This window comes from Prunus avium, chromosome 1 (genome assembly GCF_965620075.1).
Source record: "Prunus avium chromosome 1, drPruAviu1.hap1.1, whole genome shotgun sequence".
NCBI lineage: Eukaryota > Viridiplantae > Streptophyta > Magnoliopsida > Rosales > Rosaceae > Prunus > Prunus avium.
In genome coordinates this window covers 4,099,457-4,243,250 of record NC_142284.1, presented here as the reverse complement: position 1 = coordinate 4,243,250, position 143,794 = coordinate 4,099,457, and the positions used below count along the sequence as shown (strand labels likewise).

The following is a 143,794-nucleotide window of genomic DNA, read 5'->3' as shown; positions in this document are numbered from 1 at the left end:
ATTGGCAATACTTGATTAGAAAGTAGAAACCCTACAGTATATAGTTAAGTTGAGTAGCTGGGAAGACAATTAGTAAGCTTTCAATACTAAAGTTGAATAGTGGGGAGACAAATTACTAAAGTTTCAAGGACAGATAAATAGGATGAATTTCTCATAAGGGATCCCCTTTCACTGTAGCTTGGAGTAGAATTTGTTTTGACACAATATCAATTATCAATGTAAACACGTTACTGATGCATTATCGACAATATCGATGCACGTCATACCAAATTTAGATGCGTAATTGAATGCAAAAGTGGGCTTACTTCAAATTTAGTTCAAGAATGATGGTGTTGCCTGACAATTGACAATTAGGAGCATTCCTCTAGTAGAAAAATCTAAATCATTTGTGGTCATCCACTCATTTGGTCAGTCTTCCAGAATCAAATACCAAATCAACTCAAGGGAAGCTACAATTTTCTGAATTGTATGCTTGTTTTAATTCTTCACATCTTTTTCTCTCTTTCAGTTTTTTTTTCTCCCTCAAGTTAATACTTAAGTGAGTTGACAAATGGGGGAAAAAAAGAGTAGAAGAGATGAACCCTACATTTGACTTTAATAGACAAATGCCCAAGAGAAGTACCGATAAGAGCATCTCCAATTGGGAGTTGCTATCCTATAATTTGACACACATTTCTTATTTTTTTCAATTCTAACATCATGTCATCTATATTGCAATAGTCCATTGTAGTTAAATTTTCAAATAACCAAGTTGCTCTCTATATCCTATTGGAAACTGAAGGGGTAGAAGACTAGAAAACAACTTACTATCTATCTGTTGCTGCTTCTTCCAAACATTAGAAAAAACAGAGCTACACCCAGGAGGAGCCCAGTAGATGACACAATACTGCCTACTATGATTCTTACTTTCTTCACATTCAATGAGACTAAAATATAACCCAAGTGGTCTAACCCCCCGGGCGGAAATTGGGTTTAGCACTGATTGTTGTATAGTCTTCATGATCTAGGCAGGAAATATATTTGAAAGCAAAAAAAGTGAGAAGTTAGATATTGATAAAGAAAAAAAAAACTTCTGAAATGTCTATCATCCATTGATCTTAACAGACGAATTTTGAAAGTAGAGTTTGATAATTGTGTCCAAATCCAAAATTATAGAGTAACAACCTTTGGGTTTGATATGTTTTGACTTTACTTTTTGTACATGATCATGAAGAGATGGATAACTCCCAATTGACTGTTCCATATCCAAAGACCTTTTTTTTTTTTTTTTTCTCTTGTTTTCTTTAAAATTTGCATTAACTCACTGACTTTTGAGAATACCTAGTTCTGATGCTGCCATTCTAAAATAAATATCTTGCCCTTTTTCAGTGAAATTTCTTACATCAATCAGCTCACTAAACCACAGCAGGCACCCACTTCCTCCATCCCTGTTATCCAAATTTGCAAAAGCTGTGCAGGAGCAGTTCTTCTTGCACAACATCTCACATTGCTTGAGTTCCATACTTCTGTTAAACCCGGATACATCATTTGCAGTCTGTTTTGTTCACTCTTAAGGTTTGTTTCCCGTTTCAGCTTCAAGTCTTCAGCTTTCAAGTATATGCCAAATTGAAAGCAAGTATATAATATTTGGTTGCATTTGTATGTCACAGAGAGACTCATTGGCTACTGATGAGAGGCTTAATGCTCTAAAAGAAGAGGTTCACATCTTTTTCAATTTATTTTTTGAAATTTTCAATTCAATGAAAAAGTAGCAGAAAGGGTTTGTTGGATTTGAGAAATGGGCTTTGCAATGCTTTTTAGGTACGGCCTCTGTGTGCTGCATCAAGAAAGTACAACTTCGATCTTCATGTTTTAGAGTCTAAAGCACAAGATGCTGAGGATAGACTCGAAACGGTTGCCTCTCAGGCTCAAAAGGTCATGCACTGATGTACTCAATCCATCTTTGGTCTATGGCTATGAGTGTGTGATGTTGTTAGTGTGAGGTTCATTTTTCCATTGGCGTCTTTCTCTTTGCTTTCAGATGGCTGACATTTTTTTTGGACGAAACAGATGGCTGACATTGTTACAGAACAATGGATTCAAATTCAGCGGCTTGAGCTGGCTCTTCATATTACACAAGTAAGTTTTTTTCTGCTTGAAACTGGCTTCAGATTCTTTATTTGCTAAATTCATAAGTTTTGGTGAATTAGTGGGGCACAACGTGGCATGAGCACGGATATTAGTGGGCTGTGCCGGGATAAAAAAATTAGTATAATCACTGTGATATGAATTGATCTTTGACCTTCTCTAAAGATAGATGACGTGTGACTGAACATAACATTAGGTTCCGTAGAGAGTAGAAAGGCCGAGCAAGATTTATGTAGCCAACTTAAAGTAGTTGAATTCAGCTGATTGTGATGTCAAGTATTGTCGACCAACTGAAATTTTCTTTTGCTGTAACTTCTGCAAGATGGAATCTGTGTATTGACTATTTCAAGATTTTAGATTGGTATATAGTATACACTTGTTTGTAGTATAGCAGAGATGATTCTCTTAGAATTTGCTTTCTCCAGTTTTTGTTTGGGGCAAAGATTCATGAAGTTCCCAAATTGCATGAGGAAGGATCTCCTAAAATGCCACTGCAAGGTGCTCATGTTATAAGGTACGCAATTACAGTCACTTCAATCATACTCACTTTGCCAGTTTGTGATTGGTGTGACCAGTCTAGAATTTTCAGATTATTTAGAGGGCATGTGTTTAGTGTCGTTTTTTACCATTGTGTGGTGTTCTGAGTGAACTGTTTCCTCAGGTTCTAATTCTGCTGTGATATTTATTATGTGTAGGATGGTCCGAGATGGCTATTTTGGCTTTAAAGACTATTTTGAATCTCTATGTGATACTGTGGATGGTGGTAAAGACTTCTATTTGCTTGGTTCTGATTTTGAGAGCTATTTAGGGGCTCAAGTAATTATTTCTGTTTACTTGGCAGTCCCAACCCGAAGGATATATATGCAGTTTGAGTTTGGTGTTGTATAACTTACTATGGTGCTTGGGATTTGAATCTATATGACTACAGGCTGCAGCTGATAAAGCATTTGCGGATCCAAATAAGTGGACTCAGATGAGCATCCTTAGCACAGTCGGGTAGGGGAGATTTAGCAGCGATAGAACAATCCTTGACTACGCGGAGAAGACGTGGGGAATTGAACCATGCAAATACCCTTCTGATGGCTAGCTCACCCTCAAGCTTACCCTCATCCACACCCCAGTAGCAACATTTTACATATTTGAATGGAAGGTGTTGGAAAGAATTTAAATTCTCATTCCCCAATATCGCTTGTATAAATAAAATAATTGAAGAAATAACTCTAGCCCAATGGGCTAAAGTGGTATTTTAGCCCTAAACCCTAAAATTATAGGGTTTTTTTTTTTTTTTTTTGCGAATGGTTGTTGAGGTTAACGAAACTATCACCTTCCGTCCTTAATGTTTTTTTGTGACATTAATGGTCCTTAAGGTTACTCTCTATACATCAAATTGGTCCCCACAGTTAGCTTCTGTCAAATTTTCTATTAGAGTGCTGACTTGACACATATGTAGAGTTCACGCATCCAATTATATAAAACCAAGTGGATTTTATTAAAAGATATCATAAAAATTAAAATCCATAAAAAATTTGGCTAAAACATTTAAGAAAAAGGAGACTAAAACTTCAATAAATAAATAAAATTGAACCCATCCCTCCCCCTCCCCTCTCTCTCTCTCTCTCTTCCAAGAAAGAATCAAGAAAAGAAGATGGCAGCAAATACAAAATTAGTCACGGGAATTGATTTGAGTGAGAGAAGAAGAAAGGGCTCGATTACATTGCCAATGGTTTCCCTACAACAAAAAATTAATAATTTAAAACTTCAATTTAAGAAACTTGGGTATGGGGTTTGGGATTTGGGGTGGGTTGCGAGCGGGGTTGCGGTTTGGGGTTGGTTTGGGTCATGGAAAAGAGAGAGATGGCTGCAAATTTTTTTATTTTTTACTTATTGAAGTTTTAATCTTCTTTAATTTTTATGATATCTTTTATTCAAAATCCACTTAGCTTTATATAATTGGATGTGTGGACTCCTTATATGTGCCATGTCAGCACTTTAATAGAAAATTTGACGAAAGCTAACGGTAGGGACCAATTTTTTGTATAGAAAGTAACCTTAATGACCATTAATGTCACCAAAAAATAAAAATAAAGAGGAAAGGTGATAATTTCGCTAACCTCAGGGACTATTTGCGATAAAAAGCCAAAATTATATGACAAAATTGTATATTAAAAGAGTATAACCGCAGTATATTCGAATATTTTAACAGTATAGCCACGTGACTATACTGTTTAAATATATAATTTTGGACTTCCAATTGTGGTTGGCGTATGGTATTATCTTGTAAACTCTATAGTTAATCCATACACCATTATGCTTATTCTTGCAATTATATTATGTCTCCTGTGCATAATCCTCTCCGAAATGATGACACAACAAAAGAAAAACGGGCATTTGGAAATCTGCAAGGCAGTCTTTTGTACTTAAATGAGTTTTTGGCTTCTTTTTTGCCATTTCAAAAGTACAGTCTTTGGTCTTCTTGATGAGAAAATGTTTAGCAATTTGACCGTTAATTACCATTTGATTTGAGAGCATCTGCAGGAGACTCTCTACTCTCTCATCCCTAACGATTTTAGCGAAAAGGAAGGAAAAACAACGCTCCAGCAGCTTCGCTACCTCTCTCGCCATTTTGGAGAACGCCATTTTGGCTCGCTACATTTAGCAAGGAGGAGAGAGAAATTCAAGGCTCGCCAAATCTGAAAGTTGCACAAGAGAGAGAGAGAGAGAGAGAGAGAGAGAGAGAAGAAAAAGAAAGGTTCGGTGGTGAGCTACTTTTCATTTTGAGTTCTTTCTTTTAAATTTTTTAATGAATTTAAAATAATAGAATATTTGAGGTTAGCTAAAATAGAGAGCATTACTGGAGGAACCACTTTTTAAGTGGTTAGCTATTTTAACTAGAATTTGGGTAAAATTTGGAGGCCCTCCTGGAGATGCTCTGACAGAGTATCCGAATGGTAAACCTGGCGATTGTATACTCCCATACTGTGAATGGTGTTTCCAAGGTACATTCAGAATTGCTAAAAGCAAAATTATTCAATATTTTAAAAGTATAGCCGAACAGCTATCCCCTTTAAATACATTCGAATATTTTAAAAGTATAGCCGCGCGGACTGATATATCTCATAGCAAAAGAGTAGGGTTGTCAAGTCCAACAAAAGAGTAGGGTTGTCAAGTCCAATGAGAAAAAGACTGTAATTGGGTTTAGTTTATAATTACGATGGGTACAATTTAGAAAGTAAATTCCTATACAAACAATTTTATACTATGAAATTCAACCCTAAAATCATATGACAAAATTGTATATTTAAAGATTATAGCCATAGTCTTTAAATAAATTCGAACATTTTAACAGTATAGCCGGGCGGCTATTTAAAAATTAAAAAAATTAAAAAATAGTATAGCCGAGCGGCTACTCTTTAAAAATATTCAGAGTTTAGGGACAGAGAATCGAACACGAAACATGCAGTTGGAGTCACAGCCATTTCGTTTCCAAGCTTCAAAGACTGGGTCTTGAGCCTCTCTCAACTCAAGCTTCGAAATTTTTTTTTTCTTCAGTTTTGGCTGTTGCGTTGATTCGATTGGATTTGGCTCTCTCAATGTCTGCCAAGGCAGAGACTTTGTACTCCGGGTTCCGCACCGAAAAGAGACCTAACCCACCTAGCCGCCTAGTGCCCGCCTAGCCGCTTAGCGCCCGCCTAGGCCAATTTTTCGAACACTACAATTGACTGAAAGTCTGAAACCCCAAATTGAAAAATAAAATACCGACATGTAAAAGCTGTCAAATTGTTGGAGTTCCACGACAGCTAGGAAACCAACAATTCAATGACCAAAAAAAGATCATGGAGTTGTACAGAAAATTCAAAGTTCCAAAATAAGCTGGATTAAATCACTACTAATATAATGTCCACTTTAATCTAACAGATGAGTGAAAGAAACAAATGAAATTGACATTTTCAAACTCAGAAAGTATAGAACGAACTTGGAGAAATCCTTGAACTGATGTGAAACGGAGACCTTCATTGCATCTCATAGAACTTGAACATGGCAACTCTCTGAACCACATTCAAACATTGAAATTTCCTTGTATATCTCCTCTTTTGGGCGGGGGGGAGTGACAACACCAGCAGCAGTAGCAGTAGAAACAGTCATTTTCTTCATAACCAAACCGAACTCAACAATACTTAGTCGCATCCATCTCATCATGTTTTCCTTGGAATCCCTTCATGGAGATTATCCTAATGTGTGAAGACAAAACAAGTAGGCACAAACGCCGGTGGATGGAAAGGGTTGTTTTCTGTGTTCAACATACGATCAAGGTCTAGGATAAGAGATTCTAGATTAGGTGATCGGTTCAGATATTCTATATGAGCAATGTCCAGTAACTGGAATGAATGAGTCCTAGCTCCAACTGTTTCAAATGTTTAAAGATAGCAGGCAGAAATAAACCATCCAAACTAGAACCTAGAAGAGAATGATACGTGACACTGGAAATTCCTATAGTAAACGGAGGCACAAGGTAATCACAGGCTAGACTTTAACCTACTGGAAGCCTATAGGGACGAATTTTGGCTGCAGATTCTGGAAGACATAAGCTGGCATATGAGTCCAACTGACGATGTCGACAATCAGGTTTTCAAGCTTTGGGGAATTGATGAAGAGTTGGAACGTACGATTATTTCTAGTATTTGTGATGCTTGTCTTCAATTCAGGAGCAGAGATTTTGAATCAACTCTAAAATTCACGAGTATAGTCAAATCTTCAAGTACGGGGCACTTAGAAAAAAGTTTCTCCGTTGAGGCACCATCTCCCCCATCAAATCTAACACAGAGGTACTTGAGATTCGGGAGATTATCCTACATGTAATGCCAGTGTACATAAGAATGGTTTCTTCCCCTATTCTTGTTTTAAGTATCCCTATGTGCCCTTTTGATGTATGATAGTATCTCTTTACAGATCGAATACGACTTGAGAGACTTCTCGGTGTGGAAGCGATGATGCCTTCACCACAAGATCCTGAGCGCTTCAGCTTATGGGTAACTTTATATTTCTCTTTATTAAAATGGAGTATATTTTGGGCTGTGATTGCCGATATTAATGTATGATTGATGCAGCTTGCTTCTTTATGAAACCGACGTCCTCATGAAAGGTTGGATCTCCTACACTTGCGAGATACAAGGGAGGTATTGCACTTTTCTCCCCTCTTTATATTGGGAATTTCATATGCACATGGGTATGATATATGTAAGAATGAGATGCTACTTCTCATCTAGCACATGTTGTTTGAATTCTCATTTAGAATACTTTGTATATCAATGCCATATGACCTCTGATACCTTCGATTTATTTCAAAACAGAGCTGCAAACTTCTCTTCGTTGCCTCGTTAGACTGTTTTGTATCCAATTTTTCATCTGCATAGAATACAACGCGGACTAATATATCTAATTGCAGAAGAGCAGGGTTGTCAAGTGCATTGAGAAAAGGCAGTAATTGGGTTTAGTTCATAATTACGATGGACATTTTAGAAAGTAAATTCCTATACAAGCAATTTTATACTATGAAATTCAACAGTCTCTGATCCCCAAAATGTTGGCGGATCCTTATTTTTTGTTGTTGTATATATGGGTTTAACCCGTGTTATTTGTTATAAATAAAATCCATTTTTTTTTATTCTTGCCCAGTAGGCTAATAGTTAGAAATCATTAGAATGGGAGGTATTGGAAAGAATTAAAATTCTCATTCCCCAATATCGCTTATACAAATAAAAGAATTTAAGAAATAACTCTAGCCCAATGGACTAAAGTGGTATTTTAACCCCAAACCCTAAAATGATATAACAAAATTGTATATTTAAAGAGCCGCCCGGCTATACTCGCCAAATGTATTAGAATATTTTACAAGTATAGCCGTTCGGCTATAAGCTTGAAATATTAATCTATTCGAATATTTTAAAAGTATAGCCGCGCGGATATTTTAAAAGTGTGGCCAGTGGGCTATACTCTTCAAAATATTAATATATTCGAATGTAAGAGTATAGCCGCGCGGCTATACGCTTTAAATACAGAGTACGGAACTTGCAGACGCAGTCACAGCCATTTCGCTTCTCTATCAACTCAAGCTTCGATCTGTTTTCTTCGGTTTCGGCTGCTTCGTCCTCCTTGTTCGGCACCAAAAAAAGACCCAACCCGCCTAGGAGGCCCGCCCAGCCGCCTAGGCGGATATTTGGAACACTGCGATTGACTGAAACAAGGTTCGGTTTTTAGGCCCCAATCTCAAATTCTGACTATTTATTTCTGGTTTGGTTAAGCAATAGATTGATTGGTTTCGTTCTTCTTGCTTGAAACTTGATAAATCTTTATGAATTTAATATTCATCCATTGATGGTTCTTCTTGGTTGGACTGCTTTTCATTCTTTGGATATTGCATTTCTGTTATAGATTTTGACATTTGATCATGCCCTCTTGTTTGCTGATAGAGGAAAAAAAGAAAGATTTGTCTCCTCCTCCCTTGCATAGGAACACAAAACCAACCCACGAATGAACAGAAAAAAAAAATTGAAATATTTCACCACCTAAGTCCTGACCCAAATGACATGTGGAAGCTGTCAAGCTAACTGTAGGGAGGACTATATTTGATTTTACCTTAAAGACTGATCCGAAACCACCTTCTCCAAGTTTATTGTTGTTTGAAAAGTTTTTGGTTGCACAAACAACAGCGGCCAAGTCAAATAATGGTAATTCCAGATCCTCCTTTTGGCCGGGCTTCAGTTCTCCTGTGAAGTACGTAGTGAAGTAAATAATGTAGCATGGAACCTTAGCTTAGAAACCAGAAAGGCAACAGCAAAAATTTTCTATAGAACTGAACCTACCTATCTTAGAAAATGGAGGGGCAGAAGAGTACAAAATCAAATAGCTTACCATATTTTTGTTGCTGGTTCTTCCTCACATATAAGCAGGGTTAGGCCCAGGATCAGCAGTCCAGTAGACAACACAGTACTGGTTACTATGATCTTTGTATTGTGTCCTTGATCTCGGAATGAAGTATTTGAAAGCAGAAGATTGAGGGGTCAGAAATTCATAAAGAAGAATGTTTACTTTCTATCATCCAACGAACAATTAATGCTAGTTTCTGAGACAATTCTAAAGAAATATTTTTCTAATGATATCAAAAGTTTTCTGGCTCAATCTTGTTTCTAATCATGTCACTGTTGGAAGATTTCTTTCTTCTTTTTTCCTTGGTGGCTTTTATTTTTCTTTCAAACTTTGTTTTAAACAGCAAGATGATTCCATACCTAGTTCTGATGAAGCCATTCTTATGTAAATATCTTGCCCATTTATATTGGAATATCTTATATCAATCAGATCGCTGAACCACAGCAAGCACCCCCTTCCCCGATCTTGGATATCCAAATTTGAAAAAGAGGTGCAGGAGCAGTTGTTCATGCACATCATCTCACATTCCTTGAGGTTCATACTTGTGTTATACCAGGATTGTTCTGTACTTGGAAATTTCACCCCAGAGTACTTCTTAAAGATGTCTCCACTGCAATTCAGTTGGCTCTTTCTCATACAGCTATATGATCAATCCACCAAGTCCCAGTCTTGTTGAAAGGTCGGTATAAATACTTTCAAGCAGCTACATACTGTGGACTTGTCAATACTACTTGCACCATTTGGACCACATATTCCATATTTGTCACAGATATCAGTTGTTGCTATTAGATAAACGACCCAACCTTGGTTTCCATCACTCCCGATGTAGCTCAGCCCAAATCCATCTTGAGTTGACGCCAGCCTGAAAAGAGCTGAGCTGTTGAGAAGCTTATAACCATAATATACTTCATCATCATTATCCAACACAAAATCATATGTTGGATTTAAATTATGCATCCCACTAAATTGGATTCCATTCCATGGTGCTGTCCGATATTTTATAATACAGAACCCTCCCTCAGAATTAATTCATGGTATCCATAAGGACCAAGTTGACATGCATAATGTCCTTGAGAAGGATCCTGGGGGTTTTTCCAGGGTGTAAGATGCCAATTAAAACCTATGATTTTATTCCTATCAAAACTCTGCCATAAAATATTATCAGGGTCATTATAACCATTGCCATCTATCACAACAAGATTTCCGGAATCCAAAAGCTGTGCCACTGGATTCTTTGCAGAACTTGATGTGTTGGAAGACCTGTAGTGTTCTTATGGTTGACAGGGACAAGAATTCCAGGGCTGCTCAACTTGAGTACACCTGATGAACCAGTGAGGGGTGTGTTTCTTTTAGTCTGCACTATATAACTGTATTAGAAGATAATTGTATTAATTTGGTAAAGCTTTGTCCGTAACTGTCTCTCACCTTAAAAAATTTCACAATTAGCAGCATTGGCAATACTTTATTATAAAGTAGAAACCCTACAGTATATAGTTAAGTTGAGTAGCTGGGAAGACAATTAGTAAGCTTTCAATACTAAAGTTGAATAGTGGGGAGACAAATTACTAAAGTTTCAAGGACAGATAAATAGGATGAATTTCTCATAAGGGATCCCCTTTCACTGTAGCTTGGAGTAGAATTCGTTTATATTACATGTAAAGAGCCGCCCGGCTATACTCGCCAAATATATTAGAATATTTTAAAAGTATAGCCGTCCGGCTATAGGCTTGAAATATTAATATATTCGAATATTTTAAAACTATAGCCACGCGGCTATACTCTTTAAATATATTCGAGAACACGGAGCTTGCACTCGCAGAGGACGGAGGTTGCAGTCGAAGTCACAGCCATATCGCTTCTCTGTCAACTCAAGCTTAGATTTGTTTTCTTCAGTTTCGGCTGCTTCCTCCTTCGTGTTTGGCACCCAAAAATGACCCAACCCGCCTAGGAGGCCCGCCCAGCTGCTTAGCCCACCCGGCTAGGCCGATTTTTCGAACACTGCGATTGAGTGAAAGTCTGATTCTCTTCTCTTGGCTCTCTCCCAAACGATATGTTCACCTCACCACACCAATGACAACGACGACAATTCCTCCCTCTGCCAACTCCGCCTTATTCTCTACTCTCTTCGCATTGACGGCATGGCGCAGAAGAAAAAAATACAAAATTTGCTGACAATGTGTCTGTCTTCAGTGGAAGGAAATGATGATGCTATCCTATCATGAAGTTTCTATGGTCTTGCCAATAACAAGGTTTGGTTTTTAGGCCCCAATCTCAAATTCTGACTATTTATTTCTAGTTTGGTTAAGCAATAGATTGATTGGTTTGGTTCTTCTTGCTTGAAACTTGATAAATCTTTTTGAATTCAATATTCATCCATTGATGGTTCTTCTTGGTTGGAGCACTTTTCATTCTTTGTAAATTGCATTTCTGTTATAGATTTTGACATTTGATCAAGCCCTCTTGTTTGTTGATAGAAAAAAAAAATGAAAGATTTGTCTCCTCCTCTTGCATAGGAACACAAAACCAACCCACCAAAGAACAGAAAAAAAAAATTGAAATATTACACCGCCTCAAGTGAAAAATCTAATTCATTTAAGCTTTTATATTAGTTCTTGTATCAACATCTGTGTTGATTTTTGGTTATTGACACGTCAATGTTAAATATAAATATTGGAGATATATATATATATATATAAGATAAAAAATTATTAAAGATGTATGGCTGTTTGAATTTTGGGTACTTTTATTTTCACCCATTAATATTTTATAACTCCCAAAATTATTGAACAATTTCCCAACTTTCCAATTTATTTTTTATTATTTTTTATACAAGCAATAGTAAGGGACGTGACTTTTTCACACACCATGGAGTTTGAACCTGAGATCATTCGTCTGCAAGTCAAGACCATTTTTCACTAGGCTAGACTCGTTGACCCATTTTATTTTTAAAGTTAGAAAAGTTTTAAGTTTAAAAATAATAATAAAAAATGAGTCAGTCGGTCTGACTGGTGAAGGGGTAATAATGAGGGAGTCGTTTTATGGTGAGGGTGTCATATATGAATCATAGATGTGGACCTTCATGTTAGCCACATGATTCATCTGATAATAACTTCACTTAACTTTAATGAAATGATCTTATGGCTAATATAAAGGTCCACATGAGGGGTCCATATATGACACCCTCACTATAGAATTTCGCTATAATGAGGCGCCCTTATAATGAGTTGGGTAGAGAAGGGAGTGGACTGTTTAAATGGGCTGGAACCAGAAACATGAGCCAGACCCTACTCGTTAAAAATAGGGCCTAATCTAAGGGCCTCACTATAGAATTCTTGATGAAAGATATGAATCAAGAATCCTTTTTTGTCAATAAAATAAATAAACTTACCAAGAACGAGAGGACTTCTTTTTTGGTTTGAAGAACGAAAAGATTTCTTTTGTTCACTTGACCACTAGCTATATACTCTCTCTCTTTTTTTCAATTAAAAACATTACATATGTAATATTAAGCAAGCAAATATCTTGGTTTGTTATAAATTAAGAGGACGCCAAGATTAATTGTGAATAAACAGGGAGAAAATCAAGTTGCTAATAATGGAGGTGATTAAGGCATGAGGGATGGTGATAAAGGTAATTATAATCAAAGGGTTGATGAAGGTTTGAAAGAGTTGGTAATGTTTACGGAGTGAATTGAGGGCAAGTACTTTATGTAGGTGATCAAGGCACGAGGATGCAAATGATGGAGTTTATTATGTTAATGGAGAAAATTGACTGCAAAAATTAACCATATGTTCTCAGCAAATTCCCATAATCCTGCAAATCAATCAAGCACTATACCATATGTGAGGCCATATGGAACCTGCCGAACAACTATAAAAGTAAGAAAAATATATGATGCATGATATTCGTACCATTGTGTTTTAATTTCCATCAACAAAAAATTTCTTCAATGGCTTCCTTCTTTAGAAATGCAGTTTTGCTAATGCTGCTTTTGGTGTTCTCAGCGTCCATTTGTGATGCTCGGAAGAGAAGATTTGTTCGAGTGGAAAATAATTTGGCTTTGGATGGAGACTTGAGCCTTACCGTTCACTGCAAATCCAGAGACGATGATCTTGGTGTCAAAGTGCTCCCAATTAATGGCACATTTGAATTCAGTTTCAAGCCTAACTTTATTCACACAACACAATTCTACTGCAGTTTTCAGTGGCCGGGTAGATTCGAGTGGTTCGACATATATAAAGATTCGACAGACAAATGCAGTTTGTGTTACTGGAAAGTATTTCCTAGCGCGGTATGCAGGTTGAGCTGGGAGTTCGACTCGATTAACGGTGCTTACACCGATTGCTATCCGTGGAATGATCATGCTACTCATATTATCAAGTCTTAATTGTTTTTATCTTCAATAAATAATTACGGCTCCATTGTTGCTTTTATTTTTTAGATATAAGTGTTTTTTTTTATTTTTTGGCAAGGACTTGTGGCTCAAGTAGTTAAGAGTATTTACTCATACACCCAAGGTTCTAGTCTCGATTTCCCCCCTTCTTCCAATATCGCTTGTCTCATAAAGAAAAATATATATATATACGTTTTTTTTTTTGTTAAATGAGTCTAATTGTTGTTGGAGGACGTGATATCATCATGATTGATCACTTTTAATAGGATCCGTTATAGCACAATCCCTCTTTTTGGTTGCTAGGATCTGGACTGGAGAGAGTGCGCAATAGAGAAAGAATGTTTATGTTAATTTATTGAAAGAACAAAACATAATAAAATAATTAATCGTTGGATTTAAAATGAATGGTCGCGATTATAAGTTTAGGTCATATTTGGATTAGAGACAAGGGATCTGGATTTGCAATTTCTTTTGTGATAATGGGGTAGAGGGAATTTGGATTTAATAATATTTAAAAGATAAAGCAATAGGATCGTTAACATTACTATTAAAGTCGGTCTCCATTCTCATACAAAAATAAATAAAATTCTCTGGCAAACGACCCATTAGTGTAGTGGTTTGAAGCAATTACTTCCCCAGATAAGGTCATGAATTTGAGTCCTAACATCCATATAGTGTGTGTAAGTTTAGTATATTATCGTCCATCTCAATGAAAAGGTCCTAAAAATAAAATAGAATAAAATTCTCTCTATCCAAATGAACCCGAGAGGAATATATTGCTATAACTTGATTATAACCAAACATAACCAATCAAAGAATAATACAAGGTTTTCTGTAAAAGGAATATTCAAAATCAAACGGTATTCTTTAAATAATAAGAAAATTACCAAGAGAGGATTTTTATTTGTATGTATATAAAGACGATAGATTACATTTATAATTCAAGCACAAAGGTCGTCAGTCACAAGAGCCCGTACAAATACAGATAACCACATAAGGTTATTACAAAATACGGAAGCGCATTAATTACAAAGTGTTAATCCAAATACGGCAACATCAGGCGCACAAGTGTACCTCTATACATAGCCATAAGGGGTCAAAGAAATTCCTACATAAAAGTCGCAAGCTTGCAAAACTCAAGCAAAGACCACAACGCACCTCAAACATAACTACAAACTACAATCTTTACTTTCACTTAAGAAGGGAGGGGAGGGGAGGTGGGGTGGGAAGGAGATAAGAGAACAAGTGAGGGAAAAGTAGGAGAGGGGTGGGGGGTCTGGCCTCAAAGCAAAAAGGATCTCCTCCTCTCTCAAGGTCTGTGCCGCTAGAGAGGTGTTTTTTATGAGGGGACTATATTTGTATGTATACTTCGGTTATGTGACAATTATGAACTCTTTTACGTTTCAAATTAAATCTCTTTCGTCACCCACCCAAGCTGATCCAATGCCCACTCATATTCTCACGCTACGGTGCCACCCAATATAAATGTCACACATGAATTGGAGGATAGAAATATTACATTAATTAATGCTTAAAAAAATATTGGTCCTCACTGGCAATTACACGATAACTACTCTTTTTGTGTTTAATTAAAAGCATTATCCATAGAATTTTAACCCAGCTAGCACAACAATTCTACAATCCTTGCTTTTTTGCTTGATTCTACATATATTCCCAGAAAACTATTACTGGCGCACTAGGTTCTATGAACCTCATTAACATTCTAAATCAGGTTCCACAAAATGCAAGACCACAAGATTCCTAACTCTCGCAACTATAAAAGAACATGATGCATCTTTATCCTAGTGTACTATCAATTCCTTCAACAACAACAAAAAACAGTAATATGGCTTCGTTCATTAGAAATGCAGTGCTCGTAATGCTGCTGTTTTTGTTCACAATGACCCCGTATTGTGTAGGAATTGGTTCAAGAAGACATATGAGAGTCACAAATGATTTGGATGGAGCCGGCCAGTTGCTGTTGCAGTACAACCCAGTTTACAAGAAGGTGCCAGTGCTTGTCCATGGTGGCAGCAGCCGGTTGCTGAGACCCTCATCATCCTCGAATACATCGAAGGAACATGGCCAGAGAAGCCACCAAAAGATCCTCATTAAAAAGCCACTACTTTCTTAATGAAAATTACCTAATGAGCAAAATAAACATGAAACTAACTAGATTGGATTGGATTCTCACAAGTAAATCTGTCATCCGATCCAATCATATCGGTTTTGGAAATATGGATCTAATCCAATCCGCATAATCATCGAAACCAATTAAAATTGAATTGAATTAGATTGGATCGGTCAATTTAGACGGATTGAATTGGATCTTACATACTCATAAAAGATTCTTCAAATTAATAAAATTCCTTTTATGAAATAATAAATTACCAAAAACGTAACGAGAGGGTTTCATTTGTATATATAATTCGGTAAAATGAGAAACATATACACTTTTACGTTTTTATTAGACAAATCTTTGCTCGTCTCTCCATATTATTATTCCCATCAAATTCAAACTAGGTTCAAAGAACCCTATCCATATATATATATATATATATATATATATATACCGACAGGGCACTAGCAAATTGCAACTGGTATGTTTTTTCCACAAAGATAAAACTGATTTCTTCAAACAACCTAGAGTTAGAATTAATATGGCTTGTTTGAATGGAAGTTCAGTGGTGCTGCTAATCACCATGACACTTTTCTTGCTCACCATGACTCCCACGTGTGGTGCAGTGAAGACAAGGCATGTGAGAGTCACAAGTGAGTTAGAGGGAGGCTTGACCCTCACCGTTCACTGTAAATCCAAGGACGATGATCTCGGCATCCATGTGCTCCAACCTAAGGGTTCATATGAATTCAGCTTTAAACCTAATATCTTCATCACATCGACATTATTCTACTGCAGTTTTGAATGGCCAGGTGCATTTCATTGGTTCGATATATATGTTGACGCAAGAGATAACAAAATTTGTAGCAAATGTCATTGGGTAGTATATGAAGATGGGCCATGCATGTATAACTGGAGTGACCAACAGCATAATATATGCCATACCTGGAATTAATAGTGAATGAGAATTTAGTATTCAATCTCTTCTTTGGTCTGGTGCTTGTTATGTGAAACGAAAAATCAACTTGTATCCTCCTCATGTTTTAATAAAAGTTCGATTGTTTTGAAGGCCCTGATAAAAAATGATTCATTTGATTTGATTGTTTGAAATTACTAGCTCACCATTCTGTATTTCTTTACTGGAAATTTTGAAAGGAATGGAAACTTTTAGTTTGGGCTTTAACTTTTTAGCAGGCGGAAAGATTGCAAGTTTTTGGTAGCCACGAATATTGCACGCATACCCTGCACAGCTTAAGTAATTTTTTTTGTACAACACAACATTTTGCACGTCATAAAGAGCATGGCTTGGCTCCTTAAAATTGACGAGGATGAGCTCCTCCTTAAAACTAATGGAGTTTTAATACTTCCAATTTTCAACAAAAAATAAAATTTTAAAATTTTAAAAATTGACAAGTGTCAAAATCACATTGGATGTAAGGATGAGCTCCTCCTCTGTAACATCCCACATCGACCAACGGAGAGGGGGTGATGTGCCTTATATGTATATGCCCACCTCCATCTAGCACGATGCCTTTTAGGAGCTCGCTGGCTTTGGATTCCATGGGAACTCCGAAGTTAAGCGAGTTTGGCCTAGAGCAATCCCAAGATGGGTGATCCACTGAGAAGTTGCTCGTGAGTTCCCAAAAACAAAACCATGAGGGCAAGGGGCCCAAAGCGAACAATATCGTGCTACGGTGGAGCCGATCCGAGATGTGACATCCTCAGTTTTAAGGAGCCAGGCTTTTTGCCGTCATAAAAGTCAACAAACACTAAACTCATAAATAACACGTATTTACACTAGAAATTTATTATTCCTAAAATCTCACTTTTGGTGTAATTTGCATTTTGAGAGTTTGTTCACATTGAAAATAGGAAGCCTTGTATGGTAGTTTAAACAATTCTGAACTTGTCCCATTACCAATTGGGTTTCAGTTGAATGTCAATACCCAAAAAAAAACAAAAAATATTATGGATAGTAATTAGAAATGTTCAAAGATAAGACCCACAAAGGTGATTAATTAACTACTCATGAAAAGCTATAAGGTCAGGTGAGCACATAATTTAATATCATCAAAATGAAGACATTTTAAAGATCTTGTTAATGGACAAGTTTCTGGTTACTTTTCTTGTGGGCGTGGAGTTCGCCAAGGTGATCCTTTGTCTCCGCTATATTTTGTATGGCAGAAGAGGTGCTTAGTCATGGTATTTCGGATTTGGTTAATTATGGTAAGCTCATCCCAATATCTTTGCCTCGCGAGGTGCAAACAATTTCCCATGTTCTTTTTGCAGATGATATCATTGTGTTCTATAGAGGCTCCAAGAAAAATCTCACAATCCTTATGGATTTCTTAAAGAATATGAGCTTAATTCTAGCCAAGTTATCAACAAAAAAAAGTCTAATGTTTTTCTGGGTAAGACTCTCCATCACCGCCATCGTTTGATTTCGAATGTTCTGGGCATCAAGGTGGGGTCGTATCCCTTTAATTATTTGGGTGTTCCCATTTTCAAGGGCAAGCCTCGTGCAATATATTTTCAGGGCATTGCAGACAAAATCAGATCTCAGCTTTCTTCATGGAAAGGGTCTCAGCTTTCTGTGGCGGGTAGACTTAAGCTACTTAAGTCTGTTGTAGCTAGTATGCTTGTTTATAGTTTTCAGATCTATGAGTGGCCAATGTCTCTGCTTCGGAAAATTGAGACTTGGTGTCGAAATTTCCTTTGGTTTGGCTCCTTTGACAAATGTGGGGTTCCTCTAGTTTCTTGGCGTCGATGTTGTGCTCCTATGGCAGAAGGTGGTCTTGTTCTTAAGCAACTAGTGGTTTTAAATCAAGCATTTTTGCTCAAAAAAGGATGGGATGCTCTTTCGTCTTCTTCTTTGGGCTGCCAGTTTCTTCGGGATAGGTTTTGGCGAGGGGGTAAGATTCATTCTGCTTATGTCTCATCCTCCATTTGGCCCGGCCTCAAGCGTATTTGGCCAGATGTACTCAGTAATATTCGCTCTCTTCTTGGAGATGGTAAGAGCACTTCTTTTTGGTGGGATAACTTTATTGGTCAACCTCTGTCTAATTATTTTGGTCTTCACCCTTCTCTACGGCCGTGCATGAGGGAATTGGTTTCTCAGTATCGTGTAAATGGTGTCTGGCACCTTCCATCTCTACTAACTCTGCACTTTCCAGGTATTTGTGAGCATATTATGGATATTTCTTCTTTTCATGATCCTGCTGCAGGTGATTTGTTAGTTTGGGCGCCATCCTCATCTGGCACCCTCTTTGCTAAGGATGCTTATGAATTCACATGGCCTAAGTTTGCCAAGGTTCCTTGGTGTAAGTTTATTTGGAAACCTTTTATTGAGCCACGGAAATCGTTCTTAGTGTGGAAAGTTATGCATGGCAGGCTTCTCATAGAGGATTTTCTTCAAAAACGTGGTATTGCTCTTGCTTCTATGTGCTTATTTTGCAGGATGGCTCCGGAGAATATTAATCATTTAATTTCTGAGTGCCCCTTTACTTGTTCCATATGGAGTTCTATGTTCATGTTTTTTGGTCTGCACTTTACTCCGGGGCCTTTAGCAGTTATTCTTTCTTCCGGCCCATCTACTCATTTTAGCCCTCAGCTCATGGATCTATGGCTTCTTATGTTCGGAACTACTGTGTGGTTAATTTGGGATTTAAGGAATAATTTGCGGTTTGAGGAGAAGGCTTCTACGGTTTCTTATGCTTGTTGTACCATTATTAATCATGTGCGTGCCTCTAGTCCTCTGGCCAGGGGTCATATGTCGAATAAAATGCGTGATCTATGTACTATTCATTCCATTGGGGTGAGCTGTCATCCTTGCCCCAATCCCAAAATTGTTGAGGTTATGTGGCATCCCCCTTGTTTTGGCTCTGTCAAAATTAATACTGATGGAGCTCGCAAAAGCGACTCTGGTAAAGCAGGTAGTGGTGGTGTGTTTCATGATTATTAGGGCCATGTTCTTGGGGCATTTTCGGCCAATTTAGATGTTCCTAGTGCAGTTCATGCTGAAGTTTTAGCGGTCATAAAGGCCATTGAGCTTGCTTGCCTACATGCTTGGCATAATGTTTGGATTGAAACTGATTCGTTGTTAGTTACTAAATTCTTTCACTCTCCACATTTGGTCCATTGGCTTCTACGAGTTGATTGGAAAAATTGCTTGCATCGTCTCCAACACATGTCATTTAAGATTTCTCATATCTTTCGTGAGGGTAATCATGCTGCTGATGCTTTGGTGAATCATGGTGCTTTGGGCTCTAGTTTAATTTGGTGGGATACTGCACCTTCTTTTATTTTGCCTTTTTGTCAGCGGGACCGGCTAGGCATGCCTAATGACCGATTCTCCTAGGTTCTTTTGTTTACTCTTTCAGAGTTTTGGTCTCTTAGGTCAGCATGTTGTTGTGCTTTTCTGTCATTGTCTTTCTCTTCTGCAGGGTTTGGTTCGGTCCCCCCTATTGTTCTTTTATGTTTTTGTTTCTTATTAATAAATTATGATCAAGGGGACGGGCGGGGGGCTTCCATAGTGTTGGTCCCCTCTTTGAGGGTGGTGGATGTTGAAGATAAATGTGGACCTCCCAACATAATTTCACCATCACTAATTAAATAATGGGGTTTTATTATTTTAGGTTTGACCCATTCGAGACGCAAGTCTCTTAATTACAATCCCTTGCTTCAAGGGAAAACCCTTTGATTCCATCATAAAGAAACAAAACGTGTGTGTTTGGTTTTGCAGCTACCCCTAAGTCGAACCTCAGGATGCCTACGTATCCCTTGCGAGAATCAAGCCACTCGTAGTTCAAAGATTCGCAATGAATAAATGACTCATTGCAAAAAATGGAATTTGAATGAATTTGATTGAAAAAACGTTTGAGTGAATTTAGCTGAATAAACCAGGGATTCGATTTTGATGTGTGTTTGGGATGAATTTGGTTAAAAAATGAACCAAGGATTCAATTTGGATTTGAGATTTGGATGGTTGCATCTAGATTGAGTCTCTAGATTGCCTACGTACCCTTTCAAAGGGATCAAACCAACGTAGTTCGGAATTGATTTGAAAATTAATGGGTAAGTGTGGCCCACTAATTAAGAATTTGTGTCTTTGAGACAGTCTGAAGATTTTGAGATTTTCATAGGTAAATAACCCGTGAGAAAAATTGAAAATTAATGGGTAAGTGTGGCCCACTAATTGAGAATTTGTGTTTGAGAGATTTGAATTTAATCTCATTGAAATTTGCATGGGTAGATGACCCATGAGAAAATTTGGAATGGTTTTGTCCCATTTTTCATGGGTAGATGACCCATGGGGAAAACTGGATGGTTTTGTACCATCTTTCTTGTTGTCAATGTCCAAGAAAAATAATGAGCAATTTTGATTAACCCACTAATTTTCTAAAATTGACATTTGCACTTGGAAAAGTGTTTTTTTTGGCGAATTTGGTTAGGATAAACCAGATATTCAAATTTGGTTGCGGTTGCGTCTATTGGAGTGCTAGACTGCCTACGTACCCTTGACGGGATCAAACCGACGTAATTCCAATATGATTTAATTTGCGTTGTTTTGTACCACTTGGGCCTTTGATGTGGTTTTGTACCACTTGGGCTTCAATTTGTTGATTTGGGAATTAATGGGCATTTTAGAATTTAAGCCCATTAATCCATCTTTTGTGGACTTGAGACTTTGCACCAACTGTTCGCCAACTGGATCTTTTAATGGATAAGTCCGTTGAGCTTGAGACTTGCAAAGGGCCCACTATATTTCAGACCATGAAGTCTTGAAAAAAAATGAGACTTGAGATCATCGGGTTTTGAGATTTGAGACGAGCCCATTGTGAGTATGAGACCATTATATCATGGGCCATCGAATCTTGTAATTTCGTGTTGGGCCTATTGCTGTCAACGATTTGGTAACGAGCTTAAACCTTCGCAAGTCTTTAGCTTTCTTGATCACGTTTTCTAAGCTCGAGGAAACAACCCACATGGTCTTTCCACTTGCAAACTGAGGTCTTTTGTGACCTTTGGCTATTTTGTTTGCTTTTTTTTTTTTTATCTTGAGTCTCATTTTTGTGCAGGTGGCGTTGGAACAAAAGGGAATAAAACCACTTTCTTCTCATTTTCATGAGGAGGGTTCACCACCGCAGGCTTTTATTCTTTTTCCCTTCTGGTTACATTCAGCAAAACATAGTAAATCGAAGGCCTTGCTTTGCTCCAGCGGGGCGCCTAACAGATTGGTGCCATTAACAAGTGCCCTTTAATTTGATTAAGACACCTAAGGATAAGAATCCTTGTCCAAGTAGAGCCTGAATTAAGCTCATTGTTGATTTGGAACTCCTGGATCATCCAGTAAAGTAAACTTCTTGTCCATATAGGATTAGGCTATATGTGTTTTTCTTATAAAAAACACATGAGCACCAGCAAACAGCAACAAAACGAAAGACTTAATATTATTTTTCGTTTGCTTCTCCAGACCAGCACATAGCTTTGCTCAAGCCACCTGTTGCACCATCAAAAAGAAGAAACAGATTGTTTCTTCTCCTCTGAGACACTACTACAAAAAAGGCAAAAGACAACGGGAATTCACTGTTGTGTATCGGGTTTTCAAACCATCGTGAAATCGACCGACATCTTTTCCAAAGTAAAATCACGACGGTAAATCACCATCGTTGTTATAACAAACAACGTCATTAACAAAAAACAACCGACGTCTGTATACTGAAAAATGAGCCAAAAAATTGTCAAGGATAAGAATAGACGACCTATTTTATACAAAAAAACGTCGTGTAAATAAATACAATACGTCTTTAAATAAATAAAATACGACGTTATTAAAACATACTACGTCTCATCTATTTATATCACCGTCGTGAAATGATTTTTCCACTTCGTTTTTTCCATTAATATTGACGTGGAAATAGCGGTTAGGGTAATTACTTACGACACATGTATTTCTATAAACGACGTTATATTGAATAAACAACGTCGTCCACAACTAAAAGACAACCGTGTTTCAGAATTTATACGTCATCTTTAAACACAAAACCGTCGCCTAATATTTTTGAAACGGCACAAATTTTCAGTCGATCGCCGTATAAATTTATATTAACAACATGATCTGAAAATAAACGACGTGGAAAATATGTTAGGCTCATGACTTACGACATATTTATTTATATAAACGACGTATTATTTTATATACAACGTCGTCATCACGTAAAAGACAGCCGTGTTTCTAAAAAATATATTTAACGACATAAGAATAAAAAAGAGACGCGGATATTCCCATATAACGTTGTTTTTGTAAAAGAACGACGTCCAAATATCATTTTACGTCGACAAATCTACCTCTGGATTTCAAATAACGTCGTGAATTGTTAATTTTTCACTTCGTTTATGACATAACAAGCGACGTGGTAAAATTTTAAGACGACGATTTTTGAGTTGTTACGGACGAGTTCATGATCTAAGATATCGTCTTTTGTAACGTTCAAGTTCGATATCTCGCCTTTTAGACGTCGGTATTATGGTACTGGAGTCATGTTACTTGTAATTATATGTCGGCTCTTTATGCTTCTCCGACATGATATCGTTAATAACTGTTTCACAATACCGTCATCTTTCTTCAATTTTACTTCGCTTTCAGACGTCTGTTTCCATAATCTTCCTTTTCTTCTATTATATATATATATATATATATATATATATATATATATATATATATATATATATATATACTTTGTTTCCATGTAGCTGACGTCTCTCTTTGAATATGCAGGTTGAGAAAGTGCTTTGCTGTAGGCCACGTTGAGAGCTTTAGGAGCAGTTTGTCTTCTTGCTTCATAAAGACAAATTTGGGTTGAGTATTTGCTTTGTCTTCTTCAATATTGAGAGCTTTTTCTTTACTCATTTTTCCAATCAAAGCTGACCGCTAATTTTGATTCAAGAGGGGGAGGGGCTGTGCGACACAGCCCCCTTCTTTTATTTCATCACCCTTCTTCTTCTTTTTTTTTTACATTGCCCCTTATTTTGTCTCTTTGCACAAAAAACAGGACCAGCCACCATATTTCTTTTACTTCTTTACTCCCCTTTTTAATCAAAGCAGATCAAAAGAGGATGGCTGTGCGAACAACCCCCTTTTATTTTTTTTAAGCTCCTCTTTGTTTTGTTTCTTTGCAAACCCACCATTTTTATTTTGTTCCATTATCTCTTCTTCTGCTGGCTCTCTGCATTTGGAACCATTTAATCGGAGCTTTTTCTAAACCCTTGAAATCATCATGGAAGACAATCTTCCCTGCTGGTGGTGGACTGAAAACATTGATGGAATTATTTGAACGGAGCCAAGCCTTGGAGAGATTCTTAACTTTGTTTATGATGATTGAAATCATCATAGCCAAGAATCTCTGTGGATTGATCAAACAAACTGCTGGAATTATTTGAGCGGAGCCAAGCCTTGGAGAGATTCTTAACTTTGTTTATGATGATTAAAATCATCATAGCCAAGAATCTCTGTGTATTGATCAAACAAACTGGTTCAGATCGTATCCTCGGAAATACTTGAGCAGAGCTGTCCCTTTGAGAGATTCCTGGCCCTTTTCATGATGATAGAAATCGTCATAGCCAGGAACCCTTGAGTTGAATGAAACCTGCAGTCTTGAGCAAAAAAACCAGAAAATTGTGCCATGAAACTAATTTCTTTTACCTTGAAATGGATCTTCCCTTTCTGAAGTGTGCTTGCTAATTTTTCCTTCCTGCGGCTGTTCTCCTCTTTGCCTTATGTCCTCCTTTTTTTATCATAGGCATGACTCTTTTATAGACCACGAGATTTGAGGAGTTTGAGTTGAAGTGAATAGCCACTTCTCGGCTGGGATGCTTATCTTTCAGTGTTTGATACTTGACAAACACTTATATTTTTTTGATAAACTTGCAGGGAAGAATATTTCAGTCCCATTCAAATACAAGTTTACGGCTTACATTTTATTTTATTTTATTTTAAATGGGTTGCCACCCCTTTTTTTTTCGTGAAAAATTCACGTCCAACAGACGTAAAAATTATCGTTTCAATAGTAGATGTTTGTGCATCCGATGACCGATACGGAGGAGCTAATCTCGCCTAATCCTTTGGTTTATTTTTTAAATTAAAAAAAAAAAGATTTTGGTTTGTTTATTCCATTTTCAACTTTGAAACTTATCGCAAACCTTATGGATAATAATAATTAGAAATGTTCAAAGATAAGACCCAGAAAGGTGATTAATTAACTACTCATGAAAAGCTATAAGGTCAGGTGAGCACATAATTTAATATCATCAAAATGAAGACATTTTAAAGATTTTGGTTTGTTTATTCCATTTTCAACTTTGAAACTTATCGTCCAAGCATAGGAGATTGCGACATATTTCTATATATGTATAACTGAATTTATCTGGCACCAAGAGAGGAGAGACTCTAAACCCATTTGTTTCAAATTAACATCTCACCACAAAACAATGGCAGAAGTGAAGCTGCTGGGATTTTGGCCAAGCTTTTTTGTTCACAGGGTGATATGGGCTCTAAAGCTCAAGGGTGTGAGCTATGAGTACATAGAGGAAGACCTTTCAAACAAGAGCCAGTTGCTCTTGCAGTCCAACCCAGTTTACAAGAAGGTGCCAGTGCTTGTCCATGGAGGCAAGACGATTGCTGAGTCCCTCATCATCCTCGAATACATCGAAGAAACATGGCCAGAGAAGCCATTGCTTCCAAAAGATCCTCATGAAAAAGCCCTTGCTCGATTTTGGATACAATTTGGAGTAGAGAAGGTAATTAATTACATTTTACGCGTAGGAGACTCTGAATTTGAAAACATATTGACATCGATCTCTTCTTTTTTTGTTCTCCTTTCCAGATAAGGCCCAGCCTTGGTGCATATTTTCGAGCTGTTGGAGACGAAGAACAAGAAAAGGCAACAAAAGAGTTGCATGAAGCTCTAAAAATCTTGGAAGAACAAGTCCTTGGAGACAAAATATTCTTCGGCGGCGACACTATTGGTCTGGGGGACATTGCCTGTGGAGCTCTGAGTTACTGGTTTGAATGCGTGGAAGAAGCAGTAGGGAAAAAAGTGCTAGAACCAGGCACTCTGCCTCGCTTGCATGCATGGGCTCAGAATTTTAAGCAAGTGCCTGTGATCAAAGAGAGCCTGCCTGATCATGGAAGACTGCTTGACTATGTGAAACATACAAGAGAGAAGTTTGTCTTGGCCAAAAGCACTGCCCAGTAGTCATATTGGCTCTAGCTTTTTGCATAGGGTCATGGCTCATATATGTATGTGTGTAATATTATTGTGTGCTTATTTTATCCAATTTCAACTTCATGTACCAAATTATTCTTTTCAAAAGGGAGTAGTGCCCTTGGAATAAAAATGAATATTTTATTTTTATTTTTATAAATAAATATCCTTGAATGCAAAGTAAATATCCTTAATCACTTGAGCTACAAGATCCTTGCCCTTGGAGTGAAAAAAGAAGTTTTAATGGCCAGTTCCTATATGGTAATTCTACTTATGATATGTTTACCTCTCAGGAAGGAATGGTGCAAACCATAAATTAAGGAACTTAAATAGGAAAATAAAGGAATTAGAATCGGGGAACTTGGTTAATGGTAATTTTACTTATAGCATGTTTACCATATGGCACGTGTACTGTTACTCTGCCGGTACCACACCCATGCCAAGGTTGTTACTAATTTTGCCTCTCGTACAGATCCCAGCATCACCGGCCGACGAAGAATGACAACGACTGCGAGCATGCCTACTTTATAATTGACTCTATTTTTTGGACATCAACATAACATAATAAAAATAATTAACGAAAACGAAAGGCAATGACCATTTGACCCAGTTGATGTCTGGCCCTCTACTTTATTGGATAAGGTCCTGACCATGTCTGGCCCTCTACTTTATTGGATAAGGTCTTGACCTCAAATATCACTGTCAAAATAATTTCAAATTTTCCATTCGGTGGATGTAGAACTTTTAAAAAGATAGAAATTTGAGAAAGAAAAAAGAGATACATATCCCAAGGGGTTTCTTTCCTCCTAATGTTATAAAAAAGAAAAAAACGAAAAAGAAAAGAAGGGCATGTCACTTTCATTCATTTTCCAAGCAGGACTAACATTTCATTTTGTCTTACCACTAAAGCCAAGTCAAAATTCAGAGAGTATTATATTAGCAACCAAAATTTAGACTGCTATAATATATATACGACGGAGCCGATTCGGGATGTGACATCCTCAATTTTAAGGAGTCAAGCTTTTTTCTGTCATAAAAATCAACAAACACTAAACTCATAAATAACACGTATTTACACCAGAAATCTATTATTCCTAAAATCTCACTTTTGGTGTAATTTGCATTTTGAGAGTTTGTTCGCATTGAAAATAGGAAGCCTTGTATAATAGTTTAAACAATTCTGAACTTGTCCCATATGGATAGTAATTAGAAATGTTCAAAGATAAGACCCACAAAGGTCATTAATTAACTAGTCATGAAAAGCTATAAGGTCAGGTGAGCACATAATTTAATATCATCAAAATGAAGACATTTTAAAGATTTTGGTTTGTTTATTCCATTTTCAACTTTGAAACTTATCGCAAACCTATGGATAATAATAATTAGAAATGTTCAAAGATAAGACCCACAGAGGTGATTAATTGACTACTCAGGAAAAGCTATAAGGTTTAGGTGAGCACATAATTTAATATCATCAAAATGAAGACATTTTAAAGATTTTGGTTTGTTTATTCCCATTTTCAACTTTGAAACTTATCGCCCAAGCATAGGAGATTGCGACATATTTCTATATATATATATAACTGAATTTATCTGGCACCAAGAGAGGAGAGACTCTAAACCCATTTGTTTCAAACATCTCACCACAACACAATGGCAGAAGTGAAGCTGCTGGGATTTTGGCCAAGCATTTTTGTTCACAGAGTGATATGGGCTCTAAAGCTCAAGGGTGTGAGCTATGAGTACATAGAAGAAGATCTTTCAAACAAGAGCCAGTTGCTCTTGCAGTCCAACCCAGTTTACAAGAAGGTGCCAGTGCTTGTCCATGGCGGCAAGACGATTGCTGAGTCCTTCATCATCCTCGAATACATCGAAGAAACATGGCCAGAGAAGCCATTGCTTCCAAAAGATCCTCATGAAAAAGCCCTTGCTCGATTTTGGATACAATTTGGAGTAGAGAAGGTAATTAATTACATTTTACGTGTAGGAGGTTCTGAATTTGAAAACATATTGACATCGATCTCTTCTTTTTTTTTGTTCTCCTTTCCAGATACCGCCCCGCCTTAGTGCATATTTTCGAGCTGTTGGAGACGAAGAACAAGAAAAGGCAACAAAAGAGTTGCATGAAGCTCTAAAAATCTTGGAAGAACAAGGCCTTGGAGACAAAATATTCTTCGGCGGCGATACTATTGGTCTGGTGGACATTGCCCTTGGAGCTCTGAGCTACTGGTTTGAATGCGTGGAAGAAGCAGTAGGGAAAAAAGTGATAGAACCAGGCACTCTGCCTCGCTTGCACGCATGGGCTCAGAATTTTAAGCAAGTGCCTGTGATCAAAGAGAACCTGCCTGATCATGGAAGACTGCTTGACTATCAGAAACATAAAAGAGAGAAGTTTGTCTTGGCCAAAAGCACTGCCCAGTAGTCATATTGGCTCTAGCTTTTTGCATAGGGTCATGGCTCATATATATATGTGTATAATATTGTTGTGTGCTTATTTTATCCAATTTCAACTTCATGTACCAAATTATTCTGTTTCAAAAGGGCGTAGTGCCCTTGGAATAAAGATGAATATTTTATTTTTATTTTTATAAATAAATATCCTTGAGTGCAAAGTAAATATCCTTAACTACTTGAGCTACAGGGTCCTTGCCCTCGGAGTGAAAAAAGAAGTTTTAATGCCCGGTTCCTATAGGGTAATTCTACTTATGACATATTTACCTATCAGGAAGAAATGGTGCAAACCATGAATTAGGGAACTTAAATAGGAAAATCAAGGAATTAGAATCGGGGAACTTTGGTAATTTTACTTATAGTATGTTTACCATATGGCACGTGTACTATTACTCTGCCGATACCACACCCGTGCCAAGATTGTTACTAATTTTGCCTCTCGTACAGATCCCAGCATCACCGACCGACGAAGAATGACAACGACTGCGAGCAGTGGCGGATCCACATAGGGGCAAGAGGGGTCAATTGACCCCTGCAAACCCAGAATCTACCATAGGAGGCCAAGAACTTGACCCCTGAAAATTGCCCAGAAGGTGTTTGATGAAATGCCACAAAGAGGAAGCAGCCACAGCACCACAGGCAGTAAGCAGCAAGCAGCACGCAGAGCTCAACAGAGTCGTCTTTTTTTTCTCCCTATGTCAAAACGACGTCGTTCCACTTAAGAGTTTTTATATATAAAAAAAAAAACCCTTGCCAAAACGACGTCGTTTTGGCTAAGGTGTTTTTAAAAAAAAATTAAACTGCTGCCCGATAAAACCTACGAGTGCAGCTTGGAGAGGTACATGTTTCTCTCTCCTCCCTCTCTTTCTTTTTTATTGCTTTTCCTTCTCTCTTTTTATTTTTTCTTTTCTTTCTCTCTTCTCCCTTCTCCTCTTTGATGAAAAACCCTTTTTTATAATATTCATAATATTTTTCTTTATTTTCCTTATTTTATAATTAATACTCACAAATTCCTCAAATCCTGAGTGACAACTTCGTCTATAAAAGAAAATAAGAGGAAAACACAAAATAACAACTCAGGGGGAAAAAAAACTTGAAGAAAAATCCACCAATTTTCTTACCATGACTTATTTCAATCTAAAAAAAAATCAAAATGAAGCTCCCTTCGATTCTTGAAAGCTCATCAGATTTGAATTTATCTCTTGCTCCTCCTTTTTAACCTAGGAAACATCACTCGTAGGGTATCACATATTTTTGTCCTACAGCCGCAATATTTATAAATTTTCTTAGTGTCGTAATAAATTTAAAGTTGCTTACTCTATGCATTGAATCTTTGTAAGATTGTTTAATAATAATATGGTCTTAAATTTTTGTAGATTGGTTAATAATAATATGGTGCATTCTAGATTTGTCTAAAAAAATTTGTGAGCTTTTATACGTTGACCCCCGAAGAGGAAATTCCTGAATCTGCCACTAACTGCGAGCATGCCTACTTTATAATTTACTCTATTTTTTGGACATCAACATAACATAATAAAAATAATTAACGAGAACCAAAGGCAATGACCATATGACCCAGTTGATGTCTGGCCCTCTACTTTATTGGATAAGGTCCTGACCATGTCTGGCCCTCTACTTTATTGGATATGGTCCTGACCTCAAATATCACTGTCAAAATAATTTCAAAATTTCCATTCGGTGGATGTAGAACTTTTAAAAAGATAGAAATTTGAGAAAGAAAAAAGAGATGCATATCCCAAGGGGTTTCTTTCCTCCTAATGTTATAAAAAAAGAAAAAAACAAAAAAGAAAAGAAGGGCATGTCACTTTCATTCATTTTCCAAGCAGGACTAACATTTCATTTTGTCTTACCACTAAAGCCAAGTCAAAATTCAGAGAGTATTTTGTCTTACATATGCTACTCAGACGGTTTTCAAATTTTTTTTTTCTTTTTCAATGTTGAGTCTGTTTTTTTTTTTTTTGGTCAATAATTTAATTTTCAGTTTGTTAACAAGCATATGACGAAATTTCGGATTTAATTTTGATATTGATGTATGTTGATGCCGATTAAGACAATAGAATCACAATCACACACACATAAACATATGTTTTAGTGGTTCACCCATAATTGGGTTACTTCTACTGTATTTATAGTTTCTGTCTTTGTAGTTGGTATAATGAAAATGTTATTGCAAAGGGAAAAAAGAGACTTGAGTCCCTTGAGAGCAGGGACTCTGCCATTGGACCTGAAAATAGTGAGGCCTAAGACCTGGTGTCAAATTCATCAACATAGCAGAGTCATTCTGTAGTGAGGACCTTATATATGGCCTTTACGTGAGGTCCTATGTCCTAATCATTGGATCATGCTAACCAATTTGATCCAACAACTAACAAATTTAATCCAACGGTTAAGGGATAGGGCCTCACCTAAGGGCCATATATAAGGCCTTCATTATAGAATTCTTGTGACATAGCAATAGGTCCCGTCACTATAGAATGACTCCTCATTGTAAATGTAACATTTGATCATTGTGACTCACACATATATGTTAAAAAGCTAAGCCATAAGTAATGCCGACTTGTAAAACAAAGGATAGAGAACCAAATTTGCTCACCAAATGATTTGTTGGTATCTTATTTTTAAGAATTAAACGAGGTTTAAAGTAAGTTTATAGTTAAATATATAAATGAAATACTAACACAACATATAGTGAACATATAATTTGATAAATAAGTTTGTCCACGACGAGACCATATCAAATAGCTATATATATCATCAGTTTAAAATTTTAATAATTTGCATTACAAAATCAATACAAGTGCTTATATACTTTGAATTGTTATAAAACTAAGGGGAAATTGTAGAGAGAATTGGAAAGTAGAGGAAGACAATAGAAATTGTTCAATCAACTTGTATTTCTCATCTTGATAAGACCTCTTATTTATAGGCTTACAATGGTAAGAAGACATTAACAACTCATAAGTTACAAGCCCATAACTACGGTATTTAGTGTATAGGTTACATAGAATTAGAAAGGGTGAATGCTAAGAGGTATGGTGGTCATCCACCAACTCATGCATTTACAACACTCCCCCTTGGATGTCCACCATACAATTGACATAGTTGCCTCATTAAAAACCTTGCTAGAAAAACCCAGTGGGACAAAACCTAAGCAAAGGAAAAAAGAGTGCAACATTCTTCTGGATCATTGATATGGTGTTGGACGTGCTTATGCTGCCTCGTTAAAACCTTGATAGGAAAAACCCAGTGGGACAAAACCTAGTCCAAGGGAAAAGAGTACAGCGCATATATGTCCTATATGTAGAAAATTGTTGAATCCTCCCCCTGATGAATTACTCCCCTTGATGAGGACAAACTTGAATTATTTGAAGATACAACACAAATGATATTGATATCTCATTTTCCTCCAACAAAGCAAGCTTTGGTAATGCTTTATATAAAAACTTCTTCAATATCATCACTGGATGATGTATGTGTGTCATTCCTTTTAATCCCTGTTGAGGTTAGAGTAATACCAAAAATATCTAGACTATTTTCACAAATCCTTTCACATTAACAATTCTTAAAATAACATCATATTCTATAATATCATAGTAATATAAGCAAACTCATACGTTACCTTTACGAGGACAAGAGTATAAAATTGCATGATGTAATAAGCTATTCATATAAATTTTTGTATACTATGCTAGCATGTCATAGGCTCTTCAAGAGACCTAAATATTCTGATAACTTCTTTAAAAATCTGAATACGTTGCAACGATATTGAACTTGGTCTTGAACTCATAATTCAATCAAAGTACTCGCTGAGGCAATTAGATCACTTTCATTTCATGAAAATTGAGTATAGACATTGAGCTTCAAGCTCCTTAACTTCTTAGAGATTTTCTTTCAATAATTTATATAATGTATGACATTTTACATCTCTCAGAATTTATTCATATGTATTCTTCAAGAGATCGCTTCTGGCGATATGCTTAACTTCATAATCTTTTTAGATTTTTCATCTCAAATTCCTTTATCAAATCAGGAGAAGCCTTTGTAAACTCTTCAAGAGTTCTAACAAAATTCTTCATATATATACTGCAATGATGGTAAACTCATTTCCAAATTATTTATATATCATTTTTGTAATAGATATTCATTAAGACGATTATACCATATTCTTCCACAATACTTTAATCCACACAATGATCATTACAAACCATTATATTTTAAATCATTTGCTTCAGGCATTCTGAATCCTTCAGGAATTTTTATACACATAAATTTTTCATAAAAATGCATAACATAGCTGCATATGTTTACCATCATAATCCCATGTCTTTATTGGGAAACGTTGTGCCATATCATCAAGTGATTTATTTCACTTCATCTCAAACACCAGTTTGTAACATATACATTTTTATATCCTTTTGGTGTTTTAACTATAGGTTCAATAATTGCACTTTTTTCGGAAATATTCAACTTTACTGGACTGCCTCTTCCAATTGGCCAATCTTTGTTTACATTTGTCGACAATTATAACAAGTGGTGCAATATCATCATGTATAGCCCTTGATAACTTTAGTACGTACTATAAACCAATATATCATCAATTCATGATCCCACAATTCTCATGTGCATGCGCATGCATAATTTATAAGCATTTCATTGCTTTCATTATTTCTGGTACCAGTGCCACTTCAGAGGCTTTCATTGTCACTTCATGGACAAATATCTCTTCTAAGATGTATAATTTATAGAATGTGGATCATAACCTCTTCTAGAGTGTTATTTTGAGTAGGGCTTAAACTTTACAATTAATCTCCTCTTCTGAGGAATTAAGTCTTTGGAACCTATAGATCTGTCATGCTTCAGGTATCCAACAGCTTTTATGGGGAGTTCAATTTTTGCAATCTATAAATCTGTCATGCTTCAAGCATGCAACAACTTGGTTATTAGTAGTCACTAACTTTGTGTCTGTATTTGCTTCTAGTCATTTGACTTACAATCCTTTTTGTGTTTGAATATACTTCTAGCATTTATCTTTTATACCAATTTGTTTGATGAGACAATAATAAATATATTTCATAATCATTCACGTCGTTCTTTGTTCTTTCAGGAACAACCAAATCTCCCCCTAACGACGGGAATTTTGGTCTCATCAAAATAATACCAAGAATGTCATAAGTATTGTCATTCGGGGACCTTATTTCATGTCATAAGTATTGTCCTTCAAGAACCTTAATGCATTCAGCGTGCATCATATTAATATTGACATGTTAATGGGTTGTCCTTCTGGAACTTTAATCTATCCAATGTATTATCAATGTATTCAACTTGCAATCTTCAGAATTTGCATTGTATTTAATCATTTAGAAATAGATACATATCAGGATGATTCAAGCCTTTCCTCTATAATGGTCTTTTGTATATAATCCAAGTCATTCTTCTATAACGATATTTTGTACATAATGCAAGTCGTTCTTCTAGAACACTCTTTTGTACATAAAACATGTCGTTCTTATGGAACGATTTCTTGCATGCCATTCTTCCGGAATGGTCTTATCTTCTCATTTTGTGCTTTGAACTACAGGTTCAAATTAAATATAAAAATAATTAAAATTAAGAAGCAAGGAACTTGAAAGTTCCAATTAGAATTTGGTTACAATATTTTGATTCCATTGTGGAAAACATGATAAAGATAAAAGAAACAACGTTTGATTCTGAACTTCAGGTTCAATTAACATCTTATATATGTTATACCAGAACTGCAGGTTCTTGACAGGATATGAACTACAGGTTCATATTAATATTAATCTCAATAAAAATGATGAACTTTGGATATATATTAACATATATCTGGAACTGCAGGTTCGAGTACATATATCAAATTTAAAAAGAATTTTTGGTTTTGAACTTCATGTCCAAATTTGTATCAATATGATATTTTTCAAGGCAATAAAATAAAACGATAATAATAAAAATTTTAGAAAACATGAAATCCAAATAATGTCGAAACTTCAAGTTCTTGACATGATGTATATTTTTCAACCCATATTCATAATACATATGCACTTGTTGAAATATCAATTTGGAGGTTGACACAATTAGAACTTTAGGTTCTAGAATTTCCCTTTTTTTTTAATGCACATGTGGCCAAAACTTATAGTTTGGATTAGAGATAATAAGAACTTCGGGTTCTAAGATATTTGAACTTCGGGTCATATGAGGAACTTCACGTCCTTAAATATAAATTATTGAAATGAAAACAAATAACTAAATATAACAAGAAAAATAAAATAATAATTAAAATACTGTAATAAAATAAACTATTGGAACTTCTGGTTCCAGTTAAAGAAAATCAAAGAACTCCAAGTCTTGATTTGGTCTCTAAGAATTGCAAAACTCCAATTCCTTGTATAGATATTATATGGATTGATAACTAAGGGCTCGTTTGGTACGCGGGATTGTCATGGACTAGACTAAATATTGGGACTGTCTTGGACTGGATTGGCTTGGCATAAGCTGGATAAGACTTGTACTGTGTTTGGTGCACGATTGGACTAGGACTAAATTTTTTAACTTTGTTATTTTTAATTTTTTAAAAAAAGGCAAGTGGATTTATTTGTTTTGTTTTTTTAACTTCTCTTCTTTCTTTCTCTGTTGTTTTATCTTCTTCCAACCTGCGACTTCTTCAACTTCTTCTTCTCCCTCCTCTCTCCTTCTGCTCTTCTTCTCAATATCTATCTCTCTGCTTCTTAATTCAAAATTTTATACTCTCTCAATTTCCTATTTCACTATTTCTCTCTTCACCCTCCTCTCTCTTCAATAGCCGCATGCCCAAACCCCACAATCTAAATTTGGGAATTTGATTCTTTGAGGAAGCTTCTGCCGGGGTGGGTTTTTTGATGATGAATTGCTTGATGGTTAGCTATTGTTTTGTGAGGTTCTTCTCCTAATTTCATAAAAAGAAAAAGCGATTTGAATTAATTAATTTATTTCCTCCATTTGGGTTTTGTAGCAGAGAGAGAGAGAGAGAGAGAGAGAGAGAGCGCGCAGCTGACATGGATGAGGGTTGGAGGCCATGGCTGTGACGAGGTGTGTGCTTAGGTGGGAGGTGATGGCTGTGACAAGGTGTGTGGTGGGGTGAGAACTGATGGAAGAGATGAAGCATGAAGGCGTGGAGAAGGGAGGAAGTCGTGAGCGATGAGGAGGGGATTAGTTTGTCCCCACTTCACACACGGGTCTCACTAAGCCCAGTTAAGGAGGTGTTTTTGGTGGGCCCCAGATTATTAGTCCCATTTAAAACTAGAACCATATGACAACAAACATGGGATAATTTTTTATCCAAGCCAGTCCAAGTTAGGGAGGCATACCAAACGAGCCCTAAGAGACTTCGGGTCTTTCTTTAATTATATAATTTAGAGACTTCGGGTCCTTGCATAAAATAAAAATAACACTAAAGAAAAGAACTAAGTAAAAATAAAATACATCAAAAATTAAAATATTGCCATAAAATAAATTGTTGAAACTTCTGGTTCCAATGAAAAATAAATCAAAGAGCTTCAGGTCTTCATTTGCCTTTTAAGAATTGGGGAACTTCAAGTCCACAAATATTTATATTATAAGTATTGTCTTTTAAGAACTGGTCCTTACATTGCCGTAAAATAAATAGTTGAAACTTCTGGTTTCAATAAAAGTGATTGAAGAACTTCTGGTCTTTTATGCCTTTTGAGAAAAATGAGGAACTTCAAGTTCACAAATAGTTATTTTACAAGTATTGATATGGGAGATCTTCTTGTCCCAATTAATTGAAAATGAATTTAGGAATATGTAAACCTTAATTGACTATAAATAATATAGTATGCACCAATAATTTCCTCATATCACTTAGAACTTTTGGTTCTATAATTATCACATTGTTCAATATTTAAACTTCAAGTTTAAATTATTATGATATGGACTTCGGGTTCCAATATCTGAATTAACGAAATCCCTTTTTCATTCATGGTGCTAAAGTTGTTCACAATAAATTGAACACATTACTGTACAGTAAGATTTACAACTCAAACGAGACTACACACAGCTTATGAGTGTCTTCAAATTTATAAACCATAACAATGAGATAACCAACTAATATTTGGTATTGATCAACGTGGTTCACGTTAACATTTAATCACCTTTTCACTTTGTGAACCATAAAATTATATATGTACATACACATATATAAAAGGATTTTCTTGCCTTTTTAGATGTATAGAAATTGTAGCTTCTGGCTCATTCCTTTACATGTATAGAATTTAGGATTTTCAAGTCCTTCATTAAATATATTGAGGATCAAGATCTTCAGGTCTTAATTTCCCCCCCCCCTTTTTTTTTCTTTTTCAACTCCATCATAATACACATAGAGTGTAACCTATATTATCTTTTCGTTTCGTATAAATGGGCATTGATTGCTTCTGGAAATTATGATTTCAGTTATATTATATATATAACTGTAAGTATCAATATTATATTACCATTGTAAAACGAAATTAACTAATAACCCAACATAAATAAAATAAAACAAAATGAGTAAAGTGGTATAAACGAGGAATAAAATAAATAAATTAAAGACTATGAAATTCCAAGTTAATCTAATATTAATGTGGATTCAATATGTAGATAAAACTACAAGTTTAAGAATTGGATTTCCAACCAATTCAGGTTCATATAGGCACAAATAAGTAATGAACTTCAGGTTCATATATAGTATTAAGATCCATGAAAAACTATGAACTTCAGGTTCATATCAACATATATTCGAAACTTCAAGTTCGAATACATAGATCTAAATAAATTGAATTAATAGTTGTGCTTTGAACTTCATACTCAAATCGATGTATATGCATTCGAAACTTCTGGTTCGGGTTCTTGACATATGTAGACCTCATGGAATTCTGATTTTGATTAATACAAAATCAAGGAGTTTCATGTCCTTATGTGCTCTTTACGGAACTTAACAACCTCAATTATTTGGAATCAAAGAACTTCAGGTTTTGATTCAATCTAAAGGACTCTAGGTCCTAATCAAGTTATATGATGAGGATCGAGGAACTTCGGGTCCTGATCTTTTGTATAATACAAACTCATTATAATAATTAAGATCATACTTAAGATCAAATAAACAAACAAATAAAAAAAACATGGCATTATATTCATGTGTAATAAGAATAAGGATTTTTTTTCTTAAATGAGCATGATGAAGTCTGATGGTGAGTACAAAGAAACTCTATACTATGTGATGACTCTAGCTCATATAAAAAGAAAGAAAATTCAGAGAAAGAATACATACCAAGAGCAATGTCGTGCTGATAACGTGTTATAAAACTAAGGGAAAATTGTAGAGAGAATTGGGAAGTAGAGGAAGACAATATAAATTGTTCAATCAACTTGTATTTCTCATCTTGATAAGACCTCTTATTTATAGGCTTACAATGGTAAGAAGACATTAACAACTCATAAGTTACAAGCCCATAACTATGGTATTTAGTGTATAGGTTACATAGAATTAGAAAGGGTGAATGCTAGGAGGTATGGTGGTCATCCACCAACTCATGCATTTACAACATGAATTTATTTATCAGGCTCCCATTTTTGGTGCATTCTTCGAATTAACTGCCGGGGAAGAGCGAGAAAAGACAATAAAAGCAGTATTGGAAACCCTGAAAATATTGGAAGAGCAAGGCCTCGGAGACAAGAAGTTTTTTGGGGGTGAAACTATAAGCTTGGTAGACACATAACACATGGTTGGTTGCCTCACTGGTTTGAGGCCATTGAAGAAATGGTTGGTGTCAAGGTTCTGGAGGCAAGCACTTTGCCTCGGCTGCATGCATGGGTTCAGAATTTCAAGCAAGTTCCTGTGATCAAAGACAACCTTCCTGACTACCAAAAATTGCTGGCCCATATGACACGCCTGAGGAAATCTCGTGTCCCTGATCAAGTCTGAAACCTACCAAGTCATATGTATATTTTGTATGCTCTATGAATTCCTTTGTTTTCAATTTGTATGCTCAGTATGGACCAATGTTTATCATGATGAAGCAATGTCATAAAACAATTTTTTAACTAAACTTCATCATGTATCACATCATCAAAAAATTACACTTGCGGGAAATTGAGCTCCACTAGCCGAAGGTTTCTATATCGCAGTCAAATAAATAATAAGAATGTTCGGTTTATTTTTAATATCAATTTTTTGTTTTGTTTTGTTGTGTGACATAAGTGATAATGAGAGGACACATGTTCTTAGCGGTAAGGGTTACTGCCACTTAAGCTACAAGCCCCTTGTTGTTAATCAATATCTCGAGTCAAATTTGATACGATAAATTCATAAATTTGGACCCTATGCTATAACACTTAGAAATTATAATATTTTTGAAAACAAAGTCCTGAAATTTGGTAATACAAAAAATTCAAGAATCAATTTTTTTTTATTTAAATATTTTCACCAAAGAAAAAACCCTTGAGGCATCAAAAATTACACTAACACCTCTTTCAAATTGTTTTCACAAAACCCCTTTTAGTAATTTTTGATATCCACAACTAAGTTACTATTGTCTGTAATCATACAGCAGACAAATTTCATCATCTATAAATAAGTAAGTCTCACACATGTTATAACTAAATTTTTGACAATTGCATAGTGAAAACACAGTGCACTAATGTTAGTAATTATTCTAGTGCGTCTTATTGATGAGTCCATATATATGAGAGAGAGTTCAAACACACAACACCAATCATGCGTTGGTTGTTATTGTGTTTTGGAGTCCTATTGTAATAAGGAGGTCGTTGTATCCAGGGAGGGAGAGACGTTTGACATTGGAAACTTGAAGCACCAATAAGAGACAATTTCATCTTAAGGAGATATAACCAAGTTCTAAACTTGACCGTATTCTGATTTTTCTAAACTTATCTTTGTACTATTGTATGATTTATTTTAAGCTTTAGTTTTAGAATTTATTTATATGGTTAAATTCTGATTTAGACTGCTATAATATATGAGCCTCCTGCCTTGACCTCAACACATCAACCATGGAAGAAGAAGTGAAGCTAATAGGGTTTTGGCCGAGCCCATATGTTTACAGAGTGATATGGGCTCTAAAGCTCAAGGGTGTGAAATATGAGTACATAGAAGAAGACGTTTCAAACAAGAGTGAATTGCTTTTGCAGCTCAACCCAATTCACAAGAAGGTCCCGGTGCTTGTTCATCGCGGCAAACCGATTGCTGAGTCCCCTGTCATCCTTGAATACATTGAAGAAACTTGGCCGGGGAATTATCTTCTGCTGCCTCAAGATGCTCACGAAAGAGCCTCCGCGCGGTTTTGGATCCAATGTTATGTGTATCAAGTGAGTAGTTTCCATTTTCATTTCATCACTTTTTGTATCATCTACTTCTTCTTTTTTCTTTCTGTTTGTTATAGTTCAATTTTTGAGACAGTCTACTGGGTTGAAATCTATTATGTTGATCGAGACGGTTTTCAATTTTTTGATGTTGAGTCTTTTTTTTTGGTCAATAATTTAATTTTCAGTTTGTTAACAAGCATATGACGAAATTTCGGATTGAATTTTTATATTGATGTCTGTTGATTCCGATCACAGACACATAAACATATGTTTTGAGTGATTCACCCCTATGTTTGATGCACCTGCTGGGAGATCATGTCAGAGAACCAACTCTCATCCATTTTTGGAACTGGAAACACCATAAAGTGAAAGAGCATTTACCACTAAAATTCTACCTTGACCCTTAGATAAAAGTCACAGCATCACCAGCACCACACACGATCCCACACCACCATAAGATAGTAGATCCCACCAGATGCTTCAACTCCACCTCCACAGAAGATAGATCAAAGGAGATCTACACCCAGAGCCCAAAAAATCAAGAACACAACCATCAGGGGGCCAAAAGTGGCAAATCACCTTAGATTTAGCCAAGATCAGCCAAAAAGGCTGAGAAGAAGTGATGGGATGCTAAGGGTGTTTCAGTCTTTTGCATTAGCAATTAACCGACTATATTAGGAGTTGTATTGTAAGTATGTTGAATTGTATTGTGTTTTGAGTAATAAAAATAGTATATTCTCTGTACATTGGGTCAAGATTGAATGGGGTCTAACAAGAAGCCCCTAAACACCTAGGGGTGAGACAAAACTTGCCTGAGGTAAGAAAATCAAAAGCCCAGCAAAAGCTAAGGGGGCGGGGGGAACTCTCTACAACTTGATGGGGGAGAGAGATGCCCGGTTTATTAGCCGAAGGAGTTAGTTCCAGGGAAGCCCCTAGAACTAAAAGGGGTGTTTTATAGAGGAAGAAGAAAATGAGAGAGAGAGAGAAAGAGAGCCCCCTTTTTCTGTCTTTGTAGTTCGTAATGAAAATGCTATGGCAATTTTCAACCCAAAAAAAAAAAAAAAAAGTTATGGCAAAGGGACAAAAGAGACTGAGTTCCTTGAGGGGGGAACTCTGCCATTGGACCTGAAAATAGTGAGGCCCAAGACCTGGTGTCAAATACATAAACATAGCAATAGGTCTCATTATAAATGTAACATTGGATCATTGTGACTCACAAAAGCTAGGTCATAAGTAAAGTGGACTTATAAAACAAAGGATAAAGCACCAAATTTGTTCACCAAATGATATATTGATATTTATTTTTAAGAATTAAATGCGGTTTAAAGTGAGTTTATAGTTGAATATATAAATGAAATACTGACACATCATTTGGTGAACATATATAATTTGATAAATAAGTCTGTTTGCTACGAGACCAGATCAAATAGCTATATAGGATTAGTTTACAAATTCAATTTGCATTACAAAATCAATACAAGTGCTTATATACTTTGAATTTATTTATCAGGCTCCCATTTTTGGTCCGTTCTTTGAATTAACTGCCGGGGAAGAGCGAGAAAAGACAATACAAGCAGTATTGGAAAACCTGAAAATATTGGAAGAGCAAGGCCTCGGAGACAAGAAGTTTTTTGGGGGTGAAACTATAAGCTTGGTAGACATAACACATGGTTGGTTGCCTCACTGGTTTGAGGCCATTGAAGAAATGGTTGGTGTCAAGGTTCTGGGGGCAAGCACTTTGCCTCGGCTGCATGCATGGGTTCAGAATTTCAAGCAAGTTCCTGTGATCAAAGACAACCTTCCTGACTACCAAAAATTGCTGGCCCATATGACATGCCTGAGGAAATCGCGTGTCCCTGATCAAGTCTGAAACTACCAAGTCATATATATATTTTGTATGCTCTATGAATTCCTTTGTTTTCAATTTGTATGCTCAGTATGGACCAATGTTTATCATGATGAAGCAATGTCATAAAACAATTTTTTAACTAAAGTTCATCATGTATCACATCATCAAAAAATTACACTTGCGGGAAATTGAGCTCCCCTTTATCTAGTAAATGCTTTTTATTTCGACCTCTTTGGACCTGCTTGCCCAAAAGGATTTGGGTTGTAATTTTATTTTTTCTTATAAAAAAAAATCAGAAAATTACGAAGTATGTGTACACTAGCCGAAGGTTTCTATATCGCAGTCAAATAAATAATAAGAATGTTTGGTTTATTTGTAATATCAATTTTTTGTTTTATTTTGTTGTGTGACATAAAATGAGAGGTGGGGGATTCGAACACATGTTCTTAGCTGTACGGATTATTGTCACTTGAGCTACAAGCCCCTTACTGTTAATTGGGATTTCTTGAGTCAAATTTAATAAGACCCTATGCTATAACACCTAGAAATTAATATTTTTGTAACAAAGTCCCAAAATTTGGTATACAATTCATGGGTACGTTACCAACCATTTAATAGCATTGTCACAAATCACAATCCCGAAAGGGCCTTTTGGTCGCCAATTCAAATTATGTAGCCACAATCAATCATCTCTTCGACGCCGCCCCCAACAAAAAACACCAAAAAACAAATAAATAATTAAACGAATAAAAAAAAAACCTACAAAAAGCCCAAATTGAAAATCCCTTATTACCGTGCCACTCATAATTGGGGCCTATCAGGACTACCTCGTGATTCAGATCAAAAAAAAAAAAAATTCCCTTATTACCGCCACGTAATATCATCATCCACGCAAAAATTTTAAAAAAATGTAAATTGAGAAAACAAAACGCACAGAAAAAAAGAGAGAGAGAAAGGAGGAGAGGGAGAGAGCAAAGGGGGAGATCTGCCAGAACCGAAGAATTTCACAGAGCTCTCCATCTCTCCGATCAGATCGGGCTCTTTGTCCCTACAGAAATTAGGGCTTTATACATATTTTCTGATTTCTCTACGAAGATTCGATTTTTACGTTTTGAATTCGAAATTGAAACCGACCGTTGATCGAATTTGAATTGCGCGTCATTGCTCAATTCCTTGATCCGGGTATCTCTGTGGTTTTGTAGGGTTTTGTTTTGTTTGTTTCGTAGGGTTTTCGTTCGTTAGGGGTTTGCGGGGGAGGTGGTGGGAATTGTGCATTCATATGTTTGAAACTGTTTGAGTTTTGGAGATTAAATGGCTTCAGCTCAAGTATTGCCCAACTCGCGAAAACTAAAGGATTTGGAAGCTGGAAAGCGCAAGGTATTTTTTCTATTCGATTACTATCCAGTTCCGTTCAAATTGTTCAAATGGAATTTTACATAAGTCTGCATGTTTTTGTATAATATATGTATCTGCAATTGTTTATTTGGAAATATGAAATGATTGACTCTTCGCATTGAATTTTAATCCAATTGTCTGGTTTGCACTTGTACGGTCGGAATCTATACTTGGTTGCTGTCATAGTGAAGATATTGTGTTTCCTACTATTGACATATGATTTAAAACACATTTTTTTGGGTTCAGGAAATCGTTTTGTTTGGCTTATAATGCTTAGAGACAGTACAGGAACTGCGATAAATATTGAATCTTGATGTTTTTGAGTGTGTATGTTCAACCTTTACATCTTGTTTTGAGCTAGCAGGAACAAAATGATTTAGCAGTATTTTTGTTATATCGAACAAGCTTTAGACGTACAACAGATGAGATTGCATGCTACCCCACTTGTTATTTTGAAAAAGAAAATGCAGATGGGACTAGGTTGTCATAGTTATGTGGCAAGCATTGTTCGTGTATGGATGCCTTATGGTAAGAAAAAGAAAGAGAAAGAAGAGCATAATCAATTTAAAACGTCATGGTCACCCATACTTTGACAAAGAATTGTTTAACCAACAAAGTCTCTTGATAAACAGATCAACATTTAGTTCTCGGTCTGTGTAGTTCAGTATTTTTTGTTAATAAATACGCATGTGGCTAATTTTAGTCAATTCTGATATAGTAACTTATCAAAAATTTCATTATTTGTTTGTCGAATTTCACATATATTTGGTTTTTTCCCCCACTCTTGCAGTTGGAGGAGTTCCGTAAGAAAAAAGCAGCAGAGCGAGCTAAGAAGGCTTCATCCACTAGCCAAACCAATGCCCCTGAAGTTAGCTCAAATGAGAAACAACCTCTAGAAACTGAACTTGTACGAGTTACAGTCTCAGATGGTGCCGGTACATCTGATGGACCTAGTGGTGCTTATACTGAAACTTCATCTGTATCATCCAACAACGATTACAAAGCAGTTGATTTTTCCCAAAAAAAGGAACAAGCTCCCCTGAATAATTCCCACAGTAGTCCTTCAACAAATGATTTTAATGATCAAGTGCATAAACATGCAAGTGATCAAGAATTTAAGAGCTATGGCGGTTTTGGGTTTGCTGGATCACTAGACGTTAATCATAGCAATGGGACAAAAGGGATGAATAATGATTTTGAAAAATATACTGGTAACTCAGGTGAGACCACATCTGATCAGTCTATTGCTCTACGACCACAAGCAAGTCAAGATTTTGATAGCAGTACAAGTCATTCCAGTTATCATGGAAGGAATGAATTTCAGTTCAAAGAACATAATATATCTTTGATGGATTCTGTAAGTAACTCTGGTTCTTCTCATCCTTCTGTTACAAAAATATCACCTCAGAACTCTGTCGGCGCATTGCTACAAAGTGAGGCCAGCACAGTGTCTGGTGGCCCTACTCCATCTTCACTTTATGAAGGTAATTATACATTTTTGGATTTTGATTTCCTGTGTTTTGATCTAATGATCACAGTGTAGGCTTATGCAATTTCTTTGAATCTTCTCTTCCAAGGAAGATGCTCACTGTAATTATGTTTTGGGACCTCATGGCAGGCTTGGCTGAGCCCAGTACCAGCATAAGAGGGTTTGCTCATGAAGTTGGGAAAAACATGCGTGGTAGTAGTGTGGACTTAAGTGATCCTATAACTTTCAGATTTGGAGAAGGAAAGCTTACTAGCTCTGCTAGTGGGTTTCATAATTTGCAGAGTACAGCAGTGCAGACATCTGAATCCATGGGTTTTGAATCTGATGCCAGAAGTTCATCACTATATTCAGTTACACCTGAAACTAATTCTAGGAGATCTCGCTCATCTTTCCTGGATTCTATTAATGTGTCTAAAGCTTCTTCAGGGACTGTTTTTCAACACGGTGAGCCTGAGGAATCACTTATGTCCAACAGTTATAAATCAAATGGCATGAGTTTTCTAGGTTCGTCGCCTTTTCGTAAGCCATCTATGGATGATGATACTGTGAGATCCTTTTCAAAGTTTGAAACTGGTGCACCTCATGCATTTGAGAATTCTGCGAAGTCTTTATTTCCTCCTAATGCTGGAATGGACCAGCAGAGGCCAATAGTTGAGGGGAATAGCGTGGAGAGAAAACATGAATTTTATTCTCCTAATCAGAATGAAGATTTTTCTGCTCTGGAACAGGTACCATTTACCCCTAATTTTCTGATGGGGAATGATTACACATATGTCCACTGGTGATATTTCTTTTGCATATATTTAGTAATTTTAGCATAAAAAATTCCTTAATCAATTAAATATTGAGGTCCTTTGTTCAATACACATGAAGGGTGACACAAGTAGTCCATTGAGTTGCAGTTTGATATTCGGAGCTTCCTTTTGGATGGAAATATGGGTTGATTACTAAGATCTTCATCACAATTTATTTTGTAGCTGTGACTTTCGAGGGGTTAGTGAGAGGAGGGCTAGAGTTATAATGAAGAGATGTTGATGATAACAAAGTATCCAACATGGAAATACTGAGGATACATTGTATTGAAGAATGGAAATACCTGTCTTTTCAAGTGCATCTGAGAATATACCAATGTAGGATATGGGTGAATTGAGAATTTAGGTAGTTTAGCAGAAGCGAAAACAATGGAAAACAGAAAATAGAACGAACAAGGATAGGTCTGGAATCACTCCAGGGGTTTGGCTTCACACCAAGTAGTCTCCATTCTCTGGAAAATAAACTTTTCTTTATATCTCAGCAACTCAACTCCGTAATGAATTACATAGAAGGGGTATTTATAATAATCTAACCCTAGAGTGAAAAGGAAAATTAAACCTATTCTAGGAAAGAAATCCTAATCCAAATAAAATAGGAAACTTAGAAATCCTACTGAAATCTGGAAAAACCAAAAATCCTAATGAAATCTGGAAAACTTAGAGAACCTAGGAACTAACAAATAAATTAGGAAACTAATTAATAATTCCCTCTTCCATCTCTTTATGTCCACATCATATACGTTGCATCACTGGGATATCGTGTGCTCCTAGTTTTAATCTCAAAAGTTGCCTTCCTTCTTTGAGTACAATAATTAACTTTAGCATAGCAGAGAAAAATACATATAATAAGCCAACGTGTATGCAGTTTCCTTCTTTCTATGAATGATTGACTTTAACAATTACATGCTAAGTTTGTTTAGTATATCTAATAATAACTAAGTTTTATTTTCCATTTTGTCATAGATCTTAGGTTGTATACTTCCAAACTGTGATGTCACTCATCTGAGCACGTTGCTTTGAAAGAATTCTTTTGTTGATTGCTTTTTTGTATTTCTCTTGTTGTTATGCAGCATATTGAAGATTTGACACAAGAAAAGTTTTCTTTGCAACGAGCACTTGATGCTTCTCGTGCTTTAGCAGAGTCCTTGGCTACTGAAAATTCTTCTTTGACGGAGAGTTATAACCAACAGGTGTACCTGTGTAGCGTGATATTGCATCATTACTTTTATGTAACATTTAGTGTGTTGATGCATTATGAATTTATGAATTAAGCATGCCTGACATCTTTGCATTACTTTCTGTTCTCCTTTAGTATCCTAGCAAGAAGACAGCTATGCTAACTTCACTGTATAGTGATGCTGCCGTCTATATCTCCCTAAAAAGGTCATTCATAGTGCCATGAATTCATCCTAACTGTTTTCTATTTGCTTTTTCTACAGAGAAGCGTTGTTGACCAGCTAAAATCTGACTTGGAAAATATACAGGAGGAAATCAAGGCCCAGCTGGTTAGAGTCCATTTATCCCCTTTCCACCGATCATTTCGGAACTCATTTATATCTCAAGGGACCATACATATATATTAGATATTTAATATGTGTGTGTGTGTTCAGATGTTTCACATTCTGCACAAAGATATGTTTGTGCATCCACTCCAACTTGCATGTCTGTATTTCTGTATTACATTCTAATGACCTTTTGTGGATGAATGAAAATCTAGTTTGGCTTGTTTGAGACACAAGTGCAGTGTATATTTACACTATAGTTTATAGTTAAGATATTTGATTGTGTGGATGTGTATTTTAGGACTAATGGTACTTTGGAAAATGTGGTAATAACTTTTAGATTTGATGCCTAGAGAGAGTGCCTAGACCGGTGCAGTAGGAAACTATTACAATGCCAAGGATGGTTGTGACTTGAGGATGTCATTTATGTTTTATGGAAAAAATACTCTTAAGTCTGAACCGTCCACCATCTATAAACAATCTAGTCTTCCCCATCCCTGGTATTGTAATGATATCCTTAATGGGTGAAATACTATTTTGAACTAAATTTAAAAAAAATAGAATGAAGGATGTACCTTCTAGCTTGTATGAGGCTGTCATGTGTGTTTACACTGAGATAATAAACTCTTAGGGTTTTGCTGTGATTGAGCATTTGTTGATGTATAAGATCTAGTCACTCTTTGATGTTTCCATGTCTAATTATATTTTGAGTTTTGCACATTCGTCTTTATCTAGTTTATGTTTTCATTAATTTCAATTTATATCTTGTAATTCTTGATGTCAATAGGTGGAACTTGATGCTGTCAGAAATGAATATGCAAATGCACATCTAGAATGTAATGCAGCCGATGAACGTGCCAAGCTTTTGGCATCCGAAGTTATTGGATTAGAGGAGAAGGTAGTGATTTTTCTTGGTATGTTTGGGTTTTAGGCACTGCTTTGTAGAAACAACTTTGTAATTCTATGGGGACAAAACATTTTTTATTTTATGTTGCTCTTTTGTGTGAAGAAGGGGACACGAGGGAATGGCAAATTGTAGTGGAGGTGGTAGGCAGAAACTTTGGTCATATGTTTTCCTTGGATGTGACCTATGAAACGAGTTATGTTTGTACTTTTGGCCAACATAAAAGTTTGCCCGAGCTTTTGTGTATATGCGTGTATGTGTGTATGTGTGTATGTGTGTATGTACACATAGTGATATGGGTTAGGTACAAAATTGCTCATGTTTGATGGTGCTGCTTTAAAAAATATATTCTAATTGCTATATTAATTTTCCCAGGCACTGAGATTAAGGTCCAGTGAGCTAAAGTTGGAAAGGCAATTGGAGAACACACAAGCTGAAATCTCTTCATACAAGTAAGTTATCCTTTTACATTTGCAGTAAAATAAAAATTTGTGAACATATTCTGAATCACTTGTATTATGGGGGTTTCACTAAAACACCCGAAATGGGGGCTGAAATTATAAAAAAACCCAACACCCAAAACACTTTATAAACACACTCAAAATCCATCATTACACACACTCAAAACCCATTTATAAACACATCCAAAAAATATACAATTGTTGATTTTGGGTGTGTTTCTATGTTTAAATAGTGTGTGGGTTTTTTTATAAATACCTGTCTAGGATTGGGTTTATTTATAATAATCTATTGTATTATTTTTTTATCACTCCCCTGTCTCTTGCATGGAAAATGTTATATTTGTTTTGGAAAAAAAATCTGAAATTTTTGAGTGTTACTGAATGTGAAAAATTAGAGTTGTGAGCTAAAGAATGTGGTAGATGCATATCCTAAATGACTATCCTAAAGAATGTTGTACACTTTCAGTTTTAGACTTATTACCAATGTCTCTGAAAATGACTATCCTAAATCAATCTGTGCAGGAAAAGACTGTCTAGCCTAGAAAAGGATCGTTCGGATTTGCAGTCAACTATCAATGCTCTTCAGGAAGGTAAGGCTTATATGATCTACAATAGAATTTGATTAAGGGGTATATTATATTTATTTATAAAAAAAAGACAGAAGGTTGAAAAGTTGTGAGGGTAGAGTCCTCTGATATGAAATCCCTTGTGTTGAATTTTAAGAATACTTCTCTGTATAGTAGAACCTCTCTAGGTTTGCTATTGCTCATGACCGACCTTTCAATGTAGAATTCTACCTTTAGTGACTTTTCTCAGAGGGAACAAATTGCTGCTGGCGTGCCTCTTTAATTTTTATGGTCTAGCCTTTCTAGTGCCCTTGTCACCAATTTAAGCTAATAAGAGCTTAATCAAGCTACTTATCTTAGCACGGTTATTTTACTGCTTGAGTGTATGAAGTCCCTCCACACCACACAACTAGGTCTATAATCATTGGTGAGATTGAGGTTGTTCAAATATTACCAGACTGTATCTCACAATCCTCCCTTTGAATGAAGCGATCATTTATTTACATAAAAAAATTTATTCCATTGAGGTTTGTTAAGTTTCAGAACCTTTGTTTTTTGTTATGTTAATATGAAAATGAACACAAGAGAAGAATGCTGGGAGTTGCATGTAGCAAAGGCCCCTGATTGAATTGATGGGGTTGGAGAAGACTGGGCTTGTTGAAGTCATGCCATGCCAACAAGGCGGGTTGTGAAATTATTGACTAGTCTCTTAAGCCCTCACTAATGTGAATGTAGTCTTCTATAGTTTTATTTATGCCTCCAAATCTTGCTCCTTATTCATTGTTATTATCTGGTACAGAGAAGAAGCTGTTGCAGTCTATGTTACGGAAAGCTTCCACAAGTGGAAAGAATGTTGATGTTAGCAAGAATACTAATAACAAAGATGTGTCTACTTCTACAGAAGATCTAGGTAAATTTTAAATGCCATAATAATTACTGAATTTCTTAGTGAATCCAGTTAATTGGTTTGTGGCCATGGCTCTGTTTGTGCTTGTGTTTGTTATTTGGTAATTAGTGTTTGCATGTATTGTTATTGGTTGAACATATGTCATTCTTAAAATCTTTATGATTGTATTCATGTTAGAATCGACACACTCATTTCTATCAACCTATGAGTGAATTCTCCTCCAAGCACGTCATACATAAAATAAAGATATAACTACATAAAAACCGTTACTACTTTGGTGAGTCTTTGTGATAATTGACAACATTTAATGCTATGTAATGATATTAATGTGGTTATGCCTCTATTTTATGAATGAAACATGTGTCTGTGATTGCAACTATAACTTAGAAAGGCAATGGTATGCATGCATGGTACAAGTAAAGACCTAGTTTACTTTCTTTGGGTGGCCAAGATAATCATTCCAAGAATCTAACAAAAAAATGGCTGCATCTATTACTGTATTCTATTTGTATTATTTTATTTTTCTATTATTCTCAGAATTCCTGTAGTGCTTCGCTCCTATTTAACTATTGGTTTTAGTTTATAACTTGGCTATTAAATTTTTACGATTCACAAGTGTTGGATATATTGATTGATGCTGATTATCCTAAGATACATTTACAAACAATCAATGTAAGCCAAATAAAGCAATAACTTTCAACAACCACCATGCATGTTGGGAATATCGAATGAGAACCTACCCTAACAAATACTCATTATTTTCATTAGTTATTCCTGATCAAGTTTTTGTTTAAATTAATAGAAGTCTTTTTATTATTGCAGAGAAGGTTATGTTTGTTGTCATTGTATGAGAAGTTTATTACTTAATTCTGTCCATATTAATTCCAATGAACAATGTGCATAGATAAAAATATTCACCAATAAGATTTCTGCTGATGAATGAATGTATTTATGATGACTAATTTCTTCATTGGTTTTATTTTTTATTTTTTGTTTAAATTTTATAATTGAAGCAAATGAAGATGCTATTCCTGACACCTTAGGCCAGGAAAGGGATGATGCCTCAAGTTTCCTGATTCTGCCTGCAAGTGGACAGCCAACTTTTGATGTTTCATCTGTGAATCTACCTCATGACCAGATGCGAACAATTGAAAACATCCATACGCTAATTTCTGAGGTACCATCTCTCAGTGGTTAACTTTTGATGTTTCAGTTGTCTTGTTAAATCTAGCCCATTAAATTGAATTCTAATCTCTCTCTCTCTCTCCCTCTCTCCCACCTTATATGATTTACTAGTTGAACTAGATAAAGTGAGATGGCAAAAAACAGTCCTACTGGAGCTTTCTTGTTGCAGTTTAAATTATTATTATTATTTTTTTAATAGAAACTTTATATATTCAAAATATTCAAAAATAGAAAAGGAGAAAACAAGTGGTTGCAGTTTAAATGATTTACTAGTATGCAAAGATGATAACTATTGAAGCTTTCTTGTTTCAGTTAGCATTGGAGAAAGAAGAGTTAATGCAATCTTTGGCATCCGAGTCATCTAATTGTTCCAAGTTGAAGGTAGCATAATTCTAAATTTTCAACTCAATGTAGTAGTCTGCTCCTGCTTTTGACTTCTTAGTATCTGGTCTACTTTAAGGAAGAAGGAAGCTTTCTTCAGGATTGATACATATATTTAAGGGTTATGAAATATTGTGACTGAAAGAGGCCTACGCATTTCTTATGTTACTTCGAACTTGCGGACTTGGATTGGGAACAAGCTAGTATTGTTTTTGTTTTACTTGGTTTTTGATCCAATGGAACAAGCTTAGTTCAAGCACAAAATACATTCCAATGGGAATGCTTTTTTCATCATAGCAGGCTACATTTCCTATTTATCTGATGGGTTTTGACCTTGACTCTTGGACTGGCCGCCTCTGTACTTAGTTTACTTTTGTTGTAAGTTTGGTGAAAGTCGTTACACATGGAATTGACTTCTCTCTTGTTACCGAGAGTGACATCACTACCATCAATGGGTCATACTCTAGTGGAAAATGTGGTTTGAAGTTACATCGTTAATAGTAGCATTGATTCAATTTTGATATATGGATTTGTGTCTGGCTCATAATTATTTTGTTAGTCCACAGATCATAATTACAATGTTGACCGTATTGTTTTTCATGAATGAAGGAGCTGAACAATGAATTGTCCCGGAAACTTGAAGCTCAAACTCAGAGATTAGAGCTCCTAACTGCCCAAAGTATGGCTAACGAGAATATTATTGTTAGACAATCTAGTCCTGTTGATATTCCCGACAATACTCCATATGCAGACGAAGGCGATGAGGTACTGTGTTTTCTTTTGATATAATTTTATTTATAGTTGGCTGCTCAGGTACATCATTCCTCAACGAACCAATTAGTTCTTTTGGTTCCTTTAATATTTTATTTTGTCTCTAATTAGAAATGTATTTTCTGGTCCAAGCTGTTAATTAAGCCAGAGTGCAAATAATGTTTCTTGGAACGTTAATTGTAGTTTCTGCAATCATGGAGTGGAATATATAGAAATATCATCTTTCTCTATAATTCTCATGTGTAGGTAGTGGAAAGAGTCTTGGGATGGATTATGAAGCTTTTTCCGGGAGGGCCATCAAGACGAAGAACTAGTAAACTTCTGTGAGATTCAAGTCAGTATAGCTTCTCAACAATCCTCATGCTCCGATCCGGTTTTGCTTTCCTTCACTCCCTTGGCGTAATGAAGGGCGTAATTTGTATATTTTTTTGAGTCAATTTTACAGTCCATTCTTTTTTAATAGGAGAAATATGATCTTGTACTAAGAGGCCTTCCCATTGATTGAGATATCTGATTATCATTTCTTTGGAACATGACAATAAAGTCCCTCGTTACTGTTACTGTTTTAGATCATTATATTGTAGGAGGGTATTCGGTGGATACCGAAAGAGGGGATTACAAGTGGTATACAGACGTAAGAAATTGTAACAGTGTTTTTTTTTTTTTTCATTTTTCGGCAGGTCTTTGTTACCCACATCCATTGTACACTTTGGGGCTTAAGCCCCCAAGAAATGAAAGAAACGATTTGGCTTCTCAGGTGTCATTTTCTTTTAAATGGTGCATATTGTCCAATGTGTTTGAGGGCATTTTCTTGGGAAAGATTTCATTTGAGGGTGGGGCGTATCATTTCAGATATAAAGGCAGGATTCAGATACACACGATAATTTCTCAGTTTAGTTTTATGAATTTCGCTAATTTTATTGTGTCTACTTTTATGAATTTGAATTGAGATTGATTTGGAAGTTGGATCAAATTGGGTTTGTTGAGATTGATTTGGAAGTTGGGTCAAATTGGGTTTTGTTGGACAAGCCTATTGTACTTGTCATTTTTGCTGTACAACTCTCCTTCATCTTATGAATGATAATCCTTTAAAAGGGCAACTGATTTTCGATTTGGTTGATTTTGCATGTTGGCATAATCCTTTTAAAAATGAACATTTCAAATAATGTGGTTCTATTGTGAATTGAGCTCTAACAAATAGACTTTCTTTATGGTTCTAAATTTATTTTTATTTTTCATATTATATAAATAGACCAACAAAAAAAAAAAAAAAAACTTCACCACGTTTATTGTGGTTTAATTGAGAATAGCATTGGTGGTGCAACCTACAAGACTAGCGTACGACCCCAACATGAATTTGGCAATTTAGATTTTGAGATTCTCAACTCAATTTTAGTTCTGAGAAAAAGAAACAAAGAAACATCCATTCTACTATCTCTTCAAAAATCAAGCCAAAAAGAAACAACAAGAAAAAAAAATCTATTGCAAATGAACTTAAAACTTAATTGACATTGGTTAACAACAGTAAACTATGTATTCGAATCTACCAATCTCAATATACCTTGTATTTCTTTGGCAAAAAATATACCTTGTATTTAAATAATTCAAAAGGATTATTTACTCAAATGGTCCTCAAACTTATACCCGAGTTGCATTTTGGTTCATCAACTAAATTTGTAGTTCAAATGGTTCATCAACTTTTTATTAATTGTCACATTGGTCCTACTGTTACATTTTTTTTGTTAAATTTAGTCATGTGAGCCTATATTTGTGGGGGTAAATAAGACTTTTGACACTCCAATCCCAACCCCCATCCCCTAGCCACATCCACCTCAACAGACCCTAGACTTGAACCCATCACCCCATCTAGGCAAACCCACTCTATCCCTGTCTCTTCCTCTCTCTCTCTCTCTCTCTCTCTCTCTCTCTCTCTCCACCTTCAGTTTCCTAAATAAAGAATTTTTAGTCATCATCTCCATCAAAACTGTCGGCGGGAAAACCACCATGGCCAGCTGACCTGACGAGATCTTGAAATCGTCGGTCTACAATGGCCTCTCATCAGGGAAGAGAGAGATAGAGGGAGAGGAGGGGGCATGGAGGGAGGGGAAGAGAGGGTGAGGTGCAGGGCGGACAAGATGGGGCACTGGGCGATGGTTGTGGGAGAGACCAAATAACAAATTCTTTCAAGAATCTCATATAGTCATTGGATTGGGGTGGAGAAAAGGAGGAGGTGTTGGAGTGATATCGGAATGAACACGTTAAGCCTCGTTTACCATTTTGTTTTCAATTTTTTTTTTAGGGAGATTCACTATTATACCCAATATAGGAGCTCAAATTATAAAAAAAATCATATATGAAATGGACTTTAAAAACACACTCGAAGCTCATTTACAACATAACAAAAAAGCTTTTAACTTCTTTTAAATTACAAAACTGCTATTGATTTCTTAAAACAAACCTAACCCCAAAACCTCATAAAAAAGCCCAAAACACTTAATAGGTCATTAAAGTAATTTAATAATCAAAATTAAATTAAATAGGGTCAGCTATCATTTTTTGGGTTTTTTTTGAGTTTGTTTATAGAAATTAAATGGTGTATGGTTTATTTATAGTTTTAATGCTAAGAATGGGTGTATAACTAAATATCTCTTTTTTAATATATATATATATACCCCCTTTTACACTGTTCTTCATTTCCACATAGCTACAAAGGGATTGTACCCAAAAATTATACAATATGATGAAAATCGAATCACGGTTTCAATCTTCAAGGGTCCCCAAAAAAAAATTATTGATTTCTTTTTTTTTTCATTACATTGGGAGGAAAGAAAACCCCTTGAGGTTTCGAACCTGGGTTGTCAAGTAGGGGGGAGGGGGAGGCCAATATCATGAGGTCCAAATGCACCGGTTCAAACAAAAAAAATGTTAAAGAAAAAGGAAGTGGGAAAGGGAGAGATGTTTTTTTTCTTTTAATTTTTAGTTTTTAATTTATTTAGTATTTTATTTAATTGGACTGTTTTATCCTTATATTTTGACAGCAACATTGACAGAAAATATAATGGTAGAAGCAATGCGCCGATTAATAAAGAATTGGTGAATTATTTGAACGAATAATTTTGTTGAAGGACCAAAATGCAAAACAGACTATTTGAGTAAATAACCCAATTAAAAAAAACTTACTGAAAAATACGAGGAAAGAGACTAATTTGGGTTGGCTTCGAACCAGGTGCACCCGGTCACACGAGTGACCAAATCTTATAAAGCACCATGGCAGATTGTTAGAAAGAAATATGTGGCTCACACAGCCTCAGCACATTGTAGTCTCTCTCACTCTGTTTCAGTTGCATTATTGTTGGCTTGGGGTTTCTCTCAGCTGCAATGTGTTCTCTAATTGCCAAGCTCTCTTCCCTTCCTCTCTCACTCTCCGTTGTTTCCTCATCTTCGTCTTCGTCTTCCTCTAAAGGTACCCCCCAAAACTCTCTGTGTGTGCCTCTGTTTGTGTATCTGTGTGTTTGTTTCACAGCAAAGTTTGTGTTGTGTTATGTGGTGGAACAGATGGAAAACCCAACTCAAAGTCAGTGAAGCTGAGAGAGGACTGGAGGCAACGCTCCAGACCCATTCCTCCTGGTGGCACTTACCCGGCTAAAGACCACTGCAGGTTCATATTTGAAGCTCTTTCACTTCCCTTCATTACCCCACTTTTACTTTTTATAAATTTAAAATTTTGCATTTAAAGTTTGAATTTTTATTTATTTCTTTATTTGCTGAATCTTGTCTTTTGGTAGTCGTTGCGGGTTGTGCGACACATATTACATTGCCCATGTCAAGGAAGCCTGTGCTTTCTTAGGAGATGGAATGTCTAAGATTGAAGTAAGTTCTTGTTCCTCTCCCAATTTTTCATACTTTCATTGAATTTTTACTCTTAAATAGTAGATGGAAGTTGGTGTCATTTCTTGAAATCCTGAAACTGATTTGGAGCACAGTAAATGCTCGAGTTCTCTAATATCACGTACCAAACACCGAATGGGGACATTTGAAGTGCTTATATGAAGTGCAGTGGAGTGATAGAACTTCAATTTGGGTTCAAAATCTAATTTTTCTAATGATCCATTGCCATGCATGATTTCCATTTTATTCATCAGTCTTGATTCTTGAAATTCAAGTTAGAGGTGCTGCCAGACCAAATTTTTACTTCAACCAATGTTGTCTCTTTGTGGAACTACAACCAATGTTGTCATTAGAATTCATTTTATTATTACTATTAGTTTTCTCTTCATATTTAACTAAATCATCATCTAGACTTGTGGAACTACATAGCTTTGGATTTTTATACTTTATAGTAACCTAGCCTTGTTGGTTAATTCAATAAAACTCAAGTTGTTTATTTGATATTCCAGCATTCATGTACTCTTTTGTTCTCCCATTCAGGGCTTGGAACCTGTAGTTCATGGTAGAGGGAGAAAAACAGGTTCCTCAGATGAAATGTACTTGGGTGTCTATGAGGAGTTGTTGTATGCTCGTAAAGTGATGCCTGTTGAAGGTAATTTTGTTTTACCAGTCATTCAGCGTCGCTATAGTTTTAGTCTACTGTCAAAGGAGATTGGTAGCGTTAGTTTGTAGAACCCCATCTGAGGCATCTAAGTCATCCCATTTTTCATTACTAGGAATTCTACCTACTTTTCCAGTTTAAGTTTGAGTTTTATTTATTTAACTTTTAAAATTTTGAACTTTATGAATTCTCATAATAAATTGCAATTTGTGTAAATAATTTCTTTATCTTGTGTCAGAATTTCTTGAGTCAAATGCTTTGTAGTGCATCTTTTGTGTCTGGTTTGATTTTTCTTGTCACTGTAATATGAAATTTTTGCATTGCTTTCTTTGATGGCAGGAGCTCAGTGGACAGGAATAGTAACAACTATTGCAATAGAAATGCTAAAATCAGGCATGGTAGAAGCCGTGATTTGTGTACAGAGGTCCTGCCCTGAATTTACTGGAGTAGATAACATTATAGACGCTTCTATCCTATTCAATCCTTTTACCTTTTCCCCCTTTTGGAATGTTAATTATCATATGGTTTTAATAATTACAGTGACCCAAACGACAGATTTACTCCACGGCCTGTATTAGCAAGGTTTGTATCGAGTTCATTTTCTTTGAGACAAAATTCTTCTACCATTTTATGACAATTTTTGTTTCTGGTTATTGTTATTCCATCCTCATTATGTCATTTCTCTTTACCCCCTTTTCAACAGGACACCAGAGGAAGTTCTAGCTGCTAAAGGTGTCAAGCCGACGTTATCTCCTAATCTTAATACCCTTGCCCTAGTTGAGGTGGCTGGTGTTTTTTTTCATTAGTGACTCAAATCTTAATTTACTAGTTCCTGTGCTATTTAATGAACATGCTTTGTGGTTGAGTCAACTTTGATAAGAGCATAGCATCCTTTGTGGTTGGGGTTTCTAGTTTAGGACTTTTCTGTCCTGTAAATGATGGACCATCCTTTTGTGGAGCTTAAATCTCAATTGTTGGTATTGCTTTAAGTGATGGACCATCCTTGACAAAACATAAGTTGTATGTCTATCATGTATATGGCTTTTTAGCGTTCCTAACTTGTGGGTTCACTTGTTGGAGGGTTTGTTCTTTACCTTTCAGATTTTGTTTCTTGTTTATAGATTTTAGGCATAATAACTCCTGTTCTGGTTTCACTTTTCAGAAGTTCATTTTGTTTGGTCTATGTATGTGTGTGTGCAGGCACACATTTGTTTATTCTACACTGCCCCTTTGTTGTCAGAAAATTGCACGTTTCTTATGAGTTTTAGTGACACAAGTGTTTGCCTTTCCTGTAAAACAGGCTGCAGGTGTAAAGAAACTTCTATTCTGTGGTGTGGGTTGCCAGGTGCAAGGTAGCATTTATAATATAATCAAGTTCTACTTTCAATCCTTCTCTGTTGTGACTTGTACTATCGTAATGCAGAGTAATTTCTTAAACTGCAGCATTACGATCTGTGGAGCACCATTTAAATTTGGACAAGCTCTATGTGTTAGGCACAAATTGCGGTTAGTAAAAGCCTTATGCATTATTTTTATTTTTATTTTTATGTTTCTTGATTTTGATGAGTAGTCTAGCCATCAAGTTTACTTATGTCTATTACTAAAGGCCCCAGAGGAAAAAATATATATAGTTGCCATGATATCATGTTAAACATGGCATAGATGAACTACTATAATAAACTGTATCTTACTATCTCTGTAATCATAATCATCATATCATCAACCGCAGCATCATTATTTATTAAATATGTATGTAGTCAACAACTATATAATGCCCTCGTTCTAGTAAATGACATCAGTAACAAGTAATAGAATTTGTATCAGTACTGATGCTCTTGTTTGACAGTGGACAATGGGACTCGAGAAGGGCTTGATAAGTTTTTAAAGGCTGCAAGTAGTGAACCAGAGACAGTTCTTCATTATGAGTTTATGCAAGATTACAAGGTTTGCACTAAGAAATTCTTTTTGTAGATTTTGTGGCAATTGAGTATTTGGTCTCTATATAGTACAGGATTTAGGTGAGTTATCATAAAAGGTACTTATTTCATTTATTAGAAGAGCCCAAGGTCTGAGCAAAGTTTCAAGGTGGTCATGTGTGCCATTGCACACCCTTTGTTTAACACTTCTAGCAATATTCTTGTTTCGAAAAAGGGGATTAACCTCGGATGAGGGCTGTGGGATTGGGCTTTTCACAATTTTTCTGAAAGATTTGTTTTATCTTTTCTTATATGCCAACTATTCCTGGTGTGAGCATTTCTTAACAGGCTAGTTGGCTATATTGTTTCTTAAATTTTATTCCTGTACTCTTGATAGGTTCACTTGAAGCATTTGGATGGTCATATTGAAGAGGTAAAGGTGGCCCTTGTATGTTCAATTTGGTATTTACTCTCCCATTCATGCTACTTCATCTCATTTCATATTTTAACCAAAGCAGGTTCCGTATTTCTCTCTGCCAGCAAATGAATTGGTTGATGTAATTGCTCCTTCTTGTTATAGGTAATGTTTGTCCTCTTCTCATTCTAATTGTACCTGATGTCCCCGAAGCTATAGTCAATAAGATTCAGGGACTATGCTTGATATTGGAAACGCAGTAGTATCATTGTCATCACCACCTGTACTGCTACAAATTTATTAACTTTTCATTTGTGAATTCCCTCAGATCGATTCAACAAGTAACTTACAATTAGATGACGTATTTCACAAACAGAAATGCCACATATATCAAATACTATAGTTTATATCTGTCATATATTTTCCTTACCTGTCCCATTTTTATTGTCTTGCAGTTGTTTCGACTATACAAATGGTTTAGCGGTGAGTTTTCATCTTTACATGGATACGGGAATGCTATTTTCTTATTTTCGGAGTTTGTGTAGTTTTGATTGCATCTCATTGTTCCCATGCATTTTTTACTTAGACAGTGCGTAAGTAACACTTTCTGTTGAAAATAGTTCATTTTTTACTAACTTCTAGAATTAAACATGTATTTTGATACTAAATTTCTTCTTAAGTTTATTGCTTTTGCATGTTTTTTTTTTTTTTTTTTCTTTTTTGGCCAGGGAGAGGGAAAGAGGGAGAGTGATTAGACTTTGTACTGTCTCAATTCAGCAATTGGTTTATGTCAAGGATAGATGAAAGTCTTTGAAACTGGGTATTTGTACATGAAATTGGACTACGTTTGATGATCAAATTAAATCTTGGAAGCTCATTTACACATGAAAAATGCAATTCAACAAAAACAAGGAATTTTCAATTGTTTGGAATCAACTGCTACTATCCTCCTCTCTCTCTCTCTCTCTCTCTCTCTCTCTCTCTCTCTCTGCATATAACCTCTGTGAAAATTAATTAAAGTTAGTCTATTGCAAGAATCATGGTTACATTTTGTCACCATCACCTTGGTCTGACATATTATACAAAGCTTTTATTATCTACTGAAACAAGCATAACTTAGAGTTAGTAGTATAAAGGTTCTCACATGTCTCTCTCCTATTTCAGGATTTAGTTGTGGGATACATGGGTGTGCCAAAATATTCTGGAATCAGCATGACTCAACATCCACAGTATGTTACGGTAAGGTAATATCGTTGCTCAGACTCTGTGTGCAGCTTTTCGTTGTGCTTATTGATTATCATTGTGCTATTGCAATAGTTTATTCCACTTTGGTGGTAAAGGAAAGAAATAAATAAAGATTTCTATTTTTTTCTTGCCTTCAAATGGTAGAAATGAACGTGGAAGAGAGATGCTCGGTCTCGTTGATAATCTTTTGGAGGTTACTCCAACAACTAGCAGTGTAAAACCCTTGATCCTATCCTTTTTCTTTTTCTCTGTATTTCTGCGATTTGAAATTTAATGTTTATAGGACATAGTTTCCTTTGCATGAAGTATTCTAAGCATGGCCAATTACAGGGCAATCGCCAACCATTTGTCATGGAGACTGTTAAGGCAGATGATAATGCTAAGTTGGGTATGTGCTGTACCTTCTTTGTGATATAGGCTATAGCTCATCAAATTCTGGAGGACTCGCAAAATATATGCTGCTTATCATTGTTTTTACAATCTTGTTTCTCAGGAAAGGGTCCTGAACCTGCCCCAAAGTTTGTTGGCAATGTGATTGCTTTCTTTCTGAACTTGGTAAGGACTCTGAGTGATGTATTTAGGAATTATAAAATTATATGCAAACTTTTATTTTATGACTTGGTTCTTGTTGAACAGATTGGCCCAAAGGGTCTGGAATTTGCTCGTTATTCGCTCGATTACCATACCATCAGGAACTACCTGTATGTAAACCGAATATGGGGAAAACAAAGGTGCAACTTTCAATGTGTTACCTGATAGTAGAACTGTGATGCTGGTTTCTTATATTTGAAACATGAAAACATGCAATTTACCAAAAGAAAACATGAACCATGCAGAGCTGATCAGCATATGCCTTCATATGCAAAGAAGATTGTGGATACCTACAATAAGAATGGTGAAATCGATCGGATTCTTTCCAACAAGTGACTGCATTAGCTGGTGAAATGCAGATGATAAAGAGGGCACTTCAATGTACACCGAATGTTGTCCTTAATCTTTTCTGTAAATATATATAGAACCAATTACGTATCGATCAATTCTTTGGTCTTCTCAGGTTGACATATATGTTTGCAGTGATCATAGATAATTGATTCCAAGCCAAGAATTCTTCTGTTGAAGTCAAATTGATGATGGAAAGCTTCTGCTCCACTAAGGAGAAAAGTCAAGATCAGACAAAATGAAGTCAAGAAAAATTGAATTGTAAATTGTAACACCATTTTTGTAACGTCAAAACTTTGGCTGAGACTAAATTTTGGAAACACTTTAGTGTACAGTTTTTCTTGGAGGTAGGAATTATTAGACTTGTTATTTTTCACGTCATTATATACTCATTTATTTATTTCTAAAACTCTTCAAATTGATTCAAATAACTTGTTTAAATACTCATTTATTTTATTTCGACCAAAAAAACTCATTTATTTTAGTTACAAAGTGCCAAAAAAATAATGCATGATGCCTTTAAAAAGATTTTTAAACTCCAAATAATAAAAATTTCTCAAACTTTCAACGTCAAACCTTGTTTGAATAAAGTTACAAGTCCACTGCAAGAATCATGGTTATATTTTTCCACCATCACCTTGGTCTGACATATTATACAAAGCTTTTTATTATCTACTGAAACAAGCATAACTTACTGTTGGAAGAAGTATAAAGGTTCTCACATATTGGCCCAAAGGGTCTTGAATTTGCTCATTATTCACTCGATTACCATACCATCAGGAACTACCTGTATGTAAACCGAATATGGGGAAAAACAAAGGTGCAACTTTCAATGTGTTTAACATAGAAGGAGGAGCAACATGATCGGTGGCTCCACTGTCAAGTATCCAAGATGTTGTGGATGGTGATGACTTATTGGCGCTGGCGCAAAAAGGAGATACTGTACCATTGTGAATACGAGACTTAAGTTGACTGTATTCTTCAGTTGTGAACTTGGGGGCTTCGTTGTCAGAAGCTGATGTTTGATATGTGCTTGATTTGTCGTCACCAAGTTCTAAAATATCGATGGTATTGGAAATATCGGTAGTTCAAAAACATAGAAATTTCGATGGAAATATCGGAATATTATCAATATCGATAAAAATTGAATAAAAACCACGGAAATTGTAAGAAAAACTTGAAAATTTTTATTGAAACCTTGAAGGATGTTTATTTAGTCAATTATCTATTAGTATATCACAAAAAATTGGAAGGAAATGCATTGTATGATGGGTTTAACTGATTTAAGTTGATTATATAGCGAGCTGACAAACATTTTGAGTGTAGAAAATATGTAGTAATTAATGAAAGAAGATTCAACACACCATAATCATTTATATATAATGATTTACTATAATACTTTACACTTTATGCATTGCATGGTAAGATACATGAGTGACTTAGTACCACATAGAGTTCCCCTTTGCATTTTATCACAAAAACATAAGCAACATGGTGGTTAAGGAGTTGGAGGAGTGAAATGGCAGGGGTTCGAATCCCCTTTGTGTGTTTGCTTTGTGTGTTTTTTTTTTTCCTTTTTTCCATTACATCGATATTTTTTATATTATAACGATATTATAGCGATATTTTGACAAAATATTGCAAAAGTGTGAGCGAAATTATCGACATCGATATTTTCCGATATTATTGTCAATATTATCGATATTTATACGATATATGTATGGATATGTTCCGAAATATCCGTGATCCGAAAAAATGATAATATCCTCGATATTTTGTCGATATTATCGATATTTTAGACTATGGTCGTCACCCATGATTGGGTGTTGTGGCTAGGATTGTGAAAAACCCTAGGTGATAAAAGGAGTGTGTAAAAAAGTATTCAAGAGACACCCTAAAACCGGTGCTCTGATACCATGTTAAAATTTTATGGTGATATTCAAATATCATACTTTAGTTGAGATGAATCAATCGAATAATATGTTTCTTTCAGCCTATTTCATGTATGAATGATCTTTATATGAATAACTGCAGGGATAGCTATTTATTTCAAGAGATTCAGTGCCCTCCACTATTGAATTTGTTAAAAATAATTGCAGATTTGTGTTTATATAAAATGGATTAAAAACGTCAAACAATCACAATTAACAATAGGTAGATTAAAGGAGAAGGAAAGTCTGGCCTGTGAACCCAAGAGAGGCACGATAAACGTTGTCCTAAAGCCGTAGATGCGCCTTCCTACGTGCAGGTTATGGCGGTGTCTACAACTCCAAGATACAACCCAAAAGCCTCACAGGATGTCTGGTCCGTTATGCACGCCAACGGCAGACGGGTATGCCAAGTGTTGATCGATTGCCCAGGAAATAGATAAAGAGAATTGTAGGAGATGGAGTGATGAGTGTGATTCAGATATGGAGTATGAGAGTAGCAGAGAATTGTTCGTACTCTGTTATGAATGAGGAGTTCTTTATTTATATAGTAAATTGAGCTTAGACCCATAAAATTCATTTTAAATCACCTACAACCCTTTCCTTTAGTTTTCTATTTAAAATACCCAATTTTTTCAAATAATACCCGATGACTAGGATCCAACTAAGCAAGTTACCTAATATAACTAAAAATCTGATTTATTGTATTTTTCGGATTCCAAAACTACCCATATTTATGACTTAATGTGTTATTGGGGGTGTAATTAATGACACACGTTGAATTTGGAAAGATCACCAAATGATTGTAATGGATGTAGGAATTAATTTGGAAACTTATTTGAAATTAAATATTAAATTCAACATTAACGTATTAGTAATGTATTTTACCACTAGTAATCTATTTTTGAATTAATGTTGTTTTCCTTTTATGAATTATGACTAGTAATCTATTTAACATATTAGTAATGTATTTTACGACTAGTAATCTATTTTTGAATTAATGTTGTTTTCCTTTTATGAATTACGACTAGTAATCTATTTAACGTATTAGTAATTTAAATTCAATGTTGAATTTAGAAATTAATGTTGTTTTCCTTTTATGAATTATACGACTAGTAATCCATTTTATTATAGTTTTATGAATAATAGTGTACATTTTAATTATGTTGAAAAATAATTTGATAATCTATTTATTGTTTGTTTTTTGAAAAACATTTTTTTAAAATGAACCTATTTTTTCTCTAAATAATGTACTCTTTTTTTCTCTAAATAAAGCACCTATTACTTGTTTTATGAAAAATAATTTGATCATCTTTTTATTGTTTGTTTTATGAAAACAATTTTTTTAAAAAAATGAACCTATTTTTTCTCTCCAAATAATGTATCTATTTTTTTTTCTCTAATAATGTACCTAGTAAAACAATTTACCTAGTATATAGAACCTATTTTTTCGCTAAATTTTGTATATATTTTTTTCTCTAAATAATGTACCTATTTTTTTTTCTCTAATAATGTATACCTAGTAAAACAATTTACCTGTATATAATGAACTTATTTTTTTTCTTCTAAATAATGTACCTATTTTTAATTTATAAAAAATGTGCATAAATTTCAATTATACAACGCAACTACCTAGTAAAACAATTTACCTAGTATAATGTACCTATTTTTAATTTATAAAAAAATGTGTATAAATTTCAATTATACAACGCACCTATTTTCTATAAATTATTGTGTATCTATTTTTAATTTATGAAAAATGTACGGAAATATCAATTACAAAGTAACTGACCTATTTTTTTTAAAAAAATTTGGTAAATAATATACCTATATATTTATATTTATATTTTTCATATGTACATTATTAGACATGTAATTTACATATATATATTTTTGGTTTGCAATTTTAGGGGGCGATATGTTAGAGGGAATGGCAACCAAAAGAAATGGGGTGATTGATATGCTATTAATAGGGAGTTTTAATTACAATTGTAGCAGTTAATGAAATGCTTGGAATTAATTATAAATAAAATATGAAATATGATGGCAAGATGTAAAAACATAGGAATACTACGACCTCTTATATCTTACTGGTCATTTAAGTTTGAAATTGGGTTTTACACATAGATTTATAGAATGATGGGTATATGTCTAGGAAATAGAAATTGTAGGGACCTATATTGGACAAGCCCTTATTTATAAGACTCCACACACCCTTTTATAAAGTCACGTCTATTGGGTCAACAAATATGACTCTTAAAATAAATAATTATTACTATTAAATATATAACAACAATAATAAGTTTTGAACTTTAATAAAATAAAATAAAATAATAAACAACTAACAATCCCCACAAGATTCAAAACTTCATAAGGAATAGTCAAAATGAAAAACAAGTAAAGATGAGGAAATTTGGGCAATTTGTATACCGTGCAATGGGTGTAGGTGTCTTCCGGACTTGAACCTACACTTAGTGTGAATAGTTTTCATTTGAAGGAATCATAGTGACCTATGTCTTGAACTAGACCCCTTTGATTCAAATTACATTACACACACGGTAACGATCCATAACTTGGCGCGAGTTAGCGCTATTAATGGCCATGCACTTAATCTTGATTCTCATGAAAGTTATTAGAGAACAACCCAATTCTCATAGTCGCGGCCTCACGACTACTTTCACTTCACTTAGGTGAGTCCTCCAAGAGTACATGTGACCCGTACCCTGCAAGAGTATGCTCGCCTCGAAACTCATTCAGGATAATATCCTTCCTTAATGTCACATCCATGAGCACTAATGTCATAGGGATGAGCAGAAGATTTTAATTGATATCTTCTATTTTAGAGTGCTGGAATCTAAGTCATGCAATATGAATTGTTACAACCCATTGAACCTTCTTCATGGTGTCACTACGCCTCACCACTGTATGTTATTCCATTTTGAGCAAGTAATTATTGTAAGGATTTGTTTAGTAAATAATCTAGATCTTTCACACCAACATGTAATACGTATAAAGACATGGAAGACATACCTGGAGCCATCTTCCTTGAGTACACAGCTTCTGAACTCATCCTATCTGTTGCACAGCAATCCTAGCAATTTATCAGGGACGGCTCAAGAACTTCTGCTCTCTCTCAGAATCTGTTTCAGCTCTCTCTTTATGATGAGAATAGGTTTAGAGAACGTGTCTGATGAGAGCAGGGCCTTAAGCTTATATAGGGCTAGGTCAAGTCGTCTTTACTCATCACCGAGGGCCGACTTGACTAATCTTCCAAGTCCACTTAATCGGTTCACGCAAAAAGGAAACAAAATAGGACTCCTTAATAGGCCCTAAAACCTTTCCTTATTTCACAAGGTTTTGGGCCTCAAGGTACAACTTAATTTAAACCCTTATCAAACCTGATGTGACTTAGTATCTAGTGCACCGATCTAATTAGGAAAACATAACATTCTCCCACTAGATCAAGCACTAGAATACTAAGCTTCTGTATTCCGAAAGGTTTGATAATCTTTATTGGCCATGAGTTTAAAACAGTTAAGTCCTTCCCCTCAAGCTACCGTGAAGAGTGATTAGACAAAACGAACTATAGACAAACACTGCTCTCTTTATTAAAAACAGCCCATCTATAATCACATAATGCAATCTCAAAACACATGAAGCACCTACAACGTGAACCTTAATATGTACTGATCTTTAATGTGAATCTTTATGCAATTTCAGTACAAGTACCCCTTTACGACTTAGCAAGAGTCAATCCGCAATGTTAATTAAAACAACAGTATCTCAAAAGAGACCATAAACTCACATGCATAAACAAAATTGCATAATAAGTTTAAACAGCTAAATAGTCAAAATGGTAGAATTTAATAAAACTGTCAACCAAATTAACAACCATAAATGCAAATCCCTCAATCCAGAAAACAGCAAAATGAACAACAACAAACAAACTAGTAAAATATCATAATGGGAACAAGACTCCCACTAGATTGCAGCATCAAAGCTAGGAAAAATTCCCATACTCTCAACATGTCTCAGAAAAGCTTCTGAAGGCAAAAACTTTGTGAACGGATCTGCAATCATGTCTTGAGTTCTGATATGATCAAACCTGACTAGTTTGTCCGCTACCTTCTCCCTCACTATTAAATATTTCTTGTCAATATGCTGAAGTCCAGACGACATCTTGTTGTTTTCATGCAGTGGAAAACAGCCGCTGTGTTGTCATTAAATATCTATATTGGTCTAGAGATCGAGTCCACCACCTTAATGTCTTTAATAAAATTCCTTAGCCATACTGCATGAGAAGGGGCTTCATAGCAAGCTATGTATTCTGAAAACATGGTTGAACTCGAAACACCTGCTTGTTTAGCACTCTTCCAAGCAACAGCTGCTCCTGCCATCTTGAAAAGAAAACCTGAAGTAGAGATGTAATCATCCTCTCTTTTCCAAGATTTGTATCAGCATAACCAACAAGCTCTAAATTTTCTGTGCGTCTGTAAATCAACATATAAGCCTTTGTTCTCTGTAGGTACCTTAGAACCTTCTTTCCAGCTATCCAATGTTGCATTCCCGGATTTGACTGAAATCTCCCCATCTTGCTAATGCACAAGGCTAGGTTTGGCCTTGTACACACTTGTGCATACATAATGCTTCCAACTAGAGAAGCGTATGGCTTGTTCCTTATCTCATTTTCTTCTTCTTTATTCTTAGGGCAATGCTCTTTCTTTAAATCTCCTTTAGCTAACGGAACTTTCTGTCCAGAACACATACTCATGTCAAAACGCTTGAGTACCCTCTCAATGTATGTTTTCTGTGATAGTCCCAGAAGGCCTCGAGCTCGGTCTCTCTGAATCTCAATGCCCAAAACAAAAACAGCTTCTCCCAAATCCTTCATCTCAAAATTATTTGAAAGTAGTTCCTTAGTATCCTTTAGTAAATTATGATAATTTGTAGCCAAGAGTATGTCGTCGACATACAGCACTAGAAAAATAAATCGACTCCCACACTTCTTCAAATAAATGCACTAGTCAGCTATGTTCTCTTCAAAACCATAAGATGAAATAGTTTGGTGAAATTTGAAATACCACCTCCTGCTTGCTTGCTTCAGTCCATAAATTGCCTTACCAAGTTTGCAAACCATATGCTCTTTTCCCTCCTTTGCAAACCCTTCAGGTTGCCTCATATAATTTTCTTCTTCGAGTTCACCATTCAGGAAGGCAGTTTTGACATCCATTTGATGCAAAAGTAGGTCATAATGCGCCACCAAAACCATAATGATGCGGGAAGAATCTTTGCTGGAAACTGTAGAAAACGTCTCAGTGTAGTCAATTCCCTCCCTTTGGGTAAATCCTTTGGCTACCAATCTAGCCTTAAATCTTTCGATTCTTCCATCTTTATCCTTCTTTATCTTAATACCCATTTCGAGCCTACCAATTTCTGGCTCTTATGAGGTTCAACTAATTCCCATACTTGATTATTCTTCATGCTTTCAACTTCATTCAACATCGCTTCCCTCCATTTGTCTGCATTCTAACTCTCTATTGCCTTTTAAAACTTGTACAATCAGTCTCAACAATTCGGGTACCATAATTTGGATAATAAAATCTAAAACCCTTTGACCTTGCGGGATAACCTATAAAAAGACAGCTAATCGTTTTAGGATCAAGCTTCTTCTCCTGAGGGATATAGATTCTAGTTTCAGTCTTGCAACCCTATACATGAAGATGTCTTAGGCTAGGCTTTCTGGTAGTCCAAATTTCGAAAAAGTGTCTTAGGTACGGAGTTACTAGGCACTCTATAGTTTGTTGTTTTGATTGCCTCTCTCAAAAAACGTTGGCAAATCAGATTTAGAAATCTCGCTAAGAACCATGTCCTTCAAAGTTCGATTTCTTCTCTTAGCCACGCCATTCTGTTGCGGAATCCTTGGCGTTGTGTACTGAGCAACTATTCCATTTTCCTTGTAAATACCTTGCAAAAAGTCCAGCACGTCGTCCTCCTTCATCAAAACGTCCATAATATTCACCCCCTCTGTCCGACCTCACAATCTTAATCTTTTTCTCAAGCTGCCTTTCTACTTCAGTTTGGAAAACCTTAAACATTTCAAAAGCTTGAGACTTTTCTGCTATGAGATACAGATAACCAAAACGAGAGTGATCATCTATAAAGGTGATGAAATAACGATTTCCATCAATTGTTTGATGAGGGAACGGTCCACAAAAAGTCTGTGTGAATGATTTCTAAGAGATCATTACTACGAGTTGCACATTTCTTCTTAGTTTTAGTGAGCTTTCCTTTAACACATTCAATACAAATTTCATCATCACCAAAAGTCAATGATGGCAAGATTTGTTCCTTAACCAGAATTTTCATTCTCTCTTTTGAAATGTGCCCTAAACGTCTATGCCATAACTTAGTGGATATTCCTTCACTTCTATTCTTTTCTCACTCGATTTAGCTATTAAAACTTCAACCTCTTTATTGTAATTACGACAATATAATCCTCCTTTATTGTCCTTGAATTCTGAGATGAAACCATTTTTAATTGAATCCAAAATAAAACCAAGTCTTAATAATCTTGAAATAGAAAATAAATTTCTCTTTATTTAGGGTATATAAACTGCATCATTCAACTCTAAAATAAATCTACTACACCTAATCAACTATTCAATTAAAACAATAGGCAGCTGTCTAATCCTCCTTGTCACAACGTGCCGCCGCCGCCATGAAAGTGTTGTTCTCCTTAGCAGGGAATGGGTCAAGTATCGCTATCTCCCTATTAGTGGTGGCATCAAAAAACTCAACATATGATTCAGGTTGGGCGCAGGTTTCACTGAATGCACTAGAAGATTCTTGTATCGAAGTAGCTTATTGATATTTCTTCCTCTCCCATAAGCGCATACACCAAGCTTCATAGCGATCCTAAGACTTCTGAGATTGTCCTTTGTAGCCGTGTATATCCTTATGGGTCCTCCATATGGTCGACGATTTCACTGCGCCTTAACCCTTTTCCGCTCCAGCTCATCTTCGTGCTGCTTCTTAATTAGCTATACTATATTCTTTACTAGAATACCATTCGTGACAAGTTGACACGAGTGACACCTATCAAAAGCCAAATGTTTCTCCTTTTTCCCAAACTTTTGGAGTTGTTCTACAAGATATATAAACGAACAAAACATGAGTGAAATCATAATTGATCTCATTCATTCCGAGAATATCCTTAAAATCAAACTTCCATCTTTTGAAGGTTTGACTAGTGAGTGTTTCAATTTCGCGAGAAATTGATCGAGGGAGTGTTCATAACTGTAAGGATTTGCAAACAAAAGCATTTTACATATTACTTTCCTAGAAACCGATTCTCAATTTGTTAAGAGAAAACAGTTTAACTTCATTCACAAAACTAACAAATAATACATGCAAGCGTCTTTAGTTAAGTATCACACCTTTGTGGCAAGAGATTACTTATAGCTTACACAAATTACATGTTATCTTGTGCCATCACAAATAAATTACTAGATAGATTCTATTTGTTGAAGAATCTTACCAAGCAATTCATGTATAATGCAATTTCCGGTTATTTTCTTTAGGGTTTGAGTATTTAGGTTTGGTTTTGTTATGAAAAATTTGTTGATTCTCAGAACAAAAAACAAACATATATCTGGCTCAGAAAAATAACCAAACAAAACATAGTTCAATAAGGAAAAATCCTAAAATTGCAGTGAATAGTGTTTCTACGTGAACAGTATTTCCACATTGAACAATATTTCTGTGTGAACAGTAAACTGCCGTGAACAGTACTTTAGGGGTTCTTAGTGTCCGTTTTTGACCCAAAACACCTTTCTGAATAGGGAATAACATAATTAACACAACCCACAGCTAAGCTGTGATATATGGGCATTTTTAGGGTTTTAAGGTGATCTGCTAGGTCAGAAACGTGTTTAAAGTTTTGAAAATATGAAAACCGAATCAAAACATGCTTTTTCCAGATTCTTTAATATTCTCAATATTTCAGAAAACATGTTCAATCAATTTTCAAAAATTAAACATAACAAAAAATAATATAGCATAACCAAATATGTAAACAGATATGTAAACAGATTAGGCATGCTTAAACAACGATTACAGATATGTGTGAACAACCTAAAGCTCTGATACCAACTGTAAGGATTTGTTTAGTAAATAATCTAGATCTTTCACACCAACATGTAATACGTATAAAGACATGGAAGACATACCTGGAGCCATCTTACTTGAGTACACAGCTTCTGAACTCATCCTATCTGTTGCACAGCAATCCTAGCAATATATCAGGGACGGCTCAAGAACTTCTGCTCTCTCTCAGAATCTGTTTCAGCTCTCTCTTTATGATGAGAATAGGTTTAGAGAACGTGTCTGATGAGAGCAGGGCCTTAAGCTTATATAGGGCTAGGTCAAGTCGTCTCTACTCATCACCGAGGGCCGACTTGACTAATCTTCCAACCCCACTTAATCGGTTCACGCAAAAAGGAAACAAAATAGGACTCCTTAATAGGCCCTAAAACCTTTCCTTATTTCACAAGGTTTTGGGCCTCAAGGTACAACTTAATTTAAACCCTTATCAAACCTGATGTGACTTAGGGCTCGTTTGGGAGTGCTTTTGGAGCAGCGAAAAGCGCTTCTAAATGGGTGAAAGCGCTTCTGTCTTTTAAAAATGGTGTTTGGCAAAAATTGCCAAAGCGCTTTGGGTGAGATCCAAAAGCACTTGGAGTGGTTTTGGAAGAAGCACTTGAGAGGTGCTTCTTCATAAAAGCGCTGCAGGACAAAAACACGGGAAGCACTTGGCTCTCTTTAATGAAACTTTTAAAATGCCGAAAATACCCATATTTAATTTTTTTAAATGCCAAAACACCCTTTTTTTCTTTTTTTCTTTTTTCTATTTTTCTCTCCTATTAAACCAAAACTACCCGCGAAAAGCCCAGACTCCAAAACCTATCACCCATCTTCTATTATCTCTCTCGTACAATCTGCTCTGGTCGGCAGCAAAGCTTCAGCGTCAATTCTTGCTTTAGCAACACCCTTCTTCTTCTGCCTTCACATCCACGAAGTCACAGCACACACCAACTCTTTAGATTTTTTGGACTTCATATTGCAGGGGAATTCCAAATCCTAGTGGACTTTTCATCTGTCATATTTCTGCTTATTCTGAAAAAGAGGTAATCATCAATTCTTGTTAACTTGTCTTGCTTAAATCCCATGTTTCTATTCTGTTGGTTCTTGTTGTTTCCAAATTTATTGGCTTTTCTGTGTGTTCTCATAAATCCCAGCAATTGAACTTGAAAAGTTCCTGAATTTTTCGTTGACCATTAGCTTGTGATTAATAGTTTGATTTTTCGAAAATTCTTTTTCGTTTTCCTTCTCTACCAGGTGCATATCTCATATTTATTTTTCTTCTACTATTTGTCTTTGATTTGGTCACCGTTTTGTCCTCTTGGATGGATGCATGCAAAAGGAAGTTTTACTTTTGCTATTTGTCTCTGTATTATTGTGTTGATCTCTGATTGAAGAAACTACAAAGATTATGTTTCCTTTCATACTTGTGTATCCAAACTGCTTTGTGTATTAAAATACTGGAAAGGGTTGCTAATGATATAATATATGCAAATAAATGCAAAATACGTGGTACTGGTACTCTGCAATTAATTTCATCTTAGTGTGTGAAGTGGTTAACTGCAAGGAAATTAGATGTTGTCTTTTAAGTTTTACAGTTTTTCTCTTTCGATAAAAAAATAATGGTTGCATAGAAAGTATTTAATTTGTGTTCATTGTACAATGTTTTTAATAAAGTAATGTCTAATAATATGGATAAGCCATCACAAGATGAATGTGGCGAAGAAAGCAAGAAACAAGGAAAGGCTCATTGGGATGATGAGGCTCTTGATGCATTTATAAAAATTTGTGTTGTTGAGACAATAGCTGGAAATCGACTAGGTGGCCATTTTAGTAAGCAAGGATGGAAAAATGTTATAAAGAAATTTAGTGAGTTGACTCAAAGGACCTACACTCAAAAGCAACTCAAGAACAAATGGACTGGACTTAAGAAAGATTGGCAATTGTGGACATCTTTGGTTGGAAAAGAGACTGGTCTAGGATGGGATCCTGTGAAGAAAACCATCAATGCTAGCAATGAATGGTGGGACAAGAAAGTGAAGGTGAATTTCTTGTCATACAGTTGAGTTATATTTTCTTACACCTGAAGCTAGATACATAGTTTTGTTAGAACTTTTTCATTTAAGTTGATATTATTGTAGGAGACTCCTGAAGCAGCAAAATTTCGAACATGTGGATTGAAACATGCTGATCAATTAGACATTTTATTTAAGGATATTGCTGTGACGGGTGATGGAGCTTGGGCACCATCACAAGGTTTTGTCCATGATGTTGAGAATGAACTAACTCGTCCAACTGAAAATAGTCCTGAAGATGTGGTGTATGACTTGGAGAATGGTCTGGAGTTTAATGAAGGGCTTGATAACATAGATGATGTTGATACTTCTCCTAATATTGAAACTTCCATACAAGATAAAGCAAAAAGAAAAAGGGATGGTAAAAAACCTGCAGTTGGGGAGAAGGTGATAAAGCGATTAGATTCTATTTTAGAGTCAGTAGCAAATCGAAGTTCTAGAAACAACGACAAGCCTAGTTGTAGCATTGAAGAAGTGATGCAAGTTGTAGAAGGCATACCTGAAATTGTTGAGGATGATGAGCTTTTCGTGAAAGCTGCAGATGTCTTGACAGAAAGAAAGAATAGAGAGATGTTTGTTGCATTGAGGCAAGCCAACCGACAAATTATGTGGCTTAGGAGCAAGAAAGTTTAAATTTAGCCTTGGTTACTTTCTTATTTGTCTTATTATCACTACCCAAAATGTTATGGCTGTATGTGATTTTAATATGTGCTTTACTTTTGTGTGGGCTGGATGGGAAGGTGCTGCTCACGATGCACGGATATTCATGGAAGCCTTACGAAGACCAATTTTAAAGTTTCCTCATCCACCTACAGGTAACTAAATACATATATTTTTTCTCCAATTCAAATATGTTTTAATTTGTGATATAGTAAATAATGCTCACGTTGTTCTTTGTTTTTATAGGTAAATATTATCTAGTGGATGCAGGCTATCCACAAATCAAAGGATATTTAGGGCCATATAGGGGTGAGCGATATCATCTTCCTGATTTTCGACGTGGAAGTCAACCAAGAGGAAAGAAAGAAATATTTAACCACATGCATTCTTCCCTAAGATGCACAATCGAAAGAACTTTTGGTGTTTGGAAAAATCGTTGGAGAATGATACGACAGATGCATAACTTTCCTATTGAAAAACAAATACAAATAGTTGTTGCTTCAATGGCTCTTCACAACTTTATAAGATGTCATTCAATGACAGATCAAGAATTCCAACCGTATGATGATGATGATGATCTACTTCCCTCTGGCGGGGCGGGAGTTACTATAGGGGAAGAGATGGTTGAAGAACAAAATCTAACCCATGGGCGTGAGATGGCTGACGAACGTGAGAGAATTGCAAATCTTCTTATGTCTGGTTAATTCCTTTTTTATTTTCAAAAAATGATTAAAAATTATACTTTGTGAAGTTCATACTTTTTTAAGTCGTGTTTTTATTTTGGGATCCTGTGAATTTTTATTTCCTATGTTTATTATAATATTTTTGGATTCTTTAAATTTTTGTAAAGTACTTTTAAAAGTGCTTTTACTGTGTCAACCAAACACTCAACAAAATATCAAAAGCGCTTTTATGTAGTGTAAAAGCACTTTCAAATGTGACATCCAAACGACAAATTGCTTCTTTATAGAAGCGCTTATGTCTTAAGCGCTACTGGCATAAGCGCTTCGGAAAGAAGCACTCCCAAACGAGCCCTTAGTATCTAGTGCACCGATCTAATTAGGAAAACATAACAATTATAACACCTAATATAAGCAGCAACTCCTACCCAGTCATCATGGTTAGGGTGGCCATCCTCCTGATTACAACATTTACAAACTAACATAGCTTCGGGGCCAAGTTGTGCGCCCTTAGGGACATAATTGAGGTATGGGCAAAGGTTGAGCGGGTGATCCTTCAAACAAACCGTACAGTGAACAGGATCCCCAGTGTCTGCACAAGCAAGCATTTGGGTTATTTATAGTCAAGCTCAAGCATGGTAATTATTATGACACCCTAACCATGTTCGGATGTTCCAGTTCCTGACATATACTTTTAAAAGACCCAAAAATCCCATCTGAAAATTACAGTTAAGAATTTGAAGGCTAGCTCACTAGTTAAGTCCCAATTTTATAAATTCATCCAACAAAAATACATTTCATTTGAACCCGAAACTATTCTTCTTTAGTTTGTTATGGGGTTGGGGTTTAGGGTTTAGGGTTTTAGAATATTTTTTGGGATGGAGGGTTTCCATAATTTTTTTAATGAAATTTGTCCCAAAAACAAAGAATAAAAGATAAAACAACAAATAATAGTAATACCATACCTTTGACGACACAAAACCATCGCCCCTTTTCACTTGGCTTATTACTGGTTTGCGCTTCCGCTGTTAAATAAATACAGACAAACAAGTAAACATTTTGATTTCAATTTCCGAATTAGTAAACACACCATAAATAATATTCTCGCACATAAATAAACTAAAGGGTTAGGGTTATGGTTAAATACCTTGTTTAGCTTCTTCCGAAAATCCAATTTACGATTTAATTACGAAATTGCGAAATTGAAATAAAAAGATATAATAAAATCAAAATCAAAATAAAAAGCCTCAATTTTTGGGTAATTAATCACCAGTGGTTTCTTGCTTTTCTTAGAGCAATTCTCCTCTAAGACGTCTGTGTATCGCCTTTTCTTCCCGTAGCGCATCCCTTCTGCTATAAAAGTCAGCCTCGAACATATAATACGGGTCCTCACGTTCCTCACTTTCGTCATCACTACTGTCGTAAGCTTCCCATACGAGAGTCCCCTTACCCCACACCTTCTCTGGATCCAGTTTGGGCCTGGACTTTTTGTTGCAGGTGAGAAAGAGTAAGTCACTAAAACCTTAGCTTGATGTATTTGCAGAGATGCCAAACCCGCCAGTAAAAAAGAAACCTGAAAAAAAAAAACGCGATTCAGGTTTTGGAAAAATCGGCCGCCTAGGCGGGCTAGGCGGGTCCTTTTTTCACTTTTTTAAAAAAATAAATAGTACAGCCGCGCGGCTGTACTTCTTTTTAAAATATTTTTCCCTCAGATTTTCCTTTATCGATAAGAGTAGTTTAGAGCATAATCCCTTACTATTAGGCCATTACCCAAGTCTCTATTATCCCCTTTTGATTTTTTACTTATGACCCATATAAAGAATTTAGCATTTTCTCATTTAATACTTGTATTATACACGTAAGTACGTATTTTTCAATAATACTTCCGTTTTCCGTACATGTCTTAAAGACTCGGTAAAATATATATTTTTAAAAAAAGCATACATACAATACACATATTGTACACGTACGTATGTATTTTTCTTGTTTAATACACATGTTTTTTTACAAAATTTTCAATAATACACAAAAAAAAATTGTTTCTCATCCCTCATAGGAAACACATTCAACACCTACATAAAACATAAAATAAAAATAATTATTCTCAATTGTTTTAATTAATGTTTTGGGACAAAACTGTAATTTTTGGAAATTCCAAAACCAGCCCCAAAAATTCGAAATTGCAAGAGAGGTCCCTTGGTGGGATTCTCTTATGATGATTGGTGTGAATTTGTATTTATGGCTAGAACCCTCCTCATTTAGAGGGGCTTAAGTGTTCTGCAAATTCTGTAATCTGCCCCATTTGTTCAATGGAAAATCCCTGTTATCGCAATAAATAAATAAATAAATATGCTCATGTAACTTTTCCATGTTCTCTTCTCTTCTCTATCTCTATTAACTTTTCTATCTTCCCATCAAGTTTTGATGCTTGCCTACCGTCTTTTTTTTTCCGGTTACATTGGGAGGAAAGAAACCCCTTGAGATGTCAAGCAGGGGAAGGGGGAGGCCACCACTGTGGTACCTGCCCTCGACTGCCTACTGTCTCTTTTCTGCCATCAACCTGATGAAAAAACTGAAAAACTTCATTAGGCGGACACACAAACGACTGCGAAGCACATAACAATTTCACAATAGCTTAATTCTCTTAACTCAAATTGGTAACAATCTGATACACTTAATTCTCTTAATTAATCCAAATATTAGTGGGGATGAAGGAAAGTAGTTGGGTTGACTGGCATCTAGCGAATATGAATAACCTTAATAATCAAAGCTCAACAGCAGACGATATTAACCAAATATAACAATAATTCCAACAAAAAGGGCCTGCTGGAAAAATAAGCTACTACACTTGAAACTGCTAACAAAATCAATTCCAGGAAAGGGTCTCTGGATAATTCATCAAAAAAGGCCATGCATCCTATGGTAACTATACATTGATCTTTTTACTTTACAGGAAAATTATTCTAAAAAGAATGCAATTAATAGAAGGCAAAGAGATGACAGACAAATTACTGACACTAAGTATCAGCAGATCTGCTAAGATATAAGCTTAAAAAAATAATAATAATATAAAAAAACATACAAAACAAAAAGGTAGAGCATCAACTACATGCAAAAGTAAACCTGAATATCATTTAACGAGTTACCTTCAAGTTTCTGACTTGATGAGAACAACCAGCAGGAATAAACACAGCATCCACAAATTTTTGGGTTCAATTCCTATTACAGGCAGTCAATGCTCTTGACTTCCAAATGTTTACCATGCTTAGTATGTTGCATCTGACGACAAGCATGCCACATGACCAATGGTTCCCAGCTTAAACCTTTTATGCCACTGAAAATGCTTGAAATTCTCATGTTGGATAACTCCAGCCCTTGGACAGTTCAAATAGTTTTCATCAGAAGCAGCTCTAGAAGCTCCTTTCCTTAATTTAGTGCCGCTTGAGTCAACATCATCCACAGAGTTGAGACATGAAAACCTTTCTGCCGAATTTTCACTTAAACACTTAAGTTTGTAAGCTTCATCTATTTCTCCTGCTTTCTTTACCAACTCCCTGATGTGATTTTCAGAAAACATGCATCTAAATACTAAAATACCATCACCACAACCATTCATGTCCTTTGGGGGGCAACGAATACTTCCATCTTCACTTGGTTTCCACTCAAATGTTCACCTTCCAGAACACTTGGGGCTAGTTTCCGGAAGCAGTTCCATTCCACCCTTTCCTTTCCACCATGCAAATAGTATAGGCCCCGACTGACATTCCATAATCACTTCCTTCCCACCTCCCTGCAAGTGCCCATCTCGGATCTCCCGACAACAGTTGAGCCAGAGGTCATATGAACAACTAGGAAAGCTTCTGTGAAAATGAAAAATAGAAGTTTTGCAGTTGTTGCTGACAAAGTTAATATCAAATGATAATCATACTACAGAATAAATGTAATATAGAATATACTCCTGGTAAAGGCTCTACCAATACACACGCTCATCAGCCTCTAGATCTATATCTGACTTTCTTGTCGTTAGGTCAAAAAGAGTTGAACCTGTCCCAAAGAAAATCCAAAAAGAACAATTTTAAAAATGGTAAAAGCGCATTAATATTTAGTGTGGTAGGAATCAGATGGCGGTGGTCACATCTCTCATTGTACTCATAAAAATCTGATGCGTAAAAACGCAGACGATGAAGAAAGTCATGCCACTGGCATCGGCACCTGCGGCAACATGTCTTGCCTTTAACCACCGAGATGACAGTATAGCCTTGCCTTCTCGAACACTCTGAATATACTAGTTTCTTCTGGTGCTGATGCATATTGGAAACTACAATTACTTTCAGACGTGGCTTCTACTCTAATATGACTTCTGTTATTTTACGACGTCGTTTTGGCCCTGCCGATTTTTGTGTGGGGGTGCTGCTGGGTGGGAAAAACAGAGAAGCAAATTGTTGCAGATTCCAGATGGGAAGGAGTTGAGATCATTGTCAGATACTTACATCCAAATTCACCAGAATGATCTGCACCCCCTTGCCATAAACAAGACTCACCTTGCAGTATATGAAGTGAAAGAACTAGCATGTGTTAACCAGCTCTCTCTCTCTCTCTCTCTCTCTCTCTTGTTGTTTGAGAAGACAGATGATTTAAGTCTTTTGTGTTGTATTTCCAGTGGGTTCCATATTTTTCTGCATGAATTTCCCATGCAACATACTCAGGTGATGGCCAGACGTACGGTATATGGAACTATATACATACTTGATGCTTCAGTTCTTGAACTACATTGTCAAATCAATCCCTCCGCTTAACTTCCTCAGGTGAGTGTGATATTTGGTGGCATGCACATGGGAAACTACAATTACTTTCAGACATGGCTTCAACCCTCAATTTGAGAGTGAATTGTTGGGAAGAGCAAACCTTTACGTGATAAACGGTGAGAAAGAGTAAGTCACTAAAACCTTAGCTTGATGTATTTGCAGAGATGCCAGACCCGCCAGTGAAAAAGAAACCTAAAAAAAAAACGCGATTCAGGTTTTGGAAAAATCGGCCGCCTAGGCGGGCTAGGCGGGTCCTTTTTTTATTTTTAAAAAATAAATAGTACAGCCGGGCGGCTGTACACCTTTTTTAAATATTTTTTCCCCAGATTTTCCTTTATCGATAAGAGTAGTTTAGAGCATAATCCCTTACTATTAGGCCATTACCCAAGTCTCTATTGTCCCCTTTTGATTTTTTACTTATTACCCATATAAAGAATTTAGCATTTTCTCATTTAATACTTGTATTATACACGTAAGTACGTATTTTTCAATAATACTTCCGTTTTCCATACACGTCTTAAAGACTCGGTAAAATACATATTTAAATAAAAAAGCATACATACAATACACATATTGTACACGTATGTATGTATTTTTCTTGTTTAATACACGAGTTTTTTTACAAAATTTTCAATAATACAAAAACAAAAAAAAATTATTCGTGTGAATTCATCTTCTAATCAGCAATTTCCACAGCATACTGGACAAGACTCAGAATTGGCATCCTCTGACGTCTGAGGATACCTATACAGTACAAAACTTGACAATAAATACTCACAAAAACTATGCAAAGAGAGAGTTGGTGTGTCAGTTCAAAATAATTGGAGTCGCAACCATACATACACAGAGACCTCTATGAAAGCCACATTCAATCCTAACGAACACCAGGTTTCATCCATTAAAATTTGATTTTAAGACCTCGAACAAGTATGAGCATCTTACTAAGTAAAAGACAATAGTTTCATGCCAGTACATCTATGTTGCTTGATTTCAGGCTTAGTTAAATGCAAATTATTCACATAGAACTAGAGAGCAGAAATTATTAGCACTCAAGTTAAGCGAGTTATTTAAGTTTTCACAACCTTGGTCAAAGACCTAATAACTTGCCATCCCTCAGTAGACTTGGACCCTACAATTTTTCAAGTATTTACTTCTAAGATATCGAGGATATTATCGTTTTTTCGGGTCTAGGATATTTTGGAACATATCCATACACATTATCGATAATATCAACAATAATATCGGAAAATATCAATGTCGATAACTTCTCTCACACTTCAGTAATATTTGGTCAAAATATCGCTATAATATCAATAATATCGAGATGATGAAGACAATGAATAATTTGAAGAGTTATTTACACTAACACCCCCTAAGGTTTCTTGTATTTTCACAAAACCCCATCAGATCTCAAAAATGACACAAACACCCCTGAGGTTTCAGTTTGTTTTCACAAAACCCCTTTTCGTTGATTGTTTGTCCAAAATTGATGATTTCATCGGGAAAAAAACTTGTGCAAATGAAAAATTAACCTCAATGAAGTATATGCAATCTAATCTCAAAGGCCAACTTTGTCATTTGAAGAATTTTTTTGTATAAAATCATCAATCTTTGGATGAAAAATCAATGAAAATGAGTTTTGTGAAAACAATTTAAAATCTCAAGAGGTGTTCTTATAATTTCTAAAACCTCAAGGAATTTTGTGAAAAAGCCGAAAACCTTAGGAGGTGTTAGTGTAAATAACTCAAATTTGAACCTTATAAGAACTCTATGTGGTAATAAGTCACTTATGTATCTTACCATGCAATATATATCGTTGATTATGGTGTGTTTAATCTTCTTTCATTAATTACTACATATTTTCCACACTCAGAGTGTTTGTCAGCTTGCTATATAATCAACTTAAATCAATTAAACTCATCATGCAATGCATTTCTTTTCAATTTTTTTTGTGATAAAGTAATAGATAATTGACTAAATAAACATCCTCCAAAGTTTGAAGAAAAATTTTCAAGTTTTTCTTATAATTTCCGTGGCTTTTATTCAATTTTTATCAATATCGATAATATCTCGATATTTCTATCTAAATATCCATATTTTTGGACTATCGATATTTCCGAAACCATCGATATATTGTAGTCACTCTCTCACTCTGTTTCAGTTGCATTATTGTTGGCTTGGGGTTTCTCTCAGCTGCAATGTGTTCTCTAATTGCCAAGCTCTCTTCCCTTCCTCTCTCACTCTCCATTGTTTCCTCATCTTCATCTTCCTCTTCCTCTAAAGGTACCCCCCAAAACTCTCTGTGTGCGCCTCTGTTTGTGTATCTGTGTGTTCGTTTCACAGCAAAGTTTGTGTTGTGTTATGTGGTGGAACAGATGGAAAACCCAACTCAAAGTCAGTGAAGCTGAGAGAGGACTGGAGGCAACGCTCCAGACCCATTCCTCCTGGTGGCACTTACCCGGCAAAAGACCACTGCAGGTTCATTTTTGAAGCTCTTTCACTTCCTTTCATTACCCCACTTTTACTTTTTATAAATTTAAATTTTTGCATTTAAAGTTTGAATTTCTATTTATTTCTTTATTTGCTGAATCTTGTCTTTTGGTAGTCGTTGCGGGTTGTGCGACACATATTACATTGCCCATGTCAAGGAAGCCTGTGCTTTCTTAGGAGATGGAATGTCTAAGATTGAAGTAAGTTCTTGTTCCTCTCCCTGTTTTTCGTACTTCCATTGAATTTTGACTCTTAAATACTGATTTAGAGCACAGTAAATGCTCGAGTTCTCTAATATCATGATTTCCAATTTATTCATCAGTCTTGATTCTTGAAATTCAAGTTAGAGGTGCTGCCAGACCAAATGTTTACTTCAACCAATGTTGTTTCTTTGTGGAACTACAACCAATGTTGTTATTAGAATTCATTATTATTATTACTATTAGTTCTCTTTTCATATTTAACTAAATCATCATCTAGACTTGTGGAACTACATAGCTTTGGGTTTTTATTATACTTTATTGTAACCTAGCCTTGTTTGTTAATTCAATAAAACTCAAGTTGTTTCATTGATATTCCAGCATTCATGTACTCTTTTGTTTTCCCATTCAGGGCTTGGAACCTGTAGTTCATGGTAGAGGGAGAAAAACAGGTTCCTCAGATGAAATGTACTTCGGTGTCTATGAGGAGTTGCTGTATGCTCTTAAAGTGATGCCTGTTGAAGGTAATTTTGTTTTATCAGTCATTCAGCATCACTATAGTTTTAGTCTACTGTCAAGGGAGATTGGTAGTATTAGTTTGTAGAACCTCATCTTAGGAATCTAAGTCACCCCATTTTTCATTACTAGGAATTCTACCTACTTTTCCAGTTTAAGTTTGAGTTTTATTTATTTAACTTTTAAAATTTTGAACTTTATGAATTCTCATAATAAATTGCAATTTGTGTCTTGTGTCAGAATTTCTTGAGTCAAATGCTTTGTAGTGCATCTTTTGTGTCTGGTTTGATTTTTCTTGTCACTGTAATATGAAATTTTTGCATTGCTTTCTTTGATGGCAGGAGCTCAGTGGACAGGAATAGTAACAACTATTGCAATAGAAATGCTAAAATCAGGCATGGTAGAAGCTGTGATTTGTGTACAGAGGTCCTGCCCTGAATTTACTGGAGTAGATAACATTATAGACGCATCTATCCTATTCAATCCTTTTACCTTTTTCCCCTTTTGGAATGTTAATTGTCATATGGTTTTAATTATTACAGTGACCCAAACGACAGATTTACTCCACAGCCTGTATTAGCAAGGTTTATATCTAGTTCATTTTCTTTGAGACAAAATTCGTCTACCATTTTATGACAATTTTTGTTTCTGGTTATTGTTATTCCATCCTCATTATGTCATTTTTCTTTACCCCCTTCTCAACAGGACACCAGAGGAAGTTCTAGCTGATAAGAGCATAGCATCCTTTGTGGTCTGGGTTTTTTGTTTAGGACTTTTCTGTCCTTTAAGTGATGGACCATCCCTTTATGGAGCTTAAATCTCAATTGTTGGTATTGCTTTTGAGTGAACAGTTTGTACTTCTTCCTACTCCTTAGTTGTTTATTCTACACTGCCCCTTTGTTGTCACAAAATTGCACGTTTCTTATAATTTCTTAAACTGCAGCATTGCGATCTGTGGAGCACCATTTAAATTTGGACAAGCACTATGTTTTAGGCACAAATTGCGGTTAGTAAAAGCCTTATTTTTATTTTTATTTTTATTTTTTATGTTTCTCGATTTTGATGAGTAGTCTAGCCATCAAGTTTACTTATGTCTATTACTAATGGCCCCAGAGGAAAAAATATATATAATTGCCATGATATCATGTTAACCATGACATAGATGAACTGCTATAATAAATTGTATCTGACTATCTCTATAATCATAACCATCATATCATCAACCGCAGCATCATTATTTATTAAATATGTATGTAGTCAACAACTATATAATGCCCCCGTTCTAGTAAATGACATCAGTACCAAGTAATAGAATTTGTTTCAGTACTGATGCTCTTGTTTGACAGTGGAAAATGGAACTCGAGAAGGGCTTGATAAGTTTTTAAAGGCTGCAAGTAGTGAACCGGAGACAGTTCTTCATTATGAGTTTATGCAAGGTTCCAAGGTTTGCACTATGAAATTCTTTTTGTAGATTTTGTGGCGATTGAGTATTTGGTCTCTATATAGTACAGGATTTAGATGAGTTATCATCAAAGGTACTTATTTCAATTATTAGAAGGGCCCAAGGTCTGAGCAATGTTTCAAGGTGGTCATGTGTGCCATTGCACACCCTTTGTTTAACACTTCTAGCAATATTCTTGTTTTGAAAAAGGGGATCAACCTCGGATGAGTGCTGTTGGATTGGGCTTTTCACAATTTTTCTGAAAGATTTCATGGATAATTTTATTTTACTTTTATAATAATTTAGTGGTACGGTCCGGTAGGCTTATATCTGTTTTAGATTATATGCTTATGATAGTAAAATGGACACTAATTGTTTTATCTTTTCTTATATGCCAACTATTCCTAGTGTGAGCATTTCTTAACAGGCTAGTTGGCTATATTGTTTCTTATATTTTATTCCTGTACTCTTGATAGGTTCACTTGAAGCATTTGGATGGTCATATTGAAGAGGTAAAAGTGGTCCTTGTATGTTCAATTTGGTATTGACTCTCCCATTCATGCTGCTTCATCTCATTTCATATTTTAACCAAAGCAGGTTCCGTATTTCGCTCTGCCAGCAAATGAGTTGGTTGATGTAATTGCTCCTTCTTGTTATAGGTAATGTCTGTCCTTTTCTTTGTAATACTGAGTAGTTTTTGAATTTTTTTTATGTGAATTGGATTCAACATATAGAAGGTATGATTGACAGTTTTGGTCAAGGAAAATTGATTTCTGAAATTGCTGTAGACATACCTTTAGATATTAAGAAAGAACATCAGGAACTAAATAGGACTAGCATCCTTGAGGATAAGATTGCAGTGGATGTACACTTATCATGCTATTGAAAGAAAAGGAAAGATAAACAATTGCTCTCTCTCTCTCTCTCTCTCTCACACACACACACACACACAGACACTCTCATACAATCAACACACGTTGACACTATCAAAAGCATTGTGTGCACATGCGTTGAACTTTATAGATGTTTTTGAGTCTTTAGGAGAGAGTCATTAAATACATGGTAATCTTCTCTTCTCATTCTAATTGTATCAGATGTCCCCAAAGCGATAGTCAATAAGATTCAGGGACTATGCTTGATATTGGAAATGCAGTAGTATCATTGTCACCACCACCTGTACTGCTACAAATTTATTAACTTTTAATTTGTGAATTCCCTCAGATCGATTCAACAAGTGACTTACAATTAGATGACGTATTTTACAAACAGAAATGCCACATATTATCAAATACTATAATTTATATCTGTCATATATTTTCCTAACCTGTCCCATTTTTATTGTCTTGCAGTTGTTTCGACTATACAAATGGTTTAGTGGTGAGTTTTCATCTTTACAAGGATACGGGAATGCTATTTTCTTATTTTCAGAGTTTGTGTAGTTTTGATCGCATCTCATTGTTCCCATGCATTTTTTAGTTAGACAGTGTGTAAGTAACACTTTCTGTTGAAAATAGTTCATTTTTTACTAACTTCTAGAAATAAACATGTATTTTGATACTAAATTTCTTCTTGAGTTTATTGCTTTTGCATGTTTTTGTTTTTGTTTTTGTATTTTTTTTTCCTATTTTGGCCAGGGAGAGGGAAAGAGGGAGAGTTATTAGACTTTGTACTGTCTCGATTCAGCAATTGGTTTATGAAGGATAACGTATTATGGAATGCAGGAAAAAATTTATGTCAAAGATAGATGAAAGTCTTTTGAAACTGGGTATTTGTACATGAAATTGGACTACATTTGATGATCAAATTAAAACTTGGAAGCTCATTTAGACATTAAAAATGCAATTCAACAAAAACAAGGAATTTCCAATTGTTTGGAATCAACTGCTACTATCCTCCTCTCTCTCTCTCTCTCTCTCTCTGTGCATATAACCTTTGTGAAAATGAATTAAAGTTACAAGTCTATTGCAAGAATCATGGTTACGATTTGTCACCATCACCTTGGCCTGACATATTATACAAAGCTTTTATTATCTACTGAAACAAGCATAACTTACTGTTAGTAGTATAAAGGTTCTCACATGTCTCTCACCTATTTCAGGATTTAGTTGTGGGATACGTGGGTGTGCCAAAATATTCTGGAATCAGCATGACTCAACGTTCACAGTATGTTACGGTAAGGTAGTATCATTGCTCAGACTCTCTGTGCAGCTTTTCGTTGTGCTTATTGATTATCATTGTGCTATTGCAATATTTTATTCCACTTTGATGGTAAAGGAAAGAAACAAATAAAGATTTCTATTTTTTTTCTTGCCTTCAAATGGTAGAAATGAACGTGGAAGAGAGATGCTCAGTCTGGTTGATAATCTTTTGGAGGTTACTCCAACAACTAGCAGCGTAAAACCCTTGATCTTATCCTATTTCTCTTTCTCCGTATTTTTGCGATTTGAAATTTAATGTTTATAGGACATAGTTTCCTTTGCATGAAGTATTCTAAGCATGGCCAATTACAGGGCAATCGCCAACCATTTGTCATGGAGACTATTAAGGCAGATGATAATGCTAAGTTGGGCACGTGCTGTATCTTCTTTGTGATACTTTTTATGGGTGTACTCAGGGAATAGGACCTCCCCTTGATGGGATCAAGAATAGAAATGTTTGTCATTTCGCTATATTAGACTGTATCTTCTGAAGAAAATATGCTACATTTTTCTTGAAAATCATTTGGTTTGTAATATAGGCTATAGTTCATCTGAAATTCTGGAGGACGAGGACTCGCAAAATATATGCTGCTTACCATTGTTTTTACAATATTGTTTCTCAGGAAAGGGTCCTGAACCTGCCCCAAAGTTTGTTGGCAATGTGATTGCTTTCTTGCTACACTTGGTAAGGACTCTGAGTAATGCATTTAGGAATTATAAAATTATATGCAAACTTTTAATTTATGACTCGGTTCTTGTTGAACAGATTGTCCCAAAGGGTCTGGAATTTGCTCGTTATTCACTCGATTACCATACCATCAGGAACTACCTGTATGTAAACCGAATATGGGGAAAACAAAGGTGCAACTTTCAATGTGTTACCTGATAGTAGAACTGTGGTGCTGGTTTCTTATATTTGAAACATGAAAACATGCAATTTACCAAAAGAAAACATGAACCATGCAGAGCTGATCAGCATATGCCTTCATATGCAAAGAAGATTGTGGATACCTACAATAAGAATGGTGAAATCGGTCGGATTCTTTCCAACAAGTGACTGCATTTGCTGGTGGAATGCAGATGATAAAGAGGGCACTTCAATGTACACCGAATGTTGTCCTTAATCTTTTCTGTACATATATATAGAACCAATTACATATCGATCAATTCTTTGGTCTTCTCAGGTTGACATATATGTTTGCTGTGATCATAGGTAATTGATTCCAAGCCAAGAATTCTTCTGTTGAAGTCAAATTGATGATGGAAAGCTTCTGCTCAACTAAGGAGAAAAGTCAAGATCAGATATAATGAAGTCAAGCAAAATTGAATTGTAAATTGTAACACCATTTCTGTAACGTCAAAACTTTGGCTGAGACTAAATTTTGGAAGAACAAACAGTTTAATGTTCAGTTTTTCAACAAAAAAAAACTCATTTATTTTAGTTACAAAGGGCCAAAAAAATGATGCATGATGCCTTTAAAAAGATTTTTAAATTCCAAATAATAAAAAATTCTCAAACTTTTAACATCAAACCTTGTTTTGAGGTCGAACACTTCATCAGATGATTCTGAAAATCAAATTTGTGCACAAAAATGACTGGGCCTTAATCTTAAGTAAAAACCTAATGTATGGTAGTCAAAGATCAGTCAAACCGACCGTAGAGGAATGAATTCATTTAGACTTCTCAAACTGAACCTTCAGTACATGCATGGTTGCCATGCGTATATGAATGCAGGGACCTAATTAAGTACGAGGTTATGGTCCAAAAGCAGTAAGACAGTGAGAGGAATGAATCTGCATGAAAACATGAAGGAATGGGCTTTTTTTTCTTTCTTTTAAAAAAATATCTCAGGTGGTGGAAGGGAAGGATATGGATGGTAGCCTCCCCATGTGGTTTTCATTGTGGATAGCACGGTGGGCTAATGAGAACCTTAGAAAACCCAGTGAGAATTGACAAAAGTGCAGTTGTGGAATTCATTTTGTAGGCTCAAAATGCTGCAACTTTAAGCAGACAAGGTTTGCTTCTTTGTGCTTGGAAAGACAGAGCCACGAACAACATGCTCTTGAAGAATTGAATTGGTTTTCTTTCTTTACAATATTTGAGTTTGTGGTGGTGAAGAAACAGCATGGGGACTCATATGGGTTGTCTTTTCCTACTTACAACACATCATTCTGTATTGACAGAAGAAAAAAAAAAAAAAAAAAACCACACACACACATCATTCTGTGAAAAAAGTAATTTTGTCATTTATTATTTTTCCTGGGTATTAAAGGAAGCATATCATGCTAATCAGAGGAGCAAAAGGACTTTTGGCTGATATTAGTTGGATAGAAGTGTAAAGGGGTTAACCCAAATTCTTTTCAATGATTTAGGAAGGGCTGCTAACCCAAAACTACATTTGCATACTAGCCAATGGGTTTTGGCAGTTGGACCTTTTTCTCAAGGGAAAAATACGGGTTGGTTTATGTTTTGAGTTTTGGCGAAATTCTATAATGAGGGCGCCATATATGGATCTTTCATGTGGGCTTTCATATTAGTCATAAAATTATTTCATTAAATTTAAGGGAAGTTACTAATACGAAGGTCCACATCTATAGTGCTTATATTGCACCCTTACTATAGAACGACTCTTGAGTTTTGACCCTAGAGAGATTGTGAGGATTGAAGGAGTATTTAGAAAGCACTTTTCAAAAAAGCTTTGGAAGTAGAGTTGGCTTATACATTAAACTGTCCTATAAACACAGTTTTTCATTTTTGTATTTGGCTATACCTGGTAAAACATTGTTATATGATCATGTTATTTTAAACTTCTGATGCAATAATTCTAGCTGTGAAAATTGTGTTTGATTTGTGCACCAAACAAGTATTTGAAGTTTTATTGAAAACCCCAAGAATTGTATATCCTTCTAGATTCTATCCATGTGCTAGGCAACATGGGGAGGAGACCTATTTTTTTCTGAAAAGTTCAGTCAGAATCCTTTTGAAGAGATTTGTGATGTTGGAAAGTGGTGGACCACGGGCCCACATCATTTATTGGGCCCTTGGTGGGCCAGCTCGGGGTGGGAGAGGAGAGCCCATCAATTATAGTTGTGACTAGTGGGTCAACTTCAACTTTTTGCAATGTAATAGCCAAAAAAACAAAAACAAAAAAGAACTTGTGTGTAATGTATATATATATAGAGAGAAGAGAGAGAGAGAGAGAGAGAGAGAGAATCTCATTCATTAGACTGGGAAATTGAAATATTATTAATAAATTTGAATACAAGATTCCATAGGAAATAAAGAATAAGCCTCATCTTCCTTTGACAAATTTATGTCCAATTATTTTTGATGTGTTGGGTTCACTATAGGAGAGGGCTACCTTTCTGTATTCTACATTATTTTCTACACAAAACTGATCCCAGTTTTGGTGGATCAGTCACCAAATTATACATACAAAAAAAAGAATTAAACTTAAAAATAATTTGGTGACTGCGAAATTTTAGAAATGTGAAATGCATCTGCGATGTCTAGCTGCAACAGATTTCCTCTTCTGCTTGGTTTCTTCTTTCCAGCTCTTGGCAATGTCCTGTGAGACTCCCATGGCATCTAATGAGGCTCCAGATAGTCCTCTCCTTGTGAACCCAACTGCATAAAGCCCACCCTTCCCTTTCCACCCATTTGGGAATGAATTCTTGGGAATTCCTTCTCTTGAAAAGAATTCATTTTCCTGCACAACATTCCTAGGAAAATTTTAGTTTCAAGACCATCCAACTTTAGAAATACCGAGGATACTTTTCCAAACCTTAACTTTTCCATTTAAAGAACATGGTAATAAATACCAAAACAGTATGAAAAAGAAAATTTCAGGTAAAGTGGATAAGAAAATTTCTCCAATAATATAATGTTGGATTTGGATCCTCATTTTAAATAAATAATTCTCTTCTACCAGATCTTGGTAATGAAAAAGACAAAATCATTACAAAAAAAATCTGACAGCCAAGACATCAAATTCTGAAGAAAGAAGCTAAAATAAAAAATAAAAAAACAACAGAGAGAGAGGGAGAGAAACAGAGGAAGAAAAAAAAACTGCCATAACTGTCACATGGATTGAAAAATAGAAGCTTCCAAACCAAACACACTGAGATGGAAATATTGTAATAAAATTTAATTCTGACCTTGAGCCATGAAGGAACATTGCTGCGATACCCAGTTGCCAAAATGACAGAATCAATCTCAAGATTTTGTCCATCAACAAGTTCAACTCTACCATGAGAAAACCTCTTGATTCCAGGGACCACCTTGATCTCACCAGATCTTATTTTCTGTAAGGCACCAATATCCAATACAGGGGTCTTCCCTGAAATGTTCTTGAGTTCCAAAGGCCCTAAGGATGGTCTTCTCAGACCATATTTTTCAAGATTTCCAAATATTAGCCATGCCAGTATCAGCAATATCTTATCAGCAAGCCAAAGTGGTAGCCATTTCATCAACAAAACTGCTAATGCAAATGTTGACTTTCCACAAATTTCCCTTGGCAAGACATGAACCTGTGAGACCAAAAACAGAAGAGAAGAACAGATTAAGTCCAAATTTGAACTTTGAATTTCTACTAATAGATAACATGATACTTTTTCAACAACTATCGTCCATGAGATTTGAATTCATGACAGAATTTGTGAAATTTCTTTACTTACCGAACTCCGAACCACCATTGAAGGGCTTGCATTGTGATTGCAAAGATCAAGAGAGACTTCCATGCCTGAATTTCCACAGCCAACAACTAGTACTTGCTTACCACGGTAAGCCACGCCGGATTTGTAGTCACAAGCATGCATGACATTGCCACCAAACTCTTCCAAGCCTTCGAATTCTGGCACTACTTGCTCTGCATTCTCTCCAGTGGCCACCACGAGCCACCGGCAAATGTACTCAACCTCAGCAGCAGCAGGGTTTGAATTGCTTGTTGAAACAATGGTCTTGACCCTCCACAGACCAAAGGTCTCATCATACTTGGCAGACTGGACTGTCTCATTGAACTGGGGGCTTATGTCAAAATGTTGAGCATAGGACTCTAGGTAGCTGATGAACTGGTTTTTAGTGGGGTATTCTGGGAAGTCCGCTGGGAATGGGAAATTGGGTAATTGGCAGAATTGCTTGGGGAGGTGAAGCTTGAGCCGATCATATGTGCGCTTTTGCCAAAGAGAAGCAATGCAATTGGCTCTTTCTAGGATAATGAAAGGGACACCCTGTTCTTTAAGGCCAGCACCAACAGCTAGGCCTGAAGGACCTGCCCCAACTATAACAGGTCCATTCACCCAAATGCATCTCCTAGCAAAAAGGTCATCTTGGTCAAATGAGTGAGGAACCATTTGGGGTATGTTGTTATGACAGCTACCGTTATACATCATGATGAAGAAGTATGTTTGTCTTTTGGAAAGACAATAGGTGGTGAGAGAGATAGGTTATGGAAAATATTGGTTGCCCAATAGTATTTTGTTGCACAAAACAAAAGCAGTGAGAAAAAAATGGAGATGGTGCTGTCTTGGTTTATGAAGAAAGTGGTGGTGGGAAGAATTGTTTTGAACTATGTGGATCAAAAGATTGGACAAAGAGGAGTTGGAGATAGAGAGAGAAGGAAATGGAAGGTGTTTGAAATGATGTGTGAGAGGTAGAGAGGGATGGAGGGGCTTAAATAAAGGAGGGGGTATTTTTTTTTTTTTTTTTGATGAACAAAGTAGGGGGTATTTGGCCATGAGAGCAAGCATGTGACTGGGATTTGAAAACGATGCTTTTAGCAGTTGAGGGTCATTTCCAAATGATAAGCTTGGAGCCGCCTTCTTTTGTTTATTACATTATTTTATTGAGTTAGAATTTAGAACCCTCCAAAATATATTACTCTACCCAATTATATGTATTTTATGAATTCAAGGACTAGAAACCACATCCCACAACAATCTGCCAAATTCGCCCTTGGAGTTTAATTCAAGTCGAGATAGAGGGTGAAGTAATTAGTTACGATACAGATAAGCTAACGATTCGATTCCCTTTAATGCAATAGAAATAAAAACCTGAGTCATTTAGGTATGAAAATTGTCATATATGTTAATCTCTGTAGAAGTGAGACCCAAAATACGAGGAGTCTCACTCACTATAAAGGGTTGACATATATAGTAATCCTGCAAAAGAATTACATTCTAAACCTTTTTGTGAAAGGGATTTTTTTTGGTTCTAATCCTGTTGTATTATCTCTTCTAACTTATTTAGGAGTGGACAAGCCACCCACTTGAGGTGACCAAGAAATTAACCAGCTACATAGGTACTCTGAACCCCTTGTCAAGGAGCACATGGATGTAGCCTTTTTTTCCAGGGGTGGGTTCCAATAAGATAAGGCCCCCTATAAACTTAGCTCCAATGGCTGAAAAACTGGTTTTTGACTTCTTTGGTTTTAACTCCTTCCAGCAGTCAAAACTCTGGTTTGTCCAATCAAGGACTGAATCCAACTCACAAACCCCACATTGATTAGCACGTCTAAATTCTATTGAACCAACTTTTTGTCAAACCAAGGAGTTGGGCTACTCCTCCAGCAGTCAAAATATTTTCCTCCTTCATAATGCAGAAAAATTTGGCTTCAAAAATAAGGCCTAGTTAGTGGGGCATTGGCTAAACAAACCCTGATTGATGCAAAAACAAAAAAAATTATAAGTACGTACTTGTTTGGGAATATAATTATGCGCACGCAATCTTGAATCTTTTCCTTGATAGAGACTGATCAAATCATGCATTGCCGACTTTGGTTTCTGCAGGAAACATCTGGATGCAATATGCCATAATATGATAATCATTAGCTTGTATATAAACTATATTTTTTCATGCCTTGTGCTTACACATTATCCATCACTTTCCAAAGAAGAAAAAAAAAAGATGAACATGTTGAAAAAGGCCAGTGGAAACAATAGCAGAGCTGTCGTTAAACAATGCATGCCAACAAGCTATAGAGCAATTATATGCCACAAAAGCAACTTTCAAGAATCACATAGTTGCAAATTTGTTGCTTTAATTCTAGAACACTGTCTTCTTTGGACATACTTTAAAATCTAGAATTTGCAACATGAAGTTCTACTCTTGCAACAAATGGGCGAACCAGAATGACTTGCTATCTATGTGCTGTCCATATCAATGTTATTCGTCAATATATATCGACATTGATGGGAATGAAAATCAAACACAACATCTTGGGTGTAAAAGGTAAGTGCTCTCTTAATCATTATAGTGTATATATATTTTGTAAATCTTTATACAAATAATTACAGGACTTTAAGTGTAGGGCAAACGCTCATACAAGCAATACTAAAGTATCAAAAATACTCTTAACTACTTAAATTACAAACCTTTGCGTTTTGAAATTTGTAATCCTTTAATTAATTGAAAAAGATAAATACAATATACATATCACATATATGTGGTTTATATCTATGATAATGAGTTGTTCCCGTAATCTCAGGGTACCTATCTCTAAAATGCACATGCTTTATTGGTTTGTAAGGAATGATGTGTAGGTACTAGTTTAATCAACCAGTCATTGCATATAGTAAAATTTGGCAACTAAATGTTCTATCAATGCAAGCAATATTAGCTATAGCCTACAGATTAGATGGGATTTGACTGAGTAGCATGTCAATGGCTCCACGGAAGTTGGGCGAGGGAACGTACATGTACCTATATGTCTAATGCACACCTCCTACTCCCTTCAAATTGCTTATAATACCAATTTTCATCTTTATTTACCTATTTAATTTTTTGTGCTCTTTCCTTTCTCCTTTCCTCTTTATGGTCTTGTTTGAAATTGCTTCCATACGAAGAACTTCAACTCATAAACACTTTTGCAAAGCACTTATCTAGCAGTACTTCTAAGGTTTTCTGCCAAATGAAATCATAAGTATTTATTGTTTTCCTAAATTGCTTTTAACCCTTTCAGAACTAGTCTCAAACATAACCTAATTAACTCTAGTTTTATTTATTTATTTTATAGTTTATAGCACCAAAAAAATAATAATTTAAGTTCATAAGAAAGGGTGTCATGTGTAATGGATAAAATAAAGTGGTTATAGTATTAAATCCCTTCATTTCTTTACAAAGTGCATACTTTTTTTTTCATTTTTTTTTTTTCAATAATGACCTAATTAATGTGTATGTACATATGTCAAGGTCTTATTTATAGAAATAAATAAAGTTTAATGTGGACTTATAACTAAACAAATTTGACATGCGTAGGACTACTTATTTATAATTCAAAAGGTAGACTTGAACTCTGACTTATGTGAATCATTTGGTGAACAGATTTAATGCTCAATGATAGTACCCATTTATAATTCAAAGACTAGAGTTGAACTTGACTTGTCTGAAGGTACGTTTTTCACCACTGAATATATAAACGCTCACCTAAAGTGCAGATTAGATCAGGATTCATTTCAAAATTCATAAATACATAAGAAGAAGACAAAGGGAGAAAACGTTTTCCAAGCACGTAATGATTTTTGCAGCTTGTGTCAAAACGTTTTCTCTTTTCTCCCTTTCCTATAATTTCATATATAGGAAAGGGAGAAAACGTTTTGTAAGCATTAAACTTTCCTATACATGAAATTTAAAAACAAAAATGTGACTGATAATAATTTTAAAAACGGACTTGTGACTCAAGTGGTTAAGAGTAAATTTTTTTTTTTTTTTAATACTTGGTTAAGAGCAAAAAAAAAAAAAAAAACAATAATTCTAGGCGCACTAAACTTGTTTAGTAGATGTAAAAGGGCCTTACGAATTACTAGTCTTTTTAATATACATTGTAGTGGTGAGGATGTACGTAGGTCATGAAACACAATCTGTCAGAAAAAAATGAAATGAAAATCATATTAACCAAATTAGCTAAATGGTTTACATTATTGAATGAACAAGTTAATAACCAATGATTACACATAATTGCATGATACGGAGGCATCCACTACAAGGAGAAATTATATAATACTATAGTAGTATGGTCACATGGTACATTTTGTACACATGTTATAATATGAGTGGACGACATGGTTTATTTTCCCCCCTTTTAAGGAATAATATTTATAAATATCCACTAATATTATAACACGTGTACAAGATATAACACGTGACCATACTACCGTACTATTCTATAATCGCTCTACTAGAAGAATGGCTGTTTCTGTTTGGTTGTGTTTCCAAACTTGGAAAGAGTTAAGAAAGAGAATTAGAATCTAGGAAAGCGAGTTTAAGCAAACTATGCTCTTCTTGTCGTCACTCCCCATGCATATGTAGCGATCGACGACTTAATTAGATTTGAAATTGAGTTTAGTTTATCAAGACTCTCTCAAGAGCAACTTGAAATTGAAAATGTATACATGGATCTTTGATCCTTCTGGTTCATCGAATGTACACGTTTCTCATCGAGACAGAGCTGACGAGGACATGCATGGTGCGACCACGTGGAGCAGGTGATTTAGGGTCCTAGATTCACACTTGCACCTGGGAGGTCTCACAAAACCTATTGGAAGTTGAAATCACAGCATGCATCTATTCCTTGTTCTTGCATTGAAACTAGTTTTTTATTTGAGACCAAAATTTTCAATTTCATCAACACCGGTGTAATATATTGAATCTACCCAGATTATAACATCGAAAAATCACACGCAGCTGGCGGATCCACTTGAGGGCGAGTGAAGGCTATTGCCCTTATTTGCCTTTTCTGCCATTCATCGAATTCTATTGATGCTCTCTTGAGTAAGGTATGCTACGAGAGCAAACTGTATGATAAAACTCTTGCCAAGGCACGAGAAGCAAAGTTGCGTGAACTGGGACTGTTGGAAAATCTATGCAAGGTATGATACTCTATGAGACTCTGGATTGTACACTTAGGCGTCTGGTACGTATGACTGGACTGGACATGACTAAATTCAAGAACTTGCTTGGATTGGCTTGGCTTAGACTTAGTCTTGTCCTATGTTTGGTGGAATGCTGGACTACAGGGGACTAGGGGCAAAAATAAGAAGAAGGAATTAGAAGCTATCATATTTACATGTGATGACAATGATGAATGAAGTTAAAGATTTGGGAAGTGGTTTCTCATGTTTTAATTTGTATGAGATATTTAGTATAAATTAATTAGGATATATGCAAATTTCTCAATTGTATTCCTATATATCTCTTGACTACTCAAATAAATTAAGTCTCAAACTGATTGCTTTCTTATTGCAATTTGATCTATATCTTGCTCCCATTAAGAAAAGTTCATGGATACGAACTCAACAAACGTTTTACAATTTAAATGAATGATCACATGTTGGAAGTATCTGTATTTACAAAAGCTTTAATTTTCGTGCTTATTTTAATTGTTGGTTCAATTTATGCATGATGAAAAGTAGCGTTGGAATGGTCTTAGCTCTTGAATTGTCATCAAACAATAAATAAATAAAAGTAACAAAGATTGAGATAATTATTGAATTTTCTTTAACAATTCGCAATGGAGGAGTAGCCCAACTTCTTATAAACTCATATCAGGTCCCTTAAATTTTCAATATGAGATAAACACTCTCAACACGCTCGCACATGTGGCAACCTTCGCGTGGACAACACATAAACTTTTCAATGTGGGACAAACATTCTCAACATGCCCCCCGCATGTTTAGCAAACTTTCAAACCTAACACGTGAACAACATATGTTGGGTGATGTAGGAGCACGTACGTTGGGCCCAACACATAAAGCCTTGCTCTTATACTATGAAGGATGTTCCACCTCAAAATCAATTCCTTATAATCTAGGCTAGGTCCTTTAACTTTTCAATGTAAGACAAACACATACAACTTTCTCTGGTCTTGCGTCTAACAAAAGATTATCAAGTTAATTACCTTAGAAATCATTATTGGTTTAACCAAAGAGAAATATTATGGAGGGAAAAGAGGTATCACACGTGCATGTAACCTTGGTTTTATGAAGTGTATTCTTTTCATGCATATTAAGATGATGAGGAGGTTTTTGGTTCTTCATAGGATATTATTCTTAGAGCTTTGGAATAAGTAGAACCCTCGATAATTTCCAAATGTTGATGGTGGCCTCATCTATATATTATCTTAATCTACGAGCAAAAAGCCTTGTGTGTCTTGCTTTGTGTGTTCTTGCATACGTGTGTGGACATGTTTCATCATTCCCAGCTGCCTTGAAAAGTTACATGAGCCTGCTAAAAAAAGAGTGATAATCTACGTTGGTGGAGCTTCTGCAAGGCTGTCAACTATTAAGTGTGTGTAGGATCCATATATATATATATATACATCGATCTCACGAGTGCATGATCAGAAAAGCGTATACTTGATGAGATTGTCCTTGTAGATTATATTATTTCAGCATGATGAGGAAAAGTTGCAACAAAAGCTTCTCTCCCGAGAAGTTGATCAAAATAATAGACATGGATATCTCTAGAAACTTGAGTAATATCTTGACAATGATATACGATGATGATTGTATTGATATCGATCAAAACGTCGTGATCGAGCCTCAATAATATGATATTAATGATAGTATTATGGATAAAGAAATCATTCAATCACTTTAGTTCGAGTGTTGCTTTTGAATTTTAAGATTAAACAAGAGGTTATTATGTTAGGACCATGTTATTATGATTGTGAGAAAAGTTAGCAATTGGGTTTATTGTATATTGTGAAGCCCAATTTTTGTAATTTTTAGCATCTTTCTTTAGGGTTCTAGGTTTTCCCTATTTAAAGGATTTGTGTTTTACGAATTGACACTGCACCACACCACTGTGGTTTTAATAGCATTACATTATAAACTTTTACATGATAATCACTTCTAAATAATTAGTTCACTGTTGGTGGAGGGGCATATATCGTATTCATATTTCTGTGACGCAAATCTCGCTAACTTTATGTTAAATTTGAGTCGCGTTATATTGTGTCTTTCAAAAATTCCCACCACTACGTACATACGCATATATATATATATATATATTTTTTGCATTGACCATCTACTAAATAATTTGAATCTTTGAGAAATCTTTATCTCCTTCTCTTATACCTTATACACACACATAAATCACTCATTGTGTTATTGATTGAGATTTCCAAATGTTTTATGAGAGAGAGAGAGGGAGAAAGAGCTAACCCCTATGGATTTGCTTTGTGATTGTGAGAGGGTTGCAATTGTTTCTTCATATTGAAGTAAGTGTCACATGGAATAACATGAGAAGAAGAAAGAACTAGCAGAGTAAGATAATGAAAAAAATCCACCACCCCCCTCCTCCCAAAAACCTCCATATAGGCATCATTTGCGCAAACACATTGACAAAATATATAGCTTTTCTTCTAATATTCTTCTTATTCTCGTATCGCTTACCGTCCCAAATCTTTCCCTAATTTGACTATGTGATCTCTCATTTGACTCTCTCATAAACATTAGGCATGCGATCATAATTAATGCAAAGGATACTTTGCAAATAAATTATTCCGTGTTTCCATCCAATGGCACATATCTTTATTAGGTAACTAATAATTCCGTCACCAAAAGATAGTGCTATAATTAAAAGAGTATTGTTGATACAAAACCTACATAAAAGATCATGTAGAAAGATGCCACGCAAGACCTACATACGACCCTGCATGTGACCTAATCAAGACTATAATGAGTCGTATATTATATATATACTTTAGCCTTTGTTCATTTCTTTTTTCTTTTTTATTTGTGCACACAAGAACATCCGGACAAATATCATTTGCACTTTTTTATGTGATGGGTTTTGAACTCCTTTCAATTTGTTATTTTATACATTTAATTAATTATTTGATCGTTGGTGGAGTTTGGTCAGAATGAACTTCTCATAACATGAAAAGGCTAGAATCTCATCAAGAGGAACAAAAAATTGGTGCTACTATGGGAATGGAATTAAAGAGAGAATATAAATCAAGCAAAAGCAGCAATTAGAAAGTGAGATATATGAAATCATTAAATTGGGTAAGCTCAATTTCTTGTTAATTATTCTCATCAAATTAATATGACACACCTTTCCCATAATTAGATTCAGTTAATTAGGCTGTTGCAAAGTTTAAATAAATGAATGAATGAAAGTCTAATTCAATTAAACCATCCAAATGATTATATTTGAGTGTGGGGATTGATTTTTAAATAGTGATACATGTAGAGAGCATCTCGCAATCAAGATGGAAGTTTAGCATGTCTCAAAGGATATGAGCATTTTTCACACATTGTCAATTAGTTTTGGATTGAATCATGTCATTCTAATATGGTATCAAAGTCATCTCATCCACATGGCAGACCCACATCACCCAATAAGAATTGTTCACGTGTTAAGGGAGCAGGTGGATAATATCCCACATTGAAGATGGAAGCCTAGCATAAAATGTTGGATCTCTCCATCTGTTGCCAATTAATTTTAGGTTGGATGCTCACATTCTAACAAGGTTTATTTGTTGAAATGCCCCATATGGTTTCCAAATAGTCTCAATTTGCCCCCTGACAATTCAAATGACTCAATCTCCCCACTAAACTTCCATTCCGTGACCAAGGTTGCCCCATTTTACATATTTTAAATAATGGGGCAACCTTGGTCACTAAATGAAAGTTCAAGGGGGAAATTGAGTCATTTGAAACTTCATGGGGCAAACTGAGACTATTTGAAAACCACAGGGGACATTTCAACAAATAAGTCTTCTAACAACATGCACAGAGAAATTTTCTGCTCCCTATTTTCAAAAGATATATACTATCTATTATGTTTACATCTTCTAAGGTTCAATATCTAGTTTTGTGTGGCCTCAAGAGAGACTTACATGATAAACGAGTCGGATAATAAAATTATCATCCACTTGGGAGCACACCAAAGGTCTGAACCAATCCAACTAATACCTCATTGGTCCATATCTACGAGTTGGGTCATGAATGATGGCGTGTGATGTATGTAGCTATTTCATAAACTAAAAATTTCTCAATAATATTTATTAATGGTAAGAAAAGTAATTTTTTCTCCTATATTATAAATTTTTGAATCATTACATGTATGATTGATTTGTTAAGATCTCATCCATTAATTAAGTTGTTCGGCCGATGATGTGAATATATACAAGGAAGTTGAATATCAATTTTCCAAAGTATATATATATATATATATATATTATAGACAGAGAATACAAAACAGTAAGTTTTCAGTGAAATATGGAACGCTACCTAAAATTCTTGTTCCGGTCGCTACATTATTATTATTAGTTTTAAAATCATATGACTAAGAACACATGCAAAGCCTTGTGCAGCTAGTAGAGATGAACATAAAAGAAACCTCCCATATGTCCCTAGATTTGCCTAAAGAGGCTCCAAAATCAATGTTGAGCACTGCTTAAATTTCAAGTTTCCCTCACGAACTTTGACCCTTATAACACGTAATTTGGTCTTCATTAATTAATAACAAAAGTCAAAGACTTGTAAAGAATCAGATATCGTCCTAGTCTAAATTATGAATGATGCCGATTAGGAATATCAATAGATGATATTTTTTAGAATCCATCAATGCCTTGTGAGAAATCAAAATTTGTGAATTTTAGGAGGAATATGGTCACAAAACTGAAGCTTAAAATTCTGGAATTGACGAAATGACACCATCATTTTGATTCTTCAAAACACAGATTTATAGTCTTGCATTTTCCATGGAATGAACAATTATGCGCACATAACGTGATCCTTGAGCATATAAAATTAATGTTATCCCTCCATTGTAGTCTCATTTTATTTTAATGAAGCTTGAGTTTGACCCCCAAAAAATTGAATGAAATAGTACAGCAACAGAATGCTCCAAATCAGAGTGGTATTAACATTAATTCCATATGATTCATGTATAAACCAGAAACGGATCATAATGCATGCTCCATGCCCCTAAGCTAATTTCTAACATATTTTTTAAAATATTATTTAAGAAAATAGTACTATAATATAGATATAAATAAATGCAACTAACTCCATAACTGTAATAACTGAAATGGTATCAGATATTGTATATTTAATTTCGAGTCAAATTGTTCCCCAAGTGGGAGAGAATCTGATGTGAATTACATGGGAACACATGTGATCACATGAAGCTTGGAGCAAAGGGTTCAGCAAGGCTCAGAAAATGGTCAACAATAGCTTTTATTGAAAAAATTCATCCAAGTTCAGGGCTACCATGTGCTGCCTAGCAAAATGATTAACCAGCTGAACCCACACAAAATAATAAAATATTCCAACTGAAAAATAATACAATTCATATCCACAAAAATTGCTGCTTTTTTTTTTCTTCAAGATTTTCACAAAAAAACAAGTTGGGATGCCAAGTGGCTAAGAAATTCAAATTAATTTTGGGGAGACAAAGCTTTAGTTAGAGTCCTAATCAACTTACAAGAGCAGAATGAGAGGATGAATTTTGAGTCGAGGGTTTACACTCAACCCTTTTAAAAAGAAATTTGAAGGTTAGTAAGAATGAATTAAGAGAATTTACCATTCCATTCGAAATCCTGTATTTGATTCTTCTTTTTTTCAATATCACTCGTACAAGATAGAAAATAAAATATATCCGTCATTGGTGACCCGTCATTGGTGACATAGAACTATCAAATACACCCCTATTAGAATAGATATTTTTTTCTTTTTTTCTTTGACAAAATAGTATGGTAATTTGCATTATCCTTCAAGTATACTATTATATAAACTAACATGAGTTGAAATTTAAGCAAAACAAATACACGCCTTCTTAATGCTTGAACGCGATGGGCCATGGTTCTTTCACAATTTGATCATGAATTCAAGTTGAGGATAGAGTAAACTTGCTCATCCACAAACAAAATGTCAAAACATTAAAGGGTGTGCAAAGTGTGTTTGTTGCTTCTGTGTGTGAATCTGTGCATGCATCAAGCGCTTCGTGCAAAGCTTTTCCAACACACATCACATAGCTATAAATGTGAACAACGAAACAGACTATGAAACGACCTTCGAACGATAATATTCGTATTCAAAACGTCTAGAATTTGTGCATACATCAAGTCCACTACAGAAATTCTATAGAAGTTACGGCAGCAGAACCAAAAGAAGAAAAAGGAAAATAAAAAGAAATAACTGATGTGTCTGCAACAGTTTTGCTGAAAACATTAGGCAATTCCACTATATACGTTGTATTGTAATACATTCTACTACTTTGTACAAATGAAGATTTGGGGCTGGAGCGCATTAGTTTTGAGATCAACTCCTCCCACCAAACTGCGTTCACAATATTCTACCCAGCTACCACCCCTATAAAGAATGCTGGCCCCAAGTCCCGTTATAAAAATAAAAGATTAACCAAAAATATGTGAACTCGAACTGCGAAACCTATCCTTGCCCCTCTATCTATATGATCCAGCCTACTATAATTTTACAATTCTAATTGAAAATAAGAATATTAAACCCAGGAAAATGGAAGTTACAATGAAGAAGAGCACCTGAAGAGGGGAGAAATTTGGGGCGGATTTACAGGAGTTGAAAGAGTTGAAGTTGGGTTGAATCCTTGTCAAAAGTGTGCTCCACAAAGAGAAAAAGAGAATTGTAGAGAAATGACAGCCTTACTCCTGTAAAAATTGGAAATCTGGATTCTCCAAAAGCTCTGCAGGAGGTTTTACATCTGAATAGCTCTGGTCTTGCATGGAACTAGAAATATCATCAACCGAGAAAGGAATGCTGCATTCACAAAGCATGATTAGAAGAAGGTTCAAACATCAGCATTAATTAAGGGGAAAAAAAAGAAAAAGAAAAGAGGTTTCCTAACCTGGAATTGTCATCCAACAAAAAGGAGCTGCTATCATCATTGCTGGAGTCATCTGTCATCAGAAAGTTCATGCTGGAAATGACCTACAAAAGAAAAGTAGAAGTTTCACTATGTCCAACAATCATGGATTAAGCAGTTTCAAATCAAGTTTTCAATTTTCTCAACTCACTTCAGGGGCTACACTTTGCGTGTTATAATCATCATCCCAAAATAGTGTGCATACTCTATAGAGCTGCTGAACACTCAAGACCTGATGACAGAAGCATAAATGAGCTAGAGAGAGAGAGTAATCAAGTCTATTTATAAATGCAGAAAAATCTATTAATTCAAGAATCGCCAGCTTCAAGCACATGTTGACTAAAAATTCATTTCATCTGCCAGTTTCACAGAGAGAGACTTACAGGGCAGAGGTCATTTGTAAGTTCATCATATGAGACTCTGGACTTTTGGTGTAGAACCTGCAGAGATCAAACTAGTCTTCAGAGTAGAATTACAGATGAATTTCCAATATGAATTCAGTATCATGCCTATAAATCTATTTAATAATCATTTTTGTACAGGACAAAGTCATCATGAAATTAAGACTGTTTTCTTCCATCATTCGAATATATATGGCAAATTTCGAGAAAAGCACGCCTCCATAATTATTTAAACAAATGATATGTCAGGAATGTTGCTACAAGCTTAATGCAAAATCAAATTGAATACTTTTGCGCAAGGTTAAAAACTTTTGCACAAATTTTTCCTTTTTTCAAGATAAAATCGTTGACTGAGCAGTTGTCAGGCTCTTATCTCGACTTACCCTCCGCAGTGAGACAATGACAATACTGCCTCAATAATATGTAACAGGCCAACTGACCAGCATCATTATAAAGCACTTCACAAATCTTTGATGGGATATAAGTAAGCAAGAGAAATCCATGCTAGTCCCATTAATAATGTCTACTTATCTAGAGTTAACATCATTGCTCCATATGTTGTATCTGTTTATAATGCTGTTAACTGTTGGCATATTCAGTACTATGTCACATTTCTTCCCTATCTGATCTTATATTCCTTTGATGAATAAGAAATCTTTTTAAATCATCAAATTTTTAACACACAAAGTATTAAAAGGTACAGAATAAAAGGTTATTTACATTTTCAGTCTCTGTAACAAATACTATTCAGTCTATGACAAGTTGACAACAGAAATCAATGACAGGATTTATTTATCATAAAAGAGAAAAAGAGTAACTAGCGACAAGAACCATCATAAGCACTCCATTTATTTTCTTGACCGCAACTAAAAACTTACCAAGAACCCTACAGCCTGCCTTACATATTTGAGTTCATCCCATGATGAGCCAGCATACTGCAATGATATGAAACATCAACCAACAATGATCAAAAGAACTAATGAAGGAATAACCAGTGCTATATTCAAGATGGAAGGGAGGGAGGATCCAGGTGATTAAGGAAAGTGAAAATTAGCCTTTCACTGGTGATAAGAATAAAACAGTACCTCTTCGTTTGCTAGGCTACACCACAGCTCCAATTCAGCTAGCCCATTCTTCACATATTGCCCATTGTTAAATGTGCAGCACTCTCGACGAAGAAGAAGGCTGCAGCAGAATCAAGCAACAATGCGGACACAAGTTAACCCCATCATATATATAACTCTCTGCAATATTTGATGACAAAGATAAAACAGCAACTTACCTATTAAAAATCTGTACATTGATATATGAGAAAGTTTGAGTAGATAACTTCTGAACAAGAATTGGAGGAACCTGAAACAAGGTTAATCATTGGATTAGAATGTATCCAAAAGGATACTGATCACTTTAAAAATTGTCAAAAGTAATGCCTTACACAATTTTCTTTCATCGTAGAGAGAAACCCATTAAGACTAGCGATCATGCTATTCCAAGGATTAGCTGAAGGACTATTACTATTTGATCCTTCAGGTGATTTTGAAACACTCCCTTTTGATGTTTTGGGTGCCTGAAATGTCAAGAAAACATGTGACCGGAATTAATTAAATGATACCATGGGATAAAATTAACCGAATTGGTTCATGTAAAAAAGCCCTGTCATATTTCATCCCACAATGTTTCATCAATCAAAGCTACTTCCTGGGAACCAAGGTAGCTAACTTGCATCCACACCAACTTTACATAACAAAATGAATCATAAATCAAACCAAACTGGTATAGAAGACATCCATGTTTACCATAATATGCAAGGGAAAATCCGCATCAAGAAAGGGAAGAAATAGAAAAGAAAGGAAAAGCAAGATGGTAAACTAATTCAGGCCAAATGAAAAAATTTATAAAAATGACTGGATGTAATGTTCACACTAGCATCTTTAGATCACATGCTTACTTCTAGAAGATATGAACCATAGAGTACAGCAAAAATTATCTGGAGAAATTAAAGCTTCAGCAAGCAATAACTCTTCCATCCTAACACCTAAAAGAATGTAAGAACTACGGAAGATTCATGCCAAGTTCCAATGATGAAATTCAAAATTCATAGTACCTGGATGCAAGAAGAAAGCATAAGTGACAATTCCTTCTTCAAATTGTCTCGGACGATTCCATATATCTTTTCTACATATGCTGTAAGTTGCTGCTTAAAGAGCAAAGCCGGATACTTGGCCTCAACTTGACGCACAACATCAGAAGCACCAACGGAAAGATTGGCAGAAGAAGATCGGAAGCCCTAAGAAACAAGAACATATATCGCATCATGTACAAGAAGAAAGATAGAAATCGGATACACTTGGACAAAATCAAACTCATACATAAATAAAATAAATCACATTACTTGGGTCATCCTTCCAAATAAAGATGTTGGGGTAGGAGGCTTTCGCGGGGCAGTTCTTAAACTCTGCTGGAGCAGGAACAACAATGTAGATGTATTGGAAAGCCAATAAGCCATATGACCATTGTTATCCTGATCCTGCAGAGAAACATATGTTATTAATCCCAAGTTCCAATAAGGGTACAGGATAAATATCCCAAATTGCTTTAGGGCTCTGCATTTCTTCAAAACATTTTATTTTTTTCCTTTTCTTTTCTTTTGATAGCTTTAAAAGCTTTTATCTAATTGATTTGGTTATAGCACTTTTGAACCTTTATGCACAGAGAGAGAGAGAGAGAGAGAGAGAGATAAAAGAACATACATATATGTCATTCATATATGAATGTCATAAACGTGAATATATACAGATGCCTAAATGGTTATCAGAAATACGATGTTCGTATATTTATTTGATTACATTTGGATGGTTAAGTGGGTTTAAATTTGTTAATCCTTGGATAAGTACCAAGAAATAGACAGTTCGGATCATTGACAATATTGCAGGGTGGCCCCAACAAGGATGCCGACACTTAAAAAAAATGTCAAAGCCACTTTAGAGAGTTTCCTTATGTACTTTATAAAATTCAACAGTTCATATCGAGATGCAAGTGATCTAATCATGATGGAAAAAAACTCACTGATGACAAGCACCCCTAAACAACTGAAATATATAGAATCCACGATCAAATACAATCAAAAGCTGGTACTAAGATGCAAGTAGTTTTTTTTTTTTTCTCAATAGATGAGAAATCTCATCAAAGCATTCAATAAGAAATTAAGGATTCACGGCAACAGAAGTCATGAAAGCATCTAATGCCTGACCCCTCCCTTCTCCACTTTGATGATTGGTTATTGGCAAAACAAGATTTATAATGGAAATTAATTTACCTCAATTTCAGAACCAATTATCTGAATAAGTCGGTCAAATACACTAGTTTTTTCAGCTTCAAATGATCTCCAGTGGAGAAGACATTTGTATATTGTAATTGCTGCAACTGGCTTTCCTTCAATGAACCCAACATTACTTGTCACACAATTCATAAGAGCATCTACACTCTCCTGCACCACATACAAAAATAGTATAGAAGCAGAATAAGCTTCATGAGAAAAGTAAAGCAAAAATAAAATAGAAAAAAGTAAAACAACATAAATTAAATATAAATGAAAAGGTAAAACAAAATAAATTAAAAAAATAAGTGAATTGGAAAGCATCATTTGCTTCTCAAATACATACATGCTGCCTTTCAATTTGGGATCTCCTCAAAGACTCTGAGCCAAATCTCTTTGATGGTGTAGGTCTCAGTGGTTCCTACATAACATAAATCCAACATTAGGATCATAGAAAGAACAGCAAATAAATGCCAACTATGGTAAACAACACTTGCTTTATATTATTCACTTACATGATGACCATTTCCCAAGGGCTGCAATTATAAGGGGAGAAACAAAAATCAATAAAATGTTCTTAGAAGGACTAATGTGAAAACTAAACATTTCTATGGGATGCCTACCTGAGCTGCTGCTCCTGCTAAATGTTCTGACATTTTCATAGAAGATGAAATCTTCAATGCTTGCTGCCGCAAAATTTGGTCCTCAGTTTCCATGTCAGAAAGTTTTTCTTCAAGCCTGAGGATGATACAGACAGTAATCTATATCAGAATTCAGAATAACAAAACACAATTAAGCATAAAAGTTCCAACTATTCAATTAATTGTCAGAGTAAAGATCAATGATGCATCCAAATTTGACAGAAGTCAAGAAAGAACCTCTGCATGGCAGTCTTCAATTTAATTATCTTTGACTCTGCTTCCGTAGCCTGCTTGAACCGCTCTTCGCTAAGCCTGCTTGTTTCTTCAAACTTTTTCTCTGTTTCATCAATCTTCTTTTCCAGTGAGTCTACCAGAGCCTGCAAAGGATCAGAGCTTAAAATCATAAAATACAATGGCAAAAAAACTCAGCCAATTATATATTTGAATACAGTTGAATGTAATCATGAAATGGTCTTATATACCTGAATTGTTCAAGAGAAACAAATGCATACAAGAGTTTCAGTGCTTTTACCTTGAGCTGCTCATTTTCAGCAGTAAGCTTAGTGACTATGTCATGATCAACAACTGGAAGCTCCTGTATGACAGGAACTTGTTCAGCCGCTTTTGCTGAAGCCTCAGCCGCTTTCGCTGCCTCCTCAGATGCTTTCACTGCAGCCTCACGTTCCTTCATAAGCAGTGATTTGGTTTCTTGAAATTGGAGTTGCATCTCTTGCAAAGTAGACTGCAACTTTGCATTTTCCTTTGTTTTGGCCTCCTCCATGTCAGCCTGCATTTACACTCACGCAAATGGACTACTGAGTTTGGAAAGAAAAGGAAGAAAAAAAAAGGGGAGTCCTAAAGCAGCCCCTCCCTTGTTCTGCATTTTTCTGTAAAGAAAACATGAAATTTTATATCACAAGAGAAACTGTACAGTGAAGTGGACAAGCAATCTACCATGGATATTTTAGAGAAAAACATTAATTCAAGCTACATCTAGTTTAACAAACCAAAACATATTCATGACACTACAGCATTCAAACTTACTATATAAACAGTCAGCATACTTATACTGCTTGTGCTTCTTATCAAACAATGAACCTTAATCAATAAGGAGCCAAATGGATGCATAAATAACAATTTGAACCACAGGTAAATGGTGAACCAATGATAACGTGTTACATGATGGTGATCCTATGATTCTTACAGATGGTAGAAATGTAAGTAAATAAAAGAGGTTTGGAGAAAAAGGAAGTACAAAACAACTTAATATGAGAGAAATTAGCAAGATATGATAGAGAGGAGTAGAGAGAGTAAAGAAATATATTTGTTATTGGCAGACCCTTACATTACGATGGACACTACTCTTTGAACTAAATAGGTCTTACTATTAGACTTGAGCAAATTGGTTTGGAACTTGTCCTTTCAAAGAGTATATTTCTTTTCTAACCAAGAAATTGCTACTGCATCAACAAAACTTCATAGTTCCAAACAGAAAATTAAAAATTAAAAAAAAATTATATATACATATAAACAGAATTTTCTTTTTCATCCTACACACAGAACGCTTTTACAGGCTTACAGTATCAGCTCCTTATATCAAATAAAACAATGGAACCTATACGAGGAAAATCTGTCAAATGGAAAGCTAGCATTCACCCGAAAATCAAAATATCATAATTTATTTTTGTGGGTAGTTGCTATTCAACTGATTGGGTATCCATATAATATTGGTTACATGATTGCAGTCATGGCCACATAGGATATTGTGCCTTAATACATTAGGAGAAGATGGGGATCATTACCCTCATTCGCTTCTCGAGCTGCAAACGCCAGGTTAGTTCTTCAACCTCCTTTTCCAGCTTATTTTTGGCTTCTTGGAGAGCACCAGCATCCTTTGCAGCCTGCAAAATAAAAGACAAGTTAAAATTCAAAAATATGATGCTCATTTCAAATATACACCCATGTGAAACCAAAGTAAATTGGTTTGTAACAAAATTGCAAATATGTTACCACAGAGAGAGAGAGAGAGAGAGAGAGAGAGAGAGAGAGCTGGTAATTTGATGAAGCACAGACTCGGCCATGATAGTTATTATTTGATACTACAGTTTAATTTTGTCTTTTAGACGGTGGAACCCATTACATACACAAGATAAATAAATTCCATAAAACCATATCCGACAATACTTGCTGGATTGCAACATACAGAAACCAAGAATCAAAAAGCATACCAACAAGGCATCAAAGAAGAAGAAGAAATCAAAAGGAACTAAATAAATAAAGAAGACAAGGTTTCAAAAGAAGACAAAATCAAAAGGAGAAAAATTTAAGAGGAAGAAAGAGATCATCACCATCTTAAGCTTCCGCAACTCCTTACGAGCAACTACTCGCCTCCAACCACATTGTGTTGCAATTGCTGCTTTCTTCATCCTTAAATAACGAGTACGGGCCAAGTATTTCCGGCATTGACTCTGTAGTAGACATTAACTCACTCCGGATTAGCGTGTATAAACATTATAAAAAATTAAAAAATTAAAACCAACTTATTCATCTAAGCGCATGGTATTTGCTTCAAAGATTCAACCATCCACGTGATCTTGTTTTCTTTTTTTATAAGAAAAACTTTATTAAGAAGAAATAAGTACAAGCAGCCAATATAATCCTCACCTGTATAACAATTGCACCCCATGTTTGCTTCCTGCACTTAAGCTCCTTACGAGCAGCCAACCCACGCATACCAGTTTGAATAGAAACAGCTGAAGAGCAAGCATTTTTATAAGCATTCCTAGAGATATACGAGCGACCATATTTCTGGATTTTCACAGAAGCAGCTTCCCTTCTCATGTTTTCATATTGATGGCGTCCAACTTGTCCTGCGATCAGTCAAAGAAAAAAAAAATCTTGAGCACCGGGTCTTCGGCTACAAGGTACCTTATCACCAAGAAGCACAAGGTGAAAATACTTGGTACCTCTACATAACGCTTGGATTTGCATGGCAGACAACCGTAACAAGGCAAATTTTTTGCGACATAGGTAGGAGCGGACTTTTTTCTGGATAATGCTTGCTGATCTTCCCAAGACCTCACTTCGATAAGCATCTAGTTCTGCCATCTGACCAGCTCTGAGAAACACTTTTGTTTTGCCAACCTGCAACACAAACCTATCAAAAAGATTGTTCCTTCGAACCCTTCAAAAGATTGTAGGTTAAGCTCAGCAGTACAAAGAGGCTTGATTTCTGAAAATGTAGATTTAAGGCTGTTACAGTTTGAGATCAACGTTTGGCTCGTTTGAGCTCATTTCGTAAGAGAAATGAGCTGAGCTCAAACAAAATATTAGGCTTGTTAGAACAATGAGCCAAACTTGAGCTTTGGTGTACTCGGCTCATAAAGCTTGTACTTTTTATGAGATAGCTTGAGGTTGATTCAAGCTTGGCTCAGTCATCAAAACTTGGCTCATAAAGATGTAGTCATTTTTATTGTATAATTAAAATAGATGTCCAGAAAGATAAATCGATCTATCATATAGTTTTAGTTAAATCCAAAATATTTATTTAAAAAAATTATTTGCTTTTCCTTCTTCAGATTAATGACCAATCTCTCAAAAATGTACATTTCTCCTAGGACATATCCTACTATTGTGTATTTGCTTCATTATTTTTTAGTTTTCATTAATCCAAGAGCTCTTACAAAAATTTTAAAAAAAAAAAATAGAAGAGACGGGCTGAGCCAGGCCAACTATAAGCTTGAGTTTCATTCACAACCGAGCCTAGCCGAGCTTGGGCACCTTGGTATTCGACTTGGCTCGGCTCATTTACACCCCTTCGTAGATTTTCCAATTGTAATATTAGCAGTAACATTATACTGCAATACAGAGCCAAGACCTATGTGACAAGAAACTGCCATCCATTTTAAGCAAATCAATGCAGAAAACCACAAATACAGAAGTGGAAACATAAGTAGTTCCCACTTAATTATTTAAGCAATTAAAAAAAAAAGATAAAAATCTAACTGTAAGTGTGTAAAAGCAGCAGAACTTCTAAATACCTGATATCCCTTGAGGTTGACCTTCTGTAAAAGCTTCTTGCATGCAGCGACCTCATCAACACTGAAAATAGAGAATTAAGAAAGTTACCTGACTTTTTATATAAATACAAACTAAAATTAGAAAAAAAAAAAAAAAAAAAAAAAAACAAGAAGAAATTCTAATGCTACAAGTCTGAGTAATACATGTCATGCACAAGATGTCCACCTTTAACACTACATCAATGAAAACTATACAACAAAACAATAGAATATTTTCCATCAAACAGGACTTAAGCCTAAATTAGAATATCAGAGAACAGTTGCTTTCCAATTAGTGAGACTTTCCAAACAAGATACATCCCAAAATTCAAAAGATAATGAAGCCCAAAGTTATAATTAAAATCTAACTTTATCCTAAACCCTCCTCCTCTATCCCAATATTCGAAAACCCTTCTGTATTTCTCTCCAGCCATAAAACTGCTAGAACACTGCAACCCCACAAAACTGCTATAGTCTGTACTACATGTGTAGTCCATTTCTCTTGCACAACAACCAAAAACATGCAGTGACTGTGACATGCATACAAAAAGAAAAACGAACACGCACATACATATATATTTGTAGCAGCATAGTATATATATATGTTTGTAGTAAATATATAGTCCATTAATCATGTTGAGTTCACTGTGCAGTCAGTGTAATCATTTGTTGCAGGACATCCAAGAAGTTCCATATAGGTAGTGCATATATACTCCATTCATCATGTTGACTACATTGTGTGGTCAATGCAATTGATTGTTGGAGATATCCATGATGTTCTAGATAGATGAATAGGTAGATTGATACTCCACTGGCCATGTTGAATTTAGAGTGCAACACAATTAATTGTTGCATCCAACATTCATGACATTTCACATATTTATATATAGTCTAGTGATTGCACAGTTAATGCAATCAATAGTTTCAGCCTCACAGGTTAGCCATGATGTTCTGCATAGATATAGAAAGAATTCTCTCATGCAGGGATGCGAACTGTGGGATAAATTTATCTGTGAGGTGAGTAGCAATGGATCTTTGACCATATATAGATATAGCAAAAATTCTCTAATGCAGGATGGGACTTGTATGATAAATGCTATAGTCACCGGCGGATCAGCGCTCACACGCATCAATCATTAGAGAAACAAATATAGATAACTTATCTATAGAGAGAGAGAGAGAGAGAGCTCGGTTGATGTTCAGAGAATTTGATGAAACTACCTTCCATTTAGAACCTCGGGTGCTAGGATGCTAAAACGACTTGCAAATTCCGCAAAGGTCTTTCTGGTTGGATATCCAGCACAACTAATCCTAATCGCCTCCATTACTCCCTGGAATTAGATAAATACCAAGCCATGTTGCATTACTACGTAAAAAAATGTAACTGGTAAGATTAACATAAATGAATTGAATACACAATATGCTTACCCCGCAGCAAAGCTGCTGTAAAACAGCACCATTCTCAAAAATGGCTGGCTTAAGTTGATTATTTGGTTTTACACAACGTATGTAGTGAGGTTCAATTGCACTTAGTGTTTCAAGCAAAGATTGCAGTTGTTGCTGTGCAAGAAGACGATAAGAATAAAAACAGAAGGAACATAAACACAAAAATATTTCACTGTGCAATGAGCATATGCTTAATTAGAAATTTAGAACAGAAAGGGACCTTGAATCGAGAGCCTATTGAAGAGAATTTTGATGATTTGGCAGATTCTTCAGGTAAAAGAGGGAACAAGCCTGAAACAAAAGAGCACTCAGAGGCACTAAGGAGTGCTTGATGCTCTGTAACAACATAATCTTTGTTCTTATCCAGGAAGAATTCTGTTTGATAAGTAACCTGAAAACCAAATTTTCCAATGAAATAAATATCAAGTTGATAACTTCTCGTTGGTCGGAGTAGAATTCATTAGTCTGATGTAGTTTACATAAGAAGCTTGAATTCAAAACTTACATCACCGGCATAATGACAAATGGTGAAGTCGGTTGGTGACAATTTAGGCTTGCTAAAACGTTTATGGTCTTTAAAAGTTTGATAAAGCTTCTGTGAAAATGTCTCATGTGTTGATCTTGGGAACATACTACAAAGCGTAACAAGAACTTGTCACCATATCACAAGAACTAAATGAAAATATGTCATAGTCTAAATAATCAACCGGTTTTGGAAAAGCAAAAATAAATTTAACCGGTTGATATCTTAAGAGGAAGGAAGGGAGGGAGAGGGGGAGGTATTGCATTAATGTTTTATGTTCTAGTGCATACCAAGCCTCATCAAGAAGAGCAATGATGCCGCCAGGCTTCTGAAATGATAAAAACATACATCAGAGAAATAACACATGATATCATGAGGCACTGATAACTCTTTCATTCAGATAGACAGGCCCTTCTCTTACAAATAAATGATAATAACAATTCAATGAAGTACAATACATGAAGACAAGCAAATCAATCAACAGAGAACAGGCGAGAAGTTTAAAAGATAGCTTAATTCAAAGAAAGGAAATAAATTTCAAATATATATGGCCTAATTCAAAGGGAAGATAAGCAGACCTTACATAAAAAATATATATGGCATACCTTTTCAATGAGATCGAGAATATCCCGATTATCTATGAACTCTATGTAACTCCAGTCAATTTCTTCTTTAGTATATTCTTCTTGCTCCATCTTGAACACATGCTGTCAAGCAGAATGTTGACACTTAATTGAGTAAATGAGAGTAGTCTTGAAGATCCAAGAATACCAAAGAATACATATTATGTATTCATGCCCACACCTGGTTAAAATGCTGCTGCAATTTTTCATTTGTCAAATTGATACAAAATTGCTCGAAGCTGCACACCAGTTAAAAGTTTTGAAATTATACACATCAGGAGTAATGTCAAGAATATAATAAGAGCAACCAGACCAACCTAAGAACTAATAACAGAACAGAGCTATCACGGAAATGCGTGAGCACTGAGCAGTAATGTTTTTGCATGAGTAAATAAGCCAGAGAAGCAAAGGCTGTGAGATCACTTGAAAATTTGTCACTCACTGATGTGATTGCATAAATAAAACACCCAGGGGATTTTTCAGTATTTTAGCGCAAAAGAAGAAAACAATTATGAGTCAAATGGCATCATAGAGCCAAAGAGAGTTAACTTTCTTAATCAAGATCCCCATCCCAAAAACAGAAGGAATCCATGCAGTCCTCTGCAATAATTTAACCTCTAAACGATGAAAATAAAAGCATACCGGTTAAGCACCTGTTTGTCTTGAAACTCTCGAATCCATAAATATCCAGAACTCCAATCAAATATTTTGAATCAGGATCCTGACCAATAGAGTTATTTATCTTGTTTACAAGCCTGGGGAAAATCAGTTCACCACTTTAGAAAAACAATAACAACCAGAGATAAGTCAACGCATAATTTTTTTTCTCAACGATGAACAAACTAGTATATTTATGAACATACCAATCAAATAACCTTGTATATACAATTTTAGCTAGTGCGTCTCTACTGATGGCTGCAGAATCTGGATCTAGACTTTTTTTTATGGTCTCATCACGGGTCACAATTACACGCTTGCACAGAGAATCTTCAAGAGATTGCCCATCACACCTAACAGAAATTGTAGATTAAAGCTTAGCCTTTCACTTATGAAGACCTCAAAAGTCACGTGTTATTCACAAAGGTACACTAAATAATGGTCACGAACATGAAAAGTTCAGCAGCTATTTTGAGATGGAACCGAGATTTATCATCCTTGGGTTCAGATGAATCAGTTTCATTCCCCTTCGCAAACTCAACATTGCCTAAATGGAGTATTGCAGCTACAACTCGAAATATTGCATCCTGCAAAAATCAGAACAGTGGTCAAGATTTTTATTTTTTTTATTTTATTTTTTGAAAAGCAGTGGTCAAGATATTTGACAGAACATTTAATGTTCATAAGCTATCTCCAGTGACATACCTGCTCATCAGAGCTTATCCCAACAACATTCATAGCTTTCCTAGTTGCGAGGTACTCCTCAGAATCGTCCACCCCATCCAGCTCATAGCAGTTTGACTGATTTAAATAATGAAATGTTCTTGGATTACCCAATTTGTACCTCTCGACATCCTGAATGTGGGCACAAGAAAACATTCAAATGTTAGAAATTTATATCAAGAATTAGTCATGTCATTCGGATAATGAACTGTTCTTAGGTTTAATTATCACACACTAAACTCCCACTCTACATGAGATAGAATAGCGCTAACATGCAGACATCAAAGTCTGTCTGCACACAATCATGAGCACTGGACACACAGTACAGCTAGCAACAAACTAGAAATTCATATCAATTTATGGTCAGGAGTAGAATAATTAAGTTAGTACAGCTAGGATCTACATCATCCAGTGATTGTTCTGGTTTTCTCTAATTCAAAGCGTTTACTTTTTAGTACATATGAAGAATATACAGTATGTATACAGGAGATCAATTTACCTCTGGAGGTGCAGCACAGAGCATATAAAAGCAATGGTAATTTCTCTCAGGGTCAGACACTTGACAAACTCGGGATCGCTCCAACAAATAAGTTCTGATGGCTGCTCCTGAGATTCTTCCCCTCTGATCAAACTGAAGCTCCACAAACTTACCGAAACGACTGCAATTATGTTAAGTTCAAAATTAACCCAAATGAATAGAAGATGTAAGTTAAAGTAACACATATTACTTTCCATAATAACCTTCCACCCTAAGATCAGCTGTCCCAGTAGACACAAGAATAATAGTAACTAGTTATCCCAGTAGAAGAAGAAAAAAAGGTTCCCACCTTGAATTATTATTTCTCACAGTCTTTGCATTACCGAATGCCTCAAGAACAGGGTTGGACTGCCATAAATAAATAAATACATAAAGATATGGATTTTATCACAAACGCAAGTCACTTGCCAACAAAAGCCATGAACAATAGACATCTGACACGACAACAAAAAGAGAACTAACTGTAATGCTACTACCCACTTGGACAAGTAAGAACATCATAAACTTGTTACCTCCAGGACTTGCTGCTCCACAGACCGCCCCTCAGATGCAGCTCTTCCCCCCATATAGGCAAGATAACGCATAAGCATCTTTGTACTCTCTGTTTTTCCGGCTCCACTTTCCCCACTGACCAAAATTGCCTGGCTTATTCCCTCATTAATCATCTGTCTGCATTAGAAATTTTTTTTCTTTTATTTTCAAGCCACACTCAAAAATTGAAGCCAGTGGCAAATCCAACAAAATACCTGTATGCAGCATCAGCTATAGCAAAAGGATGTGGGCTCAGCTCGCCTAAAGCTACCCCTTTATACTGTTCCATCATATGATTATCATATAAATGAGGTAGTCTCCGGAAAGGGTTCACAGCTATCAATATACTTCCTGTGTAAGTCTGGAAACACAATTAGAGAATTTAGCTCCGTCCTCCAACTATTAAAGTCATACCTTTAAAAAATATATTGGCAATTACAGTATTGACTGCATACAAAAAAGAGAATGAGAGTATCCATGTTTCAGACCACAAATGCGAGGTGAAAATGAATGCAGGTTTAGGAAATAACATGACGTAGATGACCATTGGGGAAAAATAAATCTACCTACAATCAAAAAAGAAAAGGGGTTGTGTATATCTTGGTAGTACTCACATATATTTCATTTATATGGTATCGACAATTTAAATTTTGCAAAACCCCTGGTTCATGCAGATATGCCAACTTTGTCATATCGTCTACACCGCTTGAAGGAAATTCAGGATCCTTTGGGTACACACTGGATATTTTAGCCACAACCTACAACAGAAGGGGAAGAAAAAATAGCCCATTAGTTGATCATGATATTCAATAATATGCAAGGATGGTCAGTCAATAGATTTCATATATATGCAATAAACATGATGGCTCTGTTCAAAATCAAATAAACATGACGGCTCTGTCAATATCAAAGGAAACGTAAAACAAGGAGCATGAAAAACATGCACTCAAATGAACATTGCTTCGTAAATAAAGAACCTTATTAATTTTTTGTGGGTATACTATGTTATTAAAACATTCTCCTAATCTAGTAAGTGTTTTAAAATTCTTTACCATCATTTTTCCTACAAACATGATAGGTCTATTAAGCCCTCTGTGTGATAGGTATGCACTTACCTTTCAGGTACTAAAAAAATTCATACTGAAGTTCCAGATTAATATATATGTTAGCTCTTAAATACCTAATAAAAGCGGATGCAAGGCTTAATAAGAATTTTAAAAACAAAAGCAGCACTGACCGTCTTCCCTGATGTACAGTTTATTTCAATCTCTTCATCATTAACTCCTACAACTTCTCCATCCATCCAAGCTAGCTCAGGATCCTCCACCCAAACAAGAGATCCAACCGCCAAATTAACATTAGCAGCCTGTGTGGACAATAAGATAATCAGTGCCTCTATAAGAAAGAGAAAGCCAGATCTTTAATTTAAAATCATCATTGACAATGATTTGATACTCAACAGGCATATTAAGCTAGCATTAGACAGCAAGACTACGATGCAATTAGAAAACTGTGCTGAAAATAAGAATCTACAATAGAACTGTGAGGTGTTCCTTATTCTGTAACTGTATATGGGTGAAAATTTATTCATTCAACTATTCATCAAGTTATTTTTTTTTTTTGGGGTATTACTTAACCTCAGATCTACCTCTACCACCTGAGACAAATCCCGTTTAGCATAAATTCCTTGTTAATGCATAAAGTAAACATCAAATTGCATGTCCACTACTATTACTTCCATTTATATTCCACTTGATAAACTCCAAATCATCACATTCTAATGAAAGGATGTATCAAAGCACTTATCCAGGAGACCTAAAAAGTTCTGGATGCACTTCTGGTGTAGAATCAGTATCATCCGTTCATACAATAAAAGCGGATCTACAGTTTTAGAAGATCTTTCAGGTTCATAGGTTTTCCAACTGTCAAGATAAGAATGATTGAACTCCCAAAATTCATTACATACTGGCCAGAAAGCTGTAGATTTCTTTTCTTTTCCTCTAACTGTGCTTTAAAACAGACTCAATCTTTATTTTTTGGAGTAATAAATATTCCCTCCAAACAACACCAATGGTCACTACCTTAGGACACAAGAAGTATACATGAGAGAAAAAAGGGAGGCTTTTCTTTTAATTTTGGATTTTTTAGGTTTATCTTAGCAATTAGTATTTATATTCTTCCTTAGAGGTACTTTCAGGTTCTTCCAGTGTATATCTCACATTATACACTGGGAAGCATCCACTACATTAGCGAAAAAAGGGCCACATTAAGATATCAATACAGCAGCATAGTAAAGATATTCATGGTACATATGTGATAAGATGACAAGCATATTAGCTTGAGGATAGTCATCATTATTTGACAAATTTGAAAAATTTATTAGATATAAAAAAATTCAGTACATGCAGTTTCTCAGTCAGCCATGCCTTTTCTTGATAGGCACAAACTAGTAAGCAGTAACAACTTCTCTTTCAAATCAAGTTGTCAAACAAGCAAACTAAAGTATAATGCAATTTTTTATAATACACTATCATAATGTCACAATTCATGCTGTGTATAGACTAAATTGTTGATATGCTCTTTGCTTTACAAAGTTCATAGCACATCCAAAGGTGGTCAGTAATTTCGGCAGAACTATCCTAATAAACTCTCGGCCATATAGCCAAGGTTACACAATCCAAACTTCAGCAATGACAACAATGCAGCTCTTCTTTACGCAGATTACTTGGAGAAAACAAATAGCATTTCAAGCCAGAAAGCCATTTATTCAGTAGACTGTCTAAAGCCCAACTATCTCATAAGTTTACTTACACTAAGTTTACAAAGAAAACAGCTAATTTCAATAAACCTACTCAAGAAAATGAACTTGAATGTTGTACATATCTTAATTTTCGTTTAACACTATAAAATACCAGAAATTTCCAAAATTTTCACTGCCACAAACTATAATCAAACAGTTCCAGTCTCATGTTAGCTCACCACAGCAACGAATTAATCCCCGTTTCAGCTAACTAAGAGCAGAATCAAGTCACATTGAAACAAAGATCAATGCATTCAACCCGGATTAAAGAATGGAATTTAAACGGCAACAATTTTTAAATAAAAATTAAATGAATAGCAAATAAATTCTAAAACTTGGAGACCAAGAAAATAAGAAAAAGCTACCATTGCAGACCAAAAATCTGATTAGATTCAGATCACAGGCAGAGCTCCGAAACCCGAGATTCCCTCAGCAACAGCCACCACCCAATGCCGACGAAACCATGGATTCTTCTCTCCGGAGCAAACCGTACGCACAAAGATCCAAAAAATTGTGCCTAATTGCTCAAACTCGGAATTGCAGCAGCACGCACGTAAAATAATGGCAATGTCGCTCCGGTACCTCTGGCTCTGACTGTACGGACTTTGTGCCACAAAACTGTAGGTGGGTTTGGTATGTGTTGAGCAAATGGACGAGGTCACATGGGAAATGTTGTTGCAGAGGCTACAATGCCAATGGCGGACCTTTTATCCTTCCTGAACGAGAAAGAAGAAGATCCTCTGCAACTATTTTCCCTCTTATTTTCTCGCGCTTTCCTTCTCTTTCTTGCACTTTCTCTCTCGCCGTTGGCCCTCTCTCTCTCTCTCTCTCTCTCTCTCTCTCTCTCTCTCTCGCTCTCGGCCTCTGTTTGGCTTCTGTCTGTCAAAAGCGTAACAACACGAACGCGTAACTCAACAGAAAATTTGAAATTACAATATTGCCCTGGTTTTCCAATTATTTCCCCTTGGTGCCCGCTCCAACCCTTTCTTAGATTTTTTTTTGTTTTTTTTGTTTTTTTATCAAAGTGAGATAACTTCATTGAAACAACAATGTCATAGTACAAAGGAAAACTGGATCTCAGTAATGTAACAAATGTGGCCTCATTAAAACCTTGCCTTTAACAAACCCCCAAATGGGGGAAAATCCGGTCAAGGAAAAAGAGTACCATTACATCACATCCAGTAGAAATTAATTAAGAAAATAATTTGTCACTGGCCAAAACATCCGTATGCGTATATATTTTCGAAAAATACTTCTTAATTATATGGAATGTAAAACGTATTATTCGCATATTATAACTGCATATTATTCATGAACAATTCATGTTTTTAAAAATATTTTTCAGGTATTATTTGCGTATTTTTCCATACTATTAGAAAGAAACTAAAAATTCCTCAAATTAAAAAATAACATCATTTTATATTAATATATTGGACGATTTTTACTTTTTTTTAATTGTTAAATAATATATGTACGTATTATATCCTTTGGTATTCACTAAGTATGGTTTATTTACGAGTTTTTTTTTCTATGTAATATAATTCAATTGTCACTTGGTTTTATTGCCTATAGGTTAAAAATATGTAATTGCATTGTAGGAGTTTGGTATGGCTCGCAATAACTCAACTTCATCTAATATTTCACGAAGGTATAATCTTAAAACATATGAGAGACATACACATTACACTTTTAATTATATAGTTTGGTCCATTTTTCACCACACGCATCCTCATGTCTACATCAGAGTTAAACATTCAAGCCTAACACATGAACAACACGTATTGTGTAAGGGTAAAAGCGAACATTCAAGCCTAACACGTGAACACTACATATTGGGTAAGGGGTAAGGGGTAAGGGGTAATGGGCTCAATATTTGTAGGCCCAATCAATCAACCCGTTTTGGTACCATGTTAAGTTTCATAGAGACGAGCCATCGATCCACCTACTAGAACACCGATATGGTCCCCAACTTAATCACCTATAAAGCTCAGTATGTGTGGATTTTTATCACAAAAGACATTGGTGCTATTAAGAGTGGTGTCATTCATTATATATTGTATTTCATTTAGTCAAGTTTCCGATGTGAAGTTTATATTCTTCAACATTTACAAGCCCAAGAGCTCCCAAGAGATCATCACAAAGGTGCTAAATAAACAATATTTAAGTAGTTAAAGTATTTATCTTTGCACCCAAGATGAAGATGGCATTCCTTTACACGTATATTTCTTTTTCTATTTTGCAAAGGTTAAATTGTTTTAAACTCAAAATGAAGACGGTTTGATGTCACATCTTTGAGAGTAACCAACAAAATTGTTTTTCTTTTTAATACTTTTGTGGCAACTATTTTCATTTTCTTCACAAAGAAAAGCAGTTCCAATTAATATATAGAAAAAGCTTAAAGTAAGCAAGCCAACACACTTTTGCATTTACTTTCTTCTAAGTTTTTGAAAGAATAAGCACTTTTGCTAACCAAAATTTGCTATTGCGTAAGAGAGAGGAGCTCATAAGTGCATATTTGGTAACCAACCAATTAAGTGAATGTAACTCAATCAGGTAATAATGGTCGCATAGTTTCCTTTCAATTCAAGCTTTTATATAGTTTGATAAAAATAAAATAAAAAGTGAAATTTTACACCATGACAACTACGAATTTACAAAGTATACAATGGCCTCGTGGTTATTATCTCGTAGTTCTCAGGGCAATTTTGTAACTAAACCGGTCATCTCCTTCCCACCGAATGGGGCACAAGCACAACTACTGACCGTTGTTGAGTTGATTGTGCGGGCCCCTCATCACCTGATACAGGCCCACCAAAATTCTTGATTCTTGAATCTGCAGTCACTTTTGACATGCAGTCTAGACGAGAAAATCTTAATTGTAACGGGAATGGTAAAACAGTATTATTCTCGGCTAATAATGTTATATTACATGAAAGTGTTATCGCGTATGTCACAGCGTATTAGTTGGAAATAACAAAATAGTGTTAACCACGTGATATGAAAGTCTTTATCCTTCTATTCGATGTGTCGTTAAATGACCAACCGTTTCATGGCCGTTGGATAAGTGGAATGAAAGGCGTGAAGGAGTTGAGTTGACGTTGGGGTGAATTTGCATTCGGACTTGTCTAATGTGATTTGCACAAATGTGAGACTGAATTGAAAGGGACAGAGAAAGTATAGTCCTGGGAGAATACCAAATTCATTAATATACTTTGGTTAGTTATGTAATTTTTCTTATATTATTATTTGATATCCATTAATATACTAGTCTTGTTGGATGGATCTTGATGAGTTTCTTTCAGAAATACAAAATTTACAATTAAAAAACAAATATGTTTAAATTTATGTTGTGATACTTTAAAGTTGGGGATTAGAATTTTGTTAATGGGTGTTCGTTGGTTTGAACCCAATAAAACTTCACCAAACTGTATTTGATTAAGTGTGGACTAGATCCAATTGAATTGGATTGGATCGATTTTAATGATTAAAAAAATTAGTTATTGAAAACTAAAAAATTGTGGTCAAATCTAATACATATAACCACACGTCTTAATAGATGTAAAATAAATGAAACAAAAATAAGTTATAAACAACAGTTTTAGACAAGCGGGCCTACTACCAATTGGCCCAATGCCAATATTGTCTTTAACATACCCTAATAGACTGCATATAGACTGCATGGCATAGCAATTATATGTGTGAGGTTTTATCAAAAAATGCATCGGTGTAATTAGCAGTGAAACCATACACTTATATATGGTATTTTATTCTGTCAAGTTTTCTTATATGAGATTTTACATTCTTCAACATATCTCAGCATGTCGCTTTTAGAACCTAAGGATCCATCGGTTTGTATGAATTGGATTGGATCTTGAACACTCCTAATTTTGTTGTACTTTTAAAAGTATATATGTTGCCTTTTTGTCAAAACAAATTTTATCAAGGACATTAAGGCAACTGATTACAAATAAGAACAAAGTTAGTGCATGCAACTTTTAATAAAAATCGTTTCTTTTTGCCCTTTGCAAGGATAAATTCAAGATATCAAATTTGATTGGGCTAAATTTACCTTACATATAAACATATTAAGTATATAGAAAACTCGATAGTACGATGTAATTTCATTGATAACAAAAAATTAATAATATACCTAGTCAAGGGGGGTACATAATGAGCCTTACCTGTCAAATAACACTATATAAGTTGCACCCTTTCAGTCTTCATAGAATTAAAATCATTCATTATTGATTCATTATCTACATTATCAGCAAATTCTCTTTCAATGTGAAGTAACATACAATCAGCAAGAAAGTCATCACCTATCTTGTTTCAAAGCCAATTTTTGATAAGTCTCATACAAGAAAATGCTCATTCTGTTGTTGCTATAGAAACATGATTAGTTAGCACCAAACGAATCAATTTTTCAATCAAGTAGTAGGTTTGTGCTAATCTTGTTTCCACTAAGCGCTCAAGTAATATAGAAATGGAATCAAGATTCTTGAAGGTTAGATTGTAATCCATATCAATCTTATAAAATCCTGATTGTTGATTTAAAGCCTGCAACTCAATTGTAGTAAAATCTTGAGGATAAAATTTATCAGCAAGAGTATAAATATCATCAATGTTAAATCCCTTGAAAGTATCATGGGGATCTAATGCTGAGCTAAGACGAAGGAGTTCCACAGTTTCATATGAAAATCTAGTATTTAACTCCCCCAACTGATAATCTATTACCTCATTAAATACATCTATATGATATATAATGCTCGATGATACAATCTTTTTGTCGACAAAAACGCCCGGTGCCCATTGTATGACGGGCCCTTTGTGGCATGGAAAAGCAATGCTTCATGGTTTTAACACACTGCCTTTTCAGTTTTGAGGTACACTTATTTGATTTTAGGGCCCGGACATGCAATTCTCTTCCCAAATGACTCTACTACAAAGTATTGAAGACTTTCTCCAATAATGTGCGAAATTATTGTGATGCACTATGCCCTACATTAATTGTTTAAGAGGGGATGCATGCAAGCTCAACTTAAAAGATCAAAAAGGACATTATACAATATCACAAAAAGGATTTTTCTACTTTTTGTCTGCTAAGTGTGGACTGACGATCTTTCACATGTCACTCTTTTTTTAAAATTATTATCAGATTTTTATTTGTAGGTAAGGGCGAAGTCAGAAATTGTTAGTACGCGATACCAGCTACTAATATACTAAGAAAGAGAGATAAACATGTGTTAGACGCATAATTAATAAGGGATGGAGAGAATTGAAAAAGTTATTATTCATTGAGAGAGAGAGAGAGAGAGAGAGAGAGAGAGAGAGAGAGAGAGTAGGTGACTCCAGCTTTAGATTGGTGTGGAGTATCATCTTATCAAGGACAATAATTAGGTTGAAAATGTGGAGCTTCTGATAAAACGGACCAACCTACCTAAGCCTAACAATGGAAGATGCTCCGTGGAAGTCCCACCACCATATAAAATCAAAATGAATGTCATTGAGACATTTTACTAGAAAGAAGTATACGCTACGGTTTACTTCTTTCCATAGAATCCAGTTTACAAACTTGCAGTGTGCAAGAACACTCCTCTCATCTAATATCGCTTGTATAAAAATAAATAAAAAAGAATACAGTCATAGAAAACGAACTTAGGGTCCCCAGGACCATAGGAATCGGAAAATTCATGTCAGCCAAAATACTGGTCTTTCGATTCATTAAGTAGTGTTTGGATTTATTGGTGCTTCTTCTACCTACACATTATTGTTCTCAAAGTCCACTACACTCCTCTTTTATTATTATTTTTTCCTTACTTCCTATTTATTTTCACTAAATTTTTGGTGTTTTTAAGTTCCGAAAGGGAGACATGCTTTTTGCTTCTTTAATTTATGTAATTTTCTACTTTGACCTTTGTAATTTTTATTTTTACATTCAGGTCCGTATAGTTAGTTAACATTAACAATTAAGGACAAGCAAGATAATTAGTCCATGCAGCTCAGAGGTCATTTTCCATCTTTAGTATATATACTGTGGGTGGGAGGAATTTTTATTGAGCTCTGAATACAATAAACTAACTAACCGCCCACATTTAATTTCTGTCTGGAATTTTCATCCTTGTTATTTGTATTATGTTGTTTGGTTAAAGAATGAAATTCAGTTACCTCGATAGATATATATATATATATATATATATATATATATATATATATATATATATATAACTATAAACTAACTAACCGTTACATGTATATTTTGTCAACGTAATTTACGAATATTTGATTTATTTTTAATTGCTAATGTAGTTAATTGATAGATATGGGTTAAGTCAAGCGACCATGATAGTGTGTCTGCCTCTTTGCACTCGACTTCGATCCCACTTTCCATAAATAAGAGTAGTTTAAACTATGATCTTGTCACAAGAAATGTTAACTAACTGTAAATGATCACAACATTGGAACTACAAATAACAAAAGAGAACCAAAACCAATTTCCTTTTACTTCATACCTAACAAAACAACAATAGGCCATGGCTTAAGAAAATTTTCATCCATGTTAAAACACGTGTTTTGTTCATTAATATTACACTCTAAAATATAAATATATTATCCACTTATTATTATAATATATAAATTAGTAATATCATGTTACGGTGTAACGATTTGATCTTTTCTTTTCATTTTTCCATGATTTGGTCAGTATAATTCATTTACTTCGTCATACAACTAAAGATAAAGTCATGGAAAACGAACATAGGGGTCCCCAGGGACATAGGCATGGGGAAATTTATGTGAGTCAACTGATATTTCAATTCATTAAGTAGTGATTGGATTTATTGGGGCTTTCTACCTACACATTACTGTCCTCAGTGATGGCTACACTACACTACACGTACACTCTTCTCTTTTAAACAAATTCCCCAACTTCCTTCTTACTTTCACTAAATTTTGTGTTTTAAGTTTAAAAAGATAATCATAATTTTGGACTCTGTTATCTAGGTCATTTTCTGCTTTAACATTTGTAATTAACTATTTTTTTTTATACTCAAATCCAGATAGTTAGTTGACATAGCAATTAAGGACAAATAAGACAATTTGGTCCATGCAGTATAGGTCATTTTTCATTTTGGTCCTCGATTCATTACACACAGAATCCATAATATAATGCCATTGTAGGAGGGATTTTCTATTAACTGACATATGTGGTTAGACTAGTTAGTCAGAGCAATGTGTTCGCCTTGCACTCCAGTTTGATCTCCCTCTCTTTAAATTAGAGTAGTTTAGAGTATCGTATTGTAAAAAGAAAGTTAACTAACTGTAAGACATGATCACAAGATTAAAACTACAAAGAGTAAGGAGAAAAATGACAAAGTGAGACCAAAACCACAGTTTTCCCTTTACTTCATACCTAAAAGAACAACAATAAGCCATGGATTTGAAGAAGGAAAGGGATGGGGGGGAGAGAGAAGGGAAGGAGTAGATAGAAAAATATACAGTTTTTCCTGTAGAAAATACATTAAAGTAAATGGGTATATATTTTTAACTTTTTATGGGTGTGTGTTGAGTAAAATGCTGGGTGTTAACAAAAGGGAGCTTGTATATCCACCCTTCAACTTGCAGCCACTGAATCCAGAGCCAATGTCCCCACTAGTACCCCACCCCACTCACTATCTGATAGGAAGTTGGAATATAAAGACTGTCCATGGATTTACCAAGGAACCCACTAGTTTACAAGGCTTACAAGCATACTATACATATACATGCCATTTTCTTGTTGCACATTTTTCACTCTTCATAAATTGCAAACCACCAAACATCTCCACCTCCAAGTCAAATAGGTCCCTGTCACCCAGGGAATCCAAAGACATCACAATAAATGCAGTTGCACAAATTGGGGGTGTGAACATATACACATATGCCTGCATAAATCTTTTGCCTGGTTATAAAATTATAATAATAAAATCCTCACAACTGCAATGGATTTTCATGCCTTTGGTGGTCTGCCAAGACTTCTTCTAGAGGTAGCTATAGGTAGGTCATCAACTCATGGTTAACTGGTAATCTTTGAATTACCAAGGTGATTTGTGAGCTACCCAAAAGAAAAACCAATCAGGTGGATTATTTTTGAAAGAATTTAAAATATAATATAATATAAGACTGCCCACATGTACATTTTGTGCCATCCCTACAGATACAGAACAAGTTTTGTGGAATAATATTTTAAATTCATGTTTAATTTTGAAACATTATTTTGGCCAGCAATCATTTGCTTGAGGAATATTGAGTTGAGTCCAGTCTAACTGGGCAAGGAGGCTCTACTCCAAGGACAGCTAGAGTAATGCCATTGCAAAAAAATGTATTTATAGGACCCATTGGAAATTGGAATATTGGCTAATAATAGATAAGTGATAAGAATTTTAGAGCCAAATGATAGAGCAAACTGTACAAGGATGCCCTGTGCTGTGAGTCTAAATGTAGACCCATTGCCATTGAAAGCAGCTGGCATATATTAAATAATAATTATGATAGATTTGAAATTAGAAGTGATGCTCTTAGCAAGGGTCTTGTAGCGCAAGTGATTAAGTGTATTTACTTCTACACTAAGGTCCTAGATTCGATTATCCTGTCCCGTGTATAAAAATAAAATAAAAGCCACGCTCCCAAATAAGAAAATTGCATGTGACTTGGAATAATCCAATTATATTTGCATACAGATCATGGGTGTCCAATCTTTCTGTAAAAATATGTACAAATACAACACGAGCCTCATAGATGCTTCCCTCAATCATTATTAACATTGTGAGAGTGAAAGCCAATGGGGCTTATAAAATAGACAACAACATATCTAACTCTTCATTAAGTGGAAGAGCAAGAGGAGCCTCTTCTGTCCCCCCTGTGGATAAAATTTATGTCACACAGGCCCTTCTTAGTGACCCCAAAAAGTAGCTTCTAGCTAGCGAGAAGAATTATAATTACGGGTTTTTAAGATGGGGGGTTTTGCTAGCAAGAGGAGGAGCAATTTAAGTGAGAACGTAGATGTTAGTGGGTTGAGAGAAAAGGTGAGGAATATTCAAGAGGAAATGAGTGGGATGGTGTGTGAGAGGAAGAAAGAGAGTGCAGCATATGAGAGGGACATGATGGTGTTTGCATTCAAGGAGGCTGAGTGGAAGCAAGAGAAGAAGAAGATGAGGGAGGAGGTGAAGATGTTGAGGAAGACGGTGGAGGAGAAGGAGGAGAGAATTAGAGGGATTGAGGATGCAGGGGTGGGAGCTGGGAGTAATAAGAGTGGTGGGGAGAAGGAGTGGGAAGTGTTGTTGGCTGAGCAAATGAGGGAGGAGAGAGCAAGAAGAGATGAGACTGTGGAGAAGTGGAAGCAGCTTTATCTGGCTATTAAGATGGAGCTTGATGAACTCATTCAGAGGACACATTGTGGTATGTAAATCTCTCTCTCTCTCTCTCTCTCTCTCTCTCTCTCTCTCTCATGAAACTATGAATATGATGCAATTTTCATGTTTGAATTATATTTTGATGATAACCGACATCAGGATTTAGCAGTAGGTGCATGGTTCTCAATTTCTTTCTTCATCTGAAAGTAAGTGATTTTTTCTGTTAGCAGTAGATGATCATCACAAGCAAAAAATCATAAAAAGCAGAATTTCCCACATGTTCATTTTAACTGCAAGTATACTTAATGATTTGGAATTGATGAAAAGTGGAATGTCTTGATTCCTATGTATAGTTAACCAGATCTAATCTTCATGGATAATATTTTTTCTTTCTAATCTTCCCACATGTTCATTTATATTACATGTTCTTATAAATTCAAGCTCCCTCATATGACTAGCAATTTGTTCTGGTTGAATTTCAGTATGTTTGGTATGAACATATATATATATATATATATGTGTGTGTGTGTGTGTGTGTGTGTGTGTATTGATATAATGGAGCAATGGCATTTACTGTAGAAAATGGGCTGTACTGGAGAGCAGAGGAGGAAGACACTGTGGAAGAGCTAAAGAGAGACATCAAAGCCAAAGAAGAAATGATTGCAGGCCTAAAATCCAGAATAGTTTCTATGGAGCATGAACAATACAAGAAGGAACGAGAGATTGACATATTAAGGCAAAGCTTAAGAATCATGAGCAGCAAGAAGACACTGCAGGTCACTAAGAATGTTTCTCGAGATTCACAGCCTGTGAATGTGAAACAGGCTAGAAAATTGTAATATAATTTTATTATCACTACACTGACAGTTTAGTCATGAGGTGCAATGGAACAAGTTAAAGATTAAAATAATTTGGCACAACTTCAACTTGTACTTAATTACTTTCAGAGCTTATAGCTCCAGTGATTTTGCTGAGAACATTCACCTCGTACTTGGGGCGAAAGTTCGAGGCTCTCCTCTTCCTTTGGCCTCATTTGAATTATTGCTAAGAAGCTGCTAATACATGTGATGTATGGATCCTAATCGTTATTAACCAAGAAAAATACAAAGTCTTCCCAGAACCAGCCATAAGAGTAAGGGCAATCCAGCTGAGGATACATATATGGGCTACAACCTGGTGAAATTATACAATAATGGACGATGAATTCTATATGCGGGCTCCACCCGAGGAGCGTCAGGGATGAATAATTTTTGAACAGGACCACAACCTTAGTGGAGTCTTATCTTCTGTTTTTGACCTGTGTGTCTTATCTTCCTTGGGCCTAAAACTATAGGCTTCTTACTAGGCTCCAATCCAAACCCTTAACTTATTATCTTGAGGAGAAAGACGTTCATGAATCGGGGATAACACTATTTTACCATCTCCGACTAATAACACTAAGACATGTGTGATAATACTTCCACGTGTATTTGATCACACAGTGGTTCTAATATTGTTGTATGATATGCTATGTTCCGAACATTATTTTTCATTGTGGAGCTACCACTGGTAAGATATGAGCTAATAATGTATATCAAGCTAATACGCTTCTTCTTCGGACATGCTCGCATGCACGTACATCTTGCATGCGTAGATGGCAAATAAAATGCGCATACATACCTCTTACAACTAAGGCTTAGTATAATGGAGATAACTGTTTATATCTTGACAGCAAAAGCCACTCTCTGCCTATATTCTTAAACTCGCTTAAAGCTTTTAATACCTAGTGTAATGAATATAACTGATGATATATGTTTACAGCAAAGCTTCTGTCTGTCTCTGTTCTTGTATTTGTTTCTTTATTTATGCGGTACTGCTGTTTTTGAGAAATTTCCTTCCCTCCTCTGCAATGTGGTGTCAATCCTGGCACTCGACCTTTTTTCATTCGAAAACTAAGCTTGGTATTGCAGTGTCAAACCAAGAAAGGTGGTGTGTGCTCATAAAAGGGTATGAGCTTTGTTTAGAGAGAGACGAGAGGGAGACCATAAAAAAGTTTAAAGAAATCTAATGTAGACCATAGTTATGAAAATTGTTTGTGGGAATAGACTTGTGATATTTGTAGAAAACTATACAAACTTTGAGTTACAAATGGCTGCTGATGTTGTTCCATTTCATAAAAATCCTGTATACAATGTACAATTTGGAGAAATATATGGCACCTGACTGATGGAGGTATGTTGCAGGCACAACGCCTATAAGCATTGGCAATTACGAACGTTCAAAGGCATGTTTAAGTCCTGTTGGATGCCATCCTCAGCTAATTTTTATGTTTTTTTGTTCATCCGACACTGCCCTTGCTGCTGCAACTTGGTAATTCGATCTCACATTCTGGAAAGAAGAAAAACAGGTTAACAACTTACAATGAGATAAGGAGATATTACAACAAATAGTAACTTACAACTCATGGAAATAATGTAAAGGGAATTAAAATAGCCCCTACTTCCCTCAAATACCAAATTGAACCAGCAAAATATGACAAATTAACAAATAACATCTATAAGTTCGAGTTCGACCCATGAATTTACCTCTAGCAATGTGATGTAGTAAAAATCCTCCATGTGCTGCATAAGTGCAGTCCCATCTCTAATTGAACTGAATATATTTATTTCAGTCTGTAATATTTTCTCGATTAGTTCCATCTCACCCTTCATCTGTAGGACAAAATCACCCTTAGTCAAACTTCAGATAAAAAACCAGAAAAGCTTCATCTGGAGGCAAACTTTAACTCATTAAGAATGATTTTTTGAACAGTGGGAAGATTGTTAAAGAAAAACACACTGGAGCAGGCATTCAAAAGATATATTAACATCAAATTGAATCCTACTTGACAAGGATGGTCCGTCAGAAGGAGACCTAAAAACTAGACGATTTAGATCATGACTCATGACAGCATCTTGTGGGATGGGTTACAATGTAATACATACTTTTCCTAAAATAAGGACATCTTTATGAGAGAATTATTACATATACTCCTGGTGAGATGAGATATAGTGAGGATGCAATCAACATAGCAACTTTTTAAAATTGTTTTCATCGGTTTATCTGGAAGAAGAAAATCGTTATATGCAGCTGGGGCATTAGTCACATCATGAACATAACAAAGGTAATTCATTTTAATTTCTTGGGATCTTATGAATGATTCTTTCCTGATCTTGTTTGGAATCTGGTTTTACAAATAGTAAAGCAGGACACAGCTTCAGTTTCAATTCTGCCTCATTGCACCCAACAGTGGTTGCATCCCAAGATATAAATGCTAGAGAAAGGCTCAAGAAGAACTGATCAGACTTCGACTATAAATATGCTCTCTCTCTCTCTCTCTCTCAACTATATTAAAACATGTCAGCAGGCGTTCAAAATTGAAAACACTGATATAGATATGTGGACATGTGAATGTGATATTAGACATCCATAAGCAAACATACTACCAAAAGAAAAAGATTAAATGAGGCAAAACGTACAAATTCACTGATAAGTGCATCTGGTGTGTACTCCCCAATCACATCACCCTGGTAACCATCTCCAGAAAGCTCAATATTGTCCTGGATAGAGTCATTAGCTCAGCTTTAAGTAAAAATGTACTACATTTTGTATCAGTCTTTGTATTCATTCAGCAAGGATTTCAATGTGTTATAAATCACATAAATTGAACTTTGTCCAGCATTGCATCTGAAGTATTGAAGAGATATGGAATAGGAATTCAAATTGTTGATGCCTTGTGATATGAATTAATCAGTTCAGTCATGCAGAGATAGACCATCTTGGCAGGGAGCTTAGAGCATCCCCTGCCATGCATTTACTAGAGAAGGAACTTAAATGACTGTGAAGCATGTCAAACCTCAAAGAGAAAAGGATTTTTACCATGGAAAATGCCAATAAACCTGTACTTAAGAATACCCTAATTGGCGCAACTTTGTTACTGTACATATATACTGGGGGAAGACATTTTGGGTATAAGAGAAAGAAGAGTGCTTTCTGACCATAAAAAAGGACCCCAAAACAATTTCACACTGCTTTCACTTTAAGATGACAATTAGACTTTGAATTGAAGCAAATAAAGACAATTCGGCCATTCTAAAATGTGATAATTATATATATATACAGGGAGCTTCCATTGAGGGATCCCTCAAATAGCTTATTTGAGGGACACCCCTGTAGGGCCCCACTCCACATTGTATTCAACTAATCCAAACCGTCTATTTTTTAGATAATCATTCAAAGACCATCTCTACAAAAAATCACTTGAATCCGATATCATTTGACCACTCAATTGAGTTCTTGAAATTTTAGTACTTTTTTGAAGCATCGTGTTCATTGATTTTGTAGGACACAATTGGATGTCGAAATTGTTTCCGATTTGTCTAATTTTTTGTAAGGATGATCTATGAATATAGACTTAAAAAATAGATGGTTTGGATTGTTGAAAAAAAGTTTATAGGGTACCGTAAAGGGTGTCCCTCAATAGAAGGGGACTGTATATATATATATATATATATATATATATATATATATATATATATATATATATATATATATATATATATATATATATATATATATATGTATATGTATATGTATATATATCTGCTACGCCAACAAGTTTTAGAGGATCATATCAATTAGCTAGAAGGACAACATTTACTCTGTCCATAAAATATAAATTTAAATAGCATATACCACATCCATCTATTAAGAAATTAAAAGGCCTGAATTAGGTTTCACAGAGTCAGAAGTTTAATTGGAGAATTGACAGTGAACTAACCAACAAGGCATTTCTTAGGTCTCCTGTTGCTAGGTAAACAGGTTGAGCTACATGACAGTAACCCATCAAGCGGGGGACTGTTGGTATAATGTCTCTGTGGTTTACAACTCTCCAACTATCTTTGACTTTCTGCAGAGGTAAGGTTTGCATGTTGCATAAATATTCACCAAACAAATAAGCATGTGACATCTAACATATAAACTTTCACATATTTAATAATTATTTCAACTTCATGAGGCAAATTTGAATATCACAGTGGATCTGACTTCATCATACCTGTAAATTTAAGTCTAAAGAGTTCCATATTTACTAGCATAAAACTCTAACATGTATATATACATATATAATATACTGGTAAACATTTAGATAGATAGAGAGAGAAAGAGTGAGTGGAGGAGTATTCTAATGAGTAAATTCCTTTATTGTAACACAATCCTAGATTTGAAAATTATTCTCTAACAAGATTAGCAGCCACAGTGTAGACCAGAAATTAGCCTGTTGTAAAAAACAATGAATTGTTCCAACCAGAGATGACAGCAGCAGAAACAATAATGGAACCATAGAAAAGAAAGATGAGAGGGTAATCACCCAACACTCAAATGAAGAATTAAAAGCCAAGCGATGGAAAACAACTAAAGAATTACTATTAAAAATCTTACCTCATTATAAACTTCGGCAAATTTTTTGTTACCAACCCTAGGAGATCCGAAGTTATACATGGTCACAGAAATCACTCCGCGCCTAATAGACATAGAAAATTCAATGTACAATATCAAAGCATTTGTACAACCATAAGGATGATAGGCTTATGTTATGTTGCTAACATCTCAGGATATTCAAGTCATTAAGAAATATGTCAGGGTGGTTGTCTATCAAAGCATTTCTAGGTTTTATTTTTATTTTGGTCAATAACTTATACACCAAAAGATTTCAACGGTGAAATAGCATGAGTGAAAAGAAACACTATTTACAGTCATAAAGAGAAGATTGGATTAGTACAAGTTAAAATCAGAGGCCAACATAACCTATGGTTAATGATTTGCCTGTGCACAAATACACATTCTTTCACTTGCAAACTTACTACTATAATCCGATAAAGAAGAATAATAACTTCACTGAGTAGAATAAATTAACTCACTTTGCTAATTGACTTGATGAAAGTTCAAGAGCTAGGAGTGTAGATAATGCACCGCCTAGACTATGACCAGTAACATAAACATGCCATTTGTGCAGCGGCTCAGCAAGATCATCACTGTTACAGAAAACCACCCAATTTTTGCTTTGACAACTGAAAAATCAAATTCCATGATGCAAATGCAAAATGGACACCAAAAGGAGAGAACCCATACTTTGCAAATCGCAAAGAATAAATGGACATCAAAATAAATAAATAATTAACATCTGATTTAGTCTAAAGGTTCCAAGATTTTATCACCGAAAGGACTTTAGTGCTTATATATAAAGGATGCAAGTTATGTTAGTGAACCACATGCCTAATGTATTTAAGTAAACTGATTTCGAAATATTCTTTTAGATAATACCCGTCCTCTGCTACTTGACTTGTATATAATTAGGACAGTAGCTACATGCTCAGAAAATAAGATAAAAAGATTAAAAAAATAAAAACTCACATATAACCAATTGCCAATTTCATGAGAGAGATGATCCTGATCCTGACAGAATCATATGCACTTAAGAAACCACTGTGAACCTGAAATAACTTAATCACCATCAATAAATACATAAAGATTGGATTTTGTCAATAATCTGTTCATCTCATCCATGAATGAATTGTTTTTGCTTACTTGAACTTCTTCCTTGAAGTCTCCACCTATCCTTTCAGGATTTAGCCTAAAAAGGTATAGAATCCAACATTACAAAGTATAATACTTAACTCAATGGGCATATCTGAAATTGTGGAATATTAATTTAGACAAATCAATCAACAACTATTGAGAAACTTAGTGCATATGAGATCGTTTAAAACCTCAACTATAAAGTGACTGGGTCAGGGGTCACCACTCCGACCGGCCGCAGTTGGACCATGACGTCATTCTCATGAATAAATTAAACAAAATTGTCTTAAAGTTATTAATGTAATAGTTAAATACAAGCTATAAGCTATCAGTAGCATAACAGCAAGTGTTGCTAGCCCCAACCTTTAATTCATTGTATTCTACCCTTAAGATCTGTGGTTTGAATCCAAAATCAACTTTCAAACCATACATTTCTGTCAGAGAATAACTATACTTGAAGGCTTTAATTGATTCATCAAACTTTGAATTATGACTCAACAGTAATGGCAGCTGCATTAACCAATGAGAGCGCCACCACAAGACAGTATACTTTGCACATTGTACATCAGAGATGATATTATCACTCATTTGCAGTTTGAATCCAAAATCAGCTTCAAACCCTACTTTTCTGTCAGAGAATAACTAGCAAGTTTTCCTCAACCACAACTAGTTCTAAGGTTTGCCAGTCAAACCAATGTTGAACAGTCTAACTTCCAAGTGGGTTATTAAACATAAAATGGTTCCTGTACTAATCCGGATGACTTCCTGTACTAATCCGAACTTGAAACCAGACCATTCAATGTTCCAACTGGCTGGTCCAGTCTGGTTTTTGAAACACTTATTACATGCATTATGACTCCAAAGAAGATTAGGAAGAAAGATCACAAATCACTAATGTCGATCAAATAAACAAGTTATAACTTGATAAGTATAAAGACGTTACCCAGCAGGAGCTAGCATTAAATCTGTTCGTAAGTCCTTCCATCTTGCCTGCAAAAATTAGAGTAGAGGTATTTTGAGCTGGAAGATACATACCCGAACTCCATATTTGAACAAAAACAATATATAACCTACCTGTTCTGTTCCCCTGAAAGCGATAACTAATCTTTTACGGGAAGAATCACGCCAAATTGCCACCTGCAGCTTCCTATAATTTAGTCATCCACAATATAATTCTCACAATTAATTGACAGCCTTTTGCCACATATAAGGTTTTATGATTATTCAGATTTTAGAGATGAACTATAACTAGATAAAGAAGCTCCTTGGTCCTCTCAAAAGATTAAAATCATACCTGCGTGTCTGTCGTCGCATTGTCTAAGAAACATAATTTCTCAAATTCAGACTTTATAAAACTTGGATGCCCCATAGAAGTAGCAAGCATCGCCCAAGCCTCCATGGCACTTTCTGCAGTAGAAAAGAGTTCTTTCATCTCCTCAGCTCCCTGGGAGCTAGCAAGCTTCTCGTTGATGGGATATGTCAAGGCATCATCTTCTACATTGCTAGTATCCTCTTCTTTAATTTTGCTCCTTCCACCAAGATTTGCTTCCTTGTTTGATTGAGATACTGCTGCAGTTAGAACCATTAATGTTCCTAAAACAGAATCAGTTTGCCTTACTAGGTCCCTTGTCGCTTCCTTAATATCTGGAAGTGAAGACTGAATCATGCTAACAGAAAGTGGGCCACTTATTTTATCATTATCAACATCTACGCCTTCTGGAGTCGCAAGCCCTGAGTCAATATAAGATGCTTCTGCTATCTTTCGTGACTGCAAACCAACTTTGTTTAATAAATCAAACCCATCCCACTTTAGTTTCTCTGGAATTGGGAGACCAAATTTCTCAACAACATTTTGATTAATTTCATTGGCAAAGTTCTTCCAAAAATTCTTATCTGATTGCCTTTCCTCACCAAGTTGTTTCACTGGTTCAGGGCCATAACCATTCTCCATACCACCATTATCTGCATTGGAATCATCTGAATTGCTCCCTTCTTTGAAGCCTGTATTATTTAAAGAACCTTCTGCTATACCCTCCATCTGGGAAGGCACTTCTGACACACCAGCAGAATTATTAGATTTCCTAGTGCCTTCTCTGTTATTCGCATCACTACTTGAAATCAGATTCTTCAAAAGGTAGGCATTATTGAATGACTTTAACTGCCCAAAAGCATATTCCACAAATTCACGTGCTTGCACAGTGTCAGAGCCAGCAAACATTTTTAGAGCAGGCTCAAAACCAGTTTTACGGAGAAAGTCAGAAACAAAGGGGACCCTCCTCCACCACATTTTTCCCTCGTCAATTTCATCAAAACTTTTATAGTTGACCTGAAAGCTCAACACTAGCAGTTATAACTCAAACAGAACACTACGTCAAAAGAGAAAATCAGTGTGAACTTATATAATATTGCAGGGCCCAGTCCACAGACCATCATAGCAAATATAAACTTAGATGTTTAAGATTAACAATAGCATTAAAGTATCAGTAGTTGAAATAACAAAACTTCATACGAAAGAAGTTCCCAATTGAACCACACATAAACAATTTACAAAACTTTCATTACAAGCAGAGAACTATTAGCGGGTAAATACAAAGGACAATACAGGCTATAGCATAAAGAAAACGAGAAGATTAAGCATCAATGCAAGTCACTGAAAGAACTGACAACTTGTAAGCATCCCTCTGTATAAGGAGAACGTAAAACACCCAAAATTCTGGTGATTTCTTTTTATTTATTATTATTTAAAAAATTTCCTTTTTTTTCTCTGAAAGGAAAAAGGCTACTCAAGGTTGCATTTCCTGAGAATCAAACGTTAAGAAAATGTATAAGGGAAAGGACACCCAAATGAAGGCATTCCAAGAAATAGAACAGTATCATTCCTTCCCAGAAATCCTGCAACACATCCGAGATCTTTTGGCAAGAAAAAGACTTGAAGTGAACAGAACTTTCTCATGGTGACTTGTATTGGCATATACGAATACAAGACGAGCTATAGTAGGTTTATACAGAACACGTAGTAATTTTTTGTTATACATGAGATCCCAAATTGTAAGGCGTATTCTCACAACAACAGGAGACAATGCAACATTCTTCTTCTCTCTGGAACCATCTACCTATACCAAAATTACATTTCACCAGGGAAACGTACCTCTAGGTGTAACTTTCCACCACCTCCCATTCCTTCCAATTCCACCAGTACATCATGCAAATTTCCTAGAAAAATACATATATGTTAATCATTTTGAAAAGTAAAATTATACAGCCTCACTAACAATAATTGACTTGATTTTTACCATCACAAAGGCCTTCCAGACTGATGCCTGCATTCCCCATTCGTTTATGTGGAGTTACTAGGTTTGCATCCCAAGCTGCAACCTAAAAATTGATGCCAGATATTAGGAAATTAGAAGCTATGAAGCAACTTGAAAATAACACTAACAATAATTGGATAATTAACACATCATTTTATAACATTAGAAGTTGACATCTCTTCCCTCTGAAAGTATTCTTAGGAAATACAAGATCAATATGATTATTACAATAGCAAGAATAAGAACAACAATGCTGAATGCAGATAACTAAGCACAACATATGGTTCTTCATAGGCTGGGAAAGCAGAAAGCTATAAATGACCAATTAATTCTTCAGAACGTTTATTTTTTTCTCATTCTTTATCATGCTCATAAGGTCAGATGATAACAGGTCTGCATTCTGGGTAACAGGATATGATTGACATCTTAAAAAGAGAGCTAACATGCCAAGAATGTGGAAGTACTTATGAAAGGAACTTAAGCTTCAAGAGTAAATAGTTAAAAACCCTCTACATCAGTAATATTGTAGATAACTGGCCCTGGAAAGAGGAGATATCCATTCACAAACAGTTATTAGAAACAAGATATATTATTTCTCTTCACATACAGAGAGATGAAAACATTTTGTTGCGGAGTGACTACAGTCAATTTTAAGGAAGGGGTCTTTTCAATTTTACTTTTTTTTTTTTTCTCTGCAACTATTTCCTGATTTTCAATACAGAAAACTGAAGACAATAAATGAAATTATAGGCAAGAGCTTTCTGTATGGGAAGTAAAAGAGTACAGATATAGTAAGAATACATGTTGACCTGCAGATTTATGGTCGGAGGCTGCTTGATATTGAAACTGAAGTTCTCGTTCCATGTTGGCTCTTTCGTCCTGCAGCCATTACATTATTTGTAAACAAAATCAAGCTTATGAGTTGAATTAAAGCAAATGTCCATGAATTTTGTGGATCCACTGAAATTTTTATGATGATATGTTTACGTTATCTGTCATGAAGGCAACATGCAATACACTTTAGATATCTCACATATTTAAGTTTCTATGATGCTTTTCCTACATAAAGAGGCAGTCAGAAACAAAAGATTCATTATCAGCAAACAGAAATTAACCAATTAATAAGAAAGTTTTCCAACTCTACCAATTCTAATAAGCAATAACTAATATACAAGTGAGTGAAAAACATAACTAACCATACAAATAAATTTGAACTTTGCACAGAATGAGAAGATGACAACAAAAAGAATTATGACATATATACAGATTGAAGAGCTATAAATTGTGTGTGTGTATATACAGAGTCCGCTCCTCTACTGTTCGACTGGACGGTATGAGCGCCGCTTGTGCTTGTCAATTGATCAGCAAGCATGGCCAATCAGTTGACACTTCATTTAATGCAAAATGTGCCATTTTAGGGCTTAGGATTAGGTTTTAACTCTCGGGTTTTGGGTGTTGCTATACGTAGAAGAGATCCAATTAAATTTGTCATTTCAAGTGAAACAAGAGCAAGATCATTATAGTAAAATCTACGGCATCGCATAAGTCTTTAAGCAAGCTTTGTTAGTGAACCATAAAGATTATCATTCTCTTTAATCTGTGGAAGTGGATCAAAGATTTAAAATTACATATGAAAGTAAAGTTGCAAACCTTACCCCCATTTAACCTGGCTTTTGACAACTTGACCATCTAATTGCATGACCACATATGGATCACTTGTTCCCTAAAAGCACATCAAATGTCAAATAAAAAAGCAAAAACTAAAAGGAAAAAAAGAAACAAATAAGAAATGTGAATCACATGTTTAAAAGAATACAGAAGCCTACAGTAGTAATTAATCACTGTAATCCGTAATGCAGAAAAGGTTGAAACGAATAACCAACCCATGGATCCATGGCAGGTAAGTTGAGACCTTTTTTCAGTTTAACTGACAATTCGCCATCATAGATCTCACGTACAAATGACCTGCGTGCATGAAAAGCATTTTGTAACTGGTCATAAAAGTTACAAATTTATCAGCTTATTTGTAACTTTTCCCTAGAAACATGAATCAATATAACTTAAAATATGAATCACCGTATTCACATTTAATTTAAATGCATACAACTAAAAATAAGAAGTATCTGATAAGGAACTGAATGCATACTCTGAAAGATACACTGTCTTACAATCTGCAGCATCAACTTCTCGCCTCCCAATATTATCCTAAACCGAAAAAAAAAACCCAACAAAAATCAAATGAATTTGAAACTAAAACGCTTAAGGTAATCCACCATCAGGATCCCAAAAAAGCTGATGATATGAAACTTAGTTTTCACACACTTCCTCAGTAACTAAACAAAGCTTCAGGAACCAAATACCAGTCAAGTTCACAGCTAAAGTTCTTTCCTTTTCCTCAATTTTTTTAAGAAAGCAAACAATTCAATATGACCCAAAAGAAAGAAAGAAAAAAAAAGGAAAAGGAATTTCAGTTGAGAAACATTTACAGGAGGGCTGCTATAGGCCTCGAATGCGAAACCGGCAAGAACCACGGCCAAATTGATATCAAAAGGAGGCCTTTCATTTCCTTCCTCAGCAGAAACCTTCTCAACCTCAGAACCAGCTCTGCATAAGCAGCAAAGCGAGTAAATTCCATCTCTGCCCTTCCCATTTCCTCTAAAAGTAAAAATCCTAACTTTCCCGGAAAATGAGATGGGAAAGCGCAGTGAAAGCTTGGGGTTTTGGAGGCTGTGGAGCTTGGGGGAGAGAGAGGAGACACAGCGGTGGAATTGAAAATTGTAATGGTGGGTTTGCAGAGAAGCCATGGCTGAGTTACAGTGTGGAACAAAGTGGTAGATGTGTAACTTGGTGGAGAAGGGGAGGAGATTTTTGTAGAGGTGGAGTGGTGGAGTGGCGTATGGTATCTCCCTGTTCCATGTAAGTGGAGAGGAAGCTCTGAGAAGAAACTAGCCTTAGCCGTTAGTGTCGTTACGCTTTTACAATTATGCCTGTCATAATCGAGTTTTTTCTTTTCTTTTTCAAATTCAAAAAATATTTTTTATTATTTTTTATAAAATAACAAGGAATGATCATAAATAAAATCAAAATTGTACAACATTGGGCAGCTTATAGATCCCTTTGATGTAGGGATTCTTCAACTCGTTGGAGAACTTTTAAGGATAAAAGGGAATAAGAAAGTGGAATCGGGAGTATTTGATTACAGATTTTTATATGGAACCACAATTTTTTTTGGAAAATAGGCTGCTTTGTCCCTGGTTCTAATATTTTATTCAACAATGCCTTCATTTAGAAACTCAGTCAAAAATACCCTCTATAAAAGCTCCCTATTGGCCTCGTATGACCTTTTTATCACTATTTTTTGTCGTGTGAAATTGGTCTCTGCTCTCTCTCTAAATTTTGCTTTCTTTTTCGCTGCTTCTTCTTCTCAGCTCTGCTCTTTCTAAGATGACACCCTAAATTGCTTTTTTCTTTGCTTCTTCTTCTTCTCTGTTATGCTCTATATGAGATGAAACCCCAATTTTGCATCTCCTCTCTTTCACTGATTCTCAGCCCTAATTCTCAATTCTCCATATTCTTCTTTCCATGGGTCCAAAGACCCATCTTCCTCATCCATACCACTAACCACCACCAACGGGTTTACAAACCCAATTTGTGATATCTGTTCTTGAAATGGGTGGATTGTCATTGATGAACTTTAAATTTTTGTTTGAAACTGAACCATTTACTTGTCTGAAAAGCAGCAAAAAATTTCCAAGAAAGACTTGAAAAGAAAAAAGGTGAAACGACGACGATAAAATAGCAATACCGAGGCAATACAATGAGAGTAAGAAGGCAATATAAAAACTTCATACTCCCAACTACATAATTTTATTCTACGACTCCAAAAAAAGTTGATACGATGGCAATAACATTACAATAGGGAGGCAATACGACCACAATAAGAAGGTAATATTGTCGTATTGTGATTGTATTGCCTTATTATTGTGGTCGTATTTTCTCCTTATTGTGAGTCTATTGCGGTCATATCACCTATTTTTTGAAGTCTGTCTTGGAAATAAAATTAAATAAGGACCCTCTTAGTTGCATTAGTTTATACTGTATAGATATTAATTTACTAGTTTCAAAATATCCAAAGCCAATATTGAAGAGAGAGAAATTTCACAATAAATCAATATGAGAGTTCAAGTTTTTTTTTTTTTTTTTGGGATGTTTGCCTTTGATCTATCTCGTTCTCTTGAGTGCTACTAAATTATGTTACTGCACACATTATTTTTCGTAGAGAATTGCATGCTGAGTTGGGAGTGTTCTTTATAATTGCTTCACTTTTCAAACAACACTTTACATGAAGAATACTACCACATATTGTGAATGATATATCTTATTTTTATTCAATAATATGTGAAAATTATGTGTATAATACGTTAATTTTGTGTGTATTATAAAAATTTTTGTAAAAAAACACGTGTATTAAACATGAAAAATACGTACGTGTACAATACAATTATTGTATGTTTGCTTTTTAAAAAACATGTATTTTCTAAACTACTCTTATCAATAAATGAAATTCAAGGAAATTTTTTAAATAAATAAATAACCTAGTATAGTCGCATGACTATACTGCTCGGCTATACTATTTAATTATATCTATATCTATATATATAAAGCAAAAGGTAGAGAATGGTGAAACATTCAAAATACCAAAAAATGCCCTTAGTTAATTTAAACTTTAAGAATTAAAATTATTAATTAAATGAGGATACTATGGTAAATTCACACTTTTTCATATTAAAAAAAATTTAAATTAAAAGAAAAATCAGATAATGGATCCTCTTTTTATGGAACACAACTACCCATTATCTTTTTTAATTCTAAAATAAATTTAAATGTTTTTTAAAAAAGCCTCTCACAGGCGCGGAAGCGTGGGCGGAGCGACTAATTACATTTAAAGAGTATAGCTGCGCGGCAATACTATTTAATTATATTATATTTAAAGCGTATCACCCTGCGGCTATACTATTTATTTATAAAAAAATTTAAAAACTGAAGTATAGCCGTTCGGCTATACTATTTAATTATATTATATTAAAACAGTATAGCAGTGCAACTATACTATTTACTAAAAAATTAAAATTAAAAACTGCTTATTCTTCACTCTCAAACAACACATTACATGAAGAACACTACCTTATCTCTTACTACTATACCCATAAATCTCTGTTTCAAAATTGAAAATTTTGTCTTAAAAAAAAACACGTGTATTATACACATGAAACATATGTATGTACATGTATAGTGTGTTTTTATATTTAGGT

At 35.3% G+C, this 143,794-nt stretch overlaps 11 protein-coding genes across 20 annotated transcripts; 8 read left to right on the top strand and 3 right to left on the bottom strand.

Moving 5' to 3' along the window:
- The first annotated feature begins 24,840 nt into the window (after nt 1–24,840).
- Nucleotides 24,841–25,973, top strand: LOC148297170 (putative glutathione S-transferase). Its single transcript, XM_088246847.1, has 2 exons — nt 24,841–25,358; nt 25,445–25,973. Exons 1-2 carry the CDS (start codon nt 25,050–25,052, stop codon nt 25,814–25,816), a joined length of 681 nt encoding a protein of 226 aa, XP_088102973.1. The 5' UTR covers nt 24,841–25,049; the 3' UTR covers nt 25,817–25,973.
- A 1,431-nt stretch (nt 25,974–27,404) lies between these two features.
- Nucleotides 27,405–28,407, top strand: LOC110750902 (putative glutathione S-transferase). Its single transcript, XM_021951287.2, has 2 exons — nt 27,405–27,787; nt 27,876–28,407. The coding sequence occupies exons 1-2, from the start codon at nt 27,479–27,481 to the stop codon at nt 28,245–28,247; spliced, it is 681 nt and encodes a 226-aa protein (XP_021806979.1). The 5' UTR covers nt 27,405–27,478; the 3' UTR covers nt 28,248–28,407.
- Nucleotides 28,408–39,172: 10,765 nt separating this feature from the next.
- On the top strand, nt 39,173–41,745 carry LOC110750904 (glutathione transferase GST 23). Its single transcript, XM_021951289.2, has 2 exons — nt 39,173–39,670; nt 41,178–41,745. The coding sequence occupies exons 1-2, from the start codon at nt 39,356–39,358 to the stop codon at nt 41,535–41,537; spliced, it is 675 nt and encodes a 224-aa protein (XP_021806981.2). The 5' UTR covers nt 39,173–39,355; the 3' UTR covers nt 41,538–41,745.
- A 676-nt stretch (nt 41,746–42,421) lies between these two features.
- On the top strand, nt 42,422–52,645 carry BLI (protein BLISTER). The gene is made up of 13 exons (XM_021951263.2): nt 42,422–42,893; nt 43,702–44,395; nt 44,530–45,128; nt 46,283–46,402; nt 46,652–46,717; nt 47,502–47,612; nt 47,994–48,070; nt 48,602–48,669; nt 49,445–49,555; nt 50,566–50,729; nt 51,050–51,118; nt 51,728–51,883; nt 52,136–52,645. Exons 1-13 carry the CDS (start codon nt 42,828–42,830, stop codon nt 52,214–52,216), a joined length of 2,382 nt encoding a protein of 793 aa, XP_021806955.1. The 5' UTR covers nt 42,422–42,827; the 3' UTR covers nt 52,217–52,645.
- A 2,524-nt stretch (nt 52,646–55,169) lies between these two features.
- LOC110750932 (7-hydroxymethyl chlorophyll a reductase, chloroplastic) lies at nt 55,170–61,322 on the top strand. 3 transcript variants are annotated; one of them, XM_021951325.2, is made up of 20 exons: nt 55,170–55,352; nt 55,445–55,547; nt 55,675–55,759; nt 56,318–56,429; nt 56,778–56,862; nt 56,979–57,020; nt 57,142–57,220; nt 57,739–57,790; nt 57,882–57,944; nt 58,285–58,382; nt 58,752–58,787; nt 58,873–58,934; nt 59,225–59,252; nt 59,934–60,013; nt 60,159–60,228; nt 60,345–60,402; nt 60,508–60,569; nt 60,651–60,745; nt 60,851–60,986; nt 61,089–61,322. In XM_021951325.2, exons 1-19 carry the CDS (start codon nt 55,268–55,270, stop codon nt 60,939–60,941), a joined length of 1,386 nt encoding a protein of 461 aa, XP_021807017.1. In that variant the 5' UTR covers nt 55,170–55,267; the 3' UTR covers nt 60,942–60,986; nt 61,089–61,322. The 3 variants fall into 3 exon arrangements, with proteins under 3 accessions (XP_021807017.1, XP_021807016.1, XP_021807015.1); XM_021951324.2 differs by having other exon boundaries at nt 61,069–61,322; XM_021951323.2 differs by having other exon boundaries at nt 60,851–61,322.
- An 11,389-nt stretch (nt 61,323–72,711) lies between these two features.
- LOC110750894 (L10-interacting MYB domain-containing protein-like) lies at nt 72,712–73,728 on the top strand. The gene is made up of 2 exons (XM_088247277.1): nt 72,712–73,062; nt 73,162–73,728. Exons 1-2 carry the CDS (start codon nt 72,712–72,714, stop codon nt 73,726–73,728), a joined length of 918 nt encoding a protein of 305 aa, XP_088103403.1.
- A 7,660-nt stretch (nt 73,729–81,388) lies between these two features.
- On the top strand, nt 81,389–87,537 carry LOC110750860 (7-hydroxymethyl chlorophyll a reductase, chloroplastic-like). The gene is made up of 18 exons (XM_088247271.1): nt 81,389–81,523; nt 81,616–81,718; nt 81,846–81,930; nt 82,343–82,454; nt 82,788–82,872; nt 82,989–83,030; nt 83,152–83,261; nt 83,390–83,452; nt 83,793–83,890; nt 84,364–84,399; nt 84,485–84,546; nt 85,237–85,264; nt 85,986–86,065; nt 86,212–86,281; nt 86,709–86,770; nt 86,852–86,946; nt 87,052–87,198; nt 87,299–87,537. The coding sequence occupies exons 1-15, from the start codon at nt 81,439–81,441 to the stop codon at nt 86,748–86,750; spliced, it is 1,101 nt and encodes a 366-aa protein (XP_088103397.1). The 5' UTR covers nt 81,389–81,438; the 3' UTR covers nt 86,751–86,770; nt 86,852–86,946; nt 87,052–87,198; nt 87,299–87,537.
- A 1,800-nt stretch (nt 87,538–89,337) lies between these two features.
- Nucleotides 89,338–91,704, bottom strand: LOC110750859 (putative indole-3-pyruvate monooxygenase YUCCA3). Its single transcript, XM_021951237.2, has 3 exons — nt 90,763–91,704; nt 90,244–90,615; nt 89,338–89,795 (listed from the first exon to the last, which is right to left on the bottom strand). The coding sequence occupies exons 1-3, from the start codon at nt 91,474–91,476 to the stop codon at nt 89,568–89,570; spliced, it is 1,314 nt and encodes a 437-aa protein (XP_021806929.2). The 5' UTR covers nt 91,477–91,704; the 3' UTR covers nt 89,338–89,567.
- A 10,545-nt stretch (nt 91,705–102,249) lies between these two features.
- Nucleotides 102,250–120,065, bottom strand: LOC110750930 (myosin-6-like). 2 transcript variants are annotated; one of them, XM_021951321.2, is made up of 39 exons: nt 119,557–120,065; nt 117,629–117,757; nt 117,006–117,149; nt 116,607–116,752; nt 116,373–116,529; nt 116,150–116,208; nt 115,822–115,981; nt 115,305–115,454; nt 115,050–115,186; nt 114,806–114,952; nt 114,596–114,697; nt 114,124–114,181; nt 113,925–114,026; nt 113,610–113,647; nt 113,302–113,428; nt 113,017–113,187; nt 112,779–112,910; nt 112,572–112,681; nt 111,333–111,393; nt 110,259–110,436; nt 109,957–110,162; nt 109,641–109,760; nt 109,095–109,193; nt 107,825–108,079; nt 107,530–107,669; nt 107,275–107,389; nt 107,167–107,187; nt 106,998–107,072; nt 106,652–106,822; nt 105,728–105,862; nt 105,440–105,622; nt 104,771–104,902; nt 104,618–104,688; nt 104,421–104,520; nt 104,214–104,270; nt 103,318–103,374; nt 103,086–103,166; nt 102,917–102,999; nt 102,250–102,828 (listed from the first exon to the last, which is right to left on the bottom strand). In XM_021951321.2, exons 1-39 carry the CDS (start codon nt 119,557–119,559, stop codon nt 102,714–102,716), a joined length of 4,527 nt encoding a protein of 1,508 aa, XP_021807013.1. In that variant the 5' UTR covers nt 119,560–120,065; the 3' UTR covers nt 102,250–102,713. The 2 variants fall into 2 exon arrangements, with proteins under 2 accessions (XP_021807013.1, XP_088100720.1); XM_088244594.1 differs by lacking the exon at nt 107,167–107,187.
- Nucleotides 120,066–128,031: 7,966 nt separating this feature from the next.
- Nucleotides 128,032–129,503, top strand: LOC110750852 (golgin family A protein). Its single transcript, XM_021951228.2, has 2 exons — nt 128,032–128,623; nt 129,157–129,503. The coding sequence occupies exons 1-2, from the start codon at nt 128,179–128,181 to the stop codon at nt 129,414–129,416; spliced, it is 705 nt and encodes a 234-aa protein (XP_021806920.1). The 5' UTR covers nt 128,032–128,178; the 3' UTR covers nt 129,417–129,503.
- A 1,093-nt stretch (nt 129,504–130,596) lies between these two features.
- Nucleotides 130,597–141,489, bottom strand: LOC110750911 (putative triglyceride lipase). 7 transcript variants are annotated; one of them, XM_088246655.1, is made up of 18 exons: nt 140,969–141,489; nt 140,629–140,687; nt 140,366–140,447; nt 140,138–140,205; nt 139,292–139,361; nt 138,465–138,546; nt 138,320–138,384; nt 136,466–137,497; nt 136,246–136,308; nt 136,115–136,161; nt 135,181–135,226; nt 135,007–135,095; nt 134,514–134,627; nt 134,035–134,116; nt 133,376–133,504; nt 132,075–132,155; nt 131,142–131,267; nt 130,597–130,944 (listed from the first exon to the last, which is right to left on the bottom strand). In XM_088246655.1, exons 1-18 carry the CDS (start codon nt 141,284–141,286, stop codon nt 130,870–130,872), a joined length of 2,628 nt encoding a protein of 875 aa, XP_088102781.1. In that variant the 5' UTR covers nt 141,287–141,489; the 3' UTR covers nt 130,597–130,869. The 7 variants fall into 7 exon arrangements, with proteins under 7 accessions (XP_088102781.1, XP_021806993.1, XP_088102785.1 ...); XM_021951301.2 differs by having other exon boundaries at nt 135,007–135,086; nt 140,969–141,486; XM_088246659.1 differs by lacking the exon at nt 140,969–141,489 and having other exon boundaries at nt 139,284–139,361; nt 140,395–140,447; nt 140,629–140,693.
- Nucleotides 141,490–143,794: the final 2,305 nt, after the last annotated feature.

Coding starts and splice junctions, on each gene's coding strand:
- LOC148297170 (XM_088246847.1), top strand. CDS start 25,050: ATGGCAGAAGTGAAGCTGCTGGGATTTTGGCCAAGCTTTTTTGTTCAC. Junction 25,359..25,444: donor TACAATTTGGAGTAGAGAAG/GTAATTAATTAC, acceptor TCTCCTTTCCAG/ATAAGGCCCAGCCTTGGTGC.
- LOC110750902 (XM_021951287.2), top strand. CDS start 27,479: ATGGCAGAAGTGAAGCTGCTGGGATTTTGGCCAAGCATTTTTGTTCAC. Junction 27,788..27,875: donor TACAATTTGGAGTAGAGAAG/GTAATTAATTAC, acceptor TCTCCTTTCCAG/ATACCGCCCCGCCTTAGTGC.
- LOC110750904 (XM_021951289.2), top strand. CDS start 39,356: ATGGAAGAAGAAGTGAAGCTAATAGGGTTTTGGCCGAGCCCATATGTT. Junction 39,671..41,177: donor TCCAATGTTATGTGTATCAA/GTGAGTAGTTTC, acceptor TTTATTTATCAG/GCTCCCATTTTTGGTCCGTT.
- BLI (XM_021951263.2), top strand. CDS start 42,828: ATGGCTTCAGCTCAAGTATTGCCCAACTCGCGAAAACTAAAGGATTTG. Junction 49,556..50,565: donor TACTTCTACAGAAGATCTAG/GTAAATTTTAAA, acceptor TTATAATTGAAG/CAAATGAAGATGCTATTCCT. Junction 51,119..51,727: donor CTAATTGTTCCAAGTTGAAG/GTAGCATAATTC, acceptor TCATGAATGAAG/GAGCTGAACAATGAATTGTC.
- LOC110750932 (XM_021951325.2), top strand. CDS start 55,268: ATGTGTTCTCTAATTGCCAAGCTCTCTTCCCTTCCTCTCTCACTCTCC. Junction 58,788..58,872: donor TGGATGGTCATATTGAAGAG/GTAAAGGTGGCC, acceptor TAACCAAAGCAG/GTTCCGTATTTCTCTCTGCC. Junction 60,403..60,507: donor AGATGATAATGCTAAGTTGG/GTATGTGCTGTA, acceptor CTTGTTTCTCAG/GAAAGGGTCCTGAACCTGCC.
- LOC110750894 (XM_088247277.1), top strand. CDS start 72,712: ATGGATAAGCCATCACAAGATGAATGTGGCGAAGAAAGCAAGAAACAA. Junction 73,063..73,161: donor GGTGGGACAAGAAAGTGAAG/GTGAATTTCTTG, acceptor ATATTATTGTAG/GAGACTCCTGAAGCAGCAAA.
- LOC110750860 (XM_088247271.1), top strand. CDS start 81,439: ATGTGTTCTCTAATTGCCAAGCTCTCTTCCCTTCCTCTCTCACTCTCC. Junction 83,262..83,389: donor ACCATCCCTTTATGGAGCTT/AAATCTCAATTG, acceptor CTTAAACTGCAG/CATTGCGATCTGTGGAGCAC. Junction 86,282..86,708: donor TTACTCCAACAACTAGCAGC/GTAAAACCCTTG, acceptor ATTGTTTCTCAG/GAAAGGGTCCTGAACCTGCC.
- LOC110750859 (XM_021951237.2), bottom strand. CDS start 91,476: ATGATGTATAACGGTAGCTGTCATAACAACATACCCCAAATGGTTCCT. Junction 90,616..90,762: donor CAATGGTGGTTCGGAGTTCG/GTAAGTAAAGAA, acceptor TTGGTCTCACAG/GTTCATGTCTTGCCAAGGGA. Junction 89,796..90,243: donor ATGTTCCTTCATGGCTCAAG/GTCAGAATTAAA, acceptor AATGTTGTGCAG/GAAAATGAATTCTTTTCAAG.
- LOC110750930 (XM_021951321.2), bottom strand. Junction 111,394..112,571: donor CCCGAGGTTCTAAATGGAAG/GTAGTTTCATCA, acceptor CTCTATTTTCAG/TGTTGATGAGGTCGCTGCAT. Junction 104,689..104,770: donor CTACGATGAAAGAAAATTGT/GTAAGGCATTAC, acceptor ACCTTGTTTCAG/GTTCCTCCAATTCTTGTTCA.
- LOC110750852 (XM_021951228.2), top strand. CDS start 128,179: ATGGGGGGTTTTGCTAGCAAGAGGAGGAGCAATTTAAGTGAGAACGTA. Junction 128,624..129,156: donor CATTCAGAGGACACATTGTG/GTATGTAAATCT, acceptor CATTTACTGTAG/AAAATGGGCTGTACTGGAGA.
- LOC110750911 (XM_088246655.1), bottom strand. CDS start 141,286: ATGGCTTCTCTGCAAACCCACCATTACAATTTTCAATTCCACCGCTGT. Junction 136,309..136,465: donor ATGCGACGACAGACACGCAG/GTATGATTTTAA, acceptor AGGAAGCTGCAG/GTGGCAATTTGGCGTGATTC. Junction 135,227..136,114: donor TTAATGCTAGCTCCTGCTGG/GTAACGTCTTTA, acceptor ATACCTTTTTAG/GCTAAATCCTGAAAGGATAG.